At 38.5% G+C, this 144,179-nt stretch overlaps 1 protein-coding gene and 1 pseudogene across 2 annotated transcripts; one reads left to right on the forward strand and one right to left on the reverse strand.

The window, feature by feature from the left end:
• Positions 1-14,812: 14,812 nt before the first annotated feature.
• On the reverse strand, positions 14,813-57,932 carry LOC114687068 (bile salt sulfotransferase 2-like). Of its 2 annotated transcripts, XM_037202067.1 has the most exons (7): positions 57,677-57,932; positions 56,408-56,616; positions 54,471-54,597; positions 47,754-47,848; positions 38,958-39,135; positions 31,567-31,652; positions 14,813-15,810 (listed from the first exon to the last, which is right to left on the reverse strand). In XM_037202067.1, exons 1-6 carry the CDS (start codon positions 57,807-57,809, stop codon positions 31,606-31,608), a joined length of 789 nt encoding a protein of 262 aa, XP_037057962.1. In that variant the 5' UTR covers positions 57,810-57,932; the 3' UTR covers positions 14,813-15,810; positions 31,567-31,605. The 2 variants fall into 2 exon arrangements, with proteins under 2 accessions (XP_037057962.1, XP_028717600.1); XM_028861767.2 differs by lacking the exons at positions 14,813-15,810; positions 31,567-31,652 and adding an exon at positions 32,567-32,700.
• Positions 57,933-67,415: 9,483 nt separating this feature from the next.
• On the forward strand, positions 67,416-68,296 carry LOC114687071 (annotated as a pseudogene).
• Positions 68,297-144,179: the final 75,883 nt, after the last annotated feature.

Raw genomic sequence — 144,179 nt, forward strand, 5'->3', positions numbered from 1 at the left:
CTAAGAAATTAATTTGTATGTCTTGGTTTGAAGCATTAGTCCCATTACATTTTAAGCTATTGTGAATAGCATTTTTTCTTATTTCTTTTTCAACATGTTCATTGTTGTTATTTGAAAGTGCTGCTTTGGAGAAAGTACTTATGTGGTCTAAGTGTTTTCTTGGAGGAGTCTTTAGGATTTGTGACATATATGGCAATATCAACTGTGAGGGGGGAATCATCTGACTATTTTCCTACTCATATCCAATTTCTATATTTATCTTCTTTTAGTCAAGACCTTGAGGTGTGTGTATAATCAAGCATGATAAATGAGGTATGAATACATGTACATATATGCACACATACAAATGCAGTCATGCACATTCACTCATTCATACATATATGCATGTACACATACTCTCACATAAATAATCAAGTATTGTTAAATAAGAGGCCAAAAATAATCCTGGAGCAAAACAATGAAGTGCAGCAATTCAAGTTGGCAGATGAAAGGTACTAGGGTACAGGGAAAGTGTCTGAGCGAAATCACTAGGCTGCTGCTCAGGACCTTCCCATCTCTTATCTCCAAGCCCACACCCAGGAATCACCAGTGCTGGTGACAGTCACTGCTCTTCTTTCGTGTCTCAGCACAAAGTATGAAAGCCATGCCATGTGTGTGGCCAGTCCATGTAACCTATGTAGTCTCTGAACACAAACTGTGTATGAGCAGGAACTTGAACAGAAGCTTTCCATCACACAGTATTCAGAGAATCTCCATTCTGAAAAGACAACAGGTTAAAGCCCTAAATCCTGTCTTTCATCTCATCTCCACCCAGCTAATATTCTGGATCAGAGGAGGAACAGCAGCATACAGCCATTTTACAGATCAGGTTCTCTCCCCTGTCAGTACATTTCTGATGTCTGTGTTCCTGGTTATCATCACAAGCATTCTTCCCTTTTTTCTGGGTGTCTGAGCTGAGGCCATTTTTAAAGTGCTCATTTTTAGTAGCTGGTGTCTGGAAGCATAAGTCTTATATTCCTCCAGGTCCTGTGGGATGAGGAATTAACTCAGATCAAGCAACCTGCTTCAGTTTCATTTCCTGTGTTGTGATAATTCACCATGAGAAAAGGAACCTGAAGGAGAAAGAGATGGGTTGGCTCATAGATCCAGGACACAGCATATCATTGTGGGGAAGTCAAGGCATAGGACCTTGAAGTAACTAATCACATCACAGCAGACACACAGGCTACTGTGGAAAATATAGTAGAACCATTGTACCTCACATAAACTCAAGAGTGACAGCACAACTAGTTTTTGAAATAATCATTTGCATTAAGCAGTGATTGTTATCTGAGATTGATGGAGTTGATTTTTGTGTAGGATCTTAGATTCTTTGCATGAATTCAGTCACAAAATATTCATGGCGAACCAGAAAGTCTTGTAATGGCTGAGAATGGCTTATGTAATATGTTCCTAGGTTTATTATGTTATTTAGCCTCTAGGTCTGTGTATTGTAGCATTATTGTCCTTTACAGGTAACATACTTATAATTGAGTACAAACCATTTTTGTCTTTCTGGGTCTCAGTTATCTCTATCAGGATAATTGTTTTTCTATTTCCATCCATTTGTTTTCAAACTTTATAATGTCATTGTTTTTAACAGCTGAGTAATGGTCCATTGTGTGAATGTGTTACAATTTCTCTGACCCTGCTTTGGTTGATGGATATCTAGGTTGTTTCTACTTTTTGACTATTATGAATAAATCTGCTATGAACATACGTGCCAGCATGATCAGTCACTTAAGGTTTATTTTTATTTTATTTTTTTAACTTTTTTTTTTTGGTTTTTTGAGACAGGGTTTCTCTGTGTAGCTTTGCGCCTTTCCTGGAACTCGCTTTGGATACCAGGCTGTATTTTTAATTTAAAATGTATTTGTTTTTCTAGACAAAGTTTCTCTGTAGACTTCGCTGTCTGAAAGCTTGCTCTGGAGACCAGGCTGCCATTGAACTTACAAATATGTACCTGTCTTTGCTTTTCTAGTGCTCAAACTAAAGACACATGCCACCACCACCCAGCTATCATTTTTTTTACCTTAGTCTTAAATAGGGGTGTATACTGCAATCCCTGAGTCATTTTGATTTGTATTTTCATGCTGACACACGTTGTCAAACATTTTTAAGTACCTCTCAGCCATTTGAGTTTTCTCTGCTGAGAATTCTCTATTCAGATGTATACCTAATTTTTAAATTCATATTATTTAGTTTGTTGATGTCCAGTTTCTTAAGTTCATTATATATTTTGGATATTAGTCCTCTGTCAGATGCAAAGTTGGTGCATATCTTTACCCATTCAGTAAGCTGTCATTCGGTCCTATTGATGGTATCTTTTTTCTCATAGAAGCTTTTCAGTTACATGAGGTCCCAGTTTTTAACTGCCAGCCTTAGTGCTTCTGCTATTGGTATTCTGTTCAGAAAGTTGTCTCCTGTGCCAATGAGTTCAAGACTGTTCCCCCCATTCTATTCTATAAGGTTCAGTGTTTCTGGCTGTATGTTGTAGTCTTTGAATCACTTGGATTTGAGTTTTGATCAGGGTGATAGATATGGATCTATTTGCATTTGTCTACAGGTTAACATCCTGTAGACCAACAGCATTTGTTGAAGGTTTTCTTTTTCCCACTGTATATTTCTTAAGAGTACATAAGGAAATTTTGTCTCCTAATATCTCCTCCAATATCCTCGTGTTCTCCATTGAGTTATGTTTGGTAGAGTTCCCTGGGCATTCTAATGCACACAGATAAACCCAAGACTCTAAAGAAACCATGTGTACATCAAGGAACAAAACTTTTGCTGCAAGAATATTTTGAAATTCATTGCATGTACCCCTGCCTGGAGCAATGCAGAGAACTGGCAGATAAGATTCTTGTGATTGCATAACAAATTCAGGTATGACCAACTCTTTTTCCTCTCTCCTTGAGCTGGAATAACCACTCTCACATTAGCTACCAGTACACATATCAGAATCCTACAGTCTCCATGATGCTTTACTGCTTGGGACAGCTTGGGACAGTTAGAGAATGTGTATATATGTGCATCTGGGGCTGTTCCGTGAATTCTGATTCAACTGGGGTACATCCATGGAGTCAAATTATTGCCTCCCAGGGTCTAAGATATTCTCTATCTCAGTGGTCTTCAATCTTCATAATGCTGCTATCCTTGAACTCATGTGTGGTTCCACACAACCACAAAATTGTTTTCATTGCTATTTTATAACTAATTTTGAGACTGTAATGAATCATAAATATAAATATCTGGTCTTTCCAACGTTCTAAGGCCACCCCTATGAAGGGTCATCAACTCCATTAGGCGTTCTTACCCACACCTTTGGAACCACTGTTTTAGCTGAACCTTCCTAGTCCTTTGGTGACAAGTCTTACTCATCTTCCCTTCTTACCTCCTTTTCTGACAACAAAGGTCCCAGAACTCTCTGTGTGGGTGCCACATTATAGCCAGGTTTCCATCCAGCATGTTCACCATGTGGCCCAGGTCGGGGCACTCAGTTATTCTTCTGACTTCTTCTTTCTTGTTCTAGATCTTGATCAAAAATCATGGTGGCAAGTTCAAAGGGGAGAATTCTCATGATGTTCCAGAGGAGCACCTATGACAGGTGGAAACTGAAAGTGTTTTCTAAGTCATCCCATTTTCTTGATTGCTTAACTGTCCTTGTCTTTGTCAATGTAGATTTCAAATCTCTAGGCATATCCACTGTGAGCTGACTAGCAAAATCAACCCCAGCCCAGATAGTTCTCTTCATAGTTACCAGACCCAGGAGTGTGCCCGTTGTCATCTTCAAGGAGACCTGCGTGATTCTCAAGCCCTAGCTGCAGCTACAGACCCTGGTCAATCTGAAACAATTGAAGCCCTCAATGTCTCCCACAGTTACTGAGGGTCGAGCCTCAGCTGAAGGTCCAGTTCCAACAGCTGCTGCAGCCTAAATTACAGAGGATGCTCAAGATTCAGATCATATTCTGAGCAGCTCTTCCAATGATCCCATGAAAACCTGAACACTTCAGGGGACTCACAGCCTTGGAGTTACATCCTGACTCCACACAATTGTTCTTACTCCTGGAACCAGAATCCTTGGTCTTAGCCCCCCCCCCAAAAAAAAAAAACTCAGTTACAAGGAAGATGTGGCCATGTAGTCAAGGACCAGGACATTTCTGAATGTGAGTGTTGGGGATTGGGTGCTCCTTTGTTTTAAGTACTCCAAGTCATATCCTTGTGTTGATTTGTAGATAGAGTCAGCAGCTCACTCCTGCTTTACACTGTTTTCACCTGATGAGTTAATTGTGCCCTGGTTGAAGAATTATTTATTTTGTCTTTTATATGGGAGGGGCACTCCTGGAGCTCCTGGGACTCCTCCCACCCCCTTACTGAGTGTAGGGTTAAGAGGCAAAAGCTGCCACCTGCCCAGATCACTTTGGTTTTTTTTGACACTGGTTCCAACTCTATTTTAGCAAGTATGCCTGGACATTTTTATGAACTCACTTGTTTTGTCCCCTAAATTCTGGGATACTAGCTGCTGACTGAGAATTGTACAGGAGTTAGAAGTTCCTCAGAGATTTTTCTTTTTCCAGTTTAATTGGCATAGATTTTGTGATCTATAGAATAATCATATAAATTTGTCTCTGTACTGAACCAATGCTTCCACATATGTAGCCCAGGCTGATCCTCAGGTTCTGGCCTTACTCCTCCTGCCTCCTGAGTGCTGAGATTCCAGGTGTGTGCTAAATGCCTGGGATACCACGAACTTTTCTTAGTATCTAATGTTTTTTGAAGATATGTTTTAGGGGGTTGGGGATTTAGCTCAGTGGTAGAGCGCTTGCCTAGCAAGCACAAGGCCCTGGGTTTGGTCTGCAGCTCTGGAAAAAAAGTTTAAAAAAAGATATCTTTTAGTTACATTTATGTTTTTCTTTAAATCAAGTGCTTTTTGAGTAAAATTTAATGTGGTCAATTTATCTACTTCTCATTGTGTACCTTCAAATCTTTAGAAAATTCTGTGACTAGACATGTCCAGTCACTGAGGATTCCTTTCAGTGGGCTCAAGAGATAGATCAGTGAGTCAGAGACACTGTTTTACCAGGAAAGCCTGGTTCAATTCTCACCTACCACCAGCTGGCTCACAATCATCCTAGGATCCTGGGCAGGACTAGCTTGTACACACACATGTACAGACTAACCACACATGCACAAAACAAAAGAACAGATTGTTTGTTGATCTTGAAGGCTGGTATTTGTCTTCAGGAAACTTGGTCCTGAGACCCTTACATGCCTATTCCTGCAGCTCTAGGGGCTCTGAAACCCTCTTCTAGGCTTTGGGCACCCATCCACAGAAGGCAGACACAATCTGAGAAACATAAATAAAAATTTAAAAAAACTTCCAAAGCAAAGTCTTTAGCCTGGTGTTGGAGTACAGGTCTTTAATCTCAGGATTTTAGAGACTGAGGCAGGCTAATCTGTACTAGTTCCAGGCCAGTGTGGCCCATAGAGTGAGACTGTCTCAAAAACACCCTTAGAAATTTATTACTTGATTTTATATTCTATGTTGGTTAAAGAAAAACATATTTTCTTCAATCGTTTAAAAAAGTGTTCACACTAGAATTTCTGTTAGTGTTTATTTATTTACTTATTTCTTTTTTGATAGAGTGTTTTTCTCTGTAATATCCCTAGGTGTCCTGGAACTCCCTTTGTAGACCAGGCTGGCCTCGAACTCAGAGATCTGCCTGCCTCTGCCTCCTGAGTGCTGGGATTAAGGTCCTGTGCCACCCCTGCTTGCTTAGTAGTTCCTTTTGTTGCTTTAAATTGTTTATCTCAGAGATAGAACACAGGTCACCAGGCTCTGTGGCAAACTCCTTTCCCTGAAGTCCCACTTCCTTTGCCCCCCTCCCTTTTCTAATTTTATTTTGACACAGTGTTTTACTGACTTTCCCAGACCTGATATTCAGTCTGGCTGCCTCACACTGAGTGACTGGCATTACAGACCTGTAACCCAAGCCCTGGTTTATCAGCTTTTGAGGGATATCCACATTGTTTCCACAGTGGCTGCACTCCCATCTGCAGCAAGTAAATATTCTTCTTTGCCCACATCTTCACCAGCATGAGGTGCCATTCCTCTTCTTTTTTTATTTTGGCCACTCTGACTAGGTAAGCTTAAATCCCAGTGTATATTTTCCATTTATCTCATGTGTGAAGATGTTGAAATCTTCCTCTTCTTGCTTTTCTTGTTAATATTATTGTTTTATTATTTCTTTGAGACAAAGTCTCTCTGTCTAGAGTCATGGCTATCCTCAATCCTACTATGTTGACCAGGCCAGGCTGGAACTCACAGATTTCTTCCTGCCTTAGCCTTCTGATGTTGTTATTAAAGTTATTTACCACCACAGGTAGCCTTTTTTTACATTATTTAAAAAAATGTTTCTCAGGTATTTGTGTTTCATCTTTTGAGAAATTTCAATTTAGTTTTATACTCCATTTTTAAATTTGGTAACTTGTTTTCTTTCTTTTATTTATGAAGTTTTTTGAGAACATGTTTCTCTTTGTAGCTCTAGCTATCCCAAAACTGTTTAGAAAGAGCAGGCTATCCTGGAACTTACAAGAGATCCACCTGCCTTTTCTTCCCTAGTGTAGGGATTAAAGAAGTGTGACCCCACAATTTGCTAGGCTAGCTTGTTCTTGTAATACATTTAAAAAATTGTCTATATATTCTAAGTATTACTCATCTGTCAGAACTTGTAGTATGGGAAAATTTTGATATAGAGACAGAACACACCCATGTCTACTCACTCTCCAAAGGGAATACAAGACAGAACAAAGTATAGATATCACCAAAATCCAATTGTAGCTCATCATGATGCTACACACATTTAATCCCAAACTTGACTGGCAGAAGCAGGAGGATCTCTGTGAGTTCAAACCCAATCTGGGCTACTGATCAAGTTCTAATATTGCCAGCATTACACAGAGAAACCCTATCTCTAGAAACATAAAAAAAAGAAATAGAAATGAAAAGAAGAAAAAAGTAGTACAATTTAGTGAACCATGACTTTTCTTGGGTTCCTTATATGTTATTAGACTCTGGGTATAACAAACATACTCTAGTTCAGGCCACATGATCAGGTCAGCAGTTAATGGTTCAATGGACTCCATTAGGTGTCTCTGTGTGTCTTACTTATTTTCTTTTTTATTTACTTCTGTATTCATTTTTATTAAAGATGATAATCCTGGCATTTGGTGAGTTTGATGTGGGTAAGAGTGAGGGAGAGAAAGGAGAGAAAGGAATGTGATTTCATATATGTTCACATCTATACATTTGATGTCTCAGGTCTATCTGTGTAGCCACAGCTGTCCTGGGAAGTGTTATGTAGATCAGGCTAGGCAACTCACAGGGATCTACCTTCCTCTGCCTCCTGAGGCCTGGGATTAAAGATAGAACATATGCCCAGGTAATTAAAATACATTTAATACACTTTTCTCCTAAAAAGCCAGCAATTAGTTCAGATTCCACCAATATGGCTCACCTGGAAAAATTATTTGCCAAAAAGAGATTCCTGAAACTTGTCCACTGACCTCCCCATGTAACTCCACAACCTTCACACTACATAAAATGTAATTTTTAAAACTAATTTAAAGACTTAAAAAGAGATCTTCTTGGGATGGGAGTGTCATTGTGTCTTAGGTGCTGGCATAGGGGCAAAGCTGAGATTGGAGGGCCCATTTCAAGCCACCTAAGACATTCCATCTCATTTGCCTCTTGCCATGCCTTCGTCACAAAATTTAATCATACCTTCTGTTCTCTCCTCCTGCCTTTCCTGATCTTCTAAAGACTAGAGATCGAATCAGGGTCCTAAAATATAGTAAACATGAAAAAGGCATCTGTCTCATTCATGTAAATTTCTTATGTTCATCTCATTTTTTTTCCAAATGAAAAGTTCAATCCATATATGCCTGGTTTACCTCAAAGTCACTCTGTAGCCCAGGCTGTCCTTGAATGGCCAGTTTTCCTGGTGCAGCTTCCAAAGTAGCTGGGGTTACAGGACTATGCTCCCAGATTTTGCTCTTATGTAGCCCTTGATAACACTAAGAATGTGGAATTTTTCTTCTCATTTGAAATCCTAGAGACTCATGGAGAGATTGTTTCTGTTGTTGCTTGATGGATTTTTCTTATTGAGACAGAATCTCCTGTAGCCCAGGCAGGATTTGAATAACGATGTAGTTAGTCTAGGCTGGCCTACAACTCCTGATATTTCTTTCTCCATCTCCAATACAACCATTCTTGTTTTCCCATCAGGGACTGTAGAAGCTATAAATGATCCTAATCCCCAATACTTTTTCAAGATCTGGTGTTATGGTAAAGGCTGCCAAACAGGGAAACATTGGAGCACAAATTCATTCTGGACATTAGAACCAAGATGGGATGGCCAATATTCTGTTACTTTCCATTTCCCATACAATGCTTTCACTCCATAATCATTTGGAAAACAATGATTAAACCTCACAGGGTCCTGGTTATCCACACCTTTAATGCTAGCTTTCAGGAGCATGAAGAAAGGCAATATATATAAGTTTGAGGCCATGCTGGTCAACATTGTGAAGGATAGAACACACTAGGCTAATAGAATGACCCTGACATAAAAAAAATAGATTGATTCAGTAAGATTAGGATTCCTGGAGTGGGGCTGATACTGAGGGGCATAAAAGGGTGGGTGTGAGTAATTGATTAGAGAGCCTACATGGTAGGAGGAGCCAAAACATGGGTGAAGCTCTTTGCAATTTCAACTTGGAGAAGGTACTTAAGCCCTGGCTCCTGGAATAGTGTTCAAACACTGACAGGGACCTGAGCAAGTTACAGCAACCTACTGATTTCCTGGTGAGGTGAGGCCTCAAGCTAGGTTGGGGGACTACCTTGATGGGGAGAGGGAGGTATTGGAGCTCCTTTGGTATCACTGTGGAGCTGGTATGTGTGTTTGGAGCTTGTATGAAGTTCACCACAAGCCTAGAGCAGTTGATGGCAAAGAATTAGTCTAGGAGTTAGTAACTGTGGGGCTTCTCTGATCTCTGTTTTTAATCCCAGGTTCTCCAATGCAAGAAGATCTTACAATGGGATCAAATTCTCCTGTAATCACCAGATCTCAGGTTCCCCAAGAACTCACCCTTGCAGCCTGGAATGAATGGATGCCCCATTGTACTTCCAAGCAACAAATCCTGTAGTTCTCCAGTGACCTCAGATACCCAAGCTTCCACATATCCTTCAGGTCCACCATGTCTACAAGTCCCTCCAAGGTCACAAGATTCACCCAGTGAAGCAGGGAAGCAGCAGAGGAAACATAGTGTTCACCCAGGAACAAAAGCTTGTTTTCCAGGTACATTTAGAAAAGTGAATTTACCTGAGCCAGGATCAATGCATGACACTTGCAGAAAGGTTTTGCTTGAATGATTACACTATCAAGGTATGTCCCCCTCATGTCTCTCTTTCTTCTATGCAGATAGCCTGCCCCCCAGCAGCCACCCCCACATCCCTGACACTTCTAATTCTAGTGGCCCTGAATTATTGGGATTATTTGGCCCAACAGTTTGTATTAGGGTATGATGCTGTATCCCAGGTTGCAGTCAAATGTCTCTTAGCTCTTAATGCAGACTCATGATGTGATACAGAGGGATAATGATCCTCCAAAGTGTCTTAGTGGACTAGACATCATGGCTCCCCTGAAAACTCCTAGATTCTGGTAGAAGCTCCCTTAGTCTGTGTGTTTCAGGTCCAGCTAAAACTGTCTTCTTCCTCCTTCTTATGTCTAGGAACCTGAGAGATCTATAATAGGTGGTCGATATAGTCCAATATTCAGGCTTTTCATACAACATCTTCATATTTGGAACCTAAATTGGCCACCTGGCCTATCCTGATCTCCTCTCTCCTTTTTCTCTCCAGATCTGGTTCAAGAAAATAGGAGCCCAGGAGAAACAGAGGTGGCTCATGAAGTTCATGGGAAGCCTATCTGTAGCTCTCATGATAGGTGGACCTGCAGGAAGATTCTGTCCCTCTTGTCACCTCTGCCCATGCAGATTCCTTGTGCCAGAGACCTGAACATCAAAAACAACCATCCTCTATAAGCAAACTTAGTCTCCAAATGTCTCAAAATCCCCTAATTCCTCTAGGAATGCTAATGCAATCAAGTCTCCAGTAGCACTGAGAGCCTCCCCAGCCCCCTACTCTTTCTATTCCCATGATGTCCTCATCCATGATGGTATCTTCCTCCCTGTCCTCCCACTCTGTCCATGTTCTAGCTTGACCCTCCCATTTCCCTATGTTTTCATCCCCCACTCCTTGCTATCTGCCACCCCCCACACCCAGTCCATTCATGTAGATCTCATCTACTTCTTCTTCACAGGGTCATTAATGTGTCCCTCCTAGGGTCTTTTCCTGTTAGCTAGCCTCTCTGGAGTTGTAGGTACCACTTTGACCATCCCTTCCCTCACATTTAGTATCCACTTATGAGTGAGTACATACTATATTTGTCCTTCTGAGTCTGGGTTACCTCACTCAAGATGATATTTTATAGATCCATCCATTTGCCTGCAAACCTCATGATATCATTGTTTTTTACTTCTGAGTAGTATTCCATTGTGTATATGTGCCATATTTTCTTTATCTATTTTTCAGTTGAGTGGCATTTAGGTTGTTTCCAGGTTCTTGCTATTACAAATAATGCTGATATGAATATAGTTGAGCATATGTCCTTGTGGTAAGATTGAGCATTCCTTGGGTATATGCTCAAGAGTTGTATAACTGGGTCTTGAGGAAGATTTATTCCCAATTTTCTGAGAAACCACCATACTGATTTCCAGAGTGGCTGTATAAGTTTGCATTTCCACCAAGAGTGTAGGAGTGTTCCCCTTGCTCCACATCCTCTCCAACATAAGTCATCTTCAGGGTTTTTGATCTTAGCCATTCTGACAGGTGTAAGATGGTATCTCAGAATTGTTTTGATTTGCATTTCCCTGATGAATAAGGATGTTGAGCAATTACTTCAATGTCTTTCAGCCATTTGAGATTCTTCTGTTGAGAGTTCTCTGGTATGTTCTGTAGCCCATTTTTTAGTTGGATTGTTGATGTCTAACTTTTTGTGTTCTTTATATATTTTGGAGATTATCCCTCTGTCATATGTGGGGTTGGTGAAGATCTTTTCCCATTCTGTAGGCTGTCTTTTGGTCTTATTGACCGTGTCCTTTGCTCTACAAAAGCTTCTCAGTTTCAGGAGGTCCCAGGAGAGCAACATTTATTAATTGTTGCTTTCAGTGTCTGTGCTACTGGTGTTGTATTTATGAAGTGGTCTCCCGTGCCAATTAATTCCAGACTACTTTCTACTTTCTTTTCTATTAAGTACAGTGTAACTGGATTTATGTTGAGGTCTTTGATCCATCTGGACTTCTGTTTGGTGCATGGGGACAGATATGGATCTATTTTCAATCTTCTGCATATTGACATCCAGTTATGCCAGCACCATTTGTTGAAGATGCTTTCTTTTTTCCATGCTACAGTTTTGGGTTCTTTATCGAAATTCATATGTTCATAGTTGTGTGGATTAATGTTAGGGTCTTCAATTCCATTCCCTTGGTCCACATGTTGGTTTTTATGCCAGTATCAAACTGTTTTTATTACTATAGCTCTATAGTAGAGCTTGAGGTTGGGGATTATGATGCCTCCAGAGGTTGCTTTATTATAGATGATTCTTTTAGCTATCCTAGGATTTTGTTTTTCCATATTGACCCGTCCAGCAGGCCAGGTTATTCGAGGGTCTCGAGGAGGGACCACCTAGGAATCAATGGGGGGCGAGAGGGAAAGGAGACCAAGCACGTGAAGAAAGACAGAGTCAGTCTGAGTTGCGTCAAGGTCTCGTTTATTGACTGGGTGTTAGAGCTTATAAACAGGGCTTCAGGTAGGGAGGGGGAGCAGGAGTGAGGAGAGGACAAAGAAAATTCCTAAGGGAGGGTCAGCAGGAGGTCGCTTTGGTCCCAGGCCCCTGCAGCTAGCTGATTTAAAGAGGTTTATTTAATCCTACATTCCTAGGTTAGACTAAAAGCCTCTTATTTACAGGAGGCTTGATAAATCGTGGAAGGTTACACAGGTTCAAGACACAGCTGTCCAGAGTTGGTCCCCAACACATGTAAAGTTAAGTATTGTTGTTTCCAAGTCTGTGAAAAATTGTGTTGGTATTTTGATGGGGATTGCATTGAATCTGTAGATTGCTTTTGGTAAGATTGCCATTTTTACTATGTTGATTCTACCTATCCATAAGCATGAAAGATCTTTCCATTTTCTGATATCTTCTTCAAATTCTTTCTTCAGAAACTTAAAGTTTTTATCATACAGGTCTTTCACTTGCTTAGTTAGAGTTACCCCAAAGTATTTTATATTATTTGTGGCTATTGTAAAGGGTGATGTTTCTATGATTTCTTTCTCAGCCCCTTTTTCATTTCTGTATAGGAGGGCTACTGATTTTTTTGAGTTAATCTTGTATCCTGCTACTTTACTGAAGGAGTTTACCAGCTGTAGGAGTTCCCTGATAGAATTTTTGGGGTCACTTATGTATACTATCATATCATCTGCAAATAATGAAAGTTTGACTTCTTCCTTTCCAATTTGTATCCCCTTGATCTCCTTATGTTGTCTTATTGCTCTGGCTAGAACTTCAAGTCCTATATTGAATAAGTATGGGGAGAGTGGACAGCCTTGTCTTGTTCCTGATTTTAGTGGAATTGCTTTAAGTTTCTCTCCATTTAATTTGATGTTGGCTGTTGGCTTGCTGTAAATTGCTTTATTATGTTTAGGTATGTTCCTTGTATTCCTGATCTCTCTAAGACCTTTATCATGAAGGGGTGTTGGATTTTGTAAAAGGCCTTTTCAGCATCCAATGAGATGATCATGTGTTTTTTTTCTTTCAGTTTGTTTATATTGTGTATTACATTGACAGATTTTTGTATGTTGAACTATCCTTGCATCCCTGGGATGAAGCCTACTTGGTAATGGTGGATAAATTTCCTGGACATTTTGGGTCACAACTTTGTCTGCTTTAGTGTTTTCTTTGACTGATGAATCTATTTCTTCGACTGTACCTTCAATGCCAGAGATCCACTCTTCCATCTCTTGCATTCTGTTGGTTATAATTGTGTCTGTAGTTCCTGTTCATTTATTCAGATTTTCCACTTCCAGCATTACCTCCATTTGTGTCTTCTTTATTGACTCCCTTTCAGTTTTCAAATCTTGAACTGTTTCCCTCATTTGTTTAATTGCTTTCTCTTGGCTTTCAAGGGATTTACTGATTTCTTCCAATTTTATGTTTAACTTTTCCTCGATTTCTTTAAGGGAATTTTTCATTTCCTCTTTTTAGATCTCTAATATCTTCTTAAAGTCATTTTTAAGGTCGATTTCTTCTGTTTTGGGATGTTCAGGTCTTACTGATGTAGGTTCTGATGGAGTCATATTGGTTTTTATGTTGTTGACTGTATTTTTGCACTAGCGTCTACCCATCTCCTTCTCCACTTGGTGCAAGTGGTGTCTGTGTCTGAGGGAACCTCTCTTGGTCTGACTGATACTCTTGATCCAGTGAGAGCTCTTGGTCTAGTTGATGCTGATGGACTTTTTGTCTTAGGGATAAGCTCTTAGTCCAACTAGAGCTAGTGGGCTCTGTCTCAGGGAGTAGCTGCAGTTTTACCATTTGGTAGATGGTGGTAGTCTGACCTGTCTGCAGGATGTCTGCCTGCCAACTGGCCTCTTAGTCCAGTTGGGTGCTGGCAGGCTCTGTCTCAGGAACAGTTGAAGTCTTGGAGAGTGGGTGGGATTTCATCTGATTTTTTTTTTTTTTTGGGGTTTCAGATCTGGTTCAAAGGACCAGGATGCTAAGTACAAACAGAAGAATCCTCAGAATGCCCCAAAAGGACTGTCAGAGTCAAGTGGAAGCTCTAAAGCTGTTTTTGGGCCTACCCATTCTCATAGTCACTTTTCTGTATTTGCCTCTGTCAATGTAGAGTACATGTCTCTAGGAACATTTACTGTGCACTCCATTCCCATACTCAATCCCAGCCTGGAAGCTTTTGCCCATGAAGATTAGGACATGCAAGATGCTGTGTGTTGTCCCTAAGAGTACCTGCTTGATGGTCAAGCCCTGGCTGCAGCTCCCAACCCCAGTCAACATACAATATTTGAAGCCCAGACTGACCTAGCAATGACTGAAGTCCAGCCTCAGAGGAAGTTCCAGTTCCCATCATAGCTGGAACCAGAGGACCTGAAGGTGCTCATTACTTATATCCAACTTCTGAGCCCTCTGGCAATGCATACTTGAGGCTCTGGACACATGGGAGGACCTGTAGACTTGGAACTACATCCTGAATATATATGATACCTCTCACATGGAGCATTCCACGGAAAGAAATCTTTATAGAAATGAAGAGGTGTGGTGGTTCATGCCCTCAATCTCAGGATTTGGGAGACTGATGCAGGCTCATCTGTAGTAGTTTCAGGCCAGTGTGTGTCCATATACTGAAATTTAAAGAAAAAAAATTTAAATTCATTAAGTATTGTCTTACATGTTAAATAAAATTGGAATATATTTTTTTCTAACATTTTTTTTTAACATTTGTCCTCACCAGAATTACTGATTGTATGATTTTGTTTTTTCCAAACTAGCACACAGTCAAATCTATTTTAAAGAAGGCTGGCATATCCTTCTGTGGTGGGGTTTTCTGCCTGAGTTATGAGTCCCCAGAGACCATCAGGAGTCATAGATCAGATACAAAAGCAAAGAGCCTTTATTGCAAGCTTGAGTTTGGGCTTCCCATCCATTTCTCTACAGCAGTGGAATCAAAGAGAACATTGAGTGCAATTGAGACAGAGTTTTTAAGAAATAAAGGATGAGAGGTAGAAGAATTCCAGATTCAGATAGGTTGAACTCATGATTGGGCAGGAATGAAGCAACAGAAATTTTGTCAAATAGTGATTGATACTGGCATTGCTGAAAGAAAATTGGCAATTTATATACAAGTGATGTAAGCAATCCTTTATATTCTATAACATTTAGTACTTGTTTTTCTCAATTCTGATTGGTCTCCCATAGGGTAGAGTTGTGGCTTTTCCTGGTTATTGTAATGGTGAGGGTTAGTCCTAGTATAGTTAGTCTGCAGCCTGTCATGCCTACACTAATGTTAAGGTAGGCCTCTTCATTCCCTAATCTACAAGTAACTAGATAAGACCAATCATGGGTTCTGTGTGTCCAGGGGGTCTAGGGAATGATATTGAGCCCAGAGGACCCTCATATATTATCCCTTTGCTGAATTTAGAGCCATACCATGAATGTACATGGTTAACCATGTGTTGCAGGCCCATTGTCCAAATGGAGCAGCATAATGAGTTTCATTCTGTATGGTCAGGGTTTTGTTTTCATTGAACTAGCTCAGAATGATTGACATGTAAGTCACGGGTTTACCCTAAAGGGAATTTGCCTTTAAGTTAGCGTTTTCAGCCTGTTAAGGTGACAGACATGATATATTCTCTTCTGTAGCAGCTTCCAGCTGAAATTAGGTTGTCAGTTGTTAAGGCCTAGGAAAGTTGAAAGGCTAGTCAAAGGCTGGACAATGGGATATTTATCAGGAACATCTGATTAGTTGTTTCAGGTGAAGGAACAGGGAGAAATCACATTGTCTGGACTGGTTGACATCAACTTTCAGCAAGTCCATAGCTCAGCAGTTTACAGTCCATAGGTGTTCCATGGATGGAGTCTGTTAAATCTGCTGAGACAAATATAAATGAAGGACAAAAGTTAAAATTTAGGACATTTAAAGAAAACTTTATATTTGGATTTTTTATCTTTAAATTTGTAAATAAAATTTAAAATCTAAAGCTCATGACTGAAAAGTGAGTATTCAGTGCTCTATCAGTTTATTTGAATTCCATTTTTAGTTTTAAAGCTCTAAACCTCTGAAATCTCAGTGTAACAATGTACTTTTAGTTGAGTTTGCAAGTCATACAGAGTGTATAAGATTAATGCCCAAGACTGATTGTCGTGTCATGCTTTTATTTATTTATTTTGATTATTAAGGGAACATATAGAGAAGTATAAACAGAAAAACCTGTGATATACATGTTGTTGTCTAGTTAACAAAGCTACAATCAGCTTAGCCATCAATTTCAGGGATCTGAGAAGGATTAATCAAAATGATAGAGTCGATTATGTAGCCTTATCTAGACAGATTTCTTGGGCTCCTATGTAGTACATGCCTCCGGAGGGCTAGAACTAAAGGTGTTTGCCACCACCACCGAGCTGAAGGTATAATCTTCTGTTTTTGAATGGCATGTCCTATAGTTGTCTGTTAATCCCATTTGAGTCATAACATATTGAGTTCCCTTATTTTTGTGTTAAGTGTCAGTCTGGCAGACCTGTCCACTGGTAAGATTGGGGTATTGAAGTCTCCCACTATTAGTGTGTAGGGTTTGATGTGTGAATTAAGCTTTAGTGATGTTTTTTACAAATGTGGGGGCCTTGTATTTGGGGCATAAACTGAGACTTCATCCTATAATGGATTTTTCCTGTAATGAATACAAAGTGTCCTATTAATTTCTTTTGTTTAATTTTAGTTTGATGTCTATTTTGTTTAGACACTAGGATAGCTACAACAGCTTGCTTCTTAATCCATTTGATTAGAAGGTCTTTTCCCAACCTTTTACTCTAGGGCAGTGTATGAGATCAGATGTCGAAGATCAAATAATAAAAAGGATAGTCTGGAGAGAATATTAAAAAGATAATAAAAAAGATAGTCTGGAGAGAATGTTCACTGGTTGAGAGAACTTGCTGCTCTTCCAGAGGACCTGACTTCAGTTCTTAGCATGCATATGATGTCTCACAATCATTCAGTTCCAGGGACTGAATGTTCTCTTCTGTCATTGGTGGAATCCAGGCACACAAATGGCACTCAGAAAGACATGCAGGCAAAACAGTTATGCACATGAAGTAAATAAATCTTGAAAAAATAATACTCTTGTAGAAGACACAGGTTGTTTTCCCAGTTCCATTATGGTGGCTCAAACCATGGGTAATTCCAGTTACACATGACCCACAGGTCTGATGCTCTCTTCTAGTTTTTGAGGGCACTAGCCACACACATATATGCCCACATTATTATTCATTTTTAATAATTATTCATCATTAGACAGTTCATTTAACCTCAGCTGGATTTATTTGTTTTTTTTTATTTGTTATATGTGTGTGTGTAGTATTGGATAAGTCCACAGAAGTGCAGGAGTCCTCCAATGTCATGAGGGTATTGGATTGTAGGGATGGAGAGTTACAGGCGGTTGTTAACCACCTGACAAGGGAACTAGAAAAAAGAACTCGGGTTCTTTGTAGTCCCCGATGACTGGTTATTCTTTTCACTTTGTGGTCCAAGAGTTTCAGATAGAAAAACAAACCTACTCATCTGCCATGGCAGAGAAGCTTTAGGCATTCATAGCTGTTTTGGTGGTAATAGCCTCTAGGAGGCAGCAACACACACAAACACACATCCCAGCCTCAGTGTGCACCCCAAACATGGGTGCTTGGTCTTGGGATTCCTAATTACCACCTATGTTTTTTTATACATGGCTTCAGATGTGGAAAAATAAGGAAAAACCCACTTTTAAGTGAGAGGAAAATAGGGAAAAGCTGCAGAAGGTGTGCAATTTGAGCTAAATCAGAAAACATGAATTTGGTGATGGTTTATAAAGACTGACATAGGAACAATTAATCTGGGGTGAGTTTGGCAGCCTAAACCAAACTTATAGCAGGTGTTGTCTTTGTTTTTTTTTCTCTTAGCTTTCTAGCTGCAAGAGATTGAACCAAGGTCTCATTAATGCTATGCTAGTGGAAAATGGCTGAGACATGCCACCAATCCCTCACCTGTAGATTCCAGGCAGTGTGCTGCCACTAAGGCACATCCCCAGTTCTTTACTTGAACAATTCTAGATCTGTGCTCTACTGCTGAGCCACAACACTCACCCCCTCAGCATGAGTAGATTCTAGGCAAGTGTTTAGTCTCTAGACTGTTACATCCACTAATCATAACATGCACATTTATTTATTAGTTTTGGATAATTTCTATTAAAATTCTTTTAGTATTTGAAGGAAAGTTATGTCACTTCCTTTTCTCTTTCCTCTGTCCAAACCCTCTCATGTGTTCTACCTTGCCCTCTTTCAAATTCATGGCCTCTTTTCCTTTCACTGTTCATATTAATATATTATTCCTAAATATATAAGTATAACCTACTAAGTCTGTACATTTTTTTCTTGTATTTACATTTTTTCAAGATTTACCATTTTGTATTAGTTAAACAACTGTTCTATTCTCCTGGAGAAAACTGTCTTTTCCATTCTCAGAATTCTTTAGTTGCCTGGATTTCTTCATCTATGGTTGAGAGCTCTTGAGATTTCTGCTCTACACACTATCATATCCACTGGTGTTACACTTGTTCAGGTCATCATTAGACAGCTATGTTAGTAAGATTTGACATCATAGGTGAAGCAGTTGTAACATTTCTAGCAGATACAATCTGATGGCAAACTTACCAGTCCTCTAGTTTTTCCACCTTTTCCTCTCCCTCTTGGACAATAATTCCTGACCTTAAGTGCAGGAGTTATTTTGTGGGTGTATCAGTTGGGACTGGGATCAACAACTCTACATTTTCTTCAGTTGTGGTGTACAATGATTGTTACATTTAGTGTAACAGTCTCAGTCTGTTGTAAGAGAAGTTTCATTGATGAAGGGTGAGTGTTAAATTTACCTGTATGCATAAGGACAAATAGTAATGGTGTAGTTGGGATTTATGCTGGTTTAGTAAACTGGTGATTGTAGGTTCTCCTCCATGATTTATGACATCATAGGCCCGTGTAGTTGGCTAGTTTCCAGTACCTAGCATGATTTCCCACTTTTGTTGGGCATAAGATAAATTAGAGAGCTGTTGGTTAACATCAGTGTATGCATGCAACTGCTCTTTTAAAGTTAGGTCATGCCATTGTTGTGGTATATAGGTTTTAAGGTGGGTAGAACTATTGGTTACTTCCCTTCATTTGAAGCTTGCATGGCTTCTTCTGGTAAAATGAAAGCTATTACTAAAGAGCAACAATTAATAAATGCGACCTCCTAGAACTGAGATGATTTGTAGGGCAAAAAACATGGTCCATAAGACAAAATGACAGCACGAATATTGGGAAAAGGTCTTCACCAAGCCCACATCTGACAGATCTCCAAAATATATAATGAATTCAAGAAAATAGACATCAAAGTACCAAAGAATCCAATTAGAAAAATGGGCTACAGAGTTAAACAGAGATTTCTCAACAGAAGAATCTCAAATGGCTGAAAGACATTGAAGGAATTGCTCAATATCCTTAGTCATAAAGGAAATGCAAATCAAAACAACTCTGAGATACCATCTTATAGCTGTCAGAATGGCTATGATAAATATGGTTATGTTAGAGAGGATATGGAACAAAGAGAACACTCCTCAACTGTTGGTGGTTATGCAAACTCATAAAGCCACTTTAGAATTCAGTATGGTGGTTTCACAGAAAATTGGGAGTCAATGTACTTCAAGACTCAGCTATACCACTCTTGGCATATTCCCAAAGAATGCTCAATCATACCACAAGGTCACATGCTCAACTATGTTGATAGTAGCATTCATAATAGCCAGAACCTGGAAACAACCTAAATGCTCCTCAACTGGAGAATGGATACAGAAATTGTGGCAAATATACACAATGGAGTACTCCTCAGCAGTAAAATAATTATATTATGAAATTTCCAGGCAAATGGGTGGAACTAGAATATATTATCCTGAGTGAGGTAACCCAGATTCAGAAGGACAAACATGGTATGTACTCACTCATAAGTGGATACTAGATATAAAGGAAAGAATAACCAGACTAAAACCCACTGCTCCAGAAAAGATAGCTAACACAGAGGATCCAAAGAGGGACATATACATAGCCCAGTGAAGGAAAAATAGACCGATCTACATGAACAAACTGGGGATGGGATAGGTAATGGAGGGAAAGGGATGGGGTATGAGAACAAGGAAATGGGAGGTTCAAGCTGGAACAGGGACAGAGTAGAAGAACAAGGAGATACCATGATAAATGTAGACATCATGGGAACAGGTAGAAACCAGTTGCTAGGAAAGTTCCCAGGATTCCACAAGGGTGACCCCACATTAAACTACTAGCAATAGTCAAGAGGGTTCATGAATTGGTCTACTCCAGTAACCAGATTAGTGAACACCCTAGTTGTCATCATAGTGCCATCATCCAAGATTGATGGTAGTGATGCAGAGATTCGTAGCTGGACACCAGGCTGAAATCTGGGAATCCAACCAATGACAGAGAGGAGAGATTCTGTGGGCAGGGGATGTTGAGATCATAAATGGGAAAATGTGATGAGATGACCAGCCACACTAGTGGAAACCATAGCTATGAAGCCCCCACAGGAATAGACTAGGCCCTCTGGCTATAGGAGACAGTTGTTTAGATCAAACTGTTTGGCATGCCCCCAGGGCAGGGGGATTGGCATCTGTACCTGGTGCATGTGCAGGCATTTTGGAATCCAGTGTCTAGGTTGTGATACCTTGCACAGCTTTGGGACAGGAGGGAGGGCCTTGAATCTGCATCAGCTGAGCGTGCTAGGCTTTGCTGACTCCCCATGAGAGACTTTGATTTGGAAAATGTGGGCATGGCTGTGGTTTGGGTGGGAAGGCTGGGAGGTGTGAATAGAGAAGGGGGGCTCTGTGGTTGTTATGTAAAGTGAATAGATAATTTCTTAATAAAAAATGAAAAAAAAAACCTCTTAACACCCGACCTTTGACAAAGAAGCCAAAAATGAACAATGGCAAAAAGAAAGCATCATCAACAATTGGTGCTGTCATAACTGGATGTCAACATGTAGAACATTGCAAATGGATCCATATCTGTCACTATGCCCCAAACTTAAGTCCAAGTGGATCAAAGACCTAAACAAAAATCCATCTACTCTGAACCTGATAGAATTGAAATTAGGAAGTAGTTTTGAAAGCATTGGCACCAGAGATCACTTCTAAAATATAATGCCAGTATCACACACACTGAGAGCAACAGTTAATAAATGGGACATCCTGGAACTGAGAAGCTTTTGCAAGACAAAGGACACAGTAAATAAGACAAAATGACAACAGACAGATTGGGAAGAGATTTTCACCAACCCCACATCTGACAGAGGGCTGATATCCAGAATATATAAAGACCGCCAGAAACTATACATCAAAATACCTAACAGTCCAATTAAAAAATGGGCTACAGAGCTAAACAGAGAATTCTCAACAGAAGAATCTCCAATGGCTTAAAGTCACTTAAGTAATTGCTCAACATCCTTAGTCATCAGGGAAATGCAAATCAAAACAACTCTGAGATACCACCTTATGCCTGTCAGAATGGCTAAGATCAAAAACACTGAAGACAGCTTATGTTGGAGAGGATGTGGAGCAAGGGGAACACTGTTGGTGGGAAGTGAAATTGGTATAGCCACTTTGGAAATACATGTGGTGATTTCTCAGAAAATTGGGAATCAATATCCCTCAAGACCTAGCTATACCACTCTTGGGCCTATGCTCAAAGAATGCTCAATCATACCACAAGGGCACATGCTCACCTATGTTCATAGCAGGGTTATTTGTAATATCCCAGACCTGGAAACAACCTAGGTGCCTCTCAACTGAAGAATGGATAAAGAAAATGTGGTACATACACACAATGGAGTACTACTCAGCAGAGAATAACAATGACATCATGAGGTTTGCAGGCAAATGGATGGAACTAGAAAATATCATCCTGAGTGAGGTAACCCAGACTCAGAAGGTCAAACATGGTATGTAATCACTCATAAGTTGATACTAGATATAAAGCAAAGGATAACCAGACTGCCACTCACAGCTCCAGGGAGGCTAGCTAGTAAGGAGGACCCTAGAAACGGTGCATGGGTCACCCAGCAATAGAGAAATGGATGAGATCTACATGAAAAAACTGAGGGTGGGGGAGTAATGGAGGGCCATGGACAGGGGATGGGGGAGGTTCGAGCTGGAATGGGAACAGAGTGGGAAAGCAAGGAAATCGATTCCATGATAAATGAAGACACAATGGGAATAGGGAGAAGCATAGTGCTAGGGAGGTTCCTAGGAATCCACAAGAATGCCTCCACCATAGACTACTGCCAATAGTCGAGACAGTTCCTGAGCTGGACTACTATGGTGATCAGAGGGCTGAATACCCTAACAGTCATCATAGAACACTCATCCAGTGACTGATGGAAGATGATTCATAGATCCATGGTTGGGTCCCAGATGGAGCTCCAGGAGTTCAATTGGTGAGAGAGAGGAGGGATTCCATGAGCAAGGGATATTGAGACCATGACTGGAAAAAGGACAGAAAAAACTAGACAAACTAGTGGAAATCCATGAACCGTGCACCAATAGCTGAGGAGACCCCATGGTACTGGACTAAGCCCTCTGGATAAGTGAGACAGTTGCTTAGCTTGAACTGTATAAGGGCCCCTGCGCAGTGGGATTGGAACCTGTTCCTAGTGTATGAGCTGTTTTTTTGGGAGCCTAGTACCTATGGTGAGACATTTTGCAGAGCCTTGGTGCCAGGAAGAGGGGTTTGGAGAAGCCTCAACTGAATGTACCAGGCACTGCTGACTCCACAGAAGACCTTGCCTTGGAGGAGGTGGGAAGTGGGGGTGGGTTTGGGGAAGGCTGTGGGGCAGGAGGAGGGAAGACAGGAGAATCTGAGGTTGATATGTATAATGAATAGAAAAATCTCTTAATTAAAAAAAAAACCTTTGAGACTGCAACTGTTCCCCGAGACAGAGCCTGCCAGCACCCAATTGGACTAAGAGATGAGTCTTCATCCTCATACTAGAACAACCCAGAACCTAGGCTTGGGCCCAGGGGTACAACCCTGTGTCCCTTCACCAACACCCATTGCATTCCCAGTTTCAGGCCAGTTGGCAGGCAGACCTACTGCAGTGGGATAATCCAACCACCATCCCCCACCAGACCATGTAACCCACAAGCCCAACTCCTCCCAACCCACCCATGTGCCAAGACTGCAGCTACTCCCTGAGAGAGAGCCTGACAGCACCATATTGGACTAAAAGCTGCTCCCTGAGAAAAAAGTCCATCAGCACTGACTAGACCAAGAGCTCCCACTGGACCAAGACTATTGGTCACACCAAGAAAGGCTCCCTCAGACACAAATACTACTTGCACCAAGTGGAGAAAGAGATGGGTAGATGCCAGTGCAGAGATACAGTCAGCAACATAAAAACAAATATGGCTCCATCAGAACCTACATCAGCAAGACCTGAACATCCCGAAATGGAAGAATCAGAAGAAATCGACCTTAAGATGACCTTAAGAAGACAATTGAGATCTTTAAAGGGAAAATGAAAAATTCCCTTAAAGAAGTCGAGGAAAAGTCAAACATAAAATTGGAAGAAATCAGTAAATCCATTAAAACCAAGAGAAAGCAATTAAACAAGTGAAGGAAACAGTTCAAGATTTGAAAACTGAAATCAAACAATAAAGAAGACACAAACTGAAGGAATGCTGAAAGTGGAAAATCTGAGTAAATGAACAGGAACTACAGTTGCAAGCAGAACCAACAGAATGCAAGAGATGAAAGATCAGATCTCTGGCATTGAAGATATGTTAGAGGAAATAGATTCATCAGTCAAAGAAAACACTAAATCCAACAAAGTCATTACTCAAAATGTCCAGGAAATTTGGGACGCCATGAAAAGACCAAACATAAGAATAATAAGGCTAGAAGAAGGAGAAGAAAACCAACTCAAAGACACAGAAAATATATTCAACAAAATCATAGAAGAAAACTTCCCCAACCTAAAGAAGGAAATGCCTATGAAGATACAAGAAGCTTACAGAACACCAAATAGACTGGATCCAAAAAAAAGTCCCCTCACCACATAATAATCAAACCACTAAACATACAGACATAGGCAGACCTATAAGAAAAACACCTGATTCCGAGTGTAATAATCTGCGTTGGCATCCATGGTCTCTTAGAGTCTGCATTACATATGTCCATGTCCTTCTGGCTTTCAAAGTCTCCACTGAGAAGTCAGAAAAATTTTAAATCAACATAGACAGAGTAAACAAAATATTCCATGATAAAACCAGATTTAAATTATATCTCTTCACAAATCCAGCCCTACAGAAAGCACTTGAAGGAAAAATCCAACCTAAGGAAGTTAGACACATCCCACACCATCAAATACCAAAGAACGGAAACATACAACACTACCAACAAATATAACAGGAATTAACAATCATTGGTCATTAATATCCATTCATATCAATGGTCTCAATTCACCTATAAAAAGACACAAGCAACAGAATGGATCCATATTTGTCGCCATGCACAAAACTCAAGTCCATGTGGATCAAAGACCTCAACATAAATCCAGTTACACGAACTTGATAGAAGAGAAAGTAGGAAGTAGTCTTGAACACATTGGCACAGGAGACCATTTCCTAAATATAACACCAGAAGCACAGACACTGAGAGCAACAATTAAGTGGGACCTCTTACAACTGAGAAGCTTTTATAGGACAAAGGATACCATCAATAAGACAAAATGACATCCTACAGAGTGGGAAAAGTTCCTCATCATCCCCACATCTGAGCAAGGGATGATCTCCAATATGTATAAAGAATTCAAGAAAGTACACATCAAAATACCAAACAATCCAATAAAAAATGGAATACAAACTTAAACAGAGAATTCTCAACAGAAGTTTCTCAAATGGCTGAAAGACATTTAATGAATTGCTCAACATACTTAGTCATTAGGAAAATGCAAATCAAAACGACTCTGAGATGACATCCTATACGTGTCATAATGGCTATGATAAAAAACAATGATGATAGCCTATGTTGGAGAGGATGTGGAGCAAGGAGAATACTCCTCCACTGTTGGCGGGAATGCAAAAGTTTACAGCCACTTTAGAAATCCGTACAGCTGTTTCTCAGAAAATTGGGAAGCAACCTTTCTCAAGACCCAGCTATACCTCTCTTGGGCATATACCTGAGGAATGCACAATCATACCACAAGAACACAGGCTCAACTATGTTCATAGCAGCATTATTCATAATGGTCAGCACAGGGAAGCAAACTAGATGCCCCTCAACCAAAGAACGGATGGATAAAGAAAATGTGGCACATACACATAATGGTGTAGTAGTCAGCATAAAAAACAGTAACATCATGAAATTTGCAGGCAAATGGATGGAACTAGACAATATCATCCTGAGTGAGGTCACCCCTACTCAGAAGGACAAACATGGTATGTACTCTTTCATTCATAATTGGAGACTAGATGTAAAGCAAAGGATAACCAGACTACATCTCACAGCTCCAAAGAAGTTAGCAAACAAGGAAGACCCTAAGAGGTGTGGATGGATTGTCCTGTGAATGAGAAATAGAAGAAATCTGCATGAGCAAACTGAGGGTGGAGGGAGGTAAGGGAGAGTGGGGGATGGGGCATGAGAACATAAGAGAAAGAATTGGGCGAGCTTGATCAGAGACAGATTGGGAGGGCAAGGGAAAAGATACCATGATAGATGGAGACATCATGGGAATCAGGAGAAATAGGGTACTAGGGAAGTTCCCAGGAATCCACATGGATGACTCCACCTAAGACTACTAGCAGTAGTGGAGAGGATGCCTTATTTGGCCTACTCCAGTAATCAGATTGGTGAATATCCTAGCAGTGATCATGGAGCCTTCATCCAGGAACTTATGGAAGCAGTTGCAGATATCCACAGCCAAGCACCAGGTTGAACTCCAGGAGTCCAGTCAATGAGAGAGAAGAGGAATTCTGTGAGCAAAGGATGTCAAGGTTATGATGGAGAAACCTACAGAGACAACAAAACCTAACTAGTGGGAACTCATGAACTGTGGACCAATAGCTTTGGAGCCCCCATTGGACTAGACTGTATAGTCAAGACAGTGGTTTTGTTTGAACTGTTCATGGGGCCCCCTTACAGCAGGATCAGGATCCATCCCTGGTGCATGAGTGGGCTTTTTGGAACCCAGTACCTAAGGTTGGACAACTTACACAGCCTTGGTGCAGGGGGAAGGGCTTGGACTTGACTCAACTGAATGTACCAGGCTCTGCTGACTCTCCATGGGCGACCTTGCCTTGGAGGAGGTGGGAATGGGGGGTGGGTTGGGAGAATGCTTGGTGGGAAGGGGAGAGAGGGTGATCTGTGGTTGGTATGTAAAATGAATAGAAAATTTCTTAATAATAAAAAAGAAAGAAAAAAGAAACTAGAAAACCAACTGCATTATTTTCATACATGTCTTAACATATTTTTATGCCTTTGATGGTGAGTGGAGGACAAGGTGATTGTCATAGATTCTGATGGCTTTAAAATTACTAATTCTTTAGAATTTTACCTTTATATTCCCCAACTCAACTTCAGATGAAGCCCATTTTAATCCATAAAATGAATATTGGCTGTGATTATTCTATTGATATTTGATTTCCAAACCTACCCCTCAAATGTAGTGAGTAATTCTATTTTTTAAATATGTTAGATTTATTAAATCTGAAACTGGAAATTCTACATTTCATACCAAGTGGTCCTTCATATGAAGATGATAAATCCAATGGCTTTGTAATTCCCTGAATTAAGTCTGCTTTAAACTACGGGTATTTAATGAGTTATTTGAAATTCATCATGATATTTCATTAATTTTGCCAAAAAATAAAATGTAAATTTTTTACACATTTAAAAAAAAGAAATTTTCATAGAAATTATATGCTTATCTGTCATATATTGATTTCTTTATAGTATAATTCCTTATGATATTTTATACATACATTTGATTTATCATTCTTTTCCCTTATCTATATGTATCTACATCCCATCTCTAGTTAGTACACATCCCTGGTTTCCCTTCAGATTACTCGTAACACGGTATTTATATTAATTTTAATTTTAAAGAATTGTGTTTATTCATCAAATACTGATACATTTAAGAATATTACCAATGTGAAAAAAAGTTTCCCAGTATTTTCAAATTCCTCTTCTTGGTGGATATTATGTCACTATTTCCAGGGATTCTCAGAAATATCAAATTTTGGATCATTTTAAACATATTCCTAACAGACTTCACGCTCTATTGTTTCAATAGATAAAATTGTTTAAGGAGTTATAAAGTATACTGAGACTGGATATATGACTAACAGGTTAAGATTGCTTGCTGCTCTTCCAGTGTTCCGAAGTTCAATATCCAGAACCCAGGTTGGGCAGTTCACTTCCTTCTATAAAAACAGCTTGAGAATATATGACAGCTTCTGGTCTCCTGTGCAAATGTACTCATGTGCACAAACCTTCCTCCAAAACCCCCTAAATTACGTAGCTACAATTTAAAAATAGCCAGGCATGGTAGACCAGCACCTGGGAATGTGAGGCAGGAGAATCTCTATGAGTTCAAGGGCAGCCTGTGCTTCATTGAGATTTGACAACCAGACAGTTTGTCCCTGTCTCAAAAAATATTTAAAAAAAAATCCCTAGATGATGTAATGAAGAGAATATATCAAATTATAATATATAAAATTAAAAGGAACTACTAGACTAAGGATGATGAAAAGATAAGACCTAAGCTTAGAGTTCTGGATGAAGAGAATATTTATGTTATGGATGTTTAGTAAGAAATGGGCTAAGGGTCAGAGGTTATAGGGAAAAGAAGAAGAAACCATTTGTTGAACAATTAATTACCAAAAGTGCTCATAGTATATCATAATGTGTTCATCATGATGTAGCAAATATGAAATCACTGCAGCTGTGGATAGCTGCAGAAGGTCAAGCAGCAGAAGTCTGTCATTGATGGGGCACATGATATCTAGGACAAGTCCCATACTGAAGAGCTCTAACTGCTTGGGAGAGAGAATTATTCCCTTTGGGGCTGTGACATCTATTAGGACTTCCATGCTACAGTGCATACCCCTCCCCATGCTATTACACAGGCAACATCACTCAGCTGGTAAAGGCAGTTGTAGCCAATTGTGAGGATCAGAGTTTGATCCCCTGAACCTATGTGGAAAGAGAGAACTGAACCTGCAAACTGTCTTCTGACTTCTACTCATGCACCATGCTTTATACTCACAGTCAGATATGCAAATAAAAGAAATTTAGTGTGAATAAAACATTTAAAGTCTGAAGGATCCCTCTTACTTCTTTCCATGAGAGATCATTATGCATTATGTATTTGTCAAAAACATTTCATATTTAATTTTGTGTGTGTAGGTGTGTGTGTGTGTGTGTGTTGTGTGTGTGTGTGCGCGTGCGTGCATGCGTGCGTGTTTGTGTGTGTGTGTGTGTGTGTGTGTGTGTGTGTGTGTGTGTGCATGTGTGCAGTGCCCAAGGAGCAAAGAAGAGGTTGATGGATCTCTTACAGTTGCAGTTAGGCAGTTATGAGCCACCTGAAATGGGTGATAGGAATGGAACTTAGGTCCTCTGCAAAGCAGGATTCCTCTAAACAATGAGCCATTTCTCCAGGTCTCTTACGAAATTCTTAACATTACCTGTGAAAAAGGATTTCTTCCATACGCTCTAGAGTTATAATATAACCTTTCCTTCTATAGTGGTTACAATTCCCCTCTTGTTTTTTGACTTCAAATTCGAGTGATTTGGGATGCTACATTGAATGTGGAGTGTAAGTTCCCTAAGTATGCCCTCAGATGAAACAAGCACACAAGGATAAGGGTAGAAGACATTCAGTGTGTCCCTCTAAAATATATCTTTTCTTAAAATATTCTATTTTATCTGGGTGATGGTGGCATATGCCTTTATTTATAGAACTTGAGAGGCAGAAGCAGGTGGATCTCAGAGATTGAGGACAACCTGGTCTACAGAGCAAGTTCCAAGGTGGCCAGGGAAACTCAGAGAAATCCTGTATTGAAAAACAAACAGATTTTAGTTTTTAATTAAGTATATATATATATATATATATATATATATATATATATATGTACACATAGTTATATTTAGTTTTTAATTAAGTATAAATATGGGTCTGAGTGTGGGTTTGCTCATGAAAAATTAACACGTGAAATTTATCAATGGAATGTGTATTATATCTGACTCTAAAGATGTTCATGTGTTGATGTATGTTTTTTTATCTTTATTAAATTAATTACAAAGTATGAAATGTATTGATTTAACATATTTGGGCAAAATGACACCAAGAATGATTTAAGTATGAAGGCTTGTTTTCAGAGGCTTGTTATTTTTATGGTTACCATGGCTATTTATACTCAGCTGCAATTTTTGTTTACATTTTGAGTTTTTGATTTCATTGTTGGATGAAGTTAACATTTTAATATTAAAGTTGCACATTTCTTTCTATCATAGCATTTCTCCCTCAAGGATTTTGGACGCAGCTGTTTGGAACATAATATGACTTCCATTCTTGGCTGATTTAGAGCTGGATAAAGCTCTTATTTTTGTATGCTCAAGCTATTCCCAGTGAGGGAGACAGTTTAATTCCTGTTCTCTGCAGATCATGATGATGAATTGTCATCTCCTTCTCCAGCACCATGTCTTCCTACACACCTCCATGCTTCCCACCCTGATGATAATGGACTAAACATCTGAAACTGTGTATGCTTTCCTTTATAAGAATTAATATGTGCTGGGCGTTGGTGGCGCATGCCTTTAATCCCAGCACTTGAGAGGCAGAGGCAGGCGGATCTCTGTGAGTTTGAGGCCAGCCTGGGCTACCAAGTGTGTTCCAGGAAAGGCGCAAAGCTACATAGAGAAACCCTGTCTCGAAAAAAACCAAAAAAAAAAAAAAAGAATTAATATGTTCATGGTGTCTCTTCACAGCAATAGAAACCATAACTAAGACAGAGGGTCTAAGAAAGTAATATCAAGTGTATAAATGCAAGTTGTAAAGGTCTGAGGATATGAATGCTTAAGTTCTGAGGGTCTAAGAAATTGATTTAAGGTATGTGAAGAGTATTAAAAATGAGAAATATTTCACATTTTTCTCTTCTATGCTATTGTTTTACTAAGATTTTAAATGTTAAGAGTTTTAACATTAATCAATGGAGTTTTGATAAACTGCTAATAAACTGTTAATCTCCATGGTAAAGTACTGACTACTATCATCATAGTCCCAAGTTCAAAATTTAAAACTCCTTTGGTTGTTTTCTAGGTATAGACTTAAAAGTGCTTCTCATTCTGCTAAAAACATCTCACTCTAATATTTATATATCCTTCCCTCTGGACAGAGGAAAAATGTTCACGCCTTTAACCCCCCCAAAAAGCTTTTGATATGACTTTAAGGCATGAGTCTATTCTAGCTGTTTTACAGACACCTGTAAACCGCTTTCTATACAGTGAGAATTTCAGTACAGATTATAATCAGTAGCAATGCTAATACCTCAAAAAACTTTTATCTCTTTTTGTAAACTTAAAAAATTCATGCAAGCTTCAATGAGTCATGACCTGGTTCCACCTGTCACAGGTCAGACTCCAGGTTTGGACTCCTCTCAGTCAACAGCTTAAGCTGCCCCACTTACCTACTGTCTATACTTAAGTGTAGACTCTCTGTCTCTGTTTCTGTCTGTCTGTCTGTCTCTGTCTCTCTCTCTCTGTGTCTCTTTCTGCTACCCCCAGTCTTTGGACTATTTCCACATTCCAACTACCAGGGACACAGGTCTGGAAGTTTCAATGGTACACCAAAGAAAAAGATTTTTCCACTAAGCTCCTTAACTTTAGCTTATTTCTCTAGTCTATACCTGTCCAAGGAGATTGTTAATCACTTAAAGACTGAAAACTACTACAAATCAACACCAGCTAGTCCTAGATTTACTGAAAACCAATGTAAACTAGATGCTTCGGATAGTATTTCTAACTAGGTTGAGCCTCTGGCTTTCACCAGAATTTTCAGACTTTTCCAAAGCCACCTGCACTTTGTGAGCCACAGATGGTCACACCGAACCTAGAAAGCCTGAATTCCTTTCCTTTCTCCTAAACTTTGGTCAGCACTCCAACCTGCCTAGGTCCTGATATTGTCCTAATTTCAGCTAAGGAGTTACAGAATAGATTACATTATCATCAACAAAAAGGCTCATAAGTCAGGCCCAAAAGAAATTCAGGAAAAATGGCTAATTGTGTTGCCTATTAGCATGACAAAGTGCATGCTGGCCTCCAAGCATTCTGGGCAAGTATTTGTTGGAGTCCACTCAGATATCTGAAATCTTGGCTCCTCTCAGCTCCTCCCATTCCAGGCTCTACCCTAAACTTCTCTAGATCATGGGCTTCCATTCCCCAGCTACTGATTCCTGTGTAACCATGACATTCTGACATAGTCCTTCTTGACTCTCTTAGTCTTTTTTGGCCATTCTCTTTCTAGGCTCCTTTCTGTTGGTCTTCCTTTCTTGCTCCTCACCTCATGGCCTGGCATATTATGCTGGACATGTCCAGTCTACTATTTTCTCCACGCTCTGGACTCTTCCAAGTGTCCCAGGCTGTTTTCTAAAAGTAAAGAGAGTAATGCATTATTTTCCCATCTGCACAACTAGATTTAAATATAACTGTGTTTCTATGACACACAAGATTTCTTGTGTGTTTCTAAGGCACACAAGGGACTGTATGGGAGCAGAAAGTACTAACAGGAGCATAAGGATAGGTCTCAGCAATAGAGGAGAAATACTGAATAAATTACTTGATGTGCGTGTTTGTATCAAAGTTTCCTAATGTAACCTAACATTTTATATACCCAGTAAAAACTACAAAAGAAGAAAAAGTGAAATACAAGTATAAAATACTGAGCAGAAATGTAAATTTATAAAGGACTTACTACACCTTAGGCTATTTGAATGAAGTTTCAAAGTCTCTATAAATACAATTTTTTTAAATTTCTTTTGCACAAAAGTCACAGAGAAAAATTAAAGCTTCTTGATTTTTTTATGTTTAAAAGTTATAAGGATTGTTTTAAGCTGGGATTCCATGAAGCATAATGGAGTTAGCTGATAATGTATAAAAACTGGTAATAAAAAGAAGCAAATATTCGATGACTCAAGACTCCAAGATTCAGAGCTGGAGAGATGATTCTGAGGTCAAGAGGATTGTACTGCCCTTGAAGAGGACCTGAGTTCAGTTCCAAAACACAAAGCAGGCAGCTTTTAGCAATATATAACTGTAACTTTATGAGAACCAATGCACTCTCCTGATCTCTGAAGGCACTTTACACAAAAATATGGAAATATACACAAACATAACACACACACAATACACAACAACTACCTCCACTGCTATTACCACTACCAGTATTTCTGTCTCTTAATATCTAAAAAAAGTCTACAATTCAATAACAGGATTTATTTTGTGCCCACACCCAGTCATTCACATGTACAAGAACAGGAAAATAAACCACACTCTCCGTATATATTTTTTTAAGTTTTAAGAATTTATTCCCATGGAAACAGCCCTGGAGGGAAACCGGCCATTTTCTCCTGGAATACTTTATCAAAGGCTTCAGCTTGGGCTACTGTAAAGTGATTCTTCCAGTCCCCAGTCATGCCTAGAAAATGTGAAGCAGACACATAGATGGGTTAATGATGATCTCAACACTGCTCTCAGTCCTTCCTTCACATGGTCTTACCATCTGCTTGACAAGGACCACACAGTTAATAAAGTGGAAGTACCAGTGACTTCCTGCAGAACATAGCTTATTCCCGTGAAATAATATATATCAATCTTCTACCTCTGTGGCAACAATGCCCCCCCTTATCCTAGCTCATCATATCAGGTACACACTCTAATAGCTTCCACACTATCTCTACCTTTTAGATATTGATGTTTTTTTTCTGCTTCCCACTACACCTGCTTCCATCACACTGTATAATCCAACAGTTTCTTATCTCAGTTATCTGTGGGAGCCTGTTCTTGGGTTCCACGTGGCTTTACCCAGCAGGTCCGAATAGAGGATGATCAGGACCACGGGCCTGAGTGCAGGTGTCTGAGCTGGTCTGCACTTGGCTGTGCTGGGGGAGGAGGTCTTTTGCTCCACCCCTTGGTGTCTCTATAAAAACCCTGGGCCAGAGACAGTCAGGGCCCATTGGAATAGGTTTCAGGCCCTCTTGAGGCTATCCTTTATTTTTCTATCTGATTATCTCTGCGATATTCTCATAGAAGAAAACTTTCCAAACCTGAAGAAGGAAATGCCTTTGATGATACAAGAAGCTTATAGAACACTAATTAGACTAGATCCAAAAAAAGTGCCCTCACCACATAATAATCAAATCTCTAAACATAAAGAATAACAAAATAATATTAGAGCTGCAAAGGAAAAATGAAAATAACATATAAAGGAAGACCAATAAGAATAACTCCTGATTTCTCAATGGAGACTCTGAAAGCCAGAAAGTCCTGGACAGACATGATGCAGAAACGAAGAGAGCATGGATGCCAACCCAGACTATTATATCCAGCAAAACTCTTTATTTTTCTTTTATTTTATAATACCATTCAGTTCTACATATCAGCCATGGATTCTCTTGTTCTCCCCCCTCCTGCCCTCCTCCCCTTCCCCCCAGCCCACACCCCATTCCCACCTCCTCCAGGGCAAAGCTTCCCCTGAGGCAAAACTCTTAATCATCATAGTTGGAGCAAACAAAATATTCCATGATAAAACCACATTTAAACAATACCTATCCACAAATCCACCCCTACAGAAAACACTAGAAGGAAAAATCAAACAAAAGGAATTTAGATACACTCTTGAAAACACAGGCAATAGATAATCCCACTCAGAGAAATACCAAAGAAGAGAAACACACAACATTACCACCAAAAAATAGCAGGAATTAGCAATTAATGGTCATTAATATCCCTTAATATCCATGCACTCACTTTGCCTATTAAAAGACACAGCCTTATCTAGGCAGTGGTGGCATACGATTTTCATCCCAGCACTTCACAGGCAGAACCAGACAGGATCTCTGTGAGTTCAAGGGCAGCCTGGTCTACACAGTGAGATCTAGGACAAGAAACAAAACAACACAGAGAAACCCTGTCTCAAAAAAAAATGAAAAAAGCAAAAACAAAAACAATACAAAACAAAAAAGACGGGCTAACAGAATGGATACTACAACAGGATCCATCGTTCTGCTTCATATAACAAAAACACATCAACTTCAAAGACAGACACTATCTCATATTTAGCACAGGGAAAATTCACCAAGATTAAGTCTCAATTCTGAACATTCATGCCCCACATAAAAGGGCGCACACATTTGTAAAATAAATATTACTAAAGCTTTAATCACACATCAAGTCCAAAACACTAGTAGTGGGAGACTGCAGCACCCCACTCTCACCAATGGACAGGTCTGTCAGACAGAATCTTAACAGAGAAATAAGGGAAGTAACAGACCTTATGAATCAAATGGACTTAATAGATGACTACAGAATATCCAAAACTAACACAAAAGAATATACCTTCTTCTCAGCTTCCCATGGAACCTTCTTTAAAAATAAACCACATGCTGGTCACAAAACAAACAAATCTCAAATGGTAAAAAAAAAAAAAAAAAAAAAAAAAAAAAAAAAAAAAAAAACAACATTGGAACAATCTCCTGTATTTTATCAGACCACTATGGCTTAAAGTTAGATTTCAACAACAACAAAATTACAGAAATCTTACAATCTCATGGAAACTGAATAATGTTCAGTGGAATCACCAATGGGTCAAGGAACAAATAGAGAAAGAAATTAAAGGCTTCCTAAAATTCAATAAAAATGAATGTACAACATACTAAAACTTATGAGACACTATCAAAGCAGTATTCAGAGGAAAATTCATAGCACTAAATGCTCACATAGAGAAGATGGAGAAATTTCACATTAGAGACTTAACAGCACAACTGATAATTCTAGAACAAAAGGAAACAAATTCACCCAGAAGGAATAGATGCTAGAAAACATCCAAATTGAGGGCTGAAATAAAAATATAAACAAAGAGAATAATAAAAATAAGTTGATTATTTATGACAATCAACAAGATAGACATCCCTTATCCAAATTAACAAAAAGGCTGAGAGAGATAATCCAAATTAACACAACTGGAAATGAAAAGGGAGACATAACAACAGACAATGAGGAAATCCAGAGAATCATCAGGTCATACTTCAAAATCCTTTACTCCACAAAATTGGAAAATCTGAAAGAAATGGACAACTTTTTGGATAGGTACCACATACCAAAGTTAAATCAAGACCAGAGAAACATGACAAAAATCTGTCAATGTAATGTATCATAAAAACAAACTGAAAGAAAAAACACATGATCATTTCATTAGATGCTGAAAAAGCCTTTGACAAATAAAGCATCCTTTCATAATAAAGGATCTAGAGAGACCAGGAATAGAAGGAACATAACTAAACATAATAAAGGCAATTTACAGCAAGCTGACAGACAATATTAAATTAAATGGAAACTCAAAGTGATTCCAGTAAAGTCAGGAACAAGACATGGCTGTCTGCTCTCCCCATACTTATTCAATATAGTACTTGAAGTTTTAGCTAGAGCAATAAGAAAACAAAAGGAGATCAAGGGGATCGAAATTAGAAAGGAAGAAATCAAACTTTTACTCTTTGCAGATGATATGATAGTATACATAAATGACCCCAAAAATTCTGCAGGGAACTCCTATAGCTGATAAACACCTACAGTAATATGGCTGGATATAAGATTAACTCAAAAAATCAGTAGCTCTCCTATAAACAAATGATAAAAGGGCTGAGAAAGAAATTAGAGAAACACCGCCCTTTACAATAACCAGAAATAATATCAAATAACATGAAGCACCTGCTGGTAACTCTAGTGAAGCAAGTTTAAGACCTGTATGATAAGAATTTTAAGTCTCTGAAGAAAGAAATCGAAGAAGATATAAGAAAATGGAAAGAACTCCCATGCTCCTGATAGGAATGGTTAACAGAGTAAAAACAGCAATCTTACCAAAAGCAATCTATTGATTCAATGCAATCCCCATCAAAATCCCTGCACAATACTTCATAGACTTGGAGAGAACAATATTTAACTTCATATGGAAAAACAAAAAACCCATATTAGCTAAAAGAATGCTGTATAATAAAGCTACCTCTGGAAGCTTCACCATCCCTGACCTCAAGCTCTGCTATACAGCTATAGTAATAAAAACAACTTGGTATTGGCATAAAAACTGACATGTGGACCAATGGAAAAAAAAGAGTCATCTATTAAGATGGGAACCTATTTTTGTCCATTGCTATTTTCAACTTTATTACTATATTCATTATTAGAACAAGTTTCTTTATTGCTTTCCAAATCACACCTGGCTCTTGATAAGCCAGACTGGATGCTGAGCTAACAGAGTCTCAGTAAATTCAATATGGTTGTCCACATGGATTGAATCAGTCCAGATGAGAGAAGCATGTCTTTGCAGGTACAGACATGAAGTTGTAAATCTAATTATGTCAAAATCCCGTGGCCCTTACAAGCATATATTTCTCTTCATTCATTCTTTTCAAAAATCTCATCAAACTCTTGTGTATCAGGGGACAGGAAAACCCTAAATTTGTGGCTTAACTCATGTTGGAAATGAACTTTCTCATAGTCCTGGAGGAGGCAATTCTCACAAAAGCTTTTTGTCCAGATATTCCCTGGCTTTTTATTGGCCTGCAGATAGTGGACTTTCCTCTAGGTCTTCTTCCCGCCATGTCTCAGATTAATGCCTTCTAAGTACACCAGTGAAAATGATTCATGGCTTAAGCATTCTATTTAGGAAACATCTACTGTGAAGTACTGAGGTCCAAAACCTTTGAAGTTTGTCAGAAGACATTTCCTTCCTCATGTCTTCATTGTGACAATGTCTTTATAAAAGTTCTGTCAAGTAAACAGTGAATGAATGAGAATGACCATTTCTCTGGTCTTTATTTCCTGCAGTATCAAAATATGGACTCATAATGATTAAATTGTTTGTAGGTAATTATTGCTCTAAGCTTAAAACCATATTCATCCCACTGAGTCAGATGACTGAGTCTTTCAAGTAAAAAGTAGCTCTCCAGAGGTAAGAAGAGGTATTTTTCTTGGGTGCTGAGAAGTGCAACTAAAGGACAGTGAAAATAGGTCTAAAGAATTCTTCCCAATTAAGGCCACCTGTAACGGTTAGCAAAGCTTTTCACGCATCATGATTTAGGGAATTAGGTATCTTCTGGTAAGTACTTAAATTAATTTTAGCATTTATCTTTGTTCTGATCATACCTTCAAGAATAAAAAAGGAACCAATCTGATGTAGGAATTAAAAAGACCAACGCTACAACACTATCCTCATGTATCTTATTCTTTCAAGTGTTTCCCAGATATCCATCACAGCATCCTCTATAATGAAGTCATGAATCAGGTTGGGGTGAGTAATGAAGTTGCTCTCTGCCTTCAATGTCCTTGTTTGCACTGGGACTCATGGGTTATAATAAATGTGAGTAGAAGAAAAATAATTCCCCAGGGTAAAAATTATCTTCAAATACAAAAGAAACGAATGTCATATATATTTACTATAAATTAGAAATAATTTATGGACTCAGTTCAGGTGCTTTGACAGAGCTAATGTACACACACATACACACACACACACACACACGTGTGTGTGTGTGTGTGTGTGTGTGTGTGTGTGTGTGTGTGTTCCTCCTAAGGTATATAATATATGAAAAATTACTATGTTTTGGAAGAGACTTAACTAAAATTCCATTGTGGTCTCATCATGTAAGAATCTACATGGAAAAGAGGAAATGACAGTTGTTCATGGAATTGTGTCCTTAATTCTATTGCATCTACTCCATTGTGTTTATAACAAAACTTTTACTTGTTAGTTTCCATAGACTTTCGCTATTAAAAAAATATATTTCTTTCATTTTGGAATTTCATTAAAGCTTTTTATGTATACATAACTGTTTTATCACTGCCAAATTCTGATTCATTACAGGAAATTCAAGAGTGAGCAACATATCTTCTTATGTGGGACCTTCAGTTCTAGTGCAGACAACTCTGTGTCCACAGAGTCTAGAGCACAACAGTCTGAGGTTATCTGTCAATAGCAGTGGATTCTCCAGAGATCTCACTCCATTATTTATAGATGACAATATTCTTGAAGTAAATTGTATGTGTGCTCAAATCTGAGCCCAAAATTCCTCTTGTGAGGACAACAGGAATACTGGATTAAATATAATCTGCTATCCACTTTAACTTATTTATCTATATGTATACTTATGATATTTTTATATTTGAGGACCTTATCCTTACAATCTAGAGTGGAGGAGAACTGAAGGTTAAGGCGGAAGCATGTAAATAATTGGAAGATGAAAATTAAACCCATAACTCTCCACTTCGTTTACCTCTACACATGTTCTTTACTTGTCCCCAAAGACCTGACATCTCATTCATTCCTTCTTCAATGCCAAGGCCCATCTCACTAATTATTTGCTAATTAGCCATGAATGGAATTGCTTTCTGTCGTTGTCATCCCTGATATATCTTTGGTGCTACACACCAAGTGTTTTCTTTAGAGTTGAGGTCTATGATACAGGGATCCTTACAAAGCCTTACTGCAACATGTCTACCCTTTTGTTTTCCATTTACGGTATTGGACAAAAAGATCTGCAATCCCAAGGTGTTCATCTTTCAGAACTACTGAAGCCCACCTCATCACCATGGAGTGATTCCCCTCTAAAGTCTCTGAGTCTCATTGGAACAACAAGTCCTCCACATGTTCTGACATAATTTAAATCTTGAAAATTTCTTCACCTTTTCTCAAGAGGACAAAACCATTATTAACCAGATCTTCAGGAACCAGACTATAATTGGACATGTTATTTTCTTTCATGGCTTGAAAGGAGCTGTACTTGAGGACCATATCCAGCGCATCTGGCTCTAATTTTTTTCCTAGGAAGTCACAAATCTTCTTTATGGTGCTCTTTGTGTCCTAAAAGAAGAAACAAAAATGAAGGTAATCAACAGAAAGTTCTGAGAGAACAGACACAGAGAAGAGAATTATGGATGGAGGATGAAAAGGGACATGAAGAAAGATATGGCAACTTGAAATGAGAAAACATTGAAAAGGATTTCAGAAAGAAACAGGGCATGTAGAGAGGGTAGGAGTTCCACAGCATTTGTATATTGAGTGAACTTCAGTGTGGCTGATCTGTGGCCCCAAAAGACAGAGACTGGAATTTCTTCCAGAGAGGACAGGATATTAGAGACAGAGACTCATAAAACAATGCTATTCTCAAACTTACTTCATAGTGGATGAAGTCCTTGAACATATGATCCTCCTGATTCCATTTCTGTAATGCTGTGTTCACAGGTGTGTGATAACCCACCTACTAAATGTACTGGGATGTTTTTTGTTGAGAGAGGATGTCACTATGGAGCTCTGTCTGGTGAGATGGAAGTTGCTCCTGATACCAGACTGACCTCAAGCTCAAAGAGCTCAGAAATCCACCTACATGCCTTTGCCACCTAAGTGCTGGCATTAAAGGTATGCACCACCATGCCCAAACTAACCTGTGATGTTCAAAGTGATTTATAGAAATAATTCTAGACAATGATCCATGAGAATAAAGGCAATGTGCACAAAGAATTTCAGAGAAGTTATTTTTTTTTTTACCATGTAATACTATATCCTATGGGTAAATGAGAATATTATAGTTTTACACTTTCATAAGACTGATCTCAATAAATATTACATAGGGGTACTTTTTGGAGATACTAGTGTGTTTTGAGCTTTAACTCATGCTGTAAATCAGATGGATATCACACTCACAGATTTCTTGCTTTAGATACCCATATTTTAGAATTACAACTGCCACAACTGGGTTAATACTAGAAAATAGTCATAAGAAGGCAGAATCTGGGATTTTGCTTTGAATTCCAGCTTTCTCCTGGGGGCATAAAGGTATCATTGTCTCAAAACTTTTATTACATATTTTATCACAGATTTAGTTAATATATCACACGAAAGTAAACAAACATGGCAATAACAGAAAAGAATATGTTGAATGGTTGGAAAGAAAAGTCATGGGAAACTGCACTAACATGCAGTAGAGACATCTGAGTAAGGAAGTTTCCTGGGGAATATTGAATTTTATGATGAGAAAATAAAAGATTTCATAAAAGACAAAAGAGTCTTTTGCATTGATACTTATGTGGAAACTTTCTGTTACTGGACTATACCATTAAGAGATCAAATTCCTCTTGAATAATGCAATTTCCTGTTTTAGATGCTCCTTAACATTATTCATTAAAAATATTTTTTGGACTCCCCTTAATAAAAAAGGAGGATTTTTTTTTACTCCTTCCAGGGATGCAGGTAGGCTGAGTGCAGATTTTTACCTTTCCCTGTGCTCCTCTAGATCCAATTCCCCAGTCTCATGCCAAGTTATGCAACAGAAAATCTGTGGCAATCTGCCCCACATCTAGAGTAAATTCCACAGATCTTCTAAAGTCAGTCCTCCAATTCATTGTACTATCCCAAAATCCAACACCAAAAGGACCTCTTTTGGAAACCAAAGACCATTGTGGCCAGCTAAGAGGTAAACTAAAGATTTACACCTCCCCCTCATTCCTTTGAGTGTAGTTCCCCAAGGTTATGCCCAACACTGCAGAACACAGTCTTAGACACCTACATTTCTAGTGGATTTCCCAAACCACTTGTAACATCCTTAAATCAATGCATTGATTTTTTCCACACCTCAGCTCCATCATGCATCCCCTGTGAATCCACAGTCCAAGCTGGGCAGGGAAGAAGTTAGGCTAAATGCAGGTCTTCACCTCTCCATTTGCTCCTTCAAGTCCAGTCTCCTACTCACTTTTCCAGCTCTGTGTGGAACACATGCTACAGTCTCCCTTCACTAAATGTAACTGTCTCATGTGAATAACACAAAGATTAACTTCCAAAGTTTCTTCTCCCTACACTTTGATTTGTTCTAGCAAATCTTGAAATCCAGAGGACACTCCCTGAGTATCTACAGGCCACTCTAACCAGGAAAGCAGGTAGGCTAACTGCAGATGTTCATCTCCCCCTCCATTCTTCCAAGTCTATTCCTCAGTCTTATTCACAGCTTTATATTGAACCTTCTGTGGTAGCCTGACCTCACTCAGTGACCCCATTCTCAGGTGACTAACTAAGCAGCTTCTGTAGAAAACTCTTCTGTCTTCCCTCCTGTGGACCTTCTTATGACCCTCTCCTAGATGATCCCCATTGCTAAGTGTCAGCTTTCTATATTTGGAAACATTTTACCTGGAACTCTCAGTGGCCACACTTATCAGGATCCCAGAAGAATTTCCTAACAACACATTGCCGCCACACTCTCCTAAGTATCAGACAGAGCAACAAAAGTTAGGAAGATAACACTAACCCAACAAAGACAAGATAAGATATCACCACCTAGAATTACAATTTTCCCAATCCCAGATAACTATATGATAACCCAAAAGTACAATGAATAACATCCAAGACAGTATGTCTTCACTAGAACCCAGCAACTACACTACAACAGGCACTGAGTATTCCAACATATGTGCAGAACAAGAAAATGACCCTAAAATAGCCTGTATGGGGAAAATAGAGGTCCTTAAAGAGGGACAAAATAAATCTCGTAATAAAATCTATGAAAACACAAACAGTGGAAGGAAATGAATAAAACCACTGACATGAAAATGGAAACAGAATTAATCAAGAAAACCCAAATTGAATGAAATCTGCAAAAGAAAAACTTAGGAACTCAAAAAGGAAACTCAGATATGAGTTTCATGAATACAATACAAGAAATGAATGAGAATCTGAGACATTGAAGACAACATAGAAGAAATGGATAAATTTTCAAAGGAAAGGTTGAATCTAAAAAATTCCTGTCACAAATATTCAGAATATCTGGGAAACTGTGAAAAGAACAAGTCTAATAATAAGAATAGTGGAAGAATAAAAAAAAGCCAGATCAAAGGCACAGAAAATATTTTCAACAAAATCATAGTAAAAAATTTCTCTAACCTAAAGAAGGACATGCCTATCAAAGTGAAAGAAGTATACAGAACACCAAATAGGCTGAATTGGGAATGAAAGTCCTTTCAGCATGCAATAACTATTAAAAATATAAACATAGAGGGCAAATTATGGATGAATGGGTAAGTGGTGGAATGGTAGGATCAAGTGAGAAGGCTGAAAGGAGAGAGAATGGGAGGCGGGACTATGAGGAGATACAGCTAAAATTAAGGGACATTTGAAGGAACATATGCAACCTAATATATTATATATACATATGAGAACCATCTAAATAATATGACCTAGTAATGGGGGAGATGGTGTTCCAAATGGCCATCTCTTGTCACCAAAGGGATTTTCTACTACTGGGATTGATTACATCTAATTGAGTTGTTGGCCAAAGGGACCTCACTGGGACCCCTAACAACACATGCTATAGGCTGCTCTTCACGAAATGACAGCAAGGCCCTATTGCTAAAGACAACACCTTCATAGCGTTTCAAGCCTAAGCTATTTCCCAAGCATTGATAATTCATATTCAGCCTCTGAGTTGGTTAGTTGGGACTAGGCAGTTAGGATAGAAAAGGTCCCTTTACATATGTCATTCCAATGTGTATCGAAATTTCCACTTAAAACACGACAAAGCTTAAGAAAGAATACTAGACATACAAAAATGTTGTCAAACATGGCTTCTTGGTAGTAATTTTTCTATAGTGGGCTCTATATGCTGGCAGGGAGCACATGCATGCCTTCTTTAAGAGATGGCTTTCTTGTCTAGTACTAACATCAAAAATGGGTAGTGGCTCTTATAAGAGGCGCTACTACCAAAAACTTAACATGGTGTTTATGAGTAACTGGCAGCATGCTACTCTGTGCTAACATTGACCTTGAAACTTCCTAGAGATCAGGGAGTAAACATGGCTCCCAATGCTGGTGGTAAATGTGCCACTGCCATGAGACTAGACTCTCAGTGAATCAAGAGGGAGGAGCTAGCACCAGTATGCCATGATTTAACTTACACTGCAGTTTTTTTTGTTCATGCAGACAGAAAAGGTTATCAATATGCAGTAAGGACAGATTCAAACAAAAAGAGCCTCTAAACAGGTCACAGTGTGTTTAAAAAATGCATATGCTTGGAAGAGAGAAAAAAGAATATATATATAATCCTTGATTAAAAAAATACTTTTAAAATTAAGTAAGTTCCTTAAATAATAAGCCACACAAATATGGAAAACACACAGAGAATCTGGATACTGTATGTTATTGTGTTGTCTTAATTTTTTGACTACTCATCAACAAATGATAACTGTTAAGAAATATTTGATTATGAAAGCTTCTAGGTTAAAAAACCTATACATTTTCAAAATATCTTGATATCAAAATTTAAGATAAAACATATGTTACTTTGAGAAAGAGAATCTGCCTTTATTTCAACAGGAACTGAGAGGCCCTGCATTTATTCTGGGTTAATAAAAATAAAGTTTGAATGAGGAAGACCCCCTGAAAAATTTCCAATGGGAAAGATTAATCCAGATGGTGCAATGTTTGAGAGCTCTTCTTTTGTTGTTCCCTCTGAGTTCTGCATCAGAACAATGTCAAGGCTACTGGCTGTGATGATCCAGCATACTTATAGTCATGTTAGTTAGCTCTGCTAGGTATACAGAGATATATTCCAGCTAGATAGTTAGGCAATCTTCAAACACTTCAAATAATATGATATTTGAAATGTTGTAAGAACTTAGACTTTTCTTGACAGTGTGACAAATCTGCTCCTGTCAGCACCAATTACTTCAAAGAGGATGATGGGCATTTGAGAAATTCCATATGGAGTTTTTTTTTTATGGTAAAAGGTAGCCATGGGGGTAAAGAAACTTCCCTTGCCTCAACTACTGACAGTTACTGTCTAAACTGGCACAGGAGGATGCAAGAAAGGTGACTGCTGAACTTTTCCAAGATAGTGTATGACAGTCCTTCAAACTCCTCTGCTTCACAGGAAAGCCCAGCAGATATGCTTGAACAGTAGGTCAGAGTTGGCTGCACCAAATGTTACAGAGGAACTTTGGGTGACTGTCCAGGCAACCTGATGTCCCTGCCATTAGGTAACTTTTCACACTTCTGGGGTCTTTGAGAAAATTGAGGACTAAATAGTTATAATCATTATTTCCTTAGTTATAATAGAAAGTAAATAAGACACAAAAGTTTAGACAAACCAAGATAAGATAGATAAGTATTTTCTCTAATTTTGCCAAATGTAAATGGATTGGATATTGTTACTGTAATTCTTACTTAATAACTCCTTTAGTTGTATATGGTTCTACTATATTAAGGTTAAAACTTTCATTTTTTTTTGAGACATGGTTTCTCTGTGTAGTTTTGCACCTTTCCTGGAACTCACTTTGGAGACCAGGCTGGCCTCGAACTCACAGAGATCTGCCTGGCTCTGCCCCCCGAGTGCTGGGACTAAAGGCGTGCACCACCACCACCCAGCAAAACTTTCATTTTTAATTAGACAAAAAGGGGAAAATTTGTGTAATAATCCTTTTCATTCATATATATATATATAGGTTAATAAACAGCTGGGCAGGAAGTTGGCAGTAAAACCAACCTGAGAATTCTGGGAAGAAGGAAAGCAGGTTCAGGAGAGATGCCAGCGCCAGCCAGCCAGGAAGCAAGACATTCTAGAGAATAGGTAAAGCTATGAAACACCTGCCAATATGTAGATTAATAAAAATGGGTTAATTTAAAGGTAAGAGTTAGCTAGTAACAAGCCTGAGCTGTCAGCCAAGCATTTATAATTCACATTTAGACTCTGAGTTGGTTATTCAAGACCAGGCACTTAGGACAAAAAATTCCAATTACATAGTCCCACCTGCAAGATGTGCTAGGATAATGTTGCCAGAAAGCTCATGGAAGTAACAAACCAATAAGTGATTTTACTTAAGGCCCACTCCCCAAGGTGGATCAGATAACTGACACTGCTTTTGTGACCATAGACTAGGTAGCCTAGGGACCTAAGGTAAAACCAAGTAATACTGGTCTAAAAAATTAGTAAAAAAGGATTCTGAATGGTGTTTTGCTGTGCTCAATTAGTGCCTTGCTCATCTATCATTGGAGAAGATTTCTCCCAAAGCAGTTGGGAACAAATATGGAGATCCACAGACAGACAATACACAGAATTTGAAATATTTTGAACAATCAGCCCTACATGATATGTCTCTACCCAATCTCTCACTTTTGAGCTCAAATAACTCAGAAGAAGAAAAAGAAAAAGAAAGAAAGAAGAGGAGGAGGAGGAGGAGGAGGAGGAGGAGGAGGAGGAGGAGGCGGAGGAGAAGAAGAAGAAGAAGAAGAAGAAGAAGAAGAAGAAGAAGAAGAAGAAGAAGAAGAAGAAGAAGAAGAAGAAGAAGAAAAGTGTTAGAGCCAGAGAGGAGGGAGGACACTAAGAAAACATAACCATTCTTATCAAAATAAAATGGCTCTTATGAACCACAGACTGGACTGGAGCAGCATGGGAAGTATCACACCAGTCTGCACCAATCCTCTGCTTATATGTTATGGTCTACATTTGAGTGACTTTATATACTTCCTGGATGTTTGAACATGTGGGTCTCTGCTTGTGACTTCACTTGTGCCCTTTTCCTTCTGTTGGTTTGTCTTGTCCAACTTTGAGGTCATAATATTATTTTATCATATTGTACTTTATTTTGTTATATTTTAAAGAAATGAATAGTGAAAATCTAGCCACTAGAGTAAAGGTTAGTTAACAATTGAAATGTCATTTATACCTGCTGGTAGAGGAAAAAATCCACTGTCTCCAATGAAGTTGCACTGGATATATCAACCACTCCAGGAAAGTCTTCATGTGAAGGTGTAGTTGCCCAACATTTTATAGAATCCAGAGTTTTATTTCTCTGTCTCTGTCTCTGTCTCTGTCTGTCTCTGTCTCTGTCTCTCTCTCTCTCTCTCTCTCTGTGTGTGTGTGTGTGTGTGTGTGTGTGTGTGTGTGTGTGTGTTCACGCATGTGCGAACATTATTTTATTTGGTTGCAGTTTAGTGTTGTTTTTCTTTTTGGTTATTGTTTTATTTTGTTTTTCAGGGTGAATTTTGTTTTATTTGGATGTTGTTTGTTTTTTTTCAGAAAGAATTTAAGGTTGTGTGGGTAAGGAGTAAGAGAAAACTTCGAAGAAATTTTGAGAAAGAAAGAATATGGTCAAAATATAATTAAATTTAAAAAGTATTTTACATAATAAAAAATTTTGTAAGAGAATTAAAAATGAAAACAAAGAAGTTACAGCTATCAGTAACCTTGATCATCACCAGAGTCTACTTCAAAAAGGTACACAGTGGCTGTAAGTTTGATTCTTTTCCTCCTTAACTAAATTTTTGAACTATTCTAAAAATGGGGAAGTGATTTCTCTGATAGACTACACAATTTTTTTCTTGTTCATTATAAAGTACATTTGAAAATTTTACCTGTGATATATAAATATTGGTTACCTTTTACTGATAACTTCCAAACTACTTAAAGTTTTGAGTTGCTGATCAGATGTGAATATTATTGTGCTTGTATGCTTGGTGTCATTATTATGTGTCCATCAGTAGAGGGAGAATTTTTTAACTAAATTAAAATAAAATACCCAAATGACCTTAAAATTAATTTAATTAATGATCTTTTGAATCGATGTCTCCTTTAGCCATGGTTGACCTCAAAACCACTATACAAACAAGGATAACCTAGAATACTTGATTCTCCCTCTCTCTCTCTCCCAGTGCTAGTTTTAGAATCATGTGATGCCTTGCCAACATATTTTTTTTAATTTTTAAAATAACATATTTTAGACACATAGGCAGTACTTGAACATATTGCTAAATATCTGTGGGGCATTTCAATGAAATGAAACCTGTGATGATCTAATAAGGATATGGCTGATCAGTCTATTTAGATATATGTCACTAGTAAATGTTGCAACATTTTAGATATTCTATACCAAGAGTTTTTGAAATCTCCAGTATATTCTAGAACACCATGCAGAACGCTCTGTACTGCAGAGCACAGGACACAGTCCTCCCTGACTGACTACATCCTGTACATGCCTAGTCAGATGTGAGTATCACTCAGTGCTGTTCATGAAACTTCAGCACTTGTGCTCTCCCTGGATTCACAGATGGAATTCCTGCTTTTGTCTTTCTTCTTGCTATTAAGAGGGGATGACATGCATTTGGGCTCAACAGTGGAATGACACTGCTTTATCCATTCCCCACTGACCACTAGGTTATTATGTGTATGGAATGTGTTGCATAGACAGAATCCAAAGACCTATAGTGCAAGTGTGAGCTACCCCACCCTACCCCATGGGACAGCAAGGTAAAGAAGTTGTGGGTGATAGACAAGGAGGCTAGAGAGAAAATGCCAGATGCAGTTCAATAAAGGACATGGGACATATTCTTACCTTTATTGACTCTTCATTGACCTAACACTGACATGGGGATACTGAAGAATGTGAGGTGCTGCATGGGTTAAGTTTGTGAGAGGCTTTGTGATTGCTGTAACAATGAGTTACCTTTTTCATGTCTTCATAGCTCAGTAGCAAGAAGTTGTCTGTTTCTCTCATGGACAGCCAGGCACAGGTGTGCTCAAACCATGATCCAAATGGCACTTTGTCAAGGGAGAAGGAAAACATTGATTATAAAGGATGAAAGTGAGTTCTGTCTGATATTCTTCAATTTTCTGCAAATGTCAGACAGCTTTACTAAGAAAAATCAAACCTGTATTTACACTATTCAATGTGACATTTGACACATACACAAAGATAGTGAGTTGATTAAATCAAGTTCATTAGTAAATTGATTTACCTTGTTGCCTTACAGAGACATCCTCCTGATGGGCTACAATGATGGAGGCATGTTTTGGGGAAAATAGTCATACCAATACAGTAAGCCGGGGGGGGGGGGGGGGGCTTTGCATGGCCATGCTTGAACTTTATATTAACATCATGTCTAAAGATCTATCTTAACCCTTACAGAGGGAGATCTGCTGTGGGATGTTAATGTATGTCCTGTGGGAGCCCTTCTTGGGTTTCTTGTGGCGTTACCCAGCAGGGATGCATAAGGATGATTAGGACCATGGGCCTGAGTGCAGGTGTCTGAGATGGTCTGCACTTGGCTGTACTGGGGGATGTTCTGTATGTCAAGTTGCTCTGATTGGTCAATAAATAAAACCTGATTGGTCGTGGCTAGGCAGGAAGTATAGGCGGGACTAACAGAGAGGAGAAATAAAAGAACAGGAAGGCAGGAGTCACTGCCAGCCACTGCCAGGACAAGCAGCATGTGAAGATGCTGGTAAGCCACGAGCCACGTGGCAAGGTATAGATTTGTAGAAATGGGTTACTTTAAGATATAAGAACAGTTAACAAGAAGCCTGCCACGGCCATACAGTTTGTAAGCAATATAAGTCTCTGTGTTTACTTGGTTGGGTCTGAGTGACTGTAGGACTGGGGGGTGACAGAGGTTTGTCCTGACTGTGGGCAAGGCAGGAAAACTCTAGCTACAGAGATCCCCTTAACCTGTCATCCACCTCTAAGATTCCAAGACTTCTCAATAGTGACTCATCAATACCCTAGCCTCCTAATCACAGACTACTAGAGACCTTCCAGGAATAGCATTCCACCTTCACCCCAAAGGTCTATTTACGTTCCTAGGGCTACTGTGATGCATTCTCAACAGTCACAGTGTCCTCACTGTTCTTGGTCTAGAGATCTCTCTACATTTCTCAGCCTCAATTGCACAATTGCATTTTTAAGCATTATCTGAAGAACTAACTAAACCAAGATACAAGTGAAGTTAAGAGTTAAGCTAGAAAGAGAGAAGTGGGACACATGAATTCAAGTAATCTAAAATTTGATTCAAAGTTGGGGGTAAATGATGTACAGAGAAGTAGTAGAGAGAAAGTAAATTACATAGTTCATGACAGAATTAAGCCACTTAAAGAGAGTGAAAGCTAGGCTCAATTGATGGCTCAGTGGAAAGCATTTGCCTTGCATGTGTGAGGACCTGAGTTTGAATCCTCAGGAAATATTCAAAGCTGGTGATGCAGTAAGTTTGTTACCCTAGTGCTCCTTCTATGACATGGGAGGTGGAGACAGAAAAAATGTTCAGAAGCTTGGGACCAGCTAATCTGGCACACACAGTGACAAACAAGAAGAAAGAGATTTTTGTCTCTAACTAGGTAGAAACTAAGGCTCAACACCTGATGTTGCTGTTTGTCTTCCACACTCAAGTTTTGGCACAAGAACAGCCACATTCACACATTTGTAACCACACCATCATGAACACACATGCCTATGCACATCCAAAGAAAAAGTAAAAGCCAAGCCAAATGTGTCATTATATATCTATGATACTAAAACTGAGGAGGTAGACAAGAGAAGTCCACAGGTTCAATATCATTTTCCAGTACATAGAGAATTTATAACTAATGTGGGATACAACAAATCCTGTCTGAAAACAAACAAAAAGCCAAAAGCATGTTAGTGCAACCACCAAAACTAGCATATATGTAGCTGATAATTAACAGTGGTTCTGCCTTGGAAGTCATTTGAAAAGATATGTGTTTATTTGGAGGCAGGTATTGAAAAGATATGTCAGCAAGGCTACCTCAGTCTCAGTGTGCAGACCAGGATTGTTGCTCTATCCTAACAGCTCCCTTAGGGGAGGTGGTGAGAAGGTGTGGTGTCAATGACACAGACACCAGGAGTCAGTTGAAGGCAAACAACAAACAAATTTATTAATGGGGAAAGTATTATATATCCTCCTCACAGAACCCAGTCTGTGTCACAATGTGATGGCATTGCATGATTGTCCCTCATTGGCTGGGCATGATCTGGAACTCTGACAGTGATTAGGAACTCTGACATTGCCTGTGGCTTTGTCCTCAGGCAGCCTCTGCACAATCAGGAATTCTGACAGAGACCAGGCATTCTGACAGTGCCTGTTGCTTGACACTCAGGTAGACTCTGACACTGACTAGAAACTCTGACACTGACTAGAAACTCTGAAAGCAACTGTTTCTAGGCCTTCAGGCAGACTCCAGGTTGGGTCATAAGGAAATACATTATGTCCATGCCTTAGCAGCTTGTATGAGCCAGTTTCCTCAACCCTATGGGCCTGTCCTACTACAGAGGATGGTCTTGAACTATTGATTCACTTGAATCCATACCATGAATGTTTTGATTTCAGACTTGCACTATACTAATCAGCCTGCATATATATTATTTTGTTACATATTAATTTATGTGTATCAAGTAATGAGACCTAGTGGCTGTATCCAACAACAAACAATCTCAAGATATGAGTGTTAGTGGGTAGTAATGGTCAGTAAACAGACCAGAAAGTACTGCCTCCTGGTGAAGTGTCCTAGAAAAACACAAAGATTTAATGACAGAGATGGGAAGAATGGCATTTTGTATGATGTTGGGAAGAATGATTCTCATCAATATAACAACCAGTTGAGTGAAACCATATATGACTCAATGTTGTATGACATCATTAATAATCACAATTAACAAAATTAGAAGAATGAGTCAAGTGGAGAAAGAGAAGTGGGGAAATGGTAGAGTGAGTGGGAAAGGGAGAGACAGAGGGAGGGGGGAGAGAGATAGAAATAGATAGATAGATAGATAGATAGATAGATAGATAGATAGATAGATAGATAGGTAGGTAGAATGTTATAAATGAGCATTCAGAGAATATGCAAGGACCTTGAAACTTATAGTAAATTAAATAATTTGAAATATTTATTCTATTTTTTTTGGAATATGTTTGTGTTTTCATATGAGTCTGAATCTGAGTCTGTGTGTTTATGTGTCAGCAGAGATGAGAAGCTGAGACAGCCTTTTTTTTCCTCTCTCTTTTTTTTTGGTTTTTTTGAGCAAGGGTTTCTCTGTGTAGCTTTGCGCCTTTCCTGGAACTCACTCTGTAGCCCAGGCTTGGCCTCGAACTCACAGAGATCCACCTGCCTCTGCCTCCCAGTGCTGGGACTAAAGGCATGCTCCATCACGTCCCAGCTTCCTGAAAGAGAGCTATATCCTGTCTGTTCGTCTTTTTAAGTATTTTGTTCTGCCTTCTAATTGGTTGTAAACCCAAACACGTGACTGCCTTGTCACTGTCTGTATGTACAGCCCCCCAGGTCTTAAAGGCATATGTCTCCAATGCTGTCTGCATCCCTGAACACACAGAGATCAATGGGATTAAAGGCGTGTGCCACCACCACCACCACCACCACCACCACCACCACCACCACCACACTCTTGCTATGGCTCTAATAGCTCTGACCCCCGGGCAACTTTATTTATTAACATACAATCAAAATCACATTTCAGTACAATTAGTTTACCACCACAGTGGGCCATTACTTTGATCAAAATTACCTGCACACATGTATGAAAATGTCATAATGAAACTGGTTATTATATATAATTATTATAACTCAATAAAAGTTATGCTATATAAAAAGTGTTAAGAATCCATGTCTATGAAAATGCTTTTGAGAAAATAAAGAAAATAGGATTTACAATATTTGGAAAGATGCTTCTTAACAAAACAGTGGACAGTTAGGATAATGTATTTGAAGCCAATAAAAAAAGACTAAGAGAATCCACAAGTGAGTTGTGTGGTAGGAAGACAAGCACATTTGTTATTTTTCTGTTGCTGTGACAAAACATCATGAACAAAGGTGACTTAATAAGTAGAAAGATTAATTTTGGCTTATTCTTCTAGATGGATAACAATAAATAAAAGGAGGCAATGGCAACAAGTGGCAGGCAGGGCTATAGCAGCAGGAAGCTGTGATGTCATCTCCTCAACTACATTTGGGAAGCAGAGACAATGAACTGGAAGTGACTTAACTTAACCTTTGATGTGGATCTAGGGGAACATTCCTCCACTGCTAGTGGTAGTGCAAACTTGTACAGCCACTTTGTAAATCATTATGGAGGTTTCTCAGAAAACTGAGAATCAATCTACCATAAGAATCAGCAATGCCACTCTTGGGCATATAGCTAAATGACGCTCAATCTTTCCATAAGAACATTGTTCAACTATGTTCATGGCAGCGTTTTTCACAATAGCCAGAACATGGAAATATCCTAAGTGCTCCTCAGCCACACAATGGACAAAGAAAATGTGGTACATTTCCACAATGGAGTATTACTCAGCTGTTAAAATCAATTACATCAGGAATTTTGAAGGCAACTGGAGGAACTAGAAAAAAAATGATCCCGAGTAAGGTTTCCCAGACACAGAAAAACAAACATGGTCTATACTCCCTCAAGAGTGGATAGTAACTGTAAAGTAAAGGATAATCAAGCTACAATCCACAGCCCCATAGAGACTAGGTAACAAGGAGGGTCCAAAAAGATGGTGATGTACTGCTGTTCCTGGGAAGGGAAAATAGGAGAGATCTCCTGGGTTGACTGGGATGGGAACATGATAGATTAGGTTGAGGGCCATAGTTGGATTGGGAGAATAATGAAAGATACATCTTGATGGCGGGCATTTGTGATCAGGTAGAAAACTGGTAAGAGAAACTCCCATGAATCTACAAGGATGACACAAGCTAAGATTATTAGCAGTAGTGGATAGGTAGTCTGAACTGGCCACTTCCTGTAATCAGGTTGGTAACTACCCACATTGTCAACAGAGAGCCTTCCTCCAGTGACTGAAGAAACCAGATAGAGAGACCCACTGGGCCTAGCTCAGGTAATCCTGTTGAAGTGACAGAGGAAAGACTGCATGAGTCAAATGGCTCAAGGTTATCACAAGGGTACCTGTTGCTGGAGGGCTTCTCTCCAGGTTCCCCAAGCCCAAGGGGAAGTGTTGTGGATATTGCTCTATAGAATAAAACACTGATGGCCAGTGACCAGGCAGGAAGTAGGTTGCCAGGCAGGAAGTAGGTGGGACAAGGAGAGAGGAGAATTCTGGGAAGCGAAAGGCTGAGAGGGAGACACTGCAGCCACCGCCAGGACAAGCAGTATGTGAAGATGCTGGTAAGCCACCAGCTGCGTGGCAAGGTATAGATTTATAAAAATGGGTTAATTTAAGATATAAGAACAGTTAACAAGAAGCCTGCCACGGCCATACAGTTTATAAGTGATATAAGAGTCTGAGTGATTATTTTATAAGTGGATTGTGGGACTGCGGGGCTTGGGGAACCTGGAGAGAAGCCCTCCAGCAACAGGTACCCATAGAAACAAATGACATAGGCTCATGGGAGCTCACAGTCTATGGACTCACAGGTAGGAAGCCTCACTGTAACTAAACTAGGGCCTCTACACATGTGTGACATTTGTTTAGCTTGATCTGCTTGTGGAACTCCTAGTAATCAAAGCAGATCCCATCCCTTTTTTTGGCTGACTTTTAGGAACCTATTCCTCATAGTGGGTTACCTTGTCCAGCCTAAATACAAGGAGAGGAGTTTAGCCCTACCTGAACTTGATATGCCATGCTTTGTTGACACCCATGCTGAGGCCTGCCCCTTTCTAAACAGAAACATAGGAGGAGTGGATTGGGGTATGGGATGGGGAAAGTGGTACATGGAGAGGATTGGAGGAAAAGAGCGTTGGGGAAACTGGACAGGATATAGAATACATGAATAAATTTAATTAAAAAAAGAATTTAGAACCTCTCAAAGCCCACACTCAGTGATGTACCTCCTGTAAGGTTGTGCCTCATAAATCTTCCGAAACAGTGCCATCAAGTGGGAAACAGATGTTCAAATGTCAAGGTCTATTTGAGGCATTTCTTATTTAATACCACAAATTATAACACCTGCCTTAGCAGTAGAAAGACCAGATACTGCAAACGTTGTTGGGATGATGTGTTATGGGCAAGCTGTGGCTGTGTCCTGTTGTGTAGTGGTGTGTGAAAAAAAGGAATACTTCACAATTAGGTTCAAAATGGTGATGAGATTTGGAACCACATATTGGTCGAATATAGAGGGATAAGATGAAGCCAAGTGAAGACTACTGAATATACTAAAAGCTTGGACCATAATCAAGTTAAATAAAATACATAATCTTGAAAGTGAGCACCAGCATTAAATTGATGCAACATGGTATTAGGTACCTTTAGTCCTATAACTCAAGATGTGGATGCAGGAGGAGCAGAGCTTCAACAATGTCCCTGAATATATAGAGTTCAAGGCCAACATGAGCTATATCTTACCTTATCATTAAAAATATCCCTGAACCTCCCACAAGTCCTATATTTAATACAACACTCACCATTTCCTTTGAGGAACCATTCAAAATAAGTTGTTAGTGAGTATGGATTCTTAACAAATTTTGTCTTACTCCAGTAAAAATAACCAGACACAAGAACATCTCTAGGATTTCTGATGACATAGATTATCTTAAATAGAAAAACATGTACATGAAGGTCAACTTAGTAATTTCAAACTTTTAACCGGCACAATTTATATGAAATGTCAATCAAATCTCCATGAGGTTTCTAAAAATTTAATTATTTTTATTTGGGCAAAATATTTACATAAGTGCAAACTATCTGTAGTGATAATCCTCTTTTATAAATTTATTTCATTTACAAACATGTAACAGCAAAATTGCTCAGGTCGTTAACAGGTTAAAAAATAAAACTATAATCTAAGACTGATCCTGTATTTGTAAAGATCAATATCTTACAGTGTGAAAAACCATCCATCCATGGTGAAAGAACATCTTATATACACAGACATGAGTACTGTGCTAAATATATCTGCAATATGAAAACCTAATTGTTGTCCACAACTGTAACTACCAAATGTAACTTTCACAGAATCATTGTGCAGCTCTCAAAGCTAATGTGTCACTGCACAATAGTGAACACAAAGACTTACAGGCAACTCAGAAATGCAGAGAGTCAGAGAAATAGACTTTACCTGGGAAAAGCATAACAGGTAGTTATGCAATTCCAAATGCTCAGCCCTGAAAACATACAAAGAAGTAACAGTTTATAGACTGAGCAGATTGTATTTAATTAGTTTTTTTTTGGAGACAGGGTTTCTTTGTGTATCTTTGTGCCTTTCCTAGAACTCACCTTGTAGCCCAAGGTGGCCTCAAACTCACAGAGATCTGCCTGGCTCCGCCTCCCGAGTACTGGTATTAAAGGTGTGAGCCACCATCACCTTGCTCAGACTGTATTTTAATACTGAGAAATATGTAGATACATATACAGATGTAACAACAATTAATGAAGAAAGAGACTGCAAATTTGAAAGAGAGAAAGGAGAAAAGCTTGGAGGGAGGAAGGGGCAATGATGTATGTATTTATGTTATAATCTCAAAAAGTAAAAGAAACAAATTAAAAATAAACAATAATTTTAGTAAAAGAAAATTCATATTTTGTACCAATGCTCTTTGTAACATTATTCTAGAATAAAACTCTTCAGATTTCAGTTTCTCCAGCCAAGATTTTGTCAAATCCACATAACACACATGCATACAATGTTCACAACTTCATTGTGATTTTCAAGCGAGATAATATTTCTATGTTTTGTCTTTGTATTTTAACTATAAAATATTTTTAAGTTCAATTGTGCAAAAAATTTCACAACACTTTCTTACTAACTAGAAACTATGATAGGTCAGAACCTGCATTTCTCTGATCCCTTGTGAAGATCCTGTATCAGTGATGTGGGTGATTCCTGTGGCTACTGATCTCAAAGGACAGCTAGATACAACAACACACAGTGGGTACAACTGGGCCGTGACTGTTGAACAATCTCATGATTACAGCACTGATACCTGGTCAGGCTGCTTCCCCTATGAGTAACTCTGTCTGGAGTGATTCACACACTGCTCATGGGATTTATGTAAAATCAAGATTAGCTAATTGACTTTGATGACAGCAAAACGGTAATGTCCACTGTACACTAGAATTTGAAGTCTGCTTGACCTGTATGTGTAGTTCCTGAATGCTCTAGTTGATATTTCACATTCTTTCATATATCTGCCCAGGATCACTGTGTGGTAATTGACATTCTGGTACTTTGATGTAGTCTGAGGTGGAGACACATCTGCATCACTTAGTGCATGAGAATCTCATGTTCTCACCCACAACCTACACAATCTGAGTGCATTTCAGCCAGAACCCCAGGCCCCATCAAGGTAGATGAAGTTCAAATAGCATTTGGTCAAAGCTTTCTCAACCACTGGATACTGACCTTGGCCTTGGAACTGAAGAAAGACTTGGGGAAAAGATGGATGGGAACGTGGGAGGTCATGAGGCGTGGTCCTTCCTTATTGATTAATGTTTGATATAAACTTTGACTTTCTATCCAGGGTGAGCGTTCCCAGATAGGCACAGATTGGATCCAATTGGGATCCCCCTTGGTCTGAATCAAACAGACAATCTCATTCAGCCAGTTAGTTCCTGAAGAAGGAAAAGTAATGGTCACTCATTTCAACAGTACTTGTTAAAAAGCCTCATGTAGAAAATTGTACACCTGTACAATTTACAGTGCAGCTTTTTCCAAGCACACAGACCTGTGGTGTTCACAATGTTCACATGCTCTAAGTACAAAGTATATTCATCCGGCTTATTGCTAATGCTTCACTATACTCAATTAACTCCACCTAAAAGTCCCCTCAAGTCCTGGGCCATCATCATTCTACATTCTGGTTCTGTGAGTTTGACTTTCCCAGATACTTCACAGGGATGTAATTGTGGACTCTGTTCTTGAGACTAGCTCCCTTCTTTTAATACAAAGCAATTGAGATGCATCCATGCTGCAGTATGTGTATGAGTACTGCTTCTCTTTAGGTGAATAGATCCACTTCTGTGTATTTAGCATACACATTTGTATTCATGTTTACATTCTCACTTGTCCTTGGGTATTTCTCTAGCTCTCTTCTCTGGGCCATTGTATGAATCTTCTTCATGCATTCCACCGCCCTTGGCTTTTCCATGTTCTTTCACTATCAGTGTTAGCAACCTAAAACTTACCTATGTTCAGTGCTTCTGCCACCCAGCAAACAACCCTCCCCAAAGCCCATGCTGCTTCTTTTTGGTTCCTTGAGTTTTGAGACTGTTTCCACTCAGTGGAAAAGGTACATGGTAATTTTTCTTCTATCTGACATTGTCCTCTACTCCACATATTCTTACATCCATGCCTTTATACCTTGGTGCTATTTCTTCTGTTTATTTTCCTCATTTTTCCCTCACACTCTCCTCCACACAGAGACAGAACAATGCCAGAATCTCCCTTAGGATCCACTGGCATTGCTCACATGGCCTAGATAACCCTCTCCCCACACAGACCAGGCTGGAGTTCTTTCTCTGACTTAAATGCACTCATACACAGCAATCCATGTCCACACAATATTTTAAACATCAGATATATGGAGCATGCCACTCATTGCCCAAATGAATGAGGATCAAAGCCTTATCCTTCCTCATACACTTCAAGAGCATCCTCACTAAGAGTTCTTACCTGATTTAGGGTAAGTCACTATGACTGTGTCGTCATCTCTGATGACAAACTTATCACGAGATTCTTCAATTATTCTTTTTTCATACGCTATAACAGGGAAAGGTATCCCTTCAAACCAAAGGTAGTCTGACATGGCAAAGAGCTCTTTGTGGGTGCTGTTAGGATTATAGCTTTAGCCACCTTTTCAGCTTCTAGCAAATGTTGAGAGGTAATATTTATAACGCAGGCAAAGAAATCAGTAACACCCCACAGTTCATTATAAAACTAGCTACTGACAGTAAGAAATAATGCAATACCAGTCAAAGGTTGTCATGTTGAGCAATTGTGAACACATTCAGAGATCATTCTGCAATATTTGTGAGCCTGAGTAGTTCATGACCCAAAACCAAAAACACAATAACAAGTACTAGGGCATAAAAATGGGGCTTAATTTAAAACATTTTCTAATAAAAATCAGTTTTCAAAATGGTTTAAAATGTGCATAAAAGTGACAGAGATCATACAAAATGTTACCACATGAAACCCTTTTTTTAAAAAAAAGTAATGGTTGTTTTTGAGAAACTCAATTCCTTAGCTGTGTTATGTGGCTCCCACCCTTACTATCCCCACTCCAATGCCTCACTCCCTTCCTGTATTTATGATCTCTTCTTTACTTTTCAGTTTATGTATATGTATATCTATATGATCACATGTAAATATAACCTACTGAGTCCAATTAGTTCTGCTTGTATGTGAATGTATTAAGAGTGGAGCACTTGTGATTGGAACACCAATATGGGATTTCCCTACTGAGGCAGCTGATTCTCTCTTTCAGCAGTCGTTGACCTGCTGTATTCCTTCATCTAGAGGTAAGACCATGTAGAGTTTCCCCTGTCCTTATTTCTATACCAACTGGTGTGATTATGGTTGTACATTTCTGTAAATATACTATTGGGAGTTCATAGGTTTATTTTCCTGTCACATCTAGGGTATATATACCACCAACAAGGGACTTTCTGTCACCTCTTCTGTGTTTTTTTCCAAGATTAGGTTGAATGGACTCATTGCAGATATATCAGTTGTGGGTGGGCACCTTATGGTCAATTATTATCTGCATTTTGACCAGTTGTGGGACTTTGTAATAGTCTCCATATGTTGCAAAAAGAAGCTTATTTGATGAGGGTGGAAATTATATTTATCTGCGTGTAAGAGACAGGTATTAAGAAAACAGATAGAAACTATACTGGATTCTGATACTTGCAGTAGCAGGTTCACCTCTTAGATCTATGTGGTTCCAGGCCCAAGTGGTTGTCTATGTGTACAGTGCCAGACATGGCTTCCCACTTGTTGAGTGTGCCTTAAGTTCAATTAAGTTCAATTAGACAACCCTTGAAACCTCCAAGATGAAAGTTCCACTATTGCTTCATCATGGATATCTTGCCAGTTGCATTATTGTTATGGTTCAAAGATAACACACCTGGATAAGCCTAATGATTGCTCTTCTCCTTGGCAGCTTTTCACTTTATGAAATCCACTTTTCAAAGAAGAGCTTCCAGGTCAATTTCGGTTTAATTCCTCCAAATTCTGTGTCTGAAGTGTATTGTGACTTCAGCAACAGAGTTGTAATCCAAGTTCTGTGTGCCAATCAATCAAGGGCAATAATACTTGGTATTGTTTTTGAGGTCACTTGGAGTACCCTGAGCAACTTGAGAGGAGGTTTCTCATACGGAGTTTTCCTATATAGTACATGGCATTGGAGGGAGTGTTATCGTTACAAATTGCATAACATCTTTAAAATACATGTTAATACATGCATATTATATATGATTTTAGATAAAAATGAGACACTATGCTTCCCCGTGTCTCTCCAAACATCATTGGTAGTATTTATTTCTCTAGGGGGTGTGTGGGACCTGTTTGACTAACTATTCACAAGATGTAACCAATTCTTGGTACTTGAGATTTTACTTGGTAGCATATGATTTCTGTAGGGAAATGGGGCTGGATAAAGAAAACCACACTGACCCTGAAGCCCATACCTAGGGAAAGAAGTCTCAGATCAGGGCAGAAAGAAGCACAGTTTGGCTCAGTCAGATCAGAGCCATCTCTGCTCTTGGCCAAATGACTTATGAAACCAACCAATCACAGAGCAGGACAGTAGAACCTTATGCCCCAAGTCAACTCCTACTTGTTTCCACTGCCAAGACATCCTGTGTAAACCATCCTGTCTAGTCCATAACAAAAAAAGGCTGTTCTCTTCACCTGGGTAGAGACAGCTACTCTCCTGGACTTCTACTTCCCAAATAAATCTCTTGTTTCAGAAGAGTTTTGGGTGTGAAGATCTCCATTCACTGGCATAGAGAAGATCCTTACTAAGTCATTCCTCAGTGGACAAAACAAGTGAGAGCTGAAAGAGCAGAGCAAGGTGGAGCTTAATAGAAGATCTTTGCTGAGAGGTCCCTCAGTGGACTGAGTAAGAGAGAGCTGAAAAAGTAACACTTTTCTCCGGAGCTGGAAGAGATTGCTACATTTCTGTAGGGGTTTCTCCTTTTGCAGAGTGAAGCAAAAGAAGCAACATCTTAGGCTGGAGAAGCAGAACTCTGCTAGGAAACCCTCTTAAGTGGTGGCTGAGCAAAGCTCAGCTGTAGTGGTCCTTCATGAGAGAAGCAGGACCTTGACTTTCATGAACAGTCAGGATACTCTTCACTGATGCAGCAGTTCCAGGCCTGCCTTTCCCGAGAAGTCAGAAAAATTTCACTTCTAGGGTTGAGCTGCTTCCTTGCTGTTTCAGCCATCAGAGCTGCACTAAACAGCTCCAGGTGTCCAGGACACCTTCAGGGCAGAGCTGTTTTTCTGAGCAGCTTTATGTGTCTAGGATACCATGCCCTCCAGTGCTGAACTATCCCCTGCAGTTCCAGCTGTCAGAGCTGTCCTCAGCAGTTCAAAGTGTTGCATGACTACCCAGTAACAAATTCACTTACATTGTTACTGCTGAAACCTGGGAACAAACCCAGAGTTGTTGCAACCTATTTACTTAAATTTTCTAGTTGGAGCATTTTCTCCCCTATATGTCATAATGAAATTTAAAACATTTTTATTTACTTTAGGAAGTTTCTACAATAGTAAGTTTCCCTATGACTTTTAAAACATCATTATTATTAATTATAGGAATCACTAGGCATATATATATATATATATATATATATATATATATATATGACAAAATATATGTAAGATTATATCTGTAATGAGATCTGGTGCACTCTTCTGGCTTGCATGCAGCCAGATAACTGTACATAATAAATAAATCGTTAAAAAACATTATATATCTATGAAAGCATATATATGTAATTTTAATTGCTTGTGGATAAAAATTTGATTTTGCCTATTATTTTGATATTACATAAGATTTCAATTTGTGGAAATAATGGGATCTAACAGTACAGAATAATTCCAGTAATAGTATAATATCATTTTTTTGTATTAGGCTTTGTTTTGGGCCACCATTCAGCTACCAAATCATGACATGGAGACTCATAATTATTTATGAATGCTTGGCTCTTATAATTTAAATTAACCTGTTTCAGTATTTTTGTCTCAGTATTTTTACCTTTCTTTTTTCTGTATGTCCTGCTTGACCTGCTTGTCTGTCTGACTGGTTCTGGGTACCCGCCTCTCTTTCTTCCTCATTCTCTCCACTCTACTTTTCTTTCTAGACTCCTCCTCCTATTTATTCTCTCTTCCCACCACCCCACCTATACCTCTCCTGCCTAGCTACTGGCTGTTTGGCTTTTTGTTGGACCAATGAGGTGCCTTAGGGAGGCAAGGAAAAACAAATAAAACACATGTGTAGACATTTAAACAAATGCAGCATAAACAAATGTAGCACACATTTACCTAGGTAAAGTAACATTTTCTACATAAACAAATGTAACATATTTTCACATAGTTAAATATTCCACAAAACATTTTGAATTCATCTGATAAACCAAATTTTTGTCATTAGAATGAAAATGGTCCCCCAGAGAAAGTGACAATATTAGCAGGTATGGCTTTGTTTGAGAGTGTATGACCTTGTTGGAAGAAGTGTTTCACTGTGGGGTGGGCTCTGAGGTCTCATATATAGCCATTTTAAGTTAAATTTGCCCATCTGTGAAGAGAGCACTGTGGGGTGGGAGGAGGGGGGCTCATCTCAGTTTATGTTGTTCTTTTCAGGTGCTTTCTTTGGTTTCTTAAATCTTTGCTGCAAATGACTTTCACTTCCTTATTAAGGATTAGTCTACCAAGAGCTATTGGGGTTCAGACACAAATAACTCTCTCCCAGGGTCAGTGAAAGAATCGAACAACTGGCTGAGAATTCAATCTGAGGGATATCAAAACAATCTATGCACACTGATCTCTTCCAGTCCATTCTCTTCATTGTCCTAAGTCTTCTCTCCTGTACAGCCTCTTTTCAGAGCTCATACTTCACTTCTCTCTTGCCTGATTCTCTGCATCCCTTTCTGCAGTTCTCTCTTTGTTCTACCTTAGTTCTCCTTTAAGTTTCCAGTTTTATACACATCCAATCAGCAATCAGGATCTCTTTATGACTCAAAGGGGCATGGCTTGTAAAAGTCTCAGTGAACTCTTAAAGGGAATGGGGTCAAATGAGAGTGAGAGAGATCTTAAATCAATTAGGGGAATCTAAGAAGGAAAATGGGGGGAATCCGTGTGTAATACTGCATTCCTAAGTGTGATTAGATAACAAGCTGATTTGTAAACCAAGGTAAAAGTAATACTAGTTAATAATGTGTTAGTTCGAGGTTAGCATTGGGCAGCACTTTCCTATCTGCAAGTGGGGTGAGCCCAGGGCACATTTGTTCACTATCTATCTCAAGGCTGAGAATCAACACATTCAGAAATGTTGTGATTCTATGTCCTTGGGTGTCTGCAAATGTCTCAAATGAGATACTTTTATCTGGACACTTAACACTTAGCAAATGTTTACCAATGAAGATAACTGCAAGAAGGCAGATGTCTAAGTTTTTATTGGAGAAAGGAGCAAAGACCTGGTTGTGGGAAACAAGTATTGACTGTGTGACTGTTTCCATACACAACTGGGGATGTTATCCAAATAACCAAAATGTGTAGGAGAAGTTGTGCCCAATAAATGATCAATCACATTGTTAGAAATTCTTGGGGAAAGAATCAGATGGGAAGGCTACAATAGCACACAAGAAATTTACTTCAGGAAACAGCTGATACATTCAAAAGCCAATATCACCAAAATTCCATAAGTTTTGGCTTTAACCAGGGGCTCTGCTGGGTTAGCCTTGTCAGTGCCAGCTGAGTAATTACTTCTTATTTCTGTGGCTTGAAGCATTAGTCCCATTACATTTTAAGCTATTGTGAACAGCATTTTTCTTATTTCTTTCTCAACATGTTCATTGATGTTATTTGAAAGTGTTGCCTTGCAGAAAGTGCTTATGAGGTCTAAGTGTTTTCTTTGAGGAGTCTTTAGGATTTGTGACATGTGGGGCAATATTATCTGCGAGGGAGGATAATCTGACTAATTTCCTACTCATATTCAATTTCTATATTTATCTTTTCTTTTAGTCAAGACCTTGAGGACTGTGTATAATCAAGCATGATCAATGAGGTATGAATGCATGTTTATATATATATATATACATATATATATATATGTATATATATATATATGCAGTCATGCATATGCACTCATATATGCATATATGCATGCACACATACTCTCACATAAAAAATCAAGTATTGGTAAATAAGAGGTCAAAAAATAATCCTGGAGCAAAATAATAAAGTGTACCAATTCAATTTGTCAGAAATAAGGTCCTAGTACAGGGAAAGTCTCTGAGTGAAATCACTAGTCAGCTGCTCTGGACCTTCCCATCCCATTTCTCCAAGCCCACACCCAGGCATCACCAGCCCTGGTGACAGTCAGTGCTCTTCTTTAATGTCTCAGCACAAAGTATGAAAGCCATCTCATCTGTGTGGTCAGTATATGTAACCTAAGTAGTCTATGAACACAAACTGTGTATGAGCAGGCACTGGAACAGAAGCTTTTCATCACAAAGTATTCAGAGGACCACCATTCTGAAAACACAACAGGTTAAAGCCCTAAATCCTGTCTTTCATCTCATCTCCACCCAGCTAACATTCTGGATCAGAGGAGGAACAGCAGCATACAGCCATTTCACTGATCAGGTTCTCTCCCCTCTGTCCCAGAGTACATTTCTGATGTCTGTGTCCCTCTTTATCATCCCATGAACTATTCCTTCTTTTTCTGGGTATCAGAGCTGAGGCCCTTTTTAAAGTACTCATTGTAGCTAGTATCTGGCAATGTCAATCTTATAATCCTCCAGGTCCTGTGGGATGAGGAATTAACTCAGATCAAGCAACCTGCCTCAGTTTCATTTCCTGTGTTGTGATAATTCACCCTGAGAAAAGGAACCTGAAGGAGGAAGACATGGTTAGGCTCATAGATCCAGGACACTGCTCATCATTGTGGGGAAGTCAAGGCATAGGACCTTGAAGTAGATAGTCACATCACAGCAGACACACAGGCTACTGTGGGAAAAATAGTAGAACCATTGTACCTCACATAAACTCAAGAGTGATAGCACAACTAGTTTTTGAAATAATCATTTGCATTAAGCAGTGATTGTTATCTGAGATTGATGGAGTTGATTTTTCTGTAGAATCTTACATTCTTCAAATGAATTCAGTCACAAAATATTCATGGCGAACCAGAAAGTCTTGTAATGGCTGAGAATGTTCCTCTGACTACTCCTAGATCAGATCAAAGGATATGGCATGTGGAATTTGACTTGTTAAAAAACCATTTGTGTAATAATTAATGAAATATTGTTTCAAGGCTGTTAAGGGTTCAATACAATGTGATTCCCCCTTGTGCTTTCAAGGCTTCATTGCAAACTCAAGTCTCTTTCTTTCTCTCTCTGTCTCTCTGTCTCTCTGTCTCTGTCCCTCTCTCTCTCTGTCATTTCACATGAAACAGTTACTGACATTTAGTACCCAACCTGTGGTGCAAGGACATGGTGAATGGACAAAATGGCAGCCTACAGAATGGGAAAAGATCTTCACCAACACTACATTGAAGAAACTAGACATCAAAATACCAAGCAATCCAATTAATGGGCTACAGAGTTAAAAAGAATTCTCAACAGAAGAATCTCAAATGGCTGAAAGACATTTAAGGAATTGCTCAACATCCTTATTCATAAGGGAAATGCAAATAAAAATGACTCTGAGATAACATCTTACACCTGTCAGAATGGCTATGATCAAAATCACTGAAGACACCTTTTGTTGGAGTGGATGGAGAACAAAGAGAACACTCCACCATTGTTGATGGATATGCAAACATATACAGCCACTTTGGAATTCAGTATGGTGTTTTCACAGAAAATTGGGAGTCAATGTACCTCAATACTCAGCAATACCACTGTTGGGCATATACCCAAGGAATGTTCAATCGTACCATAAAGACACATGCTCAACTATGTTCATAGCAGGAAAATTCATAATAGCCAGAACCTGGAAAAAAACTAGATGCCCCTCAACCAGAGAATGGATAAAGAAAATGTTGTACATATACACAATGGAGTACTACTCAGCAGTAAGAAACAATGATATTATGAAATTTCCAGGCAAACTGATGGAACTAGAAAATATCCTGAGTGAGGTAACCCAGACTCAAAAGGACAAACATGGCATGTAATAACTCATAAGTGGATACTAGATGTAAAGCAAAGGATAACCAGACTACAATCCACAGCTCCAGAGAACCTAGCTAACAAGGAGGACCAAAAGAGGGACATATAGATATCCCAGTGAAGGAAAATTAGATGAGATACACGAGGAAACTGGGTGTGGGGGATAATGGAGGACAAGAGATGGGGGATGAGAACAAAAAATAGTATTTTTGAGTATGAATAGGGACAGAGTGGAAAAAGAAGGGAAGAGATACCATGATAAATGGATACATCATGGGAACAGGGGGAAACAGGGTACTAGACAAGTTCCCAGGAATCCAAAAGGATGACACCATCTTAAACAAGTAGGAATAATCAAGAGTGCCTGAACTGTTCTACTCCAGTAACCCGATTAGTGAATAACCTAACTGTCACCATAGAGCCTTCATCCAGTTACTGATGGAAGCAAATGCAGAGATCCCTGGCTGGCCACGAGGTCAAGCTCCAGGAGAACAATGTATGAGATAGAGGAGGGTTTCTATAAGCAAGGGACATTGATATCATGATGGGAAAACATACAGAGAGAGCCAGTCAAACTAATGGACATCCATGAACTGTTGACCAATAGCTGTGGAGCCCCCATGGGACTGGGCTATGCTCTCTGGTTATGGAAGACAGTTGTTTAGCTTGTCCTCTTTGTGGGTCCCCCAGAACAGGGCATCAGGATCCATCTCTGGTGCATGAATAGGCATTTTTGAGCCTAGTACCTAAGATGTGACACCTAGTGTGGGAGTTAGGTGCTTTAATATACTAGGTCTGCTGACTCCTCATGGTAGACATTGACTTGGAGGAGGTGGGAATGTGGAGATGGTTGGGAGGCAAGCTGGTTGGTGGGAAGACAGAGGAGGGGGGATCTGTGGTTGCTGTGTGAAATGAATAGAAAATTTCTTAATAATAAAAAAGAAAAAAATAGTCATCTGTTAAGATGGCAATCTATTGGTATCCATTGCTATTTTCAGCTTTGTTACTATATTCATTATTAGAACAAGTTTCTTTATTGTTTCCCAAAGCACACCTGGCTCTTGATAAGCCAGACTGGATGCTGAGCTAACAGAATCTAGGTAAATCCAATATGATTGTCCACTTGGATTGAATCAGTCCAGATGAGAGAAGCATGTCTTTGCAGGTACAGACATGAAGTTGTAAATCTAATTATGTCAAAATCCTGTGGCCCTTACGAGCATATATTTCTCTTCATTCATTCTGTCTAAAAATCTCCTCAAACTCTGGTGTCAGGGGACAGGAAAACCCTAAATTTGTGGCTTAACTCTTGTTGGAAAGGAACTTCCTCATAGTCCTGGAGAAGGCTGGTCTCACAAAAAGTTGTTGTCCAGACTTTCCCTGGGTTTTTATAGGCCTGCAGATAGTGGACTTCTCTCTAGGTCTTCTTCCCTCTGTGTTTCAGATTAATGCCTTCTCAGGACACCAGTGAAAATGATTCATGGCTCAAGCATTCTATTTAGAAAACATCCACTATGAAGTAATGAGGTCCAAAACCTTTGACGTTTGTCAGAAGATGTTTGCTTCCTCATGTCTTCATTAGGACAATGTCTTGTGTCAACTGAACAGCAAATGAATGGGAATGACCATCTCTCTCATCAGTATTTCCCTCAGTATCAAAATATGGACTCATAATGATTAAATTGTTTATAGGTAATTGTTGCTCGAAGCTTAAAAGCATATTCATTCCACTGAGCCTCCCAGGTAAAGAGTAGCTCTCATAGTAGCTCTACAGAGGTAAGAAGAAGTATTTTTCTTGGGTCCTGAGAAGAGTAATGAAAGGACAGTGAAAATAGGTCTAGAGAATTCTTCCCACTTAAGGCCAGTTGTAACAGCAAATTTTTTCATGAATTATGATTTAGGGAATTAAGTATCTACTGGTAAGTAATTAAATTAATTTTAGCATTAGTCTTTGTTCTGCTAATACCTCCAAGAATAAATAATGGGCTTCTTCTTCTTTGGGAAGACACCAAATGGCGGACGACGCCGGTGCAGCGGGAGGGCCCGGAGGACCCAGGGGCCCAGGACTAGGAGGTCGCAGCGGCTTCTGTGGAGGATTCGGCAGCGTTCTTAGGGGCCGCGGTCATGGTTGAGGCTGTGGCCATGGACGAGGCCGCGGGGCTCGTGGAGGTAAAGCTGAAGACAAGGAGTGGATCCCCATCACCAAGCTGGGCCGCCTGGTTAAGGACATGAAGATCAAGTCCCTGGAGGAGATCTACCTGTTCTCCCTTCCCATTAAGGAATCCGAGATCATTGACTTTTTCCTGGGTGCATCCCTAAAGGATGAGGTTCTAAAGATCATGCCAGTGCAGAAGCAGACTCGGGCTGGCCAGTGGACCAGGTTCAAGGCTTTTGTCGCTATTGGGGACTAAAATGGTTATGTTTGTCTTGGTGTGAAGTGCTCCAAGGAAGTAGCCACTGCCATCTGAGGGGCATCATCTTGGCCAAGCTGTCCATTGTCCCTGTGCGGAGAGGCTACTGGGGGAACAAGATTGGCAAGCCCCACACTGTCCCATGCAAAGTGACAGGCTGCTGTGGCTCTGTGTTGGTGCGTCTCATCCCTGCCCCCAGAGGCACTTGCATCATCTCTTCTCCTGTGCCTAAGAAGTTACTGATGATGGCCAGTATTGATGACTGCTACACGTCAGCCAGGGGCTGTACTGCCACCCTGGGCAACTATGCCAAGGTCACCTTTGATGCCATCTCCAAGACCTACAGCTACCTGACCCCCGACCTCTGGAAAGAGACAGTGTTCACCAAATCTCCTTATCAGGAATTCACTGACCATCTTGTGAAAACCCACACCAGAGTGTCTGTTCAGAGAACCCAGGCTCCAGCTGTGGCCACCACATAAGGGGTTTTTATACAAGAAAAATAAAGTGAATTAAATCTGTTTAAAAAAAAAGAATAAAAAATGGAACCAATCTGATGTAGGAATTGAAAAGACCAACACTATCCTCATGCATCTTATTCTTTCAAAAGAGTTTCCCAGATATCCATCTCAGCATCCTCTATAATGAAGTCATGAATCAGGTTGGGGTGAGTAATGAAGTTGGTCTCCCCCATCAATGTCCTTGTTTCCATTGGGACTCATGGCTTGTAATTGGTGTTAGTAGAAGAAAAATAATCCCCCAGAGTAAAACTTATCTTCAAATACAAAAGAAATGAATGTCATATATAATTACTATAAATAAATTACAAATAATTTATGGACTCAGTTCAGGTGTTTTGACAGAACTAATGTGTATATATATATATATATATATATATATATATATATATATATATATTGTGTGTGTGTGTGTGTGTGTGTGTGTGTGTGTGTGTGTGTGTGTGTTACTCCTAAGGTATATGATACATGAAAAATTACTAAGTTTTGGAAGTGGCTTAAATAAAATCCCATTGTGGTCTCATCCTATAAGAATCTACATGGAAAAGAGGAAATGAAAGTTGTTCATGGAATTGTGTCCTTAATTCTATTGCATCTGCTCCATTGTGTTTCTAACAAAACTTTTACTTGTCAGTTTCCATAGCCTTTCCGTAGCTAGAGTTTTTCTGCCTTGCCCACAGTCAGCACAAATCTCTATCACCTGCCAGTCCCACAGCCTCTCAGACCCGACCAAGTAAACACAGAGACTTATATTGCTTACAAACTGTATGGCTGTGGCAGGCTTCTTGCTAACTGTTCTTATATCTTAAATTAATCCATTTCCATAAATCTATACCTTGCCACATGGCTCACGGTGCTTCTTGTCATGGCAGCGGCTGGCAGTTCCTCCCTCTGTCTTTCTGATCCCTCCTTTCTCCTCTCTGTTAGTCCTGCCTACACTTCCTGCCTGGCCACTGGCCAATCAGTGTTTTTATCAAATTACTCTGATTGGTCAATAACTAAAACCAATCAGAGTAATTTGACATACAGACTATCCCACAGCACCTTTTCCTATTAAAAAAGACATTTCATTCCTTTTTGCATTTCATTAAAGCTTTTTATGTATATATACTGTTTTACCTCTACCAAATTCCAATTCATTACAGGAAATTCAAGAATGAGCAACATCTCTTCTTATGTGGGACCTTCAGATCTAGTGCAGACAATTCTGTCTCCACAGAGTCTGGAGCACAGCAGTCTGAGGTTATCTGTCAATAGCAGTGGATTCTCCAGAGGTCTCACTCCATAGTTTATAGATGACAATATTCTTGAAGTAAAATATGTGTGTGCTCAAATCTGAGCCCAAACTTCCTCTTGTGAGGACACCAGGAATATTGGATTAAATGTAATCTGCCCTCCACTTTAACTTACTTATCTATATGTATACTCATGATATTTTTATATTCAAGGACCTGATCCTTACAATCTAGAGTGGAGGAGAACTGAAGGTTAAGACTGAAGCATGTAAATAATTGGAAACAGAAAATTAAACCCATAACTCCCCACTTCTTGAGTCTATACCCATCTTCTTCACTTGTCCCCAAAGACCTGACATCTCATTCATTCCTTCTTCAATGCCTAGTCCCATCTCACTATTTATTTGCTAATTAGGTAAAGGCGGCACTCTAGTTGTGATTCTTTCTGGCAAAGTTCCTCTCCACTTTACTATGGAGTAAAAGTTTACTCCACTTTTAGCTATGAAATCACACCCAAAATCTGCTACCAGCATACATAGGTAGCACAGAAATAGAAAAGTTGTATAATTCCATTCCTGGAGAGACAATTCAGAACAAACTGAGTAGCCCTGAGCCTGAAGCAATCAAAATTTAGGTTGGAGAATAATTTGCTTAGTCTTATGGAGTCTATGGTCAGCCTGGTGTTGAACAGCAATCTTGACATATTCAACATCTTTTCCAGGTATTAATGGAAGTGTTTTCTGTGGTTATCATCCCTCATATATCTTTGGTCCCACAAACTATTTTCTTTAGAGTTGAGGTCTATGATACAGGGAGGCTTACAAATCCTTACTACAACATGTCTACTTTTTTGTTTTCCATTTACAGTATTAGACAAAAAGATCTGTAATCCCAAGGTGTTCATCTTTCAGAACTACTGAAGCCCACCTCATCTCCATGGAATGATTCCCTTCTAAAGTCTGTGAGTCTCATTGGAACAACATGTCCTCCACATGTACTGACATAATTTAAATCTCAAAAATTTCTTCACCTTTTCTCAAGAGAACCAAATCATTAGTAGCTACATCTTCAGGAACCAGACTATAATTGAACATGCTTTTTACTTTCATGGCTTGAAAGGAGCTGTACTTGAGGACCATATCCAGCTTATCTGGCTCTAATTTTTTTCCTAGGAAGTCACAAATCTTCTTTATGGTGCTCTTTGTATCCTAAAAGAAGAAGAAACAAAAATGAAGGTAATCAACAGAAAGTTCTGAGAGAACAGATACAGAGAAGGGAACTATGGATGGAGGATGAAAAGGGACATGAAGAAAGATATGGCAACTTGAAATGAGAAAACTTTGAAAAGGATTTCAGAAAGAAACAGGCCATGTAGAGAGGGTAGGAATCCCACACAGCATTTATATATTGAGTGGGCTTCAGTGTGGCTGATCTGTAGCCCTAAAAGACAAAGACTGGAATTTCTTCCAGGGAGGAGAGGTATTAGAGACAGGGACTCATATAACCAATGCTATTCTTAAACTTACTTCAAAGTGGATGAAGTCCTTGAACATATGATCCTCCTGATTCCATCTCTGTAATGCTGTGTTCACAGGTGTATGATAACCCACCTACTAAATGTACTGGGATGTTTTTTGTTGAGAGAGGATGTCACTATGGAGCTCTGTCTGGTGAGATGGAAGTTGCTTCTGATTCCAGACTGACCTCAAGCTCAAAGAGCTCAGAAATCCACCTACATGCCTTTGCCACCTAAGTGCTAGCATTAAAGGTGTACACCACCATGCCCAAACTACCCTGTGATGTTCAAAAAGATTTATAGAAATAATTCTAGACAATGATCCATGAGAATGAAGGCAATGTGCACAAATAATTTGAGAGAGGTTATTGTTTATAGCATGTAATACTGTATCCTATGGGTAAATGAGAATATTATAGTTTTACACTTTCATAAGATTGATCTCAATAATTATTACTTAGGGGTAGTTTTTGGAGATATTAGTTTGTTTTGAGCTTTACCTCATGGTGTAACTCAGATGGATATCACATTCACAGATTTCTTGCTTCAGATACCCATATTTTAGAATTACAACTGCCACAACTGGGTTAATACTAGAAAATAGTAATGGAAAGGCAGAATCTGGGATTTTGCTTTGAATACCAGCTTTTTCCTGGGAGTGTAAGGGTATCATTGTCTCAAAATTTTTATTACATATTTTATCACAGATTTAGTTAATATATCAAGGGAAGGTAAAAAAAAAGGCAATAACAGAAAAGAATGTGTTGAATGGTTGGACAGGAGACTTACAGAAAACTGCACTACCATGTATCAGAGATGAAATTTTAAGATGAGAAAATGAAAGATTTTTTAAAAGACAAATGAGTCTTTTGCATTGATACTTATGTGGTAAATTCTGTTCCTGGATTATGTCATAAGAGATCAAATTTCTTTTGAATAATCCAATTTCCTGTTTTATATGCTCCTTAACTTTTTTCACTAGAAATTACTTTTTGGACTCCCCTTAATAAAAAAAAGGATCAAATTTTTTTTTACTCCTTCCATGGAAGCAGGTAGGCTGAGTGCAGATTTCTACCTTCCCCTGTGCTCCTCCAGATCCAGTTCCCCAGGCTCATGCCAAGTTATGCCACAGAAAATCTGTGTCAACCTGCCTCCCATCTAGAGTGGATTCCATAGATCTTCTAAACTCAGTCCTCCAATTCATTGTACTATCCCAACATCCAACTCCAACAGGCCCCCTTTTGGAGACCAAAGAGCACTGTGGCCAGCTAAGAGGTAAACTAACTACAGATTTACAGCTCCTCCTCATTCTTTGAGTCCAGTCCCCCAGGGTTGCTCCCAACTCTGCAGAATACCTTCCTTATACACCTACATCTCTAGTGGATCTCCCAGATTACTCATAACATCACTGAAACAATGCATTGATTTGTTCAACACGTCAGCTCCATCATGCATTCCCAGGAATCCACATTCCAAGCTGGGTAGGGAAGAAGTTAGGCTAAATGCAGATCTTCACCTCTTTCATTTGCTCCTTCGAGTCCAGTCTACTACTCACCTTTCCAGCTCTGTGTGGAATATATGCTACAGTCTCCCTTCACTAAATGTAACTGTCTCATGTGAATAACACAAAGATTAACTTCCAAAGTTTCTTCTCCCTACACTTTGATTTGTCCTAGCAAATCTTGAAATTCAGAAGACACTCCCTAAGCACCTACAGGCCACTCTAACCAGGAAAGCAAATAGGCTAACTGCAGATGTTCATCTCTCCCTCCATTCTTCCAAGAATTTCCTCAGTCTTATTCACAGCTTTATATTGAACCTTCTGCGGTAGCCTGACCTCACTCAGTGACCCCATTCTCAGGTGACTAACTAAGCATCTCCTACAGAAAACTCTTCTGTCTTTCCTCCTGTGGACCTTCTTATGACCCTCTCTTAGATGATCCCCATTGCTAAGTGTCATCTTTCTATATCTGGAAACATTTTATCTAGAAATCCCAGTGGCCACACTTATCAGGATCCCAGAAGAATTTCCTAACAACACATTGCCACCACACTCTCCTAAGCATCAGACAGAGGAACAAAAAGTAAGGAAGGTAACACCAAAGCAACAAACACAAGATCAGATATCACCATCTAGAATTACAATTTTCCCAATCCCAGATAACTATATGATAACCCAAAGGCACAATGAATAACATCCAGGACAGTATGTCTTCACTAGAAACCAGCAACTACACTACAACAGGCACTGAGTATTCCAACATATGTGCAGAACAAGAAAATGACCCTAAAATAGCCTGTATGGGGAAAATAGAGGTCCTTAAAGAGGGACAAAATAAATCTCGTAATGAAATCTATGAAAACACAAACAGTGGAAGGAAATGAATAAAACCACTGACCTGAAAATGGAAACAGAATCAATCAAAAACCCAAATTGAATGAAATCTGCAAAACAAAAACTTAGGAACTCAAACAGAAACCTCAGATGTGAGCTTCACGAATACAATACAAGAAATGAATGAGAGAATCTCAGACATTGAAGACAACATAGAAGAAATGGATACATTTGTCAAAGAAAAGGTTGAATCTAAAAAATTCCTGTCACAAAAACATTCAGAATATCTGGGACACTATGAAAAGAACAAGTCTAATAATAAGAATAGTGGAAAAAGAAGAAAACCCAGATCAAAGGCACAAAAATATTTTCAACAAAATCACAGTAAAAAAAATTTCTCTAACCTAAAGAAGGACATTCCTATCAAATTGAAAGAAGCATACACAACACCAAATAGGCTAAATTGGTAATGAAAGTCCCCTCAATATGTAATAACTACTAAAAAATAATAACATAGAGGGCAAATTGTGGATGAATGGGTAAGTGATGGAATGGTATGATCTAATGGGGAGGACAAAAGGAGAGAGACTTGGAGGAGGGAATATGGGGAGACATAGTTAAAATAAGGGACACTTGAGGGAACATATGCAACCTAATATATTATGTATACTTATAAGAACCATCTAAATAATATGACCTAATAATGGGGGAGATGGTGTTCCAAATGCCCATCTCTTTTCACCAAAGGAATTTTCTATTACTGAGATTGGTTTATATATAATTGAGTGTTGGCCAAATATACCTCATTGGAACCCTTAGGAACACATGCTATAGGCTGCTCTTCACAAACTGACAGCAAGGCCCTTTGCTGAAGACAACACCTTCACAACTTATCAAACTTTGAGATGCTTGGCTGGCAACTACATAGAGCTTTCATCCCTACTTTCCAGCAGCATTGTTCCTGGAAGACTCTTTGTACACTATCAAAAGAGAAATGTTGACATGAAGCCAGCCACAAATCCTTTGATCTACAACACTCTCTGTTGTGCAGCAACCCTTCTCTATACTATTAAAATGTATTGCTCACATTGGTTGATAAAAAGCTGACAGGCAGGTAGCTGGGCAGCAAGTTAGATGTGAAAGCCAAACTGAGAATGATGGGAAGAAGAGTGGTGGAGTCAGAACAGATGCCTGCCAGCCAGCCACCCAGAAAGCAAGACATGCTAGAGGACAGGTATAGCCACGAGCCACCTGACATTACATAGATGAATGGAAATGGGTTAAATGAAATGCAAGATTGAGCTGGTAACAAGCCTAATCTATTTCCCAAGCATTTATAATTCATATTCAGCCTCTGAGTTGGTTAGTTAGGACTAGGCAGTTGGGATAGAAAAGGTCCCTTTACATATGACATTCCAATATGTGCCAAAATTTACACTTAAAACATGACAAAGCTTAAGAAAGGATACTAGACATTTCATAATGTCAAACATAGCTTCTTGGTAGTAATTTTTCTTCAGTGGTCTCTATTTGCTGGCAGTGAGCACACAGATGGCTCCTTTAAGAGATGGCTTTCTGGCTTAGTGCTAGCAGCAAAATGGGTAGGGGCTACTATCAAAAACTTATATGGTGTTTATAAGCAATTGGCAACATGCTACTCTGTGGTAGCATGAACCTAGAAACTTCCCAGAGATCAGGAAGTAAACATGGCTCCCAATGCTGATGGTAAACGTGCCTCTGCCATGAGACTAGACTCTCAGTGAATCAAGAGGGAGGAGCTAGCACCAGTATGCCATGATTTAACTTACACTGCAGTTTTTTTGTTCATGCTGTCAGAAAAGATTATAGATATGCAGTAAGGACAGATTCAAACAAAAAGAGCCTCTAAACAGGTCACAGTGTGTTTAAAAATATGCATATACTCGGGAGAGAGTAAAAAGAACATATATAGTCCTTGATTAAAAGATATACTTTTAAAATTAAGTAAATTCCTTAAATAATAAGCCACATAAATATGGAAAACACACAGAGAGTCTGGATACAGTATGTTATTGTGTTGTCTTAATTTTTTGACTATTCATTAACAAATGATAACTGTTAAGAGATATTTGATTATGAAAGTTCCTAGTTTAAACAAATCTATACATTTTCAAAACATCTTAATATCAAAATTTAAGTTAAAACATATGTTACTTTGAGAAAGAGGATCTGCTTTTATTTCCACAGGAAATGAGAGGGTCTAAATTTATTCTGGGTTAATAAAAATCAGGTTTGAATGAGGAAGACCCCCTAAACAATTTCCAGTGGGAAAGATTAAAACCCATGATGCAATGTTTGAGAGTGCCTCTCTTGTAGTTCCCTCTGAGTTCTGCATCAGAACAACTTCAAGGCTGCTGACTGATATGATCCAGACTCACAGAAAATATCAGTCATGATGTGACCATAATCCTAAATTTTCTTAGGATCCCCAAAAGATTACCAGTACCCACAGTCAACAAGAAGTGGTCTAGAGAACCACACCCACATTAGCAAAAAAAATATGAATGTTTCTCATTATTTGGGAGGTTGGTGATAAGCTGTAATAATTAATGGTCAGTAAAAAAGCTAAACAAGGAGATTAGATTCAGGAATCTTGTTCTGAAAAGAAAAAAAGGGGGGGTATAAAATGTTAGGATAAAATGGTACATTATTGAATCTACTTTAATAAAAAAACAAATATTAGTCTTATATATTTTACATTGGTATGGGTTTTGTTTTATTGATACAAATTTAAAGTTAATTTTTTTATACCATGTGAATATTTTTACTCATTTCAGGTATTACATTTATGCAGCTAATTTTAAAATGTAATATATAGAAAGAAATACAGATTAATAATTATCTATAATATCAAACTTACAATCATGTTAGATAGGTCTTCTGGGTATAGAGAGACATATTCCAGATAGATAGGAACCTTTAAACACTTCAAAGAATATGATATTCAAAATGTTTTAAGAACTTCGACTTTTCTTGACAGTGTGATGTGTCTGCTTCTGGCAGTACCAATTAATTCAAAGAGGATGATGGGTATGGAAGAAACTCCATATGGAGGTTTTTTTTATGGTAAAAGCTAGCCATGGGGGTAAAGAAGCTGCCTTGCCTCAACTGCTGACAGTTACTGTCTAAGCTGGACCAACAGGATGCAAGGAAGGTAATTGCTGTTCTGTTCCAAGAGAGTGTAGGACAGTCCTTCAAAATCCTCTTCTTCACAGGAAAGCCCAACAGATATGCTTAGACAGGAGGTTAGAGTTGGCTGCACCAAATGTTACAGAGGAACTCCAGGCAACTTATGTCCCTGCCATTAGGTAACTTTTCACACTTCTGGGGTCTTTGATAGAATGGTGGACTAAAGAGTTATAATTATAGTTTTCCTTATTTATAATAGAAAGTAAATTAGATACAAAAGTTTAGACAAACCAAGATAAGATAGATAAGTATTTTCTCGAATTTTGCCAAATGTAAATGGATTACATATTGCTACTATAATTCTTACTTAATAACTGCTTTAGTTGTTTATAGTTTTACTATATTAACATGAAAACTTTTCTTTTTTTTTCCCTTGGAGGTCACAAGAATGTGTGATATCCCCTAGGTCTAGAGTTACAGATGGTTGTAAGGCAATATTTGGGTCCTGGGAATAGAAGAACTCAGGCCTTCTGCAAGAGCAACAAGTGTTCCTAACTTCTAAGACAACTCTCCAGCCCTTTCCCATTTTAAAAACATAATAAAATAAATCAAGCATCTTTTAAGGCTGGGCAGTGCTCACCTAGCTTTAAAAAAAACAAAAACAAAAAACAACCCTTTACTTATTAATTAGACAAAAGGGGGAAAATTTTGTGTAACAATCCTTTTCTACACTATGTATATTACTCACATTGATTAATAAAAAGCTGACAGGCTGGTAGCTGGGTAGGAATTTGGCAGTAAAACCAAACTGAGAATGATGGGAAGAAGGAAAGCAGATTCAGGAGAGATATCAGCCAGCCAGCAAAGAAGCAAGATATTCTAGAGGTGAGTTAAAGATATGAGACACATGCCAATATGTAGATTGATTAAAATGGGTTAATTTAAAGGTAAGAGTGAGCTAGTAACAAGCCTGAGCTATCAGCCAATCATATATAATTCACGTTCAGGCTCTGAGTTGGTTATTCAAGACCAGGCAATTAGGACAACCTGCAAGACATGCTAGGGTAATGTTGCCACAAAGCTCATGTGAATAACTAACCAATATTTTTTACTTAAGGCCAGCTCCATGAAATGGAACACATACCTGATACTGCTTTTGTGACCACACACTAGATAGCCTGGGGATCTAGGGTAAAACCAAATAATACTGGTCTAAAAAGTTAGTGAAAAAGGACTCTGAATGGTGTTCTGCTGTGCTCAGAATAGTGCCTTGCTCAGCCATCATCAGAGAAGATTTCTTCCAAAGCAGTTGGGAACAAATATAGAGATCCACAGACGGACTATACACAGAATTTGAAATATTTTGAACAATCAGCCCTACATGATATGTGATATGTCTCTACCAATTTTCTCAATTTAGAGTGCAAAGAACTCAGAAGAAGAAGAAAAGAAGCGGAGGAGGAGGAAGAGGAGGAGGAGGGAGAAGAAGAAGAAGAAGAAGAAGAAGAAGAAGAAGAAGAAGAAGAAGAAGAAGAAGAAGAAGAAGAAGAAGAAGAAGAAGCGTGTTAGAGCCAGAGAGAAAGGAGGACACTAAGAAAATATGACCATCCGTATCAAAATAAAAAGGTTCATATGGGCCCACATACTGGAGCAGCATGAGAAGTGCCACACCAGTCTGCACCAATAATCTGCTTATATGTTAGGGTCTACAATTGAGTGACTTTATGGACTTCCTGAATGTTCAAACATGTGGGTTTATGCTTGTTCCTTCTCTTGTGCTGTTTTCCTTCTGTTGGTATGTTTGGTTCAAATGTGAGGTCATAATATTGTTTTATCATATTGTACTTTATTTTGTTATATTTTTTAAAAATTAATGCATGAAAATCAAGGCATTAGAATAAAGGTTAACAACTGAACTGCCATTTATACCTGCTGGTGTAGGAAAAGTCAACTGTTTCCAATGTAGTTGCACTGGATATATCAACCACTCCAGGAAACTCCTCATACGAAGGAGTAGTTGTCCAACACATTATAGACTCCACAGTTTTATTTCTGAGTGTGTTTGTGTGTGCTTTTATTTGTTTGTATTTGGTTGCAGTTCAGTGTTTTTTTTTTCTTTTTGGTTATTTTTGTTTTGTTTTGTTTTCTTTCAGGAGGAATTTTGTTTTATTTAGATTTTGTTTGTTTTTTTTTTTCAGAAAGAATTTAAGTTTGTGTGGGTAAGGAGAAAGAGAAAACTTGGAAAAAATTTTGGGAGATAAAGAATATGATCAAAATGTATTTAAATTTAAAAATTGTTTTAAATAATAAAAAAGTAAAAAAAATAAAAATGAAAACAAAGAAGTTACAGCTATCATTAACCTTCATCATTACCAGAGTTTATTTCTCAAAGGTACACAGTGGCTGTAAGACTGCTACTTTTCCCGCTTAACTAAATTTTTGAACTATTCTAAGGATGGCCAAGTGTTTTCTCTGATAGACTGCACAACTTTTTTCTTGTTCAGTAAAAATTACAATTGATATTTTTACCTGTTATATATAAGTGATGATTACCTTTTACTGATAACTTCTAAACTACTTAAACTTTTGAGTTGCTGATCAGATGTGAATATTTTTATGCTTATATGATTGGTGTCATTATTATGTGTTCATCAGTAGAGGGAGAATTTTTTAACTAAATGAAAATAAAAAACACAAATGGCCTTAAAATTATTGTAATTAATGATCTTTTGAATCGATGTCTCTTTTAGCCAAGGTTGACCTGAAATCCACTATACAAACAAGAATAACCTAGAATCCCTGACTCTGACTCTCTCTCTCCTAGTGCTAGTTTTAGAGTCATGTGATGCCTTGCCAAGATATATTTTTTAATGTTTAAAATGAGAGATATATTAGACACATACACAATACTTGAACATATTGCTAACTGTCTGTTGGGCATTTGAATGAAATGAAACCTGCAATGATCTGATAAGGATATGGCCTATCAGTCTATTTAGACATATGCCATTAGTAAATATTGCAGCATTTTAGATATTCTATACTAAGAGCTTTGAAATCTCCAGTGTATTCTAGTACACCATGCAGAACCCTCTGTACTGCAGAGCAAAGTACACAATCATCCCTGACTGGCTACATCCTGTACATGCCTAGTCAGATGTGTATATCACTCAGTGCTGTTCATGAAACTTCAGCACTTGTGCTCTCCCAGGATTCACAGACGGATTTCCTGCTTTTGTCTCTCTTCTTGCTATCAAGAGGGGATGACATGCATTTGGGCTCAACATTGTAATGACACTGCTTTACCCATTCTCCACTCACCACTAAGTTATTAGGTGTATGGAATGTGTTACATAGACAGATTCCAAAATCCTATAGTACAAGTTTGAGCTACCCCACCCTACCCCAGAGTGGAGCAGGGTAAAAAAGTTCTGGGTGATGGACTAGGAGCCTGGAGAGAAAATGCCAGATGCAGCTCAATAAAGGACATGGGACATATTCTCACTTTTATTGACTCTTCATTGACCTAATACTGACATGGGGATACTTAAGAATGTGAGGTGATGCATGAGTAAGTTTTTGAGAGGCTTTGTGATTGCTGTAGGAATGACAGTTACCTTTTTCATGTCTTCATAGATCAGTAGCAGAAAGTTGTCCCTTCTCACATGGACAGCCAGGAACAGGTATGCAGAAACCATAATCCAAGTGCCGCTTTGTCAAGGGAGGAGGGAAACACTGATTATAAAGAATGAAAGTGAGTTCTGCCTGATATTCTTCCATTTACTGCAAATGCCAGACAGCTTTACTAAGAAAAATCAAACCTGTATTTACACTATTCAATGTGACATTTGGCACATACACACAGATAATGAGCTGATTAAATCAACTTCATTAGTAAACTCATCATCTCACAGATTTACCTTGTTGCCTTATAGAGACATCCTCCTGGTGGGCTACAATGATGAAGGCATATTTTGGGGAAAATATTATACCAATACAGAAAGCCAAAGGGGTCTTTGCATGGCCATGCTTGAACTTTATATGACCATCATGTCTAAAGATGTATCTTAACTCTTTTGGAAGGACATCACCTTACCCTGGATCTACCTCTAAGTTTGGAAGACTTCTCAATAGTTACTCCTCAATACCCTAGCCTCCTAAACACAGACTACTAAAGACCTTCCAGGAATGTTATTCTACCTTCACCCCAAAATTTCATTTACATTTCTAGGGCTACTGTGATGTATTCTCAACAGTCATAGTGTCTTTACTGCTCTTGGTCTAGAGCTCTCTTTACATTTTTCCTGTACATAGAGAATTTATATCCAACCTGGGGTACAACAGATCCTGTCTAAAAACAAACAAAAAGCCAAAAGCATATTAGTGCAAGCACCAAAAATAAGCCAATGACGTATATGTAGCTGATAATTAACAGTGGTTCTGCCTTGGAAGTCATTTGAAAAGATATGTGTTTATTTGGAGGCAGGTATTGAAAAGATATGTCAACAAGCTACCTCAGTCTCAGTGTGCAGACCAGGATTGTTGCTCTATCCTAACAGCTCCCTTGGGGGAGGTGGTGAGAAGGTGTGGTGTCATTGGCACAGACACCAGAAGTCAGTTGAAGGCAAACAACAAACTCATTTATTAAGTAATGGGGAAGGCCTTATACATCCTCTTCATAGAACCCAGTCTGTGTCACAATGTGGTGGCATTGCATGATTGCCCCTCATTGGCTGGGCATGATCTGGAACTCTGACAGTGACTGTGGCTATGTCCTCAGGCAGCCTCTGCACAATCAGGAATGCAGCCTCTGCACAATCAGGAATTCTGACAAAGACCAGGCACTCTGACAGTGTCTGCAGGATCAGTAACTCTGACACTGACTAGAAACTCTGAAAGCAACTGTTTCTAGGCCTTCAGGCAGACTCCAGGTTGGGTCATAAGGAAATACATTATGTGCATGCCTTAGCAGCTTGTATGAGCCAGTTTCCTCGACCCTGTGGGCCTGTCCTACTACAAAGGATGGTCTTGAACTATTGATTCATTTGAAAACATACCGTGAATGTTTTGATTTCAAACTTGCACTATACTAATCAGCCTGCATATATATTATTTTGTTACATATTAATTTATGTGTATCAAGTAATAAGAGCTAGTGGCTGTATCCAACAACAAACAACCTCAAGATCTGAGTGTTAGTAGGGAGTAATGGTCAGTAAACACACAAGTAAGTACCTGCCTCCTGGTGAAGTGTCCTAGAAAAACACAAAGATTTAATGACAGAGATGGGAAGAATGGCATTTTATATGATGTTGGGAAGAATGATTCTCATCAATATAACAACCAGTTGAGTGATACCAATGAATGACTCAATGTTGTATGACATCATTAATAACCACAATTAACAAAATTAGAAGAATAACTCTTCAAGTACAGAAAGAGAAGTGGGGTAAAGGGAGAGAGAGAGAGAGAGAGAGAGAGAGAGAGAGAGAGAGAGAGAGAGAGAGAGAAATAAGCATTCAGAGAATATGCAAGGCCCTAGAAAATTGTAGTTAATGAAATAATTTGAAATATTTTGTTTTTTCTTTTGGTATATGTTTGTGTGTTTTCATATGAATTGAGTCTGAGTCTGTGTGTTTATGCATCTGCAGAGATGAGAAGTGTGACATTTCCCCTGAAGCTAAGAGTTATGAAAAATTGTGAGTCACTTGTGTGACTGGGAAACAAACTCCCCTCCTCTAAAAAGCATCAAGTTCTTTTGAGCACCAATGCATCTCTCCAGTACCTAATGACATAATTTTAAAAATTAAGTTATGAAAACAACTTTATTGCACAACAAGGAAGAGTAGAAATTAGCACAAGTGATCTACATAACAAATAAACAGCAAATGAAGCAAATAGAGATACAAAAGGGAATGGTGGTATTATGAAAAACAATGGGTACAAATGTGGTTATCATACAAACCTTATGACCAAACTGTCTCTGTAACCCACATACATTAGATGTAGACAACTGACTCCACGAAGTTGTTCTCAGGTTCTCACAAATGTTATGTGAGATATGTGTACTTACACAGACATTCATGCACACATACACAACAGATCATAATAAATAAGATATTTGAAAAGGAAAAAAATACAGTGTGAAGGCAAGGTGGATTACTTGGGACAATCCAATAAAAACAAAGATAACATAATAAGGAGATAGGAGTGGAAATTCCAATATATGGGTCACACTGTGAAAAGAGGAAATCTAAGTTTCATAGTTATAGAAAACATTTTAAAGATAATTTCCTGTAGTTAGGAAAAGAGAGGTTGTATTTAGTAGCTCTTAGAGTTAACACAAGCTATAACTACCTTGAAAGAGATTTTTAATGAGGAATACTCTAGATTTCATTGGACTGTGGGCATGTCTTTGAAGGACTGTGCTGATAGTTCATTGATAATGTAGAAGGATGGAGCATTATTCCCTACTTAAAGGATCTAGAAAAACATAAGGAAAGAGAAAGCTAGCTGTGGGCAAGAAAGCAAGGGTAAACATCTTTATTGTCTCTCTGATCTTGACTGTGGACATAATGCTTTAACTTCCTGCCAACCTTCTCATCAATCATAAATTTAAACCTTGAGTTGTAAGCAAAACAAATCCTTTTTTTCTCTAAGATGCTTTTTGTTAGAACAGATGCCAACTCAGATACAGGCAGAATTTCAAACACCACATAGACAGGAGCAAAAAACAACCTCCCTTCATAATATTATAATTAAACAAAGAAAGTGCATTGAAATTGACAAGAGAGAAATACCAAGTCAAAGATAAGGGAAGATCTGTCAGAATAACAGAATTTTTTTAACAGTGACTTTAAAATGCAGGAGGAACTAGAAGGTATATTTTAAGTTATGAAAGACAACCAATGCCAAATACTGTACCCATCCAACCTTCTTTTCATAACTCAAGGAGAAATAAAATTTTACATGCTAAAATTATGCAAAATGAATTTATACCCATCAACATGGCTCTACAAAATATATTTATAGAAGCCTTTTAGACTGAAGAGAAAAAAAAACAGATGTGTCCACAAGACTGCAGCAAGCATAAGATTACTTTACCAATCATCTTGATACAACCTAGAATTATCTGAGAAAGTCTCAGTCAGGTCAATTCTATCAGATTGGCCTGTGACCTGGAATTTGAGTTGTTGTCTTCATTGATGATTGATGTGTTAGGGCCCACAGCATAGGTAGCTGGTCCTGGGATGTATGAAGAATCAACCTAGCCTGGAAAACTGAGTGAGTTAGCAAGAAGAATAGTAAAACAGATTCTACTTCAGTTCCTTCTGGAGATAATTCCCAGACATTTCCCATAGATAGATTGTGATCAGAAAGTGGAAGCCAGATAAATACTTTCTTTTCCTACATTGTTTCTTAAAGCAAACTAGAACCATAGTTAAACAAGAAAACAGCTTGAGCCCCTTGGCAAAATCATCAAAATGACAATAATCAATAGGCACCTTTCACTAGTAACTGAATATTAATGTCAATTCCCAACCAAAAAACACAGGCTAGGAGATTGGAATAAAAAAGTATGAAGTAAGCCGGGCGTTGGTGGCACACGCCTTTAATCCCAGCACCCGGGAGGCAGAGGCAGGCGGATCTCTGTGAGTTCGAGGCTAGCCTGGGCTACCAAGTGAGCTCCAGGAAAGGCGCAAAGCTACACAGAGAAACTCTGTCTTGAAAAACCAAAAAAAAAAGTATGAAGTATAGATTTGTTGTACTCCATCATAAAAGGCAGATATAACTTTACAACAAAGTGATGAAAAAAGGTGTTCAGAGCAAATGGAGCTAGAAAACAACCAAGTGTTGCTGATCTAATCTGACAAAATAGACTTGAAAGTAAATCTAGTGAGAAATGATAGATAAATGCTACTTCCTACTTATTAAGGCAACATTTCATGGAGAGAATTGTACAATTCCACACACATGTGTACCTATTTGTATACAGAAAATACTATTAGATGTAAAACCACAGATATCACCAGGTGTAATAGTAGTTTCATTCCCAACAATTAACACTTCATCCCAATAGAGAGTAAACCAAATTAAATGACATCACAGGTAAAATTGTCTTAAAATACATCTAGTGAATGTTTTATCCAAACACTGCATAATACTCCTTGTTCTCAGCAGTCCATGGAACTACCTCTAAATTAGATCATATATGATGACACCAAGAACATCTGAGCAAATAGGGGGAAACTAAAACATTTACTTATATTCTACCTAACAACAGTAAAATGACAACAAATAAAGAAGAGAAACTCTAGAAAGTAAACAAACTCATGGACATAATTATGAATCATTTCTTAAAGAAATCAAGAGCAGAGAGCCTCCTTCAATACAATAAAAATTAAATTCCAACATCCTTTAATCTGTGAGATGCCATGTAAACAGTTCTAAGAGAGATGTTTAAAGGTCAGTGTTCCTATATTAAGAAATCTAAGCGGGGATTGGGTATTTAGCTCAGTGGTAGCGCGATTGCCTAGCAAGCACAGGGCCCTGGGTTCGTTCCTCAGCTCTGAAAAAAAAAATAACAAAAAAGAAGCCAAAGCGATGTCCAATAATTTAGTTAATGATTCACCTTAGGGCTGTAGAAAAGGAACATGAGATGTTTAAAGGTCAGTCTTCCTACAAAGAAATTAAAGAGATGTCCAATAATTTAGTTAATGATTTACCTTAGGGCTGTAGAAAAGGAATAAGTCAAACACCAAAATCATTAGCTGGAAAAAAAACACTGACATTAATGCAATCAGTGAAATGAAAGCAGCTCAACAACACAACAAACCACAGAGTCAATGAAATAGATTTGGTTCTTTCACAATATAAACAATTTTGACAAGATAAACTAACCAAATGAAGAAGGAATGCCAATGCTAATACAGTAAGACATGAAAATGGAGTCATTAGGACAAACTTCAGTGAAATTCAGAAAATTATTAGAGTTTACCTTAAGAACATTCCACTAAACTGGAAAATATAAAACATATGGATGAATTTCTACATAGAGTAAAAATTACCAAAATTAAGCTAAGATGATATTTTTAACAAATAAACAAGTAAGGATGGGGAGAAGGCTGAGCAGTTAAAAGCATTCACTGTTCTTTTAGAGAAGCAGGACTCGATTTATACTACCCACATGATAACTCACAATGCCTTATTCCATCCTCTATGGTTACCAGACACATATGTAACAAACACATACATAGAAGAAAAATACTTCAACACATAAGATAAAATGAACCTTAAAAAATAGTCAGGAATGGCCCTGCCCCTATCTCTGGGGTGGAGGACAGCATAGCAAAGACCAGTGCTGAATAACTCAGCAACCACTGAGGCTCTGATCTAGGGCTTTGAGTTGGTTCCCCCCAACATTTATCCTATTGATGAGCTGCTGGTGAATGTGGAAAGGGTCAGTCATGCAGAAGCATAGCCACAGGATCTCCATGACTCCAGGGAATAATAGGATATCTGAGAGGAGTCTAGAGGAATCAGTATTGATGGTGTAGCAGAAGCCAGAGGCTCTGAACCAGACCAACAGCTGATTGCAATGAACATTTGCAAATAAAGCTGTTTAGGCAGAAGGGTATACTGCATGACACACCTCAGCTCCCAATGTCATTATGATAAACAAATATATGATGGAAATGTGGGAAAGCTGGAGTAGCAAAGTGGAACAAGTATGTTGGAACTGGAGAAACAACATGTTTGACTGGGATGAGAGAAGAATGCAATTGATAGAGGAGCATGTCATTGCCCAGAGGAGTTGGTAAGATGGTTTGATCTTTGGTTTGTTTGTTTTTCCTTTTCTTTTTAAAATAAATTTATTTGTGTATTTATTTTTCTTTTCAGCCATAGTTTCCTCTCTGTCCTCCCCTCCTAGTATCTCCCACAGTAAAGCCCCCCATGTTCCCAGCCTCCAAACAACTCTTCCTCCATTTCTGTTTTGGAAAGGGCGGGTCTACCATGAGTATCAACAAAACATGGCATATCAAGCTGCAATAAGACTACATACTTCCCCATGTGCTAAAGCTTGGCAAAGTCACCTAGTATGTGGAATAGGGTCCCAAAAGCCAGTAGAGGAATCAGAGATAGCCCCTGTTTCCACTATTAGGATTCCTATAAGAGCACCACCAAGCTATGAGCCCTGGTTGATTCTGTGAGTTTTCTTATGGTGTGCTTGACTCCTGTGGCTCCAACAATTCTTTTTCCCCTCTTCTGCAGGATTCTCTGAAATTCACCTAATGTTTGCCTGTAGGTCTTCATCTGTTTCTAACAACTGCTGGATGAAGCCTCTCTAATGACAATTGGGTTTAGGCACCAATCTGGTCAGAGGAGATTGACAGTTCAGACTACATATCTGCTGTTGCTAGGAGTCTAAGGTGGAGTCTTCCTTTGAGATACGTGGCAATGCCTTGTGCCAAGTTTCTACCTAAGCCTGAAATGCACCCCTTTCTAGTAGTCTTTTTCAGGACTTTCCCCTTCATCCCCTTCCCTTAACCCAATCGCTCACATTCCCATGTCCACCTGCCCTCAGTTAACTCACAATATATCTTCTATTTCCATTTCACAGGGATATCTGGGTGTCCCTCCCCCATGAATTTTCCTAGTTACCTAGTCACTCTGGTTCTGTGGATCATAGCATTATTATTCTTTATTTTACAGCTAATATCCGCACATGAGTAAGTACATACCATGGTTGCCATTCTGTGTCTGGATTACCACACTCAGGATGATCTTTTGTCTCTCTTCTTGCTATCAAGGTGGGGGGCAGGGTGACATGCATTTGGGCTCAACTGTGGAATCACACTGCTTTACCCATTCCCCAATGACCACTGTGTTATTATGTGTATTTAATGTGTTGCATAGACAGAATTCAAAAACCTATAGTGCAAGTGTGAGCTACGCCTTATGGTAAAGGATATGCAGTTCATACTACTCCTGATTCAGCTCATGTTGTTGAGTTGAGCTGTTAACTTTTCACGTTCTGAAAGATAATTCATTTATTTTATATACAGATAGTCCCTATATTTATAGAGCTCTCCAAGGTATACAAACTATTTCTTATATTAAAACTATTAATGAGCAAACAATAATGTTATTTTCAACAAATTCAGGATGCCATTCATTTAAGAAAATTGTCATATTTTGTGGTACATATTAGAGCACATTCAAACCTTCCTGGTACATTAGCTGAGAGGTAATGCTTAAGCTGATAAATTTACTCAGTGGATCACTTTATCTGAAGTTGAGCTTGTTCGGCGATCACATGCTTTGCATCATCAATATAGCAAATCTTTAGAAAATGATTTTGTTTAACAAGAGAAACTGCTGGTCAAATTATTAAAAAATGTGCTATGTGTCCATAATATTTGCCTGTACCTCATTTGAGGTAAATCCTCCAGATCTTCTTCCTAATCATTTATGGAAAATGGATACCAGTCATATCACAGATTTTGGAAATTTTAAATATATGTATGTGACAATTGATAATTATTCAGGATTTTTAATGACCACTGCTCAAACTGGAGAAGCTACTAAGCATATAATTGCCCATTACCTGAAATGTTTCTCCTATATGTGGATACTAAAATTTATTAATACTTATAATGGATCTGGATATCTTAGTAAATCTTTTTATTAATTTTGTTCTCAATGGCAAATTGAACATAAAATAGTTATTCCTTATAATCGTCAAGGACAAGTTATCATTGAGAGAACTCATGGCAGCCTCAAAATACATCTTCAAAAAATTTTAAAAAGGTCAAATTATACCCTCAATCTTCACACAGTGTATTAAATCATGCCTTATTTGTTTTAAATTTTTTTAAATGTGGATGCTGGTGGAAAATCTACAGCTGATCAATTTTGGCATGAAGGCACCATGACAAAATTTGCTCGAGTTAAATGTTAAGATCCTTGTACTGGCCTATGGAGGGGCTCCAACCCTGTTTTAATATGGGAACAAGGACATGTTTGTGGTTTTTTCACAGGATGAAATGAAGTGTGTTTGTTGCCTGAACAATTGATGCAGTGTATGAAGCAGAGTGATGCTGATCCTGGTGTTGTTGATGACCATCCAGAGATGCCAGAGTGAAACCTATTGGGCCTATGTTCCTGATCCACCAATTTTATCTTCTGAAACTTGGGAATGAAAAGAAATTGTGGTCGCAGTTAATGATACCAGGCGTTTAGATCAACCTGCCACCCAAGAGTTCAAAATTGCTTGCAATTTCTCTTATAATGGATATGGTAAAGGTATTCCTGTGTATTTTTTTTTAAAAAATATTACTTTGGAAGGATGTCTTAGAGTGTTTCCAAAAAAAGTATTGGGACATGATAAATAAGGTACAAGTTATACAAAGTTAATTCTTCCTTAAAGTAAATGGATAAGTAATATATCACCCTGTCAATGATTTCCTCCATGCAAAAAAGAACTGTGAGAGTCTAACAGAACTTTGTTATGGAGACGATGTACTGACATTGTTCCTTTAAACATCATGGGGACAGAGCAATATATTCTTGATTGGTCTACATTTATAGTGACTCTAATCTTGTGTCTGCGGTAGAATCTTGGGACCAAAGCCTGTCAGCTGGAATTCACTATTCCTATACTGGATCTCCACAAACTTATTTGGAAACTCACTGCTGCCATGGGAACAATGGCAGAACAATTCCAGTCTCTTGTAACCTGTTTGTCCTTTGAAAGGAACTGATTTAGCTTGTGGTAAAAAATGCCTTACATTCTTTTAGTTGGTGAAGAAAATATTTCTATGAATAGTTTTATGTTTATTGTATCATATCTTAATTGTATTTTGACTATTTCTCAAATGGATAATCATACTCAAGTAACAGTGTTAAAACAACGTTCATTTGTAATATTATCAGTACATATGAGTGATCCATGGTTTGAGGATAAAGGGTTACAAGTGATTGAAGAAATAAAGAAAGCTTTAAGCAGACAGAAGCATGTTACTGGATTAGTTATAGAGGGAATTGCAGCTCTTATTACTGTGCTTGCCACTACTACTGTTGATTCAGTGGTTTGGTCTCAATCCATTCAGACAGCAGGGTTTGTTAATCGGTTGTCTATGAATGTTTCTATGACATTAGAACATATAGATGTGAATTTGTATGATGTGGCACAATTTCTGTAGCCAAAGTCAGGTAAGTTTTCCTTGCCTCCTTTCATCCTAAGACAAGACATGAATGATGAATTTCATGCTCACATGATGGGTAAGATTAGAGTGTGGTAAGGAAACAAGTAAGACAGGCACAGTCATCTGAGAGACTCTCTGCAGTCTTAAAATAAATAAAAAGGGAGGAATTGTGTGAGCCAACAACCAACACAGTTTCCCAGTTTGAATCTGAACAGTATTCTGAGTCAATAGAGTTCAAGCTTGCTTGCTCCAGGTCTGTAAGAAAGTCCTGATTAGCCGATGGGAAGGAACATACCATTTAGCTAGATGCAGACTGCTGATGCCAACTAGAGGTACACTGAGATAGAAAATGAAACCGCTTGCTCCTTGACTCAAGGATGGGATAGACAGTGGTTGAATGCCTGTGCTGTGCATTGTTCTACTTCTGTCCTTCAAGACTGCATATAAGCTGGCTATGAAATAAACTCAGGGTTGTCTGGCATTGACTGGCAAACCTCTCCACTCTTTTCTGTCTTCTTGATTGTCTCTTAATCTACACACCTCTACTGAGCCACCCAGATAACTGTCGATAGGCCCTGACAAAGTACAAAAGTGTCAGGAGAAGAGATGATGTGTTTAAAGCCTAGGCTACATTGAAAATTGGGCACTATTTCTGACCCAAAACTTCTCAAGAGATGAAATTAAAATGGCTAGGCAATAACTTTTAAATTGGTCAACATCTTTAAAATTAAGAAAATTAAAATTAAAACTACTTTGAGATTTCATTTTACTCCAGTGAGAATGGTTATTACAAAGAAACAAAACAAAACAAACAAAAAACCAAATACTAGCAAGAATAAATGCTGGTGAAGATGTGTGGAAAGGGGAACCCTCATTAACTATTAGTGTGATTGCAAACTGTGGAAATCAGTGGAGACATTTTGGAAATCAATGTGGAAAATTTATCACATGGCCCAGATACACTGCTCCTTGACATATGTCCAAAGAACTTGACACCTTAGTCCACAAATTCTTCCTTAGCCATGTTCATTACTTCTCTATTCAAAGTAGCTAAGAAATGAAAACCATTTAAATCTCCTTCAACAAAACAATGACTAAGGAAAGTGTGGTACACACATGAAATAGAATTCTACCCAGCTGTGAAGAAAAATGAACTCATGAAAATTTTCACATAAATGTGTGAAACTAAGAAATATTATACAGAGGTAACCCAGCCACAGAAATACTAATGTTAAATGTCCCCTCTTCTTTGTATTTTTTGTCTTTGAATTTGTAGATATACCTTTATAACTTGGAGAAACTGCAAAACTAAGGTAGGAAAACATGACCGATTGGGGAAATAACTCTAGATACTGGAATAGCATGCAGGTGCTACAAAGGGAGAAATAAAATAAATGGAGGGGGCCTTTAATTGATAAGGAGTCACAGAGCACAATCCAGAGTGACAGAGAGGAAGGAGAGATAGATACTACTAAGGATGTTTTGAGAGATACTGGGAAGCTTATTATCTCACATTTATCTAAAATAATATATAATATGCATGTATAAACATGTTTTTAAAGATATTATGCAATTTATAATGATAATACTTCTCCCAAGTGCCATGTACTATATGGAAAAACCTCCCTGACATTGTTGGTCAGGGTACTCCAAGTGACATCCAAAGCAATACCAAGTTTTATTGCCATTGATTGGCTTATAGAACTTGAAGATTTAATTCTGATACAGAAACCACAATACACTTCAGATACAGAAATTGGAGGAATTGAACTGAAATTGTCCTGGAAATTATTCCTGGAGTAGTGGATTTCATAAAGTGAAAAAGTTCCAAGACAGAAGAGCAATAACTAGGTTGTCCAGGTGTGATATCTGTTAACAAAAAAAATAAACTATCAAGATATCCACAATGGTTTAATAGTGGAATTTTTATCTTGGGGATTCTAAAGGCTGGCTAATTGGATTGAAGGCACACTCATTTAGAGGGTAGCCATACCTTGTACTGTAAACACAGACAATTACTTGGGCCTGGAAAGGGCATATATCCAAGAGGGGAACTTGCTACTATCAATTTCAGAATCCAGTTTACTTTGTTATTGTTTTCTTAATACCTATCTTTTACACACAGATAAATATAGTTCTCACCCTTAATCAAGGAAGCTTCTTTTTACAATATATGAAGACTGTCATGAAGTCCCACAACTGGTCAAAATGCATAATTGACTGTAAGGGGCCTAACCCCAACTGATACATCAGCGATGAATTCATTCCAGCTAAGGCTAGGACAAAACACAGAAGAGGGGGCAGAAAGCCCCCAGAGTTCAAGAGTCCCTATTGATCGGATATATCCACTGACCATTACAGGGAAATATGCCTATGAACTCTCAATAGTACATTTATCCAAATGCACCAGCATGATCGCACCATTGGTACACACTCGTAGAGGAACTTCTACATGGTCTTACCCCAAGATGGAGGAATACAGCAGTCCAATGGCTTCTGAAAGAGGGAAAATCAGGAGCCTCAGGTGAGAAATCCCATATTGGTTGTTCAATCCCAAGCGCTCTACTCAGGATTCATTCACATACAAACAGAACTAAAAGGACTCAGTAGGTTATATGTACATGTGATCGTATACACTTACACATACAGAAACTGAAAATTAAAGAAGAGACCATAAATGTGGAAAAGGGGGAAGCATTGGAGTGGGAGAGGGAGGGTGGGAGTCATATAGTGTAGCTAAGTAACTATGAGTTTCTCAAAAACATCCATTATTTTTTAAAAATAATTACACGTCATAACATTTTGTATGATCTGTAACTTTTCTGCACATTTGAAAACATTTTGAAAGCTGAACTGTGTTAGAAAACATTTTAAATTAAACCCCAATTCAATCTCCTACTACTTGTTATTGAGTTTCTGGTTTAGGGTCATGAACTCATGCTCACAAATGCTACAGAATGATCTCTAAATAAGTTCATAATTGCTTAATACAACAACCTTTAACTAGTTGTTACAATATCCATTTCTTCCTATCAGTAGCTAGATTTACAATGAACTGTGGAGTGTTAATTATTTCTTTTGACTGCACTGTGAATTTTACATCACAAGATTTGCTACAAGCTGAGTAGTTGGCTAAAGCTGGAATCCTAATAGTAACTACAAAGATCTCTTTGCCATGTCAGACTACCTTTGGTTTGAAGAAATACCTCCCCCTGCTGTAAGGCTTCAAATAGTAATAACTCAAAAAGCTCATGATAAGTTTGTGATCAGAGATAAAGACACAATCATACTGACTTACCCCAAATCATGTAAGAACTGTGAGTGAGAATAACACTGAAGTATATGAAGAAGTTTAGGTCTTTGATCCTCATTGATTTGTGCACTTAGTAGAGTGTTCTTTATATCTGATATTTAAAATATATGTGGGCAAGGAGAGTTGTGTGTGAGTGCATTTTCACTCAAAGAAAGATCTCCAGCCTGATCTATGTGGACAGAGTATCGGTCAAGCCATGTGAATGATGCCAGTGGATCCTAAGGCCAACTCTGGAATAGTTCTGTCTCTGTATGGAAGAGAGAGTGGAAAAGGGAGAATGATGAAAATAAACAGAAGAAATAACATCAAGATATAAAGATATGGATGCAAGAATATGTGGAGAGAGGACAATGTCCGGTAAAAGAATTACCATGGACCATGGAAACAAAAAGAGGCATCATGGGTTTTGGGGGAGGGGTGTTTGCTGGGTGACAAAAGCACTGAACATTGGGTAATTGTTACATTGCTGACATCGAAAGTGCTATAACATGGAAAAGTCAAGGGCAGGGGAATGCAAGAAAAAGATTCAGGTAATAGTCCAGAGACAAAACTAGAGAAATATCCATTGACCAAGAAGCATGCAAACACAAAGTGTGTGTGGTAAACAGACACAAAAGGATTTATTCATATTAAAGAGAAACAGTGCTCAAACACACACTACAGAGTGTATACATCTCAACAGCAATGTATTAAGTGACAGGAGCCAAGCTCAAGGAGAGATTCCATGACTGCATCCCTGTGAATATCTGGGATAGTCAAATTCACTGCATCAGAATGTAGAATGATGATGACTGGAGAGTGGAAGTGATGTTCATTAGGCAGGTAGAGTCTTTTGAGTATAGCTCAATTTTTCCAGGTTAAGCATTGGGAATGTACTAGATGAATATACTTTGCACCATGTGAACACCACACATCTGAGTGCTTTGAAACAGTTGCTCTGGAAATTGTGTGGTTATATATTCTAATTGAGGTTTTTTTTTTTTGCAAGTACTGTTGAAATATTGACCATTACTTTTCCTTCTTCTTCAGGAACTAATTGGATGGTTGAGATCTAGGGGCTTATAGGGGAAACAACCTGAACAGGTGTCAATAGTCTGGTCATAGAGATTATTCAACAGTCATGGCTCATCATTACCCCCTGTGTCTTGCTGTGTCTATCTGCCTATTGAGATCAGTAGCCACAGGATTCATCCACATCACCGATAGAGGATCTCCAGAAGGGATCAGAGATATATAGGTTCTGACCTATCATAGTTTCTAGTTAGTAAGGATGTTTTCTGGAAGTTTCTACACTATGGAACTTAAAAATATTTTATACTTAAAATACAAAGACAAATGTAGAAATAGTATCTCTCTTGAAAATATCCTAATGAAGTTGTGAACACTATTTGCATGTGTGTTATGTGCATTTGTCAAAATCTTGGCAGGACAAATTGAAGCCTAAAGAGTTGAATTCTAGAATAATGTTACAAAGAGCACTGGTACGAAATATGAATTTTCTTTTATAAAAATTGTAATATTTTTAATTTAACTTTTATTTTGTGAAATTATAATAAAATTACACACATTATTTCCCCTTCTTCCTCTCTCCAAGCTTTCCCCTCTTCTCTCTTTCAAAATTATGGTCTCTTTTTTCATTAATTGATGTTATATCTGTATATGTATCTACATCTATCTACATTAAAATTTTAATATGACCGTCTCAGTATATACAATGTTACTTGTAAGTATGTTTTTAGGGCTGAGAATTGGTATTGGATAACCAATTGTTATACTTTTTCCAGAGGAAGTCTATGTCTCCCACTATCACATTTTTTTAGTTGCCTGAATGTCTTTGTTTAAACCATCATGCAATGACACACTGGCTCTGAGCTCTGCACCATGATTCTTTTGAAAGTTATATTTGGATACCCAGGGAGGCATGCCCCTAGGTCCCATCCTTGTGTTCCAGCCATTCCCAGGGAAGAGCCACCAAACTCAGCCACAGTTGTAGGCCAGCGGGAAGGGCTCCCACAGGAAGGTTCCCCTTCTTCAAGACCCCCAGCAGACACTGCAATCTACAAACCTTGCTCCCACCCCTATCTGCTCCCACCCCCATCGCCGCCACTTTCTGAGACTCAGAGACCAACCCCCAGATCCCATGTAGCCCAGAGGTGAGTGACTGGGTTCATACCCAGGGAGGCCTGACCCTAGGTCCCATGCCTGGGCCCCAGCTGTTTCTGGGGAAGACCCACCCAATTCAGTCCCAGGGCAGGCAGGGCTCTCTTGGGAAGGTTCCCCTTGTCCAAGACCCCCACCCAGCTCAGAGAGCTCCCATCAGCCCAGAAATCTCCCATCCAGCCCAGAGAAAGAGAGAGCTCTCATTGGACAAAGAGCTATCATTGGACTGAAGAGTAAACTCAGGAGACAGGGAATCTACCAGCCCTGATTAGACCAAGAGTGGCTTTCTGAGAAGTGGAACCTGCCACCTCTTATTGGACCAAGAGAGGCTTCCTGAAAGGCAGAATCTGACAGCTCTGACTGGACCAGGAGCCATGATAAGACCAAGAAAGAATCTGTGAATCACAGGATCAACTAGCTTGGGTTGACCCAAGAGCAGCTCACTGAGACACAGAAGCTGCATTCTCCAAACATACCAAGAGCTAAGATTAGACACAGAAGGGTCCCCTGAGACACAGACATAACAAACACAGATCAACAGCAACTCGCTAAGACATGTGGACAATTGGAATCAAATTGAAGACCCTGACATTAATCCACACATCTATGAACATATATTTTTTGACAAAGAAGCCAAAACTGTACAATGTAAAAAAGAAAGCATCTTCAATAAATGGTGCTGGAATAACTGGATATCAACATGTAGAAGGTTGCAAATAGATCCATGTCTGTCACCGTGCACAAAACTTAAGTCCAAGTGGATCACAGATCTCAGCATAAATCCAGTTACTCTGAACCTGATAGAAGAGAAAGTAGGAAGTAGTCTTGAATGCATTGGCATAGGAGATCACTTCCTAAATATAACACCAGTAGCATAGACACTGAGAGAAACAATCAATCAATGGAAACTTTTGAAACTGAGAAGCTTTTGTAGAGCAAAGGATACAGTCAACAAGGCAAAGCGACAGCCTACAGAATGGAAAAAGGTCTTCACCAACCCCACATCTGACAGAGGACTGATATCCAGAATATATAAGGAACTCAACAAATTAGACATCAAAACGACCAACAGTCCAATTAAGAAATGGGCTATAGAACTAAACAGAGAATTCTCAACAGAGGAAACTCAAATGAATGAAAGACATTTAAGGGATTTCTCAACATCCCTAATCATCAGGGAAATGCAAATCAAAACAACTCTGAGATACCACCTTACGCCTGTCAGAATGGCTAAGATCATAAACACTGAAGACACTTTATGCTGGAGAGGATGTGGAACTAGGGAAACTCTCCTCCACTGCTGGTGGGAATGCAAACTTGTGCAACTACTTTGGAAATAAATATGGCGCTTTCTTAGAAAATTGGGAATCAATCTCCCCCAAGATCTACTATACCACCCTTGGGCATCTACCCAAGGAATGCTCAATCTTACCACAAGAGCACTTGCTCAACTATGTTTATATCAGCATTGTCTGTAATAGCCAAAACTGGAAACAACCTAGATGCCCTTCAACTGAAGAATGTATAAATAAATTGTGGCACATATACACAATGGACTACTACTCAGTAGAGAAAAACAATGACATCAAGATGTTTGCAAGCAAATGAATGGATCTAGAAAAAATCATCCTGAGTGAGGTAACCCAGACTCAGAAAGACAAATATGGCATGGGCTCACTCATAGGAGCATACTAGATGTGGAACAAGGATGACTGGACTGCTACTCACATCAACAGGGAGGCTACCTGGAAAACAGGACCCCAAGAAAGACACCAGGATCGTGCAATGATGGAGAAATGGCTGAGATCTACATGAACAACCTGGACATGAGTGGGAGTAATGAAGGGTGAGGGTCGAGGGAAAGAGAGCCTGTGGGAGCAGGAGATCCTAGCTGGATCAAGAACAGAGAGGGAGAACAAGGAATAGGAGACCATGGTAAATGAAGATCACATGATAAAAAGAAGAAACAAAGTGCTAAAGAGGCCCACAGAAATCCACAAAGATACCCCCTCAATAGATTGCTGGCAATGGTCGAGAGACAGCCAGGACTGACCTACTCTGGTGATGGAATGGCCAAACACCCTAATTGTCGTGCTAGAAACCCTATACAAAGACTGAGGGATCTGGATGCAGAGATCCACAACTAGACCCCGGGTGGAGCTCTGGGAGTCTAATTAGTGAGAAAGAGGAGGGTTTATATAAGCGAGAATTGTTGAAAACAAGGTTGGATAAAGCCCAGGGACAAATAGCCAAACAAATGGAAACACATGATCTATGAACCAAAGGCTGAGTGGCCCCCAATTGGATCAGGCCCTTTGAATAGGATGCATGGTTTTCCTCTAGGATATGTGTCTTTGTATCAAATGATGTACACATGAGTGGAACATGCAAAGTTCTGAACTGGGAAGGAACTACAACATGGAAGTGCAGAATGTCTGGCCTACTTCATCTCTCCAGGAACACACAAAGGCAAGTTTCCCTCTATGTTGATATCTAACCCATTTCCTCTCTGGTGCCTGTTCACCTTCCATCAGCACATCATTATTAACAACCCCTGCATCAGAAAAGAGACTTTTACATATGCATCAAATAAATGGTGAAAACCTGTCAGTCTTCTATTTCAATATTTTAACCTAGTGGAAAATAGTTACTGAACTTTGAACTACAACTCTAGAATTTGACACTTGGTTTTGTCTTTTAGTCACTGTGTGGACTTCAGTGGCCTATTAAGTGTGTTTTCAGAACCATAGTTTAGTGATTTGTTGAGAGGGGACAATATTCTCTGCTCACATGTAACACAAACTGAAAAAAGGCAAATGCAGTCTATGTCTTTCTTTAGAATTAGAATGTGATATTGTTATCTTAATGACTGTGTTGTCAGTAATGTCACATGAAGGAGGGTGAAAATGAACCCTTGTTAGATTATTGTACTCAGCATCATCTATTCAAAACAGATAAAGAAACATCAAGAAAAGAAATATTTGTTTTCTGCTCTCAACCCAACCAATGGCTGTTCATGTGACAATGGGATCAAATTTCTGAATCTTGGCATTTCTCAGGTGAACATTGTGAAAAAACAGTTAATATTTCTAAATAAAAAAGAAACAAAGAGAACAATACAAAGAATTAATGAAACAAAGAGTTGGTTCATTGAGAAAATCAACAAGATAGCCAAGCCCTTATCCAAACTAACCAAAAGGCAGAGAGAGAGAGAGAGAGAGAGAGAGAGAGAGAGAGAGAGAGAGAGAGAGAAAGCATCCAAATTAGCAAAATCAGAAATGAAAAGGGAGACATAACAACAGACAATGAGGAAATCCAGAGAATCATCAGGTCATACTTCAAAAACCTCTACTCCAAAAAACTGGAAAATCTAAAAAAATATGGATAATTTTCTGGATAGGCACCATATACCTAAGTTAAATCAAGACCAGATAAATGGTTTAAATAGGCCAATAACCCCTAAGGAAATAGAATCAGTCATTAAAAGTCTCCCAACCAAAAAAAGTCCAGGACCAGATGGTTTCAGCATAGATTTCTACCAGATCTTCAAAGAAGAGTTAATACCAATACTCTTTAAATTGTTCCACACAATAGAAACAGAAGGAACATTACCAAACTCCTATGAGGCTACAATTACCCTGATTCTAAGCTAAACAAAGATGCAACAAAGAAAGAGAACTACAGACCAAGTTCCCTCATGAACATGGATGCAAAAATACACAATAAAATGCTGGCAAACAGACTCCAAGAACACATCAAAACAATTATCCACCATGATCAATTAGGCTTCATCCCATTCAAGCAAGGGTAGTTCAACATACGAAAGTCCGGCAATGTAATACACCATATAAACAAACTGAAAGAGAAAAAAAGGACATGATTCATCTCACTAGATGCTGAAAAGGCATTTGACAAAATCCAACACACCTTCATGATAAAAGGCTTGGAGATATCAGGAATACAGGAAACATACCTAAACATAATAAAGGCAATTTACAACAAGCCAACAGCCAACATCAAATTAAAAGAAGAGAAACTCAAAGTGATTTCACTAAAATCAGGAACAAGGAAAGGCTGTCCGTTCTCCCCATACTTAGTCAATATAGTATTTGAAGTTCTAGCCAGAGCAAAATGACAACATAAGGAGATCAAGGGGATACAAATTGGAAAGGAAGAAGTCAAGCTTTCACTATTTGCAGATGACATAATAGTATACATAAGTGACCCCAAAAATTTGACCAAGGAACTCAAACAGCTTATAAATACTTTAAGAAATGTAGCAGGATACAAGATCAACTCAAAAAAATCATTAGCCCTCCTATATACAATTGACAAACAGGCTAAGAAGGAAATCAGAGAAACATTATCCTTTACAATAGCCACAAATGATTTAAAATACCTTGGGGTAACTCTAACTAAGCAAATGAAGGACATGTATGATAAGAACTGTAAGTCCCTGAAAAAGTAGTTAAAGATGTCAGAAAATGGAAAGATGCCCCATGCTCATGGGTATGCAGGATTAACATAGTAAAAATGACAATCTTACCAAAAGCAATCTACAGATTCAATGCAATCCCTATCAAAATACCAACACAATTCTTCACAGACCTGGGAAGAACAATACTCAATTTCATATGGAAAAACAAAAGATACAGGATAGCTAAAATAATATTGTACAATAATAGAACATCCACAGGTATCACCATCTCTGATTTCAAGTTCTACTACAGAGCTGTGGTTGTAGAAACTGTATGTTATTGGCATAAAAACAGAAAGGTGGATCAGTGTAATTGAACCAAAGACCAAGACATAAATCCACAAAACTATGGACACCTGATCTTCAACAAAGAAGTAAAAATTACACAATGGAAAAAGAAAGCATCTTCAAAAAATGGTGCTAGTCTAAATGGATGTCAGCTTGTAGAAGAATATAAATCAATCCATAGCTATCATCTTTTACAGGACTCAAGTCCAAATAGATGAAAGGCCTCAACATAGTCCAGATGCACTGAATCTGATAGAAGAAAAATGGGAATAGCCTAGAATGTCACAGGAGACAATCTCCTAAACAGAGCACTGATAGCACAGGCACTAAGATCAACAATTAATAAATGGGATCTTAAGAAACTGAAAATCTTTCATAAAGCAAAGGGCACCATCAATAGGGACAAAATTGCAGCCCACAGATTGGAAAAATATTTTCAACAACTCTTCATCTGACGTAGGATTAATATCCAAAATAAATAAAAGAACTCAAAATCCTAGACACTAACAAACTAAATAATCCAATTTAAAAATTGAGTACAGTTTTCAATTGAGAAGTCTCAACAGAGGAAACCAAAATTGCTAAGAAACACTCAAAGAAATGTTCAACATCCTTAGCCAACAGGGAAATGTAAATTAAATTGACTCTGCAATTCTATCTTAACTTGTCAGAATGGCTAAGAACAAAATCTTAAGTAACATCTCATGCTGGAGAGCAGGTAGAGTAAGAGGAACACTCTTCCATTGCTTGTGGGAGTGGAAACTTGTACAGCTCCTTTAAAAGAAAGTGTGGAAGTGTCTCAGAAAACTGGGAATCAACCTACCCAAAGACCCAACTATACCATTCTTGAGCATATATGCAAAAGATGATCAATAATACAACAAGGGTATTTGCTCAACTATGTTCATAGCATCTTTATTTGTAATTGATGGAACTTGGAAACCTAGATATCTCTTAGCCAAGGAATGATAATGAAAGACCCTAGCCCTTCAGGCTTACACCCCCAAGCCTCAGGAAAAGAGAAACTTCAAGTACCAGGAAATGAGAAACTAAAAATCTAGTTCCAAGGGCAGCCTGACTTAGCCATTGTTCAATCTCCCATGCAACCATATAACAATGTAAAGAGATTTCTGTTAAGAGATGTGCTCAACTGTGACTGGGATAGTTGCAGGTGTTCCAGGAAGGACCACCGTGACCTGTGTGTAAAGTCCACTCCCGCCTTGATACCCCCTCTTAAGGTTTCAGGAAGAATGTACATATTGATGTAACTGTACCCCCTCTATGATCACTCTGTACCCAGACCATGATCATGTAAAACAAAATTGTTTGGGAATTGTAATTTTATGGTTTTGTGGGTTTTTTCCTTTATAAGCCCTTATGGGGCTGCAGTAAGATGCGTCTCTTGCTCTTAGGAGCAGGGTTTGCCCTTCTATATAGAAGCTTAATAAATCCTCCTGCTATTGCATCAACTGGACTGAAGTCTGGGTTCTTCGGGCTCCTACTCGAAACCCTAAACTTTGGGGTCCAACAATAAAAGAAAATATGGCACATTTACACAATGGAATATTACTCAGATGTTAAAAACAAGCACACCAGGACATTTAGAAGCAAACAGATGGAACTAGAAAGAAATCATCCTGAGTGAGGCAACCTAGACAGAGAAAGACAAACATGGTATGTAGTCAATTATAAGTGGATATGAGAGAAAAAAAAGATAGTAATGCTATGATGCACATACCTAGAAAGACTAGGTAACAAGGAGGATTCATATGGGGCTACACCAAATTATCACTGTAGAAGGGAATAGAAGAGAATTTGTGAGTGATTTGATGGCAAGTGGGATGGGAACAGGAGTCATCAGTTTGAGGTAGGATAGTGGGGGAGAGTACTGAAAGAGACTACTGGAAGAGAGAGGCATGTCAGGGTTAGGTAAAATCTTGGCATGAGGGAATCCCCAAAGAATCTATAAGGAAGATTCCTTAGACTCCTAGAAATAGCAGATGCATTATCTGAACTGGCCATCTCCTGTGACCAGATTGGTGCCTAACCCAATTGTCATGAGAGAGGCTTCATCCAGCAAATAATGGAAACAGATGCAGACTCCACATGTGGAGTACAGAGAATCCTGCAGAAGATGTGGGAATAAAGGATTATAGGAGCCACAGGAGTCAAGGATACCACAAGAAAACTCACAGAACCAGCCTGGGTCTACAGGGGCTCATAGAGTTTGAATTGCCAACAAACCAGGTTGCCCACATGGGACTCTCCTAGGCCCTCTGTGATGTGTTAGGGTTTGTAGCTTGGTGCTTTTGTAGGACTCCTAACAGTGGGAAAAGGGGCTGACTCCAACTCTTTTACTGGCTTTTGGGACCCTACCCCTCATATTGGATCAACTTGTCCAGCTTTAATACATGGGGGATTACTGCAACTTCTTAGGCCTTGATTTATTGATACCCTAAACAGAAATGGAGAAGGAGTGGTTTGAGCAGTGGGAACAGAGGAAGGCTAGATGAAGGTCCTGGGAGGAAGGGAGGAAGGGGAAACTATGGCTGGAATGTAAAAAAAATATGTAAATGAATTTATTTTATAATGAAGAGGAAACACAAACTAACCAAAGATCAAACAATCTTGTTGACCCCTCTGGGCAAGTTATGCTCCTCTATCAATGGCAGTCTTCTCTCATACCAGTCAAAGATGTCATGTCTCCAGTTCCAACATATTTGTACTACTTTGCTACTCCATTTGTCCCACCTCACCATTACTTATTTATTCATCATAATGGCCTAGGGACCTGGGGTGTGTCATGCAGTATACCCTTTTCCAAAACAGCTTTACTTGCTAATGTTTATTGCAATGAGCTGCAATGAGTCTGGTTCAGGGCTTCTGCCTTCTGTTACACCATCAGTACTGGAACCTCACCAAGACACCTCTTGGATATCATACTGTTGTTCAAAGTCAATAAGATCCTGTGGCTATGCTTCTGCAGGACTGGCCCTTTCCACCTTCTCCAGCAGCTCATAGATAAGGTAAATGTTGGGGTGACCCAACTCAAAGCCCTAGATCAGAGCATCAGTGGTTATTGAGTTATTCAGTACTGGTCTTTGCTATGCTGTCCTCCACCCCAGGAGTGGGGGCAGGGCCAGTCCTGACTATTTTTTTTTTTTTGGTTTTTCGAGACAGGGTTTCTCTGTGAAGCTTTGCGCCTTTCCTGGAACTCACTTGGTAGCCCAGGCTGGCCTCGAACTCACAGAGATCTGCCTGGCTCTGCCTCCCGAGTGCTGGGATTAAAGGCGTGCGCCACCACCGCCCGGCTAAGTCCTGACTATTTTTAAGGTTCATTTATTTTATGTATAGAAGTGTTTTTCTTGCATGTATGTGTTTGTTGTGTATGTGTCTGTTGCCCTAAGAGTCTGGAAGAAGGTATTGTGAGTTGTCAATGTAGGTACTAGAAACTGAATCCTAGTTCTCACAAGAACAACTGCTGAGCCTTATCCCCATCCACACTTGATTGGTTAAAATTTCACTTTAGTTTAACTTTGCTAGTTTTTAATCTATGTAGAAATTCATTCATATGTTTTATATTTTCCAGTTTAGTGGAATGTTCTTAAGGTAAATTCTAATAATTTTCTTTATTTCACTTGTCATAATGGCTCCACTTTCATGTCTTACTGTATGAGCTTTGGCATTTATTCTTCCTTTTGGTTAGTTTATCTAAAGTTTGTCAATATTGTTTATATTGCGAAGGAACCAAATCTATTTCATTGACTCTATGGTTTGTTTTGTTGTTGAGCTATTTCATCAATGTCAGTGCTTTCTTTCCAGCTCCTGATTTTGATGTGTAACTTGTTCTTTTTCCAGAGCCCTAAGGTGAACCATTAACTAAATTACTAGAAATCTCTTTGATTTCTTAATGTAGGCATGTTGACATTTAATCATCTCTCTTAGGACTGTTTACATTGCATCTCACAGATTAAAGTACATTGGGTTTAATTTCCATTTTATTACAGGAGACTTTCTACTCTTGATTTCTTCAAGAAATCATTCATAACTGTGTTGTGAGTTGTTTGATGTCCATGAGTTTGTTTACTTTCTAGAATTTCTCTTGTTTATTTGTAGTCATTTTATTGTTGTCATGTAGAATATAGGGAAATATTTCCATTTCCCCATATTTGCTCAGACATTCTTTGTGTCCTAACATATGATCTATGTTAAAGAAAGTTGCATGGGCTCCTGAGAACAATTTATATTCTTCAGTATTTGGATAGAACATTCTATAGTTGTCTTTTAAGGCCATTTTACCTTTGATTTCATTTAATTCTGTCTACTTTCTATTCAGATGATGGGTTAATTGTTGGGGATGAAATAACTATGACACCTGGTGACAGTCTGTGTCTTTACATCTAGTAGTTTTTTCTGTGTAGAACTGGGTTTACATGTACAGTTCTCTCCTTGAATTGTTTCCTTAAACAATAGGAAGTGAGATTTATTATTTCTCATTAGATTTGATTTCAAGTCTATATTGTTAGATTGCATCAGCAACATTTGCTTTTTTTTCAGGCTCCATTTGCCTTGAACATCTTTTTTCATCATTTCATTGTAAGGTTACATCTCTCTTTTATGATAGAATGCAACAAAAATATATTTCCTACTTTTTTATTCTAATCTCCTAAGCTGTGTCTTTTGATTAAGGGATTGACACCATTAATATTAAGATACTACTGAAAAGTGCCAATAGACTATTGTAATTTTGATTATTTTGCCAACATGCTCAAGCTGTTTTCCTTTTATTAATTCTTTAGCTGTTTTTCTAGTTTGCTTTATAGTTTCTGTGATAAAACATTCTTCCTAGAAACAATGTAGGGGAAGAAAGTATTTATCTGACTTACACTTTCAGGTGGCAATCTATCTATGGGAGAAGTCAGGGCAGGATATCCAGAAGGAACTGAAGCAGAAACCATTTTACTAATCTGCTTTGTTAGCCTCATCAATGTTTCATGCTCAGTTAGGTTTCTCACACAACTCAGGCTCAGCTACCTATACTGTGTGCTCCAAAACATTATCATCAATGAAGACAACATCTCAAACACCTGGTAACATGTCAATCTGATGGGGACAATATCTTAACTGAAGCTTTCTCAGCTAATTCTAGGTTGTGTCAAGTTGACTAGGAAAGCTAACTTACACTTGTTGCAGTCTTAAGGATACATCTATTTTCCTCTTCAGTATAGAAAAAATCCACAAATAGCTGGGCAGTGGTGGCGCACACATTTAATCCCAGCACTCGGCAGGCAGAGGCAGGCGGATCTCTGTGAGTTCGAGGCCATCCTGGGCTAGAATGAGTTCCAGGAAAGGTGCAAAACTACACAGAGAAACCCTGTCTCAAAAAACCAAAAAACAAAAAAAAGAAAAATTCCATAAATATATTTTATAGAGCTGGGTTGGAGGTCATAAATTCCTTTCACATATTTTTAGCATATAAAGTTTCATTTCTCCTTGAGTTATGACAAGTAGCTTTGATGGGTACAGTAGTCTGATTTGTCATTCATTGTCTTTTAGAACTTGAAATAGAGCTTTTCAGTCCCTCCTGCTTTTCAAAGTCTTAGCTAAAAATCTCTTATTCTGACAGACCTTCCTTTTCATTTAACTTGGTGTTTCTTTCTTTCCAATTTCAATATATTTTCTGTTTTTAAAATATAATATTTTGAGAGGCAGTTCTTTTCTGGTCTTGTCTATGTGGGCTTGTAAATTATTCCTTATCTGAATTTCCATCCTAACAAAAAGCAACTTAGAGAGAAAAGGGTTTGTTTTGCTTACAACTCCAGGTTACAGTTTACTATTGATAAAAAGTCTTGGTAGGAAGTTAAAACACTGTATTCACAGTCAAAATGAGACAGATAACATGTTTACTCTTGCTTTCTTGCCTACAACAAGTTTTCTCTTCCCTTATTATTTTCTGGACTCCCACGAGTAGGAAATGCTGCTGCACACACTGTCTAAATTTTCAATGAACTATCAGGACAACTTTTCAAAAGCATGCCCAGAGCCAATGTAATCTAGATGATTCCCCACTGGAAATCTCTTCCAAGGTGGTTATAGGTTGTGCTAAGTTAACACTGAAAGCTAATGAACACATCATCTCTTTTCCTAAGTATAAGGAATGAACATAAAAATGTTTTCTATACCTATGAACCTTAGATTTCATCTTTGCACAAGGTGACAGATGTCTTGGTGACAGATATCCTACTCCTATCTTCTTATTATATAATTTTTGTTCTTATTATATTGTCCCAAGTCCTCCACCTTGCCTCCACACTATGATTTTTTTCCTGTAAAACATCTTATTTATTATGACTTGGTGTGTGTGTTTGTGTGTGTGCATGAGTGACTGTGTGGGTACACACATCTCAAAGAACATTTGGGAGGATGTGAGAAGAATTTTGTGTAGTCAGTTGTCTACTTCTAATTTATGTGGGTAACAGAGACAGTTTGGTCATCAGCTTTATATGATAACACCTTTTAATCAATTTTTATCTCATGATGCCACCATTCCTTTTTGTATCTCTATTTATTTCATTTATAATTTATTTGTTGTATAAATTATTTGGGTTAGTTTCTACATTTCCTTGTGCAATAAAGATGTTTATATAACTTACTCTTCAAAATTATGTCATTAGGGAATAGATAGATAATTCAGTGGTCAAAAGTACTTGAAAATTTTTAGAAGAGTGGCATTTGTTTCCCAGCACTCACATTAAGTGGTTCACAATTTTCCATAACTCCAACTTCAAGGGAACTGACACTCTCTCTTCAAATCTCATGGGGCACACACACACACACACACACACACACACACACACACACACAGAGAGAGAGAGAGAGAGAGAGAGAGAGAGAGAGAGAGAGAGAGACTTATACTCCTATGAAAATGCACAAACCTATACAAAAATAAAAAAAATCTTTTAAAATTAATTTTATTAACTACAAGTTTCTACAGCCTTGCATATTATCTGATTGCTCATGTATAAATTCTCTCTCTCTCTCTTTCCCACTTCCTCTCCTCTTCCCTACATCTCTCTCTACCAGATGACATAGTCCCTTCATTATGTTAATTGATGTGATTATTAATGATGTCATGCAACCTTGATTCATGCCATCAATGGATTTTACTCAAGACGTTCTTGTATTGATATTTATGGGCATCATTCTTCCCATCTCTGTCATTTAATCTTTCTATCTTCATAGCACACTTTACCATGAGGCAGGTACTTACTTGTTTGCTTATTGAACATTACTCCGTGTTAACACTCAGATCTTGTGGTTGTTTGTTGTTGGATATAGCCAATATGTCTCATCACTTGATACATATCAAATAAAATGTGACAAAATAAATATCCAGGCTGATTATTATGGTGCAAGCCTGCAGTTATCACATTCATGGGACAGATTCAAGAAGATCAATAGTTCAAGACTATCCTTAACTACATGCCAAGACTGAAACAGCCTTGTTTACATACTCTTTGAAATCCCTGCCTCCAAATAAACAGATATCTTTTAAAACTACTTCAAAGTCAGAACTGTTAATTATCAGCTACATTTATGTCATTGGCTTTCTACTGCGCCATCACCTGAGCCATTTTAATCACATTAAATGCCTTAACTCTGTTATGTATTGTACAATTCACTTTCTCTCTATTATTTCTCTATAAATTATTTACCCCAGCTTTCAATAAAAAATTCTGTCATGTGTTGTGCAATTCCCTTTCTCTCTACTAATTCTCTGTAGATCATTTACCCCTGCTTTCAATCAAATATTGTATTCCTCGAATTCGTGCACCCTACTGTTCTGATCATGGCATAACTCTTAACTTCTCTCTAGAATTGATTCAGTAAGTTCTACAGATAATGTTGAAGAATCCCAGTGTGCAATGGAGGCTGAGACATGTACAGAAAGCCTTACACCAGAAACAGTGAAGACACTGTAACTGTTGAGAACACATCACAGTAGCCCTAGGAATGTAAATGAGGCTTTTAGGTGAAGCTTTTGGGCTATGCCTGGAAGGTCTCTAGTTGTCTGGGGTTTGGAAACTTGGGTGTTGAGGAGTCACTACTGAGAAGTGATGGGAGCTTAGAGGTGGATGGCAGAGTGAGGGGATCTCCCTCAGAAATGGTTAAGATAGTTCTTTAGACTTGATGATAATAAAAAGTCCAAACCTAGACATGCCAAGACCTCTCTGTCTTTTGTATTGATATGATTGCTTTTCCCCAATACATGCCTCCATCATTGCAGCTGACAAGGAGAATGACTCCATGTGGCATCAGGGATAAAAGAGTGAGGTGATGAGTTTAGTAATGAGCATGATTTACTCAGCTCACTATCTGTGTGTATGTGTCTAATGTCACATTGAATAGTGTAAATACTGGTTTGATTTTTCTTAGTAAAGCTGTCTGCCGTTTGCAGAAAAGTGAAGAATATCAGGAAGACATGACTTTCATTCTTTGTGATTGACACTTTTCTCTTCTCTTCACACAGTGGCCTATGGATCATGGTTTGAGCACACCCATGCCTGGCTATCCATGAGAGAAAGGGAAAACTACCTGCTACTGAGTTATGAGATATGAAAAAGGTAACTGACATTCTTACAGCAAAAACAAAGCCTCTCACAAACTCACCCCATGCATCACCCCATATTACTCATGATCCCCATGTCAGTTTTAGGTTCAGGAAGAATCAATTGAAGAGAAATTATGCCCTATATCCTTTATTGACCTGCAGCTGACATTTTCTCTCCAGCCTCCTTATCCATCATCCCTATCTTTACCTTATTCACCCTGGGGTAGGGTGGAGTAGCTCACACTTGTACTAACAGTTTTATTAATTCTGTCTATACAACACATTTAATATACCTAATAACCCATTGTTCAGTGGGGAATGTGTAAAGCAGTTTTATTCTACTGTTGTGCCCAAATGTATGTCATTCCCCTGTACTGTAAGAAGAGGAACAAGGGCAGGAAATTCATCTGTGAATCCTGGGAGAGCACAAGAGCTGAAGTCACATTAACAGCACTGAGTGATACTCACATCTGACTAGATATGTACAGGATGCAGCCAGTCAGGGAGTACTATGTCCTGTGCTCTGCAGTAGAGAGGGTGGGCTAGAATACACTGGAGATTTCAAAACTCTTAGTAGAGAATATCTAAAATGTTTCAACATTAAGTAATGACATATGTCTAAATAGACTGATAGGCCACAGTCTTAATCAGATCATTGCAGGTTCCATTTCATTGAAATATTCCCACTGAATGTTATAAACATGTTTAAGTACTGTACATGTGTCTCAAATATCTCTTACTTTAAAATTTTTTTGAAAATCTTGGCAGGGTGTCACATGACTCTAAACATAGCATGGGCAGATAGAGACAGTTTCAGGGGGTCTAGATCATCCTTGTGTGTATGGTGGGTTTTAGGTCAATCTTGGCTATGAGAGACATTGTTTCAAAAGACCATTGAGGAATATAATGTTAAGTTCATTTACATATTTTACTTTCATTTACTTAAAAAATAGTCCCTCTAATGATGGACACACACTAATGACACTAAGCATATAAGCACAAAAATGTCCTCATATGATCATCAACTCAAAAGTTTAAGTAGTTTGAAAGTTATTAGTGAGAGGTACCATCATTTACATATTATAGATAAAGATATCAATTTCACTTTATACTAAACAAGAAAAATGGTACTGAACATGCAGTCTGTCAGAGAAAACACTTGCCCATCCTTAAAACAATCCAAAATATTAGTTAAGGAGGAAAAGAAGCTGCGTTACAACCACTGTTTACCTTTTAGAAGTAGAGTCTGGTGATGGTGAAGGGTACTGAGAGTTGTAACTATTTGTTTTTATTTTTATTTCTCTTATTACATTTTTTAACCTTTAAAATAATTTTTCAATTTAAATATAATTTGACCATGTTCTTCCCTCTCACAATTTCATCCAAATTTTCTATTCCTCCTTATTCACCCAGCCTTAATTACTTAAAAAAAAAACAAACAAAATACAAATCAAACAAAATTCTCCATGAAAGAAGACAAATTAAAACAATACATAAAACGAAAAACAATGAAAACACTGAACTGTAACTAAATAAAAGCAACCCCCAAATACACACACACACACAAAAAAAAAAAAAAAGTGGAGTCTATTATATGTTGTTATGGTGGTATTTTATTTGTATTGAAATGTGATTTTATTTGTATGTTAATAAATAAAGTTGCTTGTGGGTCAGAGCTAATAGCAAGCCATAGCAGATCTGGGGGTTTGTGGCACACGCCTTTAATCCCAGCACTTGGTAGAAGAGCTAGGTAGATCTCTATGTGTTCAGGGATACAGCCAGCATTGGAGACACATGCCTTTAATCTCAATAACATAGAAGACCTGAAGGGCTGCACAAACAGACAGTGACTAGGCAGTCATATGTTTGGATTTACAACCAATGAGAAGACAGAACAAAAAAAAACTATATAAAGATAAACACACAGGAAGTAGGTCTCTTTTTCGGAGAGGTCTCTTTGCTAGCTGCAGCAGGCAGGTAAGGCTCTTAGCTCTGATCTCTTGGCTTTCTTCTTTGCATTGGTTCTGTGTTTCTTATTTAATAAGATGGTTAGTTACATCTACACGTTGTTCAGCTCCTCCTGAACATGAAGACTGCATCTGAGTAGTTGATATACCCAGTGTCACTGCATTGAAGAAAACTGATTTTCCCTCTCCAAGAAGGTACAAATGAAAGTTGAGTTGTTAACCTTTAGCCTAGTGGCTAGATTTTAGTTTATTTATTCATTCATTCAGTTTCTAAAAATATAACAAAATAAAGTACATTATGTTGAAATACTATTATTGCCTCAAAGTTGGACAAGACAAACCAACAGAAGGAAAACAGCACAAGACAAGGCACAAGCAGAGACTCACATGTTTGCACATTTTAGAAGTCATAAAATCACTAAACTTATAAGCAGAGGATTGGTGCAGACTGATGTGGCACTATGCATGGTGCTCCAGTGTGTGGGTTCATATGAGCTTTTCTTATGTTGATGTGGAAGGCATTGTTTTTGGTGTCAAGAAATGGCCATTTGAGACACCATCTCCCCCTTTATTAGGTTATACTATTTACATGATCTTTATATGTATAAAGAAGTTCCCTCAAATGTCCATTAACTTTAGCTGTGCCTCTCCATATCCGCTCCTCAAGTCTCCTTTACTCATCCACACTTGGTCCTTCCATTCTAGTACTTAACTAGTCATCTATTATTTGCCTCCTAATTTTAGATTTTTTATAATTATTACATACTGAGAGAACTTTCTTCCCTGACACAGTCTGTTTGGTGTACTGTATGTATCATTTTCTCTGATAGGCATCTCTTTATTGAGGATAGGGAAATATTTTTTCTATGATTGTGTTGAAGGTATTTTCTGTGACTTTAACCTGAGTTTTCTTCTTCATCCTCTATTTTTATTATTAAACTTATTATTTTCATACTGTCCCCAATATCCTGAATGTTTCTTGACAGGATTTTTAGATTTAACATTTTCTCTGACAAATGTCTACATTTCTTCTATGTTGTCTTCAATGCCTGAGATTCTCTCATCCATTTCTTGTGTTATATTCCTGAATATCATCTCTGAGTTTCCTGATTGATTCCCAAGTTTTTCTTTTTCATTTCCTTCAATTTGGGTTTTCATGATTTCAACTTCCATGTCTTGAATGGTATTTATTTCCTTCCATGGCTTGTATTTTCACAGATTCCTTCATGGGGTTTATTCCTTTTTTCTTTAAGGACCTCTGTCATTTCCATACAGGATTTTAGGGTCCTTTTCTTCTTCTGCAATTATGTTGTAATATTCAGAACCTGTTATAATATGGTTGCTGGGTTCTAGTGAAGACAGGCTGTCCTGGATGTTATTGATTATGCTTTTAGGCTGGCATCTATGCATCTTGGATTAGGAAAATTGTAATTCTACATGATGATATCTGGTCTTGTCTTTGCTGCATTGATGCTTCATTTCTTTTTCTCTTGCTAGGTCAGGTACTTAGGAGAATGTGGTGGCTGTGTGTTTCATATTAAGAAATTCTTATGGGATCCTGATAAGTGTGTCCACTGGGGATTTCAGGTAAAATGTTTCCAGGTATAGAAAGCTGACATTTAGGAATGGAGATGACTAGGTGGAGGACATAAGAAGATTCACAGAAGAGAAGACAACAGAGTATTCCACAGGACCTGCTTAGCCACCTGGGAATGGGACAACTAAGTGAGATCAGGCCACAAGAGAAGGTTTGATATGATGGTATGAATGAGACTGAAGATCAGACTTAGAAGAATGGAAGGAGAGATGAAAATCTCCAGGTAACCTACTTGCTTTCCTGGTTAGTGGGGCAAGTTGGTTCTTAGGTAGTGTCTTCTGGATTTCAGGATTTGCTAGGCCAAAAATTGAGAAGGGAGAAGAAATTCTGTTTGTTAAAATCTGGGTTACCCACATGAGACAGGGACATGTGGGGGAGAGGACTGCAGCAGGTGGTCTACACAGAGCTTTAAATGAGACTAGGAGACTGGATTTGGAGGAACAAATGGAGATGTGAAGATTTGCATATAACATAACTGTTTTCCTACCCAGCTTGGGCTGTAGGTTCCTAGAGAATGCTTGAAGTATTTCAGGTGTGGGACAAATCAACTCATTGTGGTATGAATGTTAGGAGGGATCAGGGAGATCCACTAGAAATTGGGGTGGCTAATGCAGGTGTTCTGCTGCAGAGCTGGGGGCAAGACAGGGGATTGGACTCAAAGGAATGAAGAGGGTGAAGATCTGTAGTTAGCTTACCTCTTCCCTGGCCACAGTGGTCTGTGGATTTGCAAGGAGGGTATGTTGGAGTTGGATGTTCAGATAGTACATGAATTGGAGGAGTGGGGTTAGAAAACCTAGATGATGAGAAATGCCACAGATTATCTGTGGCATAACTGGGAACAAGACAGGAGAATTGGATCTGAAAGAGCACAGGGAAAGATAAAAATCTGAAGTCAGCCTACCTGCTTCCCTGGCAGGTATTGTTGGATTCTTTAAAGTCTTATTAATAGAAAACCCTGACCCAGATGTTGGGGTAAAAGCTGATATCAGAGAAGCAGAGCAATCCACAGCCTACCTCACATTGACAACTCCTCAGCTGACCCTGGAGGCCTCTGAGACCTCACCTGAAAGGCCTCAGCCAAAAAGAGCCTTTAGTTCCTGTCTCCTTATGCCTTATATACCTTTCTTCACCCTGCCATATTATTCTTGGGATTAAAGGAATGTGTGCTTCCCAAGCAAAATCACACAGCCCACCAGGAGAATAACTCCACGTGGCATGGGGGGTAAAGCTGTGAGGTGATGAGTTTACTAATGAGCATGATTTACTCATTTGTATGTACGTGTCAAATGTCACTTTGAATAGTGTAAAACTGGTTTGATTTTTATAAGTAAAGCTATCTGCTATTTGCAGGAAAGTTACTAATATCAGACAGGCATGACTTTCATTCTTTGTAATTGACACTTCCGTCTTCCTTTCTTACAGTGGTATATGGATCATGGTTTGAGCACACCCGTGCCTGGGTTTCCATGAGAGAAACAGACAACTTCCTGCTACTGAAGACATAAAAAAAGGTAAATGTCATTCCTACAGCTATCACAGAGCCTCTCAGAAACTCATCCCATGCAGCACCCCATATTTCTCAATATCCCCATGTCAGTTGTACATTCATGAAGAGTCAATTGAAGAGAAATTATGCCCTATATCCTTTATTGACCTGCACCTGGCATTTTCTCTCCAGCCTCCTTATCCATCACCCCTATCTTTACCTTATTCACCTTGGGGTAGGGTGGAGTAGCTCACACTTGTGCTAACAGTTTTATTAATTCTGTCTATGCAACACATTTAATACACCTAATAACCCATTGTTCAGTGATCAATGGTTAAAGCAGTTTCATTCTACTGTTGTGCCCAAATGTATGTCATTCCCCTGCACTGCAAGAAGAGGAACAAGGGCAGGAAATCCATCTGGGAATCCTGGGGGAGAACAAGAGCTGAAGTCACATGAACAGCACTTAGTGATACTCAAATCTGACTAGGCATGTACAGGATGTAGCCTATCAGGGAGGACTGTGTCCACTGCTCTGTAGTACAGCGGGATCTGCATGGTGAGCTAGAATACATTGGAGATTTCAAAACACATTGTAGAGACTGTCTAAATGTTTCAACATTAAGTAATGACATATGTCTAGATAGACTGATAGGGCACACTCTTAATTGGAACATTACAAGTTCCATTTCATTGAGATGCTCCCACAGAATTTTATAAACATGTTTAAGTACTCTACATTTGTCTCAAATATCTCTTATTTTAAAAATTAAAAAAAAGTGTCTTGGCAGGGTATCACATGACTCTATACCTAGCACTGGTAGATAAAGACAGTTTTCAGGGGTTCTAGATCATCCTTGTGTATTTTGACAGTTTCAGGTCAATCTTGGATACAGGAGCCACTGTTTCAAAAGACCATTAAGGAAATTAATGTTAACCTTATGTATTTTATTTTCATTTAGGTAAAAAATACTCCATCTAATGATGGACATATACTAATTACTCCAAGCATATAAGCAGAAAAATATTCTCATATGATCAGCAACTCAAAAATTTAAGTAGTTTGGAATTTATAAGTGAAAGGTAACTATCATTTACATATTACAGATAAAGATATCAGTTTCATTTTATACTGAACAAGAAAAAATTGTACTGAGCATGCAGTCTGTCAGAGAAAACACTTGTCCATCCTTAGAAAAGTCCAAAATATTAGGTAAGAAGGAAAAGAAGCTGTGTTACAACCACTGTTTACCTTTTAGAAGTAGACTCTGGTGATGATGAAGGTTACTGAGAGTTGTAACTATTTGCTTTCATTTTTATTTCTCTTCTTACATGTTTTAACCTTTAAAATAAAATTTCAATTTAAACATATTTTGGTCATATTCTTTCCCTCTCACAAATTCTTCCAAATTTTATCTTCTTTATCCACCCAACCTTAAATTCTTTCAGAAAAAAACAAACAAAACCTAAATAAAACAAAATTCTCCCTGAAAGAAGTCAAAATAAAACATTATATAAAAAGGAAAACAATAAAAATACTGAACTGTAACCAAATAAAAGCATGTCCCCTTACACACAAAAAATTACAGAGTCCATTATACGTTGTTCAACTCCTCCTGAACATGAAGACTGAATTAGAGTGGTTGATATATCCAGTGTCACTGCATTGAAGAAAACTGATTTTCCCTCTCCCAGCAAGTACAAATGAAAGTTGAGTTGTTAACCTTTAGCCTAGTGGCTAGATTTTTCTCTCATTCATTCATTCATTTCTAAAAATATAACAAAATAAAGTACAATATGTTGAAATAGTATTATCACTTCAAAGTTGGACAAGACAAACCACCAGAAAAAAAAAAAACAGCACAAGAGAAGGCACAAATAGAGACTCATATGTTTGCATATTTTGGAAGCCCATAAAATCACTACACTGGAAGCCCTAACATATAAGCAGAGGATTGGTGCAGACTGGTGTGGCACTATGCATGCTGCTCCAGTCTGTGGGTTCATATGAGCTATTCTTATGTTTATGTGGAAGACCTTGTTTTTTTGGTGTCAAGAGATGGTCATTTGGGACAACATCTCCCTCATTACTAGGTTATACTATTTTATATTTATATATAAGGAAGTTCCCTCAAATGTCCATTAATTTTAGCTGTGTCTCCCCATTTTCCCTCCAGCAAGTCTCTCTCCTTACCCCATTCACACTAGGTCCTACCATTCTAGTACTTACCTATTCATCCATTATCTGCCTTCTAAATTTAGATTTTTTTATAATTATTGCATGCTGAGGGGACTTTCTCTCCTGATTCAGTCTATTTGGTGTTCTGTATGCATCTTTTACTTTGATTGGCATCTCCTTCTTTAGGTTAGGGATATTTTCTTCTATGATTGTGTTAGAAGTATCTTCTGTGCCTTTTACCTGGGTTTTCTTTATTTCCCATCTCCTTATGCCTTATATGCATACCTTTCTTTGCCCTGCCATATTATTTTCTGGGATTAAAGGAATGTGTGCTTCTCAAGCAAAGGCATGAGATCTCAAGTTTCTTTTCTGAGTTAGTTAACAAAACAACTATAAATATAATTCTCCAATGTCTGGCACTGTTTCTCTCCTAGACTGAGTCTGTCTCATGTGGTCCAGGATGGCCTTGAACTCACAGAGATGCAGACAGATTTCTGCCTCCAGAGTGCTAGTATTAAAGGTGTGTGTACCACCACTTCTGACCACTATGTCTGATTTAGTGGCTGACTCTGTCCTCAAATCCTCTGGCAAATTTTATTAGAGTACACAATCTAACACCGTATATCCCACACTTGTCTAAAATAATAGGAGATTAAAATTAATATAAGAAAAAGTATGTACAGTATGTACAATAAGTATATACAATATGTACAATCAAGAATTACATTAACAATGTCCTGTTCATTAACATTTGACAGATTCAGAGAAAATATTACATTATTTATCCTATTTGGGTGAGTCCAAATTGTACTTAAGTCACTTCCTATCTTAACTTGTATTACCAAGAAAATACTATCTTTTGTTGTCCTTCATACTTACGTACTTCACAACTCTTTAGTGAGTTTCTTTTCTGAGTTAGTTAACAAAACAACTATAATTATAACTATCTAGTTTTAACTTCCAAGAAGGAAATAATGTTACCTAAAGTAATTAGGAATTACAAGCAACATCTAAAAAATGTGCAAAATGATAGAAACCATTGATTGCCTGGGCAGTCACCCAAGATTTCTCCGCAACGTTGGGACATCCATCTTCAGCCTGCAGGCCTAGCATATTAACAGACTTATCTGTAATTCAGGATTTTCTAAAGGGCCTTCCTACCTTGTCTTGGCAAGTTTTATCTGTATTTTTTTGTGTCCTGCTTGTCCGTTCAGACAGGATACTGTCAGCAGTTGAAGCAAGGGCACTTTCTTGCCCAGTGGCTTTTTGACACAAAGAAAGTAAACACCATAAGGAGTTTCTTCCATGATCCTCATCTTCTCTAAAGTAGATTGGTGCTGTTAGGAGCAGACATGTCTCATAGTCATAAAAAAGGATCTATGTTATTAAAACCTCTCAAATGCCATATTCTGCACATTTCTGAAGTGTTTGAAGATGACTTGCCTATCTCAAATATATTTCTGTTTGACTTTGAAAACACACCCACAAGTTCAATTGTAATAGGTGACCAGCTACTCACTTGCATTTTTATATCATAATTGATTTTTAATAATAAATTTCAAGGACTGGCAATTTGCATTACATTGTTAAATAAATTGTATAGGTACAAAACCCTGAACAAGATTAAAATTGTATGTACAGTATGTTTCAACAAAACTAATCTCAAATTTATATTAATATACCAAATTTGGATACAATGTACAAGAATCCAATCCAATGTAAAATATTTAAAACTAGTAGTTGCTTTTTAAAAGTAGATTCAATAATCTACCCATTTAACCTGCCATTTCTCTATCTCTTTTTTAAAGAGGATACGGTAATCTACCTCTTATCTATATATTCTTTTTTTTTTCTTTTCAGAGTAGATTCAATAATCTATACTTTTGTCTTATCATTCTATACTTTTTAGAGTAGATTCAATAATGTAGTTTTATCTTATCATTTCTATATAATGTATTTCTATATCATATCCACTTTCTTTTACATAGAGTTTGACTATGACAATAACAATTTTTAACTAACCCCTAAACAGACAAACATCCATAATCCATGTTTTTTGGAATGTACCATTGTTTTCTAGGCTACTTCCTGCTTATTAGGAACACTGGTAGTCTTATGGGAACACAAAGAAAATTTAGGATTATGGTCAAATCATGACTGGAGTAGTCTGTGAGGCTATATCATCCAAGTTAGCCATCTTGATATTGTCCTGAGCAGTTTTCAGTCCAAAGCCAGTCTTTGGGTAATGTTTGTCAGCTTCTTGACATTATCATTGTCCTGATGGAATCATCTTTGTGGGGCCCCATCATCTTTTTGGAGACTTCAGATTTGCTGTTAGTCATGATTCACTGCAGAAAACTGATATAGACTAAAACCTGAAATCATGTACAGGAAGCTAGATGAAGCCTTTTTATAGAATTACTTAGCACTCTATATGATCATCAATATCATGAGTAAAATATATATATATATATAATATATATATAATATATATATATTATCTTGTAAACTTTGATATAAAATTCATATCTTAAGAAAAGTTTTAAAGAGCCAAAATAAAACCAAAGGATCATGATATTAATAGCAATAGAGCAGTCCCTTAATTTGGGTTTTTCTTCTGTTGCATATCAGGTGGCTCTTCTGACATGATACTGAGATTTTGCATTTTCTTTTAACAAGCATGCTTGGGTTTATAGAAGGAGAGAAGCATTTTCCAATTCCAAAACCAGCTTTGATTTTTAATTGAACTATGACTACAAGATGACCACTTATGTTGTGTGTCTATAGAGAACAGCAGCAACAAACATTTAGGAAGACTAATGGAATTCTATCCTATTAGATATGTGATATACCAATAGGCTAATTTACTCTTTTTCTTGGGATTTTTTTTTTCTGGATGATTTTTCTTTTTTCTTCAGATGTCTCATTTGTACAGTGTTCTTCAGATTCCTCAGCCTTCATTCTCCTGAAAGACAAAAACAAAACCCTTTCCTAATCCTAACTTTGGGGAATTTCCATTTTCTAATGTTTATCAATTTTTATTAATGGTTTCTCCTTAATGTTTTGCTTTGTTTTCTAAAGCTGTAATTTTTATTCTCTATTCAATAGCTATTCTATCACTCCAAGCAGTATGATGTTTTACAATAGGCATTAGGTTCTTTAATTGCTCTAGGAAGGAGTTTACTACAGGATTACAGGAAAGGATTCTATGGAATTTAACATGTGAACCTGTAAGAGGCCTATCAGGGAGTTTCTCAATGGCAAAGGCAAGGGATTACCTTGCCTGTCCCTTGTTGATCTACATTCATTAGTCCAGTGTCTGCCTTTGCCATGCTTTCTGCATAATCCAGAAGGAAGGGGTGTTCTCTTAGGATTATTCCTTGAAAAAACATTATTTCTAGGAATCTCCTGTTTACAGTCTCATTTTATATGACATTGATTACCACAGTTAAAACTTTACTATTTTTCTTCAAACCTCTGGAAATCACCTTTCCTATCTAAATATCATCATGATCATGAGATTTAATGTATATTGTATGTCAGATCGATTCCTCTAATGGTGCTGATCTTTCCTTTAACAGTCTAGTTACCCTTTGCATTGTGCATTAGCATTTTCAAAAGTCAGGGATTCAATAATTAATCTGTCTAGGCTCTGAAATTGGTATCATTCTCCTTACCGCTAAAGTCAGTCTTTTTAAGAAATCACTGAAGGTTTTTTTTTGGGCCCTGTATAACTTTAGCAAATGACTCAGTTTTCTTTCCTACTTCTTCAGTTCTGTCCCAAGTATTCAAGACAGCCTTTCCGCATAAAGCAAGGGTGTGGTCATCATATAAAGTTTGTCTTTGTATTTCAGCATTATCTCCTACTCCAAGAAGTTGATCTCGGGAATTTTTTTTTTTTTTTTGGTTTTTTGAGACAGGGTTTCTCTGTGTAGCTTTGTGTCTTTCCTGGAACTCACTTGGTAGCCCAGGCTGGCCTCAAACTCACAGAGATCCGCCTGGCTCTGCCTCCGAGTGCTGGGACTAAAGGTGTGCGCCACCACCACCCAGCTTCCATTTTTTAATGTGAGAAAATACTTTCTATTTAGTAATTTCTCCTTATGAAATCCCAATTGACTCACCAAATCAATTGACAATGAGATTCAGATGATGGTGTGGCAGCAGCCTGGGGAGGGGGGCCAGAGAAAGCTAAAAACCACCAGGAGAAAAAAGGAACAAAAAACCCCACAGTCTGCATGGGAGAAGTGTGCAAAAGTGTCTAACTCCTGCTGTTTTTGGAGCCCAAAACCTTTGGAGTTTGCTGCATAGAAGCTGCAATAAAAACTTATCCAGTGGGTTAGAGAGTCCAGCCTGCATAAGGGTGGAGGCTCTGACCACATGCTGCTGAGGCCTGAGTGGGGGCCTTAAGGCCAAAGGCAAGTGGCTTTTTCATGAATTCATGCCCCAAAAGTTGGATGCCAGATGTTACTCATTTAATATGGGCATCACATGCACAGTCTTCCTGCTTCAGATACCCATATTCTGGAACTATAACTGTTGAGTGTCACTATTGGCTTAATCCAGTGAGATAGTCATAAGAAGGCAGAATTTTGGAACACTGAAGACTTTTCTTTGTATTCTAGCCCTTGTCCTGACCCCTACATGTATTATTGCCTCAATAGTTTTATTACATGTTTTTACCAAAGTTGAGTTCCTATTTCATGGGAAGGAAACAACCATGTCAATAACTGAAAAGAATGTGTTGAATGGTTGGACAGGAGTCTTTTGAGAAACTGCACTACCATACAACCGAGATAGCTGTGTAAGGAAGCTTCCTATGAATATTGAATTTTGTAATGAGAAAGTAAAAGATTTTACTTTCAAAAGTGTTTTAATTAAAAAATATGGAGCCAGATATTGGGGTAAATACTGAAACATCAGAGAGACAAAAATCAAACCACCTCATACAGCATGGACTCCTCAACCTAAAAAGCTTTCGTCAGCCAAAAGATTTTAGTTACTCTCTCCTCAAGCCCCATATACCTTTCTTTGCCCCAACACATTACTTCCTGGGATTAAATGTGTGTGTGCTTCCCAAGCAAAGGCATGAGATTTCAAGTGCTAGGATTAAAAGTGTGTGTCATCATTGTTTGGCTCTGTTTCTCTCCTAGACTGAGTCAATCTCATGTAGTCCAGTGGCCTTGAACTCACAGAGATGCAGACAGATTTCTGACTCCAGAGTGCTAGTATTAAAGATGTGTGCCACCACTGCCTGACCTCTATGTCTGATCTAGTGGCTGGCACTGTCCACTGATCTTCAGGTAAACTTTATTAGGATACACAATATATCACCACAGGTAGGAGTAGCAAAAATTTTGTTTTTAATGAAAAATACTAAGGAGCATCAAAAACAGGAGAATTGGAACATTAAAAAAAAAATGATCTCATAACCTTATCATCTAGGAACAGAAAGTTGCCATCTAAGTAGCAACACCAAAGACAGTCTTGTCTTTGGTAAAATCTTTTACTTTCTCATTACAAAATTCAATATTCATAGGAAGCTTCCTTACACAGCTATTTCGGTTGTATGGTAGTGCAGTTTCTCAAAAGGCTCTAGTCCAACCATTCAACATATTCTTTTCAGTTATTGACATGGTTGTTTCCTTCCCATGAAATAATAACTCAAATTTGGTAAAACATGTAGTAAAATTATTGAGGCAATAATACCTTTAGGAGTCAGGACAAGGGCTAGACTACAAAGAAAAGTCTTCAGTGTTCCAAAATTCAACCTTCTTATGACTATCTCACTGGATTAAGCCAATAGTGGCACTCAACAGTTATAGTTCCAGAATATGGGTATCTGAAGCAAGAAGACTGTGCATGTGATGCCCATCTAAATTACAGCATGAGCTCATGAATCAAAACAAAATGAAATCTCCCAGAACTACTCCAAGTAATAATTACTGAGATCATTCTTTTTTCTAAGGGTGATCTGGATTAATGCTTTATTTATTTATTTTTCATTATTAAGAAATTTTTTGTTTATTTCACATACCAACCACAGATCCCCTCTCCTCCTTCCTCCTATCTCCCCAGATCCCCTCCACCACTCCAACTCCTATTCCCACCTCCTCCAAGGCAAGAAATCCTGGTACATTCAATTGAGGCAGGTCCAAGCCCCTCCCCCTGACCCAAGGTTGTGTAAGGGGTCCCACCATAGGTACTAGACTCCAAAAAGTCCACTCATGCAGGATGGACAGTTCCTGATGCCACTGCCAGGGGCCTCTTAAGCAGGTCAAGCTAAAAAACTGTCTGCCTATGTAGAGGGCCTAGTCCAGTCCCATGAAGGCTCCACAGCTATTGTTCCACAGTTTATGAGTTCCCACTAGTTTGGTTTGGTAGTCTCTATGTTTCCTCATCATGATCTTGAAGCCCCTTGCTCATAGAATCCCTCTTCTCTCTCTTTGACTGGAGCTTGGTCTGGTGCTTAGTTGTGGATTTCTGATTCTGCTTTCATCAGTTACTGAATGGAGGCTCTATCCTGACAGGGTACTCACCAATGTGATTACCAGAGTACGCCAGTTCAGACACCTTCTCCACTATTGCTAGTAAATAAAATTGTCCTATTCAGTATTCTTTTCTAGATCATAACTTCTCCAGTTAAACTTACAATGTCTAGGTTGTTCATGTAGATCTCAACCATTTCTCTGTCATTGGGCAATCTCTGTGTCTTTCTTGGGGTCCTGTTTTCTAGGTAGCCTCCCTGGGGTTGTGAGTAGCAGTCTAGCCATCTTTGTTTTACATCTAGTATCCTACTGTGAGTGAGTACATACCATGTTTGTCTTTCTGAGTCTGGGTTACCTCACTCAGGATGAGTTTTCTAGATACATCCATTTGCCTGCAAACCTCATGATGTCATTGTTTTTCTCTGCTGAGTAGTATTCCATTGTTTATATGTACCACATTTTATTTATCCATTATTCAGTTGAAGGGCATCTAGGTTGTTTCCAGGTTTTGGCTATTATAAACAATGCTGATATGAACATAGCTGAGCAAGCACCCTTGTGATATGATTGAGCATTCCTTGGGTGGATGCCCAAGAGTGGTATAGCTGGGTCTTGGGGGAGATTGATTCCCAATTTTCTAAGAAATCCCCATATTGATTTCCAAAGTGGTTGTACAAGCTTGCATTCCCACCAGCAGTGGGGGAGAGTTCCCCTAGCTCCACATCCTCTCCAGCATAAGCTGTCTTCAGTGTTTTTGATCTTAGCCATTCTGACAGGCATAAGGTGGTATCTCACAGTCATTTTGATTTGAATTTCCCTGATGATTAGGGATGTTGTTCAATCCCTTAAATGTCTTTCAGCCATTTAAGTTTCCTCTGTTTAGAATTCTCTGTTTAGTTCCTATAGCCCATTTCTTAATTGGACTGTTGGTTGTTTTGATGTCTAATTTCTTGAGTTCCTTATATATTCTGGATATCAGTCCTCTGTCAGATGTGGAGTTGGTGAAGACCTTTTCCCATTCTGTAGGCCCTCACTTTGCCTTGTTTACCATATCCTTTGCTCTACAGAAGCTTCTCAGTTTCAAGAGGACACATTGATTGATTGTTTCTCAGTTTCTGTGCTACTGGTGTTATATTTAGGAAGTGATCTCCTGTGCCAATGCTTTCAAGACTACTTCCTACTTTCTCTTCTAGCAGTTTCAGAGTAGCTGGATTTATGTTGAGGTCCTTGATCCACTTGGACTTAAGTTTTGTGCACAGTGACAGATAGGGATCTATTTGCAGTCTTCTATACATTGATATCCAACTATGCCAGCAGCATTGGTTGAAGATGATTTCTTTTTTCCAATGTATAGTTTTGACTTCTATGTCAAAAATTATATGGTTATAGGTGTGTTGAATAATACCAGGGTGTTCAATTTGATTCTCTTTTTCTACATGTCTGTTTTTATGCCAGTACCAAGCTGTTTTTATTGCTGTAGCTCTATAGTAGAGCTTGAGGTCAGGGATTGTGATGCCTCCAGAGGTTGTTAAAACTGTATTCTCAGTTACCCATAGGAAACATTATTACATGGTGTAAACATTAACCACTCTCAAATTATTTGTGCACATTGCCTTAATTTCCATTTATCACTGTATAGAATTAATTATATAAGTTTCTTTAAACATCTCAGGGCAGGTTTGGTATGGTGGTGCACATCTTTAATGCCAACACTTAGGAGATAAAGTCAGTTAGGTGAATCTCTGACCTCTTTGAGCTTGAGGTCAGTCTGGTCTCCAGAGCAACTTCCATCTTATAAGTCAGGGCTCCAGGGGTTGGGTATTTAGCTCAGTGGTAGAGTGCTTGCCTAGCAAGCACAAGGCCCTGGGTTCAGTCCTCAGCTCCAGAAAAAAGAAAGTCAGGGCTCCATAGTGCGACCCTCTCTCTAGAACAAAAAGACACATTGCAGTGCATTTAATAGGTGGGTTGGCATACACCTGTGAACACAGCACCACAAAGATGGAAAAAGGAGATTCAAATGTCCAGTGACTTCATCCACTTTAAAGTAATTTTGAGAACAGCATCAGTTTATGAGATTATGTCCTTTCCTCCCTAAAAGAAATTCCAGTCTCTGTCTTTTATGGTCACAGATCAGACACAGTTCAAGCCCACTCAATATACAAATGCTGGGTGTGACTCTTACCCTCTCTACATGTCCTGTTTCTTTCTGAAATCATTTTTAATGGTTTCTCATTTCATGTTGACATTTCTTTCTTCAAGTCTCTTTTTCATCCTCCATCCCTAGTTCCCATCTCTACATCTGTTCTCGCAGAGCTTTCTGTTCATTACCTTCATTTTTGTTTTTTCTTCTTTTAGGACACAAAGTACACCATAAAGAATATGTGTGACCTCCTAGGAAAAACAATATAGCCAGATGAGCTGGATATGGTCCTCACATACAGGTCCTTCCAAGCCATGAAAGAAAATAATATGTCCAATTTTAGTATCATCCCTGAAGATATGATTACTAATGGTTTGATTCTCTTGAGAAAAGGTGAAGAAATTTTAGAACTTTAAAATATGTCAATGTTGGGTGGTGGTGGCGCACACATTTAGTTCCAATACTTGGGAGGCAGAGACAGGTGGAACTCTGTGAGTTAGAGGCCAGCCTGGGCTACCAAGTGAGTTCCAGGAAAGGTGCAAAGCTACACAGAGAAACCCTGCCTCGAAAAATCAATCAATCAATCAATAAAAATATGTCAGAACATGTGTAGCACTTGTTCTTCCAATGAGCCTCTAAGAAAGAGTTGGGAATGTTTCAGAAGTCATTGCTTATCACATCATACTTTCTAACAGACTTTATAGGGGAATATTTCCATGGTGATGATGTGGGACTCAGGAACTCTGAAAAATTGATTTGTTCTGGGAAAGTATCTTGGGATTGCATATGGTCAGGTCCAATACCCTCAATGGAAAACAAAAAGGTAGACATGTTGCAATGATGCTATGTAAGGCTCCCTGTATCTTAGAAACTCCAAAGAAAATATTTAGTGCATGGTACCAAAGACATATCTTGGATGATGGCCACAGAAAACACTTCCATTGTTGGCTGGAAAAGATGTTGAACATATCAAAATTTCTGAACCTTAGCAGGCTGAGAGTAGACCCACATAAAGTCTAAGCAAATTGTTCTCCTCTGTTGCAACCTGATGGTACTCGCCAACCTAATTTTGGATTGCCTTGGGCTCAGAGCTACTCAGTTTGTTGTGAATTGTATCTCCTGGAATGGGAATATGCATCTTCTCTATGTCTGTGCCACCTCTCTATGCTGGGAGCAGACTGAGGGTATGGTTTCATAGCTATAAATTTGAGGAGGAACTTTGCCAGAATGAATCACACCTGATGTGTCACCTTTACTTTATTAGCAAAGAATTGGTGAGATGGTACTTGGGGTTGAAGGAGAAATGAGTTAGATGTTAGGTCATAGGGGATGAGTAAAGAACATCTGTATAGACCCAGGAAGCAAAGGGTTAGGAGTTTAAATGTCTTTCCTAATAATATACATTCTTCTGCCTTAAATTTTAATCTTCCTTCACTCTAGAGTGTAAGGATCAGGTGCTAGAATATAAGGACATCACAAGTTTACATAGAGATAAGTAAGTTAAAGTGGATAGCAGATTGCATTTAATCCAATATTGTTGATGTCCTCACAAGAGGAAGTTGGGAATCAGATTTGAGCACACATATATGACTCCTCAAGAATATAGTCATCTATACACTAAAGATTGAGGCCACTGGGATAATCCACAGCTATTGACAGATAATCTCAGACTCCTGTGCTCCAGACTCTGGAGACAAAGTTCGCTACACTACAACTGAAGGTTTCATGTAAAAAGAGAAGTTGCCCATTCTTGGATATCTTGTAATAAATCAGAATTTGGAAGAGGTAGAACAGTATGTATACATAAAAGGCTTTAATGAAATGCCAAATAAATGAAGTAGCTTGTTAATAGGCAAAGGCTATGGAAACTAACTTGCAAAAGTTTTGTCAGACATACAGTGGAGCAGAGGCAATAGAATTTAGTACACAATACCATGAGGCCAACTGTCATTTCCACTTGTCCATGTAGATTCTTCCAGAATGAGACCACAATAGGATTTAAGTTCCATAAAAAGCATAGTATTTTTCTTTTTTAATTTTATTTTATAATTAATTTAATTTTACATATCAGGCACGGATACCCCTGTCCTCCCTCCTCCCCCTTTTCTCTCCAATCCACCCCCCATTCCCACCTCCTCCAAGACAAGGTCTCCCCTGATGATTCAGCTCAGCCTGGTAGATTTAGTTGAGACAGGTCCAGTGCCCTCTTCCCTACACCAAGGCTGAGCAAAGTGTCTCAGAATAAGCCCTAGGTTCCAAAAAAACAGTTCATGCACTAAGGACAGGTTCTGGTCCCACTGCCTGGGGGCCTCATAAATAGTTCAAGCTAATCAACTGTTTCACTTATCCAGAGGGCCTGATCCAGTTCCATGGGGGCTCCTCAGTTATTGGTTCATAGTTCATGTGTTTCCACTAGTTTGGCTATTCATTCCTGTGCTTTTTCCAATCATGGTTTCAATATCTCTTGCTCATATAATCCCTCCTCTCTCTTGCCGATTGGACTTCTGGAGAACCACCTGGGGCTTGTCCATAGATCTCTGCATCTGCTTCCATCAGACACTGAATGATAGTTCTATCATGACAGTTAGGGCGTTCAGCCATCTAATCACCAGAGTAGGTCAGCTTGTGCTTTCTCTTGACCATTGCCAGTAGTCTATTGTGAAGGTATCTTTGTGGATTTCTGGACACCTCTCTAGCACTTTGCTTCTTCCTATTCCCATGGGGTCTTCATTTATTATGGTATCTCTTTCCTTGATTGTTCTTCCACTCTGTTTCTGATCCAGCTGGGACCCCCCACACCCCTAAGCTCTCTTTGCCCCCACCCTTGCCCTGAACCCCCATGTCCAGTTTGCTCATGTAGATTTCATCCATTTCTCTGTTGTTGGGTGATCCCTGTGATCCGCCTTGAGACCCAGTTATACCACTATTGGACATACAACCAAGGAATGCTCAATCATACCACAAGGACACAATCTCAGCTATATTAATAACAGCATCATTTGTAATAGCCAGAACCTGGAAACAACCTAGATGCTCTTCAACTGAAGAATGGATAAATAAAATGTGGTATATACACACAATGGAGTACTACTCAGCAGAGAAAAAATGACATCATGAGGTTTGCAGGCAAATGGATGGATCTAGAAAAAATCATCCTGAGTGAGATATCCCAGACTTAGAAAGACAAACATGGTATGTATTCACTCATAAGTTGATACTAGATACAAAGCATAGGATAACCAGACTGCAACTCACAACTCCAGGGAGGCTCCTTAGTAAAGAGTATTTTTCATATATCATATATCTTAGGAGAAATACATATGTATTATTTCTGTAAAAAACTTGTTCTGACTCTGTAAGTCATTTATAATGTAATTATCCTAGTGATTGTATATGGCATCTGGTTCTTTTGCTTTTAAAGATAACTTTTACTCTAGGAACTTATTTCCTTGTACTCACAATCATTACAAGCCATGAGTTCCACTGGAAATCAGGACATCAAATGGAGAGACCAACTTCATTACTCACACCACACTGATTCATTACTTCTTTTTTTTGAATACACACATGAGGTATTTAATGTTTCTTATATTCTCTTCCATTGAGCATTTTAACATTAACATTGTTAAATTTCATTGAAAAAAGCATACATGATTGGAGTCCATCATCTACCTTTGGACTTGTACTCAGGAGGTGGATACATGAGGATCATGAGTTCAAATGTATCCCTGAATCATTACTGACATCCAAGCCAAACAGAATTACAAGCTCATATCTCAAGGGAATTTGTGGAAATATGAAACACAAAGCCAGCAACAAAAACCCACCACCATTTTACAAACAACCTTCCTTGAAAAGTATGATCACACATTGCCTGATATTTAAGTAAACACTGGTCCACTTAGAATATGGGTATACCATTCTCTACATTACAGCAGAAAAATATCTATCACTAAAAAAGTACAATAGAAAATGAACAAAATGCATAGGAGAAACCAAAGGCAACAAAATAAACATCACTAAATAAATGTATTTGTCACACATATAGCACACTTTAGTATCTACCTCAAAAGTTTCAAGGTAGAAATCACAATGCGGGGCTGGAGTGATGGCTCAGAGGTTAAGAGCACTGGCTGCTCTTCTAGAGGTCCTGAGTTCAATTCCCAGCAATCACATGGTAGCTCACAGCCATTTAGAATGAGATCTGGTGCCCTCTTCTGGCATGCAGACATACATGCAGACAAAACATTGTATACATAATAAATAAATATAAATCTTAAAAAAAAAGAAATCACAATGAAGTGATCTCCACCATTAGTCCTAAGTGAAAATGGTAAGTAATTTCCTTCCTTTAAGTATGCAATGAAAAATAAATGAAACGTGATTTCTTTTTCTTGAAGTTGAGGACAACTGTGATGTCTAAAGTCTTTACCAAATTGTTTACCTGAACAGGGTTTTTCTCCTGTATGAGTTTGTCCTCATTTCCACACTTCGAATGATATAAATAGACTAAAAAATTACAGCACTAGAGATATGACTGGGCAGTTAAAAAAATGTACATTCCAAGGACCAAGGTCTGATTTTTGACAACTTCCTGTCATTCATCTCCAAGATCCAATGGTCTAACATTTTCAGGAACTCAGAGGATGCTGAGTTGGATATGATGGGAAATAATTTTGAAATAAGAAGCATGAGGATAATATTGGTCTTTTCAATTCATACATGAGATTGGTTCCATTTTTCAATCTTGAGGATGTGATCAGATCAAAGATTAATTCTAAAATTAATTTCATTACTTACTACTAGATAAATAATTCCTTAAATCATAATGCATGAAAAGCTGTGTTAAGTGATACTGGCTTTAAATGGGATGAATTCTCTAGACCTATTTTCACTGTCCTTTAGTTGCACTTCTCAGTATACAGAAAAAAATGCATTTTCTTGCCTCTAGAGAGCTACTCTAAAGAGCTACTCTTTACCTGAGAGACACAACCATCTGGCTAGGTGGAATGAATCTGGTTTTAAGCTTCAAACAATTATTTTCTACAAACAATTTTGGTCATTATGATTGCACGTTAAGGTCCTGCAGAAAATGCAGACTAGAGACATTGTCATTCCCATTCACCCACAGTTTAGTTGACAGAATATTTATAGAGACATTGTCATAATCAAGACATGTGGGGGAGAAACATCTTCTGACAAACTTTAGAGGATTTGGACCTCATTTGTTCACAGTTGATATTTCCTAAACAGAATGTTTGAGTCATTAATCATTTTCACTGGTGTCCTGAGAAGGCATTAATCTGAGACACAGAGAGAAGAAGATCTAGATAGAAAGCCCACAATCTGCAGGCCAATAAAAAACCATGGAAGATTAGACAACAACCTTTTGTGAGACCTGCAGCATCCATAACTATGAGGAAGTTCCTTTCCAACATGACTTAAGCCACCAAGCATTAGGGTTATCCTGTCTCCTAACATAATGGAGTTTGAGTAGATTTTCAGAAAGAACAAATGAAGAAAAATATATGCTTGTAAGGTGTACAGGATTTTGACATAATTGGACTTAAACCTTCATGTGTGTACCTGCAAAGACATGCTTCTCTTTTCTGGACTGGTTCAATCCAGTGAGCAGCAAAATTAAATTTGCTGATATTCTGGTAGCTTGCCATCCATTCTGGCTTTACACAAGGCAGTAGTGCTGTGGGAAAAATAACAAAACTTGTTCTAATAATGAAGATAGTAATGAAGCTGACAGTAGCAATGAATACTTATAGGATCCCATCTGAAGAGATGACACTCTTATAATCACATCAATTAACGGGGTATTTTTGAATATTATGTATCAATAATTACCATTTAATTATGAATACTTTGTATATTTTCTTTAAAATACTGCTGGGAATTTTAAAGATAACTTGTGTGATACATAAGGAATATAATCTGATAAGAAAAAATCTGACTTCTGTTTTCAGTCTTTTTTGCTTCAAATCCACATCCATCACTATTATTCTGCATAACATCTCAAGAACTAATTTTTCCTCATCTGCAAAATGGGAGCAAGGCTAGTACCATCCTCACTCATTCATGAAAACTCCAACAATTCAATACTAAGTAAGTTCTATATGTCTGATATGCTTTGATAAAGGAAGCTTTTGGTGATGCAAGATATAGTCTACATATCAAATATATTGAATACATATTTCAGGAATCTTTACCAAAAGGAAAATCAACCAAATGTCACAGCTATGAAATAAGAAACAGCTAGGATGTGGCCTGCAGAGTTCTACATGGAGGGAAGATATGAAGATGTGTCCACAGTGGCATAAATTAGGAAACTAAAGAACAAGAAGTGAGTATATGGAAGACATCAGCAATCTAGTGTGAAAACACAATGCACTGTGAGCAGTTGGACAATTTGACATCTCTAATGTCAAAACTAAAGACATATTAGAATGGAGTGATAAGAACCAAGATATGGTAAAAAAATTTATGGTGAAAAGATCATGTAGATCTTCATACATCTCTGAGCACCATACTGACTGAAAACAGGAATCTTGGGATATTCCAGCTCAAGGGGTTTAAGCCTCAAACCTCTGCAGGCACCTGTATTCATGTGTACTTACACACACACACACACACACACACACACTTAACATTAAAATATGTTTTAAAAGTTTCTTGCATGCTTTTCAGAACTTTTATAAGTTAAGCCTAAATGGTAGAAAGAAAAATAGAAGTCTGTTTGGATAATTGCGATAAGAAACTCCGTTGGTTTGGACAGTGTGATGGAAGCAGGTGCAGTGGCAAGCAGGAATAATCTCAACATCTGAAAGGTAGAGGCAGTGTTAAAGTTGTTGATATGGGGGGAAAGGGGTTCCATCATTGCCATAGAGATAGAAGGCTTCGAGGCATAAGATGTGTTCTCCAGGACGTCACTGGTACTTCCACTTTATTAACTCTCTGGTCCTTGTCAAGCAGATGGTAAGAGCATGTTAAGGAAGGACGGAGAGCAGTGTTGAGATCATCATTAACCCATCTATGTGTCTGCTTCACATTTTCCAGGTATGACTGGGACTGGATGAATCACTTTGCTGTAGCCCAACTGAATCCTTTGATAAAATATTCCAGGAGGAAATGGCTGGTTTTCCTACAGGCTCTTTTTTCCTGTGGGAATAATTTCTTAACACTTTTAAATCATATATGTACAGAGGGGTTTATTTTGCTGTCCTTACACATGTGAATGCCAGGATGCAGTTACAGAAAAAATCCTGTTATGGAAATGTGGAGTTATTTTTTTAAGATACTAGTAGTAGCAGCAGTATTAGTGGTGGTAATGGTCATTGTAGTGTGTGTGTGTGTGTGTGTGTGTGTGTGTGTGTGTGTGTGTGTGTGTCTGTATTTCTGTGTATAGTGTCTTCAAAGGTCAGAAGAATGCAATGGTTTCCATAGAGTTGCAGTTACATGTCCTATAAATCTCCTGCTTTGTGTCTTGGAATTGAACTCAGGTCCTCTATAAGGGGAGCACAGTGCTCTTGACCTCTGAATCATCTCTCCAGCCCTGAGTCTTGGAATCTTGAGTCATCAAATATTTGCTTCTTTTATTAGTGGTTTGTTATACCTTATAACTAACTCCAATATGCTTCATGGAATTCCAGCTTAAGACACTCATTGTAATATTTTAAACATAAAAATCACTACAAGAATCTTTAAGAAATTTTTACTCCGTGACATTGGGGCAAAGGAAATAAATTATATTTATAAAACATTTAAACCTCATTCAAATAGCCTAAGGTGTAGTAAGACCTTAATTAACTTACATTTTGGATCAGTATTTTATACATGTGTTTCACTTTTTCTTTTTTTGTAGTTTTATTGGGTTGTAAAATAATGGGTTACATTAGGAAACTTTGATACAGACATGCACATCATTATAATTTACTCAGTATTTCTCCTCTACTGCTCAGTCCTGTCTTTGCTCCTGTTAGTACTTTCTGCTCTCACACAGTCACCTCTTCTTGCATGCCATAAAGACACACTTATATTTAAATCTGGATGTGCAGACTGGAAAAGTACGCATTATTCTCTGTACTTTTATGGTTAAAAGGGAGGTTTTTCTGATAGACATGATGGAGAATACAGCCAAGGGCACCTGGAAGAGTCCAGAGCACGGAGAGAAAGTAGTAGACTGAACATGGCCAGCAGAATAGGTCAGGCCATGAGATAGGGAGCAAGAAAAGAGGACCAACCGAGAGGAGTTAAAAGAGAGAGAGAGTGGCAAGAAGACTAAGAGAGCCAAGAGGTGCATAGTCAAAATATCAGGATCATATAGGAATCAGAAGCTGGGGAAGGGAAGCCCATGAACTGGAGAAGTTTAGGGTAGAGCAAGGAGCTGAGAGGAGCCAGGATTCAAGATATCTGAGTAGACCCTGTAATAAATACTTGCCCAGAGTGCTTAGAGGCCAGTGTGCACTTTATTATGCTAATAGGCACCACAGTTAGCCATTTGTTCTGAGATTCTTTTGGTCCTGACATATCAGCTTCCTTGCTGATGATGATGTAACCTATTCTGTAACTGCTTCTTAGCTGAAACTAGGATATTGTCAGGACTTGGGCAGATTGGGAGGAAGGAGAGGAGTGAAGGCTTCCTAGGTTCTGTGTGACCACCTGGGGCTTGCAAAATACAGGCAGCTTTAGAGCAGTCTGAAAATTGTGGTTCAAATCCATCTGTAAATTCCATCAGAAGCATCTAGCTTACATTGGTTTTCAGCAAGTCTAGGACTAGCTCATTTTAATTTGTAGCAGTTGACAGCCTTTAAGTGATTAGAAATCTAGTTGGACAGATAAAGAATAGAGAAATAAGGAAAAGTTCAGGAGCTAAGTGGAAAAATCTTTTTCTTGGGTATACCCTTGAAACATTTAGAAATGTGTTCTTGGTATTTGGGATGTCAAAGTAGTCTGAAGACTAGGGGTAGCAGAGAGAGACAGAGAAAGACAAGAGAGAGAAAGAGAGAGGGAGAGAGAGAGAGAGAGAGAGAGAGAGAGAGAGAGAGAGAGAGAGAGAGAGAAAGTGACTGTACTTAAGTATAGACAGTAGGTAAGTGGGGCAACTTAAGCTGTTGATTGAGAGGAATACATATCTGGAGTCTGTTTGACCTGTGATAGGTGGATCCAAGTCATGACTCAATAAAGCTTACATAAATTTTTAAGTTTACAAAAACAAATAAAAGTTTTTGGTGGATTAACATTGCCACTAATTATAATCTATACTGAAATACTTACTAGAGAGAAAGCAGTTAACAGGTATATGTAAAACACCTACAGTAGACTCATGTCTTAGAGTTAGCAAAAGCTATTGTTTTGGGTTATAAGCATGAACACTTTTTCCTCTTCACAGAGGAGTGGATATATATACATTAGGATGAGATGTTTTCAGCACAATGAGAAGCACTTTTAAGTCTATACCTAGAAAACAACAAAGGGAATTTTAAATTTTGAGCTTGTGACTATGATGATAGTAGTCATTACTTCACCAGGCATAGATTAACAGTTTATCAGAACTCCATCAATTAATGTTAAAACTCTTTTTTTTTTTCTTTTTTGGTTTTTCGAGACAGGGTTTCTCTGTGTAGCTTTGCGCCTTTCCTGGGACTCACTTGATAGCTTAGGCTGGCCTTAAACTCACAGAGTTCCACCTGACTCTGCCTCCCAAGCGCTGGGATTAAAGGTGTGCACCACCACCGCCTGGCAATGTTAAAACTTTTATCCTTAAAATCTGAGTTTAACAATAGCATAAAAAGAGAGAAAAAATGCAACAGCTCTCATTTTTCAATACCCTAAACACACTTTAAATCATTTTCTTAAACCTTCACAGCTTAAGTATTCACATCCTCAGACCTTTACAATTTGCATTTACACACTTGATATTACTTCTTTGGACCCTATGTCTTAGTTATGGCTTCTAATGCTATGAAGAGCTACCAGTGCCATAGCAAGTCTTATAAAGGAAAACATTTACAGTTCCAGGTTTTAGTCCATTATCATCATGGTAGAAGCATGGAGGCATGCAGGCAGACATGGTGCTAGAGAAGGAGCTGAGAATTTGTCATCCTGATCTGCATGCAACAGGAAGTAAATTGTCTTCTATGCTGGGCAAAGCTTGAGCATAAACAAATAATATCTTTATCGAGCTCCAAATCAGGCAAAAGTGGAAGTCATCTCATATCCCAAAAAGCAGGGTCCAAACTCCTTGATGGAGAAATGTTATGATAGAAAGAAATGTACAAGTTTAATATTAAAGTAGTAAATTAATTCAATAAGGACAAAACAATAAAAATGTAAATAAAAAGTGCAGTTCAGTATAAGATAGCCATACTAACCATAAAAATAACAAGGCTTTAAAAACAAGGCTTCACAGTTAACTCTTTCATGGTGACATTGGACCCAACTATATTAACTCAATATACTTTATATTTTGTACATTAATTCAATAAAGATAAAAAACTCTATATCAATACATCAACACCTTGAGTGTCAAATATAATGTACATTACATTTGTAAATTTCGTGTGTTAAAATTACATGTGCAAACTGATATACACAGACATACAATTAAACCTAAATATAACTATGTACATACTATATATATATAATATAAAGAAAACTGGCTGCTCTTCTACAGGTCCTGAGTTCAATTCCCAGCAATTACATGGTGGCTCACTACCATCTATGGTGAGATTTGGTGCCCTCTTCAGGCATGCAGGCATACACGCATACAGAACACTGCAAACATATTAAGTAAATAAATCTTTAAAAAACTGACAAAAATCTCTCCCTGAGTCTCTAGGTTTTCAATGAGAAGAAAAATTACACACACTTAATGTGATATAAGAGTCAGTTCTGAGGAAATAGACCTGTAATCTCAGCTGCATGGGAAGCTGCATCAAGAGGCCTGCCAGTTCAAGGATAGCATGGGCTACAGAGTGACTTTGAGGTAAACCAGGGATGTGACCAGAACTTTTAATTTTAAAAATATGAGATGAACAATAGAAATTTAACTGAGTGAGAGAGATGCCTTTTCCCATTTTTACTATAAACAGGACCCTGATTCAATCTCACATCTTTAGAATACAAAGAAATGCAGGAGAAGAGAAAACAGGATATGATTTAATTTTGTGAGGAAGGTATGACAAGAGGCATATGAGATGGAATGTCTGAGATGGGTTGAGATGGACCTTCCAACCTCATCCTTGCTCCTATGCCAGCAACCTAAGACACACTGACACACCCAGGCAAGGAAAATTTCTCTTTAAGTCTTCAAATTACTTTAAATAAAAACTACATTTTATGTAGTGTGAAGGTTGTGGAGTCACATGGGGAGGTCAGTGGACAAGTTTCAGGAATCTCTTTAGGTAAATGCCTTTACCTGGTGAGTCATCTTGGTGCACTCAAACAAATAATTACTGGCTTTTTAGAAGAAGTTTATTAAATGTATTTTAATTACCTTAGCATAGGATCTACCTTTAGTTCCAGGAATCAAGAAGCAGAGGCAGGTGGATCCCTGTGAGTTGGCTAGCCTGATCTACATAACACTTTTAAGGAGAGCTTGAAGCTCTCTTCTTGGTGAAAGACCTTCTCAATCAACAAATGTATAGACATGAATACATATGAAATCTTGTTCCTTCTCCTCTCCCAGCTCTTAAGCACATCAAACTCACTAAATGTCAGGATTATTATCTTTTATGAAAATGGATACAGAAGTAAATTAAAAAGAAAAGAACACACAGACACCCAATGGTGTCCATTAAAGCATTAACTGCTGACATGAACATGTGACCTCCACTAGAGTATGCTTGTTATACTCAGTGTCTAACAATCTATGAGGAACCAAAGAAAACTCATGGTTCTCCGAATTGAACTTCTTCTTCTTCTTCTTCTTCTTCTTCTTCTTCTTATTATTATTATTATTATTATTATTATTATTAATTATTATTATTGTTCTTCTTGTTCTTCTCTCTCTCTCTCTCTCTCTCTCTCTCTCTCTCTCTCTCTCTCTCTCTCTCTCCCTTTGATAGGGTTTCTCTGTCTATTGCTGGCTATACTGATATTGGATCAGTAGCCCAGGTTGGGTTTGAACTCACAGAGATCTTCCTGCCTCTGCCTTTCAAGAGTTGGGATTAAAGGTGTGTACTGCCATGCTGAGCTCCAATTGGTGATATCCATACTTTGTTCGGTTATGGGTTCCCTGTGGGGAGTGAGTAGACATGGGTGCATTCTGTCTCTACATCAAAAGTTTTCTCATACTACATGTTCTGACAGGTGGGTAATACTTAGAATACACAGGCAATTTTTTTAATGTACTACAAGAACATGGTAGCCTAGCAAATCGTGGGGTCACACATCTTTAATCCCAAGATTAGGGAAGATGAGGCAGGTAGAACTATGTAAGTTCCATGCTGTAGGATGGTCTGTATGTCAAATTGTTCTAATTGGTCAATAAATAAAACACTGATTGGCCAGTGGCCAGGCAGGAAGTATAGGCAGGACTAACAGAGAGGAGAATTGAGAGAACAGAAGACAGAGAGAGAGAGATTGCCAGCTGCAGCCATGACAAGCAGCATGTGAAGATGCTGGTAAGCCATGAGCTACGTGGCAAGGTATAGATTTATAGAAATGGATTAATTTAAAATATAAGAAGAGTTATTAAGAACCCTGCCACGGCCATACAGTTTGTAAGCAATATAAGTCTCTGTATTTACTTGGTTGGTTCTGAGTGGCTGTGGGACTGGTGGGTAACAGAGATTTGTCCTGACTGTGGGCCAGGCAGGAAAACTCTAGCTACAATTCCAGGATAGTCTGCTCTTTCTAAACTAAACATTTTCAGACAGCTAGAGCAACAAAGAGAAAACTTAGCAATAAAAAAGAAAGAAAACAAGTTGCCAAATTTATAAATAGGTATAGAACTAAATTGAAATTTCTCAAAAGATGAATCAAAAATGCCTGAGAAACACTATAATGTAAATTAGGTTACCTGTGGTGGTAATTTTCTTTAATTACAACACTCTGATAGATAAGACAGGAAGAAATATGTTAGTTTCATCCTAGCCTCCTCTACATAGTAGGATCAGAGACAGCCATGACTCCAGACAGAGACTTTGTCTCAAAGAAATAAAAAAAATCATAATATTAACAAGTAAGGCAGGAAGAAGAATTCAAAGTCTTTACACATCAGATAAATGGAAAATATAATATGGTATTTTAGCTTACTTGGTCAGAGTGGCCAAGATAAAAAAAGAAAAAGAATGACATCTCATGCTGGTGAAGATGTGGGCAAAGAAGAATACATTTTTTTTTGCAGGTGGGAGAACAGCCACTATAGAAACAATGTGGATATTCCGCAAAAGCTGATAAACCAGGGCTTGGGTTACAGGTCTGTAATTCCAGGCACTCAGTGTGAGGCAGCCAGATTGAAAACCATTTTTAGGAAAATTAGTGAAACTCCATGTGCAAATAAAAAGTAGAAAGAGAGAGAAGGGTCCAAAGGAAGTGGGACTTCAGGTAAAGGAGTTTGTCACAAAGCCTGGTGACCTGTGTTACATCCCTGAGATGTAAAAATTCCTGAAATAAAACCAACTCCTTAGCAAGGAAGTGGTGGCACACATTAAATCTGTTCTTTCGTTGTGTGCATGTGTTTAGTCTGCACTTGTGTGCATAAAATCTTGCCTTTCCCAGGATCCTAGGATGATTGTGAGCTACCTGCTGGTAGCTGAGAACTGAACCAGACTTTCCTGGTAAAGCAATGGCTCTGACCCACTGATCCATCTCTCCAGACCATTGAAAGGAATCATCATTGACTGAACATCTCTAGTCACAGAATTTTCTAAAGACTTGAAGGTTTGCAATGAGAAGTACCTGAATTGACTACATTAAATTTATTAAAATTTGCCCAAGAAGTACTTTATTTAAAGAATAAGAGAAATAAAACTACAAGATTTTTTTCTTTGGTTTTATAAGACAGGGTTTCTCTGTGTAGCTTTGCACCTTTCCTGGATCTCACTCTGTAGACCAGGCTGGCCTCGAAATCACAGAGATCTGCTTGCCTCTGCTACCCAAGTGCTTGGATTAAAGGCGTGTGCCACCACCGCCTGGCACTAGATAGAAAACATTAGATACTAAGAAAAGTTCATAGTAACCCAGGCATTTAGCACACACCTGGAATCTCAGCACTCAGGAGGCAGGAGGAGTAAGGCCAGAACTTAGGGATCAGCCTAGGCTACATATGAAAACACTGGTTCAATACAGAGATAAATTTATATAATTATTTTATAGATCACAGAAACTAAGCCAATTGAACTGGAAAAAGAAACAGTCTCTGAGGAACTTCTGACTTTTGTCCAATTCTCAGTCAGCAGCCAGTATCCCAGCTTTCAGAGGATATAAAAATGTCTGGCCATCCTTGCTGAAATAGCATTGGAACCATTGTCAAAAAAATCAATGTGATCTTAGTGTGATGGCAGATCCTGCCTGTTTCCCTTACACTGTGGAAGGGGGAGGAATGGGGGCCAAGAGCTCCAGGCCAGTCCCTCCCACATGAATGACAAGAGGACTAAAACCTCAGCCAGGGCACAATTAAGTGTTCAAATGAGAAGAATAATCATACACTCTTAATGTTATCAAAGCTTACATAAGAGTCAGACCCAGGAACACAGACCTGCAATCCCAGCTGCTTGGGAAGCTACACCATGGGAACTGCAGGTTCAAGGACAGCCTGGGCTACAGAATGACTTTGAGGTGAACCAGGTGTATGTGACCTGAACTTTTCATTTCATAAAAGGGGACACCGACCAGAAATTTATGTGAGTAGGACATCCTTTTCTATTTTCACTGTGATCAAGTCTATGATTCAATCTCCACTGTTGAGGAGTCAAGAAAAAGAGGAGAGAAATTATCAAAGGATTAAGTCATGGGAAGAAATCATGGCTAGGGACAAAAGAGAGCAGTATAGAAGAATGGGGATATTCTTCAGAAGCTGACAACACAGGACTTGGGTTATAGGTCTGCAATGCCAGCCTCTCAAATCTGAAGAAGCCAGACTGCAACAAACAGGGCTGTCTGGCAAGTCAGTGAGACCCTGTGTCAAAATAAAATGTAGTAGGAGAGATGGAACCACAGGAGCTGGATCTTCCAGAAAAGGAGTTTGCCACACAGGCTGGTGACCTGTGTTCCCTCACAGGGGCTAACAGCATGGGAGCACAAACAAGATCTCCAAGTCCTCCTTTGACATCTACATCCCTTCAGTGAGCTATGAGAGCTGACAGACACAAAAAAACTGTTTTAAAGAAGAAAGCTGGGATATAGTTAAGTGGTGGCATGCTTCATAGAATTTATTGAACACATATATGGCTTTATAATAATTTTTGAGTTATGTGCTTCCATGTAAGTACATAGGTTATGTGTAGTGTCACTAGGACTAGAGTTTACCCTGAGAGTCAGGTTCCATGTTGCTAGAATCTACCCTGACCTCTAATATATACTGAACAAAATGAACATTTTATCTCAATGGATTCTGTGCATCATGGACTGTGGCACAGATTTCCACACATGATTAAAAACCATTATTACTCTATGGACTGCACAGTGAGGTCAATGGTTAGAATCATTTGCTAATCTTGCAGAAGACCTGAGTTCAGTTCCAAGCAACACATGTAGGATCTCACATATCTATAGTTTCACTCCCAGGACATCCTCAGGCCTCTTTGCCTTCCTGGCCCTAGGTAGTGCATACATGCATGCATGCATTGACAGGTAATAATATTTGAAAAACAAAAAGCAAAAGAGGTATTGTGGAGTCAAGTAGTGATATATTGTGTATCTATTAAAGCTTGCCTGAGGATCAGAGGCCACACACAGGCACTAGATTAAATATAGAGGATATGCAGAGGTGGCACATACCTTTAATCCTCGTACTCTGGTGTCAGAAATACTTTGATTATCTGAAAATTCAAAGCTATCCTGGATTAAATGTAATTGAGTCAAGTCTAGGAGAGATACAGAGCCAAACAGTGGTGTCACACACCTTTAATTCCAATACTTGGGAGTCATATATATGCCTTTTTTCCCAGCACTTGAGATTTAATTCCTTTGCTACTAGTATTTGGAAGAACCCACACCTTTAATTCCAGCACTAGGAAAGAAGTATGACTGGGTGCAGAAAGGTATACAGGGCTTGTTGAGACAGGAACTTGAAGTTGTTTGACTAAGGACTCAGTGACTTGCAGTCTGAGGATTTGTGGACAGAGGATTCAGTAGTGGTGAGAAGTTCGTCTAGTGGCTGGTTCCTTTGTCTCTCATCTTTCACCATTTACCCCAATAACTGGTTTTATTTTTTTTACAAGTAATAAATTAAAATTTTATTGGCCCATAATTTTAGAGGTAAGAAAAAAAGAACAGACAAATTACTATCAATAATTATGAAAATTAAAAATGTTGTTTCAATATGGTTTTTTAAACATGAGTAATCAATTTTGAACATAAATATTTTCTGGCAGACATGTAATAGAATCAATAAAATTAGTAAACAACTATATTCTATTTACACAATCCTCCCCGCCCCCCAACTGGGCCACACCACAGCTTCCATAATGAGATTCTTTTTTTTTATTTTTTCCTATTATGTTATTTTACAATACCATTCAATTCTACATATCAGCCACGGATTCCCTTGTTCTCCCCCCTTGCACCCCTCCCCTTCCATTGCAGGCAAATGGATGGATCTGGAGAAAATCATCCTGAGTGTGGTAACCCAGACTCAGAAATAAAAATATGGTATGTACTCACTCATAGGAAGATGCTAGATGTGGAACAAGGATGACTGGACTGCTACTCACATCAACAGGGAGGCTACCTGGAAAACAGGACCCCAAGAAAGACACGGGGATCACCCAATGATGGAGAAATGGATGAGATCTACATGAACAGCCTGGACATGAGTGGGAGCAATGAAGAGTGAGGGTCGAGGGAAAGAGAGCAGGAGATCCCACCTGGATCAAGAACAGAGAGGGAGAACAAGGAATAGGAGACCATGGTAAATGAAGACCACATGAGAAAAGGAAGAAACAAAGTGCTAAATAGACCCACAGAAATCCACAAAGATACTCCCACAAAAGACTGCTGGCAATGGCCAAGAGACAGCCGGGACTGACCTACTCTGGTGATGGGATGGCCAAACACCCTAATAGTTGTGCCAGAAACCCCATACAAGTACTGAGGAATCTGGATACAGACATCCACAGCTAGGTCCCAGGTGGAGCGCTGGGAGTCTAATTATCAAGAAAGAGGAGGTTTTATATGAGCGAGAATTGTTGAAACCAAGGTTGGATAAAGCACAGGGACAAATAGCCAAACGAATGGAAATACATGAACTATGAACCGGGGGCTGAGGGTCCCCCAACTGGATCAGGCCCTCTGAATAGGTGAGACAGTTGATTGACTTGTTCTGTTTGGGAGGCATCTAGGCAGTGGTACCAGGTCCTGGGCTCGCTGCATGAGGTAGCTGTTTGAAACCTGGGATTTATACAGGGACGCTTGGCTCAATCTGGGAGGAGGGGACTAGACCTACCTGGACTGAGTCTATCAGGTCGATCTCAGTCCTCAGGGGTGGCCTTAATTTGGAGGTAATGGGAATGGGGGGGTGGGCTGGGGGGAAGGGGAGGGGGGCAGGAAGGGGGAGAACAAGGGAATCTGTGGCTGTTATGTAGAACTGAATAGTATTGTAAAATAAAAAAAAAGAAGTATGGGTGGAACTGTGTCCTATAATTGAACCCAAGCTGTCAATCTGAAAGCAACTAGTTGTAGAACAGCTAAAGTTGGGGCACAGAGAACCATCCCCAAGTAAACATAATACCCTCATATTTGTTATCTCCAAATGTCAGTATGCTACTGTCTCCTGCAGGATCTTTGTGTAGTTAATGTTCAAATAGAAAAAAAATTAGTGTCTACACAGCCAGAACTCCCCCACTCTAGTGCTATTTCTCCATCTTACTATATATTAGTTTTAGATATTAAGGATTGCTTTTTTCAAATCCTCTGGCAAAATAAGATCAATATCATTTCGCCAATACTGTGTGGGAACCTAATATGCATAAACCAGCTAAAAGATACCAATGAACTGTTTTGCCCCAAGGAATGAAGATTAGCCCTAATATTTGCCAATTATATGTTTCCCAAGCTTTGGCCAATATCTCCAAGGATGTTCTTTTGATCCATTATGTGGATGATCTTCTATTGCACATCCATATGCAGCCTACCTGCAAAGGATTGCCAAAGTAGTATTAGTAGTCTTACATTGTTACATCTGATGGTGGCTCCAGAAAAGGTCTAAATGGTACCCCCTTTGTCTTTCAGGTTTTTCCTTTGCTAATTAGGTCTACCTCTTTTTCTTTAAATTGGAGATGAAGGAATTATACACACTCTCAGAATTGCAACTGTTATGTGGTGCAGTTGATTGGCTTAGACCTTACTTGCCCATCCCTGACTAAGATATGAGACACCTCTTTCTGTTGTTGCAGGGCCTCACCTGTCCTTACACTAAGGTTAGTCTTTTCCAAGAAGTTAAAGATTTGCTACAAAACCTTTTGGTCATTCTAACAACTTCCATTGTGCAACGTCATTTTCCCAAAAGACCAATACTGGCAATGGTCCTCTGGACATGCAGGGGATTTTTGCGAGTATTATGGAAGTCTGGGCTCATTCTATGGCTACAACAAGCACATTCTGACCTGCACAAAGTCACCTTTAAGTTTGACCAGTCCTTCCAACTCAGCCTTAAGGCACAGATGCTGGCATGGAGAACATATGGAAGAGAGCCAGATAAGCTTATCTTCTTCTTTTCTTTAAACAATACAGAGTTCCTCTGGGCACATTCCATCTCATTCCAGGAAATGGTTGCAAGATTCACATGAACTAGTGGCAATCATTTGCCAAAGAGCAAGATCTTAGCAGAACTCCCCACACATCCAATAAAGATAAAACCCCATTCAGTCCCCTCTTCCACACCCATCCCTCATGCCACCCTGACCTTTTTAGATTTCAATAAAAACACACATGGTGTTCTTATCCATTGTTCTGGTTCCAAAGATATTACATATATTATCCATAAATCTGGATCCATTCAATGGGGTGAGCTATTGGCCATCCCAAATGGTCTAGTGAAGTGCTAGCCTGAGCCTGTTAATTTTTTTTCTGACAGCCAGTATGTTATACAGGCAGTTCATGTGCTGGCCTTTTCTCAAGTCAAAGACTCACTGTTCCCCATTGCCAGGACCATGCTACTCATACAAGATGTCCTAAATCAGAGGATTGAGCACTGGTACCTATCCCATATTAATCTCACTCCAAATTACCCAGAATATTGGTTTGAGAAAATGAGGTCATAGACACCATCATATTAACAGCCAGTATGGATCTCCTAGAGCAAGCCATGGCTCTTCACCAGCAGTTTCATCTATTTCCACAGCATTTGCATAAACTTCTTCCAGAATTACCAGTTTCCCAATGGAAACATTTCTCCTGGGCATGTGCAACTTACACTCCTCTTGCCCCCTTAGAACCACTTTAACATGCAGGGATAAATCCCTGGGTCTTTTTGCCTAATGCAATCTGGCAGATGGATGTTACACATCACA

This window comes from Peromyscus leucopus, chromosome 1 (genome assembly GCF_004664715.2).
Source record: "Peromyscus leucopus breed LL Stock chromosome 1, UCI_PerLeu_2.1, whole genome shotgun sequence".
NCBI lineage: Eukaryota > Metazoa > Chordata > Mammalia > Rodentia > Cricetidae > Peromyscus > Peromyscus leucopus.

Bases quoted from the DNA above. Each gene is read 5' to 3' on its own strand.
- LOC114687068 (XM_028861767.2), bottom strand. From the start codon at position 57,809: ATGTCAGACTACCTTTGGTTTGAAGGGATACCTTTCCCTGTTATAGCG. The intron at 54,598-56,407 runs GTCAGTATCCAG...TTTCTATTTAAG, and splicing joins TCTTCAGTTCCAAGGCCAAG to ATAATCTATGTCATCAGAAA. The intron at 32,701-38,957 runs GTGAAGAAATTT...CACATTTTCTAG, and splicing joins TTTTGTCCTCTTGAGAAAAG to GCATGACTGGGGACTGGAAG.